The sequence below is a fragment of the Carettochelys insculpta genome, chromosome 9 (genome assembly GCF_033958435.1).
Source record: "Carettochelys insculpta isolate YL-2023 chromosome 9, ASM3395843v1, whole genome shotgun sequence".
Lineage (NCBI taxonomy): Eukaryota > Metazoa > Chordata > Testudines > Carettochelyidae > Carettochelys > Carettochelys insculpta.
In genome coordinates this window covers 37,654,381-37,798,559 of record NC_134145.1, presented here as the reverse complement: position 1 = coordinate 37,798,559, position 144,179 = coordinate 37,654,381, and the positions used below count along the sequence as shown (strand labels likewise).

At 45.2% G+C, this 144,179-nt stretch overlaps 1 protein-coding gene across 2 annotated transcripts; it reads left to right on the top strand.

The window, feature by feature from the left end:
• Nucleotides 1-54,601: 54,601 nt before the first annotated feature.
• On the top strand, nucleotides 54,602-136,088 carry PLPPR5 (phospholipid phosphatase related 5). 2 transcript variants are annotated; one of them, XM_075002808.1, is made up of 6 exons: nucleotides 54,602-55,118; nucleotides 88,539-88,671; nucleotides 92,382-92,632; nucleotides 120,399-120,575; nucleotides 127,749-127,868; nucleotides 135,554-136,088. In XM_075002808.1, the coding sequence occupies exons 1-6, from the start codon at nucleotides 54,915-54,917 to the stop codon at nucleotides 135,584-135,586; spliced, it is 918 nt and encodes a 305-aa protein (XP_074858909.1). In that variant the 5' UTR covers nucleotides 54,602-54,914; the 3' UTR covers nucleotides 135,587-136,088. The 2 variants fall into 2 exon arrangements, with proteins under 2 accessions (XP_074858909.1, XP_074858908.1); XM_075002807.1 differs by lacking the exons at nucleotides 127,749-127,868; nucleotides 135,554-136,088 and adding an exon at nucleotides 121,584-121,691 and having other exon boundaries at nucleotides 54,794-55,118.
• Nucleotides 136,089-144,179: the final 8,091 nt, after the last annotated feature.

The following is a 144,179-nucleotide window of genomic DNA, read 5'->3' as shown; positions in this document are numbered from 1 at the left end:
GAAAGGTTCCAGAGCAGTGCAAGACAAGGAGAGACAGAGAAGAAGAAAAGAGCAGCAAAAACTGTCTTGCACCCTCCAACAGTTACCAACACCTGCCCTTTCTGTGATACGATCTCTTGCTCCAGAATTGGACTGATCAGCCATCAACAGACTCATACGCAGGAAGGTGACATGAAGACGTCTTACTCATGAGTGACCGCCAAGCCAGAGAGAACACTGGAACTCTTCCCTGGCAAGTTTTGTTTTGGAAAGATCGGCAGTGTGTTTGGTAGCATGGTCATTGGGTTACTGTAGTGCTTGTGCTGATGTGCATACATGCGATAGAACTGAATATTTGAATCACCTTAGACAAACCAGATGGGGGAACACTTTCAGCTCCATGCACACTACAACATTACAGTGAAATTTTCCCAGGTCACCATTGTAAAGGAAGAGTGTATTTTCCCAAGATTAAAATGCTAGATTCTGACATTTTTACTCATGCCTCCCAGACTGGGTAGACAGTGCTTCATAGATTATTCACTGCTTTGATGTGAACAAGGCTTACTTTTAATAAAAAAAATTGGTTAAAATTATATTGTACAAATTCTGCTGGTGATGTCAAAACTGAATTCCCCTTTGAAAATAATAGGTAGTTTTGCTTAATAATTAAACACTTGTTATATTTTGATCAATTGTTTTAGAATCTACTAAAATATTTGTTACTTGGATGAAAGCCTTGCAGACTACAGCAACATCAGAATGAAGTGTCCTTTAGCACACTGATATTCTTATTTTACTACATGTCAAAATGTGATGAGGTTTCCACTCATAAAACATTTATAGAGTGTACACAAATTGCTTTTTGTCAAAACAAACAGACAACAGATTTATACTTCCAAGAGCAATTTATTAAACAGACAAATAACAAAGAATCAAAGACAAAAACTGATACTTTGCAGCATTTCCTTTTCAGATGTTGTTTCCAGGAGTAATCAAACACTGTTGTCTTTGATTTGAAATGTTATTGCATCAAGAGCTCTGAAATAGCTGGGATAGTGCTGGTAGTCTGGGCCTTTCCTCACTCAGAACTAGAGTGTAAAGATTTGAGAATGGGCCCCCAGCAAACGACCCATCATTTGGAAGAACACCATTTACTTGCCTTATTCTGATACATCTGAATATTGTACATTGAGGCATTGTCTTTGTGAAACCACCAGTGGCAAAATCATGAATATAATAATTAAACTTTGTAAAATAAAGAAATGGTTGGGGGATGGCAGGAATCAGTAAGGAACTGCAGGCAGTAAATCTGACCCCAGAGCAGGAAAGCAATTAAGTTAATTTGTAACTGCAAGCATGTGAGCAGTCCCATTGAAATCAATGGGAACAATTGCATGCTAAAGTTATCTTCATTGCAGTGTTATTTTGAATTATCTACACTTGAGTTAACTCCTCTCATGAGAGTGCTCACAGTATAACAACACTTGAGCTACACAGGGTGTTTGGATTAGGAGCTGAGGCCCCACTGCATTAGTAGCTCGACTGTTAACAGGACTGGGGCTTTAACTATACCCCAGTGAGGTTATGTTTACCCAGCAACTGGGAGGATATCTCCAAGCCCAGAGAGACAGATTCACATTCATTCTGCTGGAGATAGCAAGCTAAAAATATCAGCACGGGCACTGGCATGCACAGGCGGTTGGAGTAGCCAATCAAGCTTGTACCCTGAGGTGTGGATGAATTTGGACTTCAGGCAGCTAACCTGACCTACTTCCCCACACTTCAACAGCCATACTGCTATGATTAGTCTTCTAGCTCAAGCAGAGCTAGTGCTTGTCAGGGGTCAGCAACTCCCTGCTTGTGTGCCAAGAGTGGCACACAAGTCAATTTTCATCGGCACGTGAGGCAGAAGCTCAGCCCAGCCTGTCTTCCCCCACACAGCTGTAAGCTTGTTCAAAGCTGTGCCACCTGTGAACCAGCTAATGCTACCAACCACTGCCTAAATGGTAAAGCTCTGCATCTTAATTTATTAATGAAGCTGTGGTAAGTAGGACTGTTAGCGGCTTTAGAAAGTATCACCAGTACTAGGACCATACATAGAAGTCAAAAGGTCAGATTTCAGCACTCTGCCTTGGAAAGGTTGCTGACCTGTGTGCTAGTCTGTCTATTCAGGCTGGTAGACACATTCCCAGCTGCAGAGTAGGTATGTCCTGACAGGCCAGCTAGCTTGAATTAAAGCACCACTCATCAGGAGCTAGGGATTTTTGTGTGCGTAGACGAGTCAGATTAAGGCTACATTGGTGTTGTACCTCAGGATAACACTGCAATGAAGACAAGTGCCTATAAATAGAGAAGGATGAGTGATAGCTAGAGATGGCTTTATATGATTAACATAAGATATTGGAAGAAGTTGTCCATCAAATTTTACAGTTACAAAACATGAATTTTTCCTTGTCTTCAGGAAACTAAGCCTATTGTACTTAGTAATACATAAAATAACAAATAAAAAGCGCCACAATAACAAAAATAGTTTTAACTTGTGAAAGTCTGTATTTTTTTGGTAATCATCCTAACTTCATTTTGTTTGAGTTGGCTATTACATAATAGGCTTTGGGTAGTGTAAATCAATGATGTTACATAGGTTTACAAGGGCTGATGATCTGGGCCTGCACTGAAAAGTACATAGAATAATCTCCATGTTTTAGGTAAAAGTAATTGACAATAGAAATTGAATGCCAGTTTATTTATATCATGCCAACAGGTACCTCTAATAACAAAGATAGATGAAAAATAGGACAAAGCTTTCATACATTTTGTTTGGCCCAATGCTGATGCAAACCTAAAGCCCAAAGCTCTGCAAACTGAATTCTCAGGGGAATAAAAGTGGGAGTGGATTTGTCTTTGTATAATCTGGTCTGTCAGATATGACATGTGGCTTCATAGCTGTCTGTCTCTAGAGGTGTCCTTGTGCTCTCCTGTTCATCTGGAGCTTTTCACTTGGTGTAATTCTGTTTAATTTAGATCTCTGTCTCTTGGTATAAAGAGAATCACTTACTTCTGGCTAAAGCACAGGCATGAAGTAAGACACGTTTTGGGATGAAATTTGTCCTGTGTTATCGAGAGCAAACTCAAGGCTTTGCACCATTTAAACGATGCAAAGGGACAGTGCAGAAAAACAGCTGTCACGCAGGGATGATTGTATAACCATTGCACTTTGCAGAAAAAATCTTTATGCCAAGCAATCAGAGACTGGTTGCGGAAGGGGAGAAGCCGAACAGGCCAGCAAGAATCAGGCTTGCTCAGATCCTGTTGTCCCTACACATCCTGTGCAGTTAGGGTGGCTCACTTGCCCTGGGTTGGTAGAAGGTGTTTCAGCTCTCCAGCCACTCTGCACTTTACTTGACATCAGAGCTCAGGTCTATACAGCCTGTTCATACATTAAGACTGTGGTGTGGATTTCTTCCTTTACGCATACGTGAGTTTTGTGTCTTGGGGAAAGATGTCCATATCCTTTACTTCACTGCAAGTGAGGGTGCCCATATTTCCCCATGCTGAATACAGGACACCTGGCAAAATTATTTGTATTTGAGCAAGTTCAACGGCCATCAGTCAGAACTACGCGATGCAAAGGTTTCAATTAACATCAAATTGACTGAGCTGCTATTAAAAATAAACACTGCGTGGGTGGAGGCTTTTTTATTTACCTCCCCCTTGTTAAGGCTTGTATGGGGCAAGGTAATGCCCACACACATTCCCACATTGGTCTCACACTGGGATGGGGGTGACTGACTGACCTGACCCAACCTGCCCTGTCCAGTGCTCTCCATCCACGTCTTGTGGTATCTGGTGCTATGTCTTCTCAGGGCAATATGTGAAGGGCACACAGGGTCACAGGACCCTTCCCCAGCTTTCTGTCAGTGTTCACACCAGCACAGGCTGAGCAGAAGCCATTCAGAACTGTCAGGGAGGGAAGAGATGGGAGCTGCTTCCAGATAAGTGGGGATGGGAATAGGGATGACCTAGCCCATGTTTTTCCAGAGGTCATCTCTTTCCTCCCGACCCCTTCACTCCCCTGTGGCTAGGAGCAGCTTGTCCCTTCCTACCTGCACTGTGTAGAAAGCCACCTAGCACCTCCAAGATGCTGCTACCCATTGATATAACCCAGCTGCATCCTGACACCTGGTTACAGTGTGGTCAGGAAGGGGTTAAGCTCTAAGGATGAGCTTTGAGCGCTAGAGCCAAGGCAACAGGGCTGCAGGGGCTTCAGGGAATCTACCCAGAGAGGTGGCTCAGCAGGGGAGGGTGCCTAGGGGACAGAGCAGCTCTCCCTGGGGAGCAAGAACTAGGGCAGAGGGCAGCATGTGAAGAAGATTCTAATCACCCCTACCTGGAGACCTGCCGGGTTGAGACACAAACACATGGGCAATAGCTCTGTCTACCACTCCATAGCTTAGCTAGGGTGGAGGAGCTTTCCTGTGCCAGTGCTGTGTGAGGCTTTGGCACCTGAAGGACTTGGCTCCTCCTGGCTAGTGCCTGGGCCAGAGGGCCTGGAGCTTTCCCTGGGTGCCAGCCCAGACAATGGCAGCGGGGAAGGAAGGAGCCTGTCAGCCAGGGTGTTTGTAAGCTGAGCAATCTGACCAGAGGCTTGTTCTCTACACAGTGCCACATGCAGGATGCACCGTGCTGCAGGGGATGAATGGGTACTTCAGGGAGAGGACAGTGAGAAGCTGATAGATGGGGGAGAGAGGTAATGCATAGATGGCCAATGCCTGCCTGCACTCAGCAGCCACCCAAGCAAACAAGCAGTGCTGGCTGGAAATGCGGGGGGGAGGGATGTGCTGGCTAAGAGGCACTGCACTGATGGACCAGAAGTGGGAGCAGCTGGCCCCACAAACTGCAGCATTGCCCAGCCATCATCTGTGCACACTCATCCCATTATCAGTCACTGAACTCACCACCAGCACCAGCACCAGCACCAGCACTGGTGGTGGGTGGATGGCTGGCGGGCAAGGGTCTGGCCAGCAATGGGACCCTCCAGTACTGATGGGAGGGAACAGAGAGAAAATACAGGACAATGGGCCCATTTTTTTTAAGTAGTGACACCTGCAGGTGGGCTTAAATACAGGACTTTGAAAATGAAATCGATTTGCTTCCCTATTCCCCCAGTGCATCTGATAAGACTTGCCAGGTTTGATACTTAAAGATATTTTCCTGTTAGAAGGATTTTTTCCACTTCATAGCACAGTGACCTTGTTCTCCTATTTCCTGGTGCATTTACTATTCCCCAGTTATGTTTTATGACTATCTTCAGGCAACGAATTACATTCTCGTCATTCTAGGGCATATAAAAGCTACACATAATCCTAATGAATTTTGCTTATAGTTAAGTACATTTGATACGTTCAAATCATTCATCTTTACATCCTGTGAATTATTCACATCCAATTTGCCTCTGGCCTGAGCAAAACTTGCCCAGAAATAGAGAGACTTGTGAATGGGGAATGTGTGGAATGGAATATGCCAAGTGGATGTCTCTACTTAATCTCAGATTTAGGGAAATGCATGGCAGATGATCTGGTGTGATTTTACATTCACTTTGCATATGTGTAATGGACAATACAAGGAGACCCTAGACCATTTGGAGAACCAAATCAAGACTGGCTACATTGTCAGTGCTTTTTGCTTTTTTCTAAACAATTCTAGAAGGGTAAGTAGGGGAGCATGTAATGATCAATATTTTGAGCAGGCGTGAGAACAATGGGAGACCAATTCCTAAATACCTTTAGAAATATGGCCCTTCCTCTTTGTGACAATGCAGATACCTCAATAACGGGAACCAGAGCATTTTTTCTGTTACTGTATTAACTATTCATATTTTTACATATTGACAGTTCACTACAAATTTTCACACATTTATGTGAACCACTTTCAATTTTCATGTTAATTCTCAGGGACCGCTTGATGTTCATTGCAAGACAGAGCAAAGGGTGCCTAACAGTTACAAGAAATCTTCTCAGTCTGGTGTTTGCATTCTAGTTCATCAAAAGAGTGTCATGTAAGGTCTCTACTGAAAGATCATAGCATACTGGTCACCACAATCATAGTGAGATGGGAATATGTGAGGAGTTAATTATAGATATATAAAATATTCTCTGGGTCTGTAGTTAAAAACAGGTCATTCAAAGGCAACATTTCTTGAGACAAAATCCTCCAGAGAGGAGGTGGGAGACACATTTCTGCAGGTGGAATCAATGTGATTTGTGTGTCCTATAACAGGAGTTTATTAGCATTCTAAGTCATGCTAATGAGGAGCTGATGGAGTTTGAGAAGGAATCTGACAGGAAGACATAAACAGCAGGGAGGAGGAAACCCGATCCTGAAGTGAAAATTAAAGATCTATTCTGGTGTATTTAGGTGTACAACTAGACACACAAGCATCCTTCACTAGGAAGTAAATATACAGCAAATTTGATTTGGGAAAAAGGAATCCGTGCCAGGCTTGGTAGAAAATGCTGGACAGAACTTTGGGTAACACCAGATTGATGGTCAGAAAGCTAACTTGTTTGTTAAATTTAGTCTCTAGAAAGTGTTATATTTTGTTTTGTATGTAACCATTTGTTTCTACCTTTCACATGGATTTTTATTTGAATCCCTATTCTTTTTTGTTAAATACATTTAGTTTTGTTTTATAACTGAACTCAAGTGCTGTGAGTAATACTGGAGCAAGTATAAGACACAACTGGTAAACAAGGACTCGCTGTTCTTTTGAGAACAGGTGATCTGGTATTTCTGTGCTGTCTAGTGACCAGAGGCTGAATATCACAAGGGGACACTTTGTGGTACACCTGTGGTCAACGCGCAAGTCAAAAGCAGGACTGATATAACTCACAGGAGAGCGGCTGAAGTGCGTGTCAGGCTGATTGTGTGGGGGGCTATCAACCAGCCAGCCAAGGCAAGACCCTGTTATTCTGGGGGAAGGTTATGATAAATTGACTCATGATTGTGTGTGCACCCAAAGAGAGCTACAGATAGACCCTCCTCAAGCTGCTGTGTCACATCCATGTCCATGACACATGCGCCAAAAAAACCACAAAAAAGCCCCACAACAACTCCCTGCTGTTTAAAGAACCCAGTCCCCACCCCTATTCCAGCCTTCCCAGCTCCTTAAACTTAAACAATCAAACAAAACAAAAAGCCAAAAGATCAACATAATTGCACTACAAAAGCACTGGACTCTCTCGGGAAACTGAAACAATGGGCTGGTCCCAGTAAAAGCACACATATATTACCCCCATTCAGATGCCTTGCTAAAACCTGACTCCTGGGAGATGTAGGTAACCAGGAGAGCTGGGAGCACAGGCTGGCTGAGCCTAGAGAACAAGCAGGGAGGCAGCAGATGCCCCTCTGGGTGGGGAGCGGCAGAAATTATGCTGGCCTTCTGCCAAAGGCAGAGATGGCAGGGCAGGGAGGCAGGCAGGGCTGCACAAGGCAGCTGACCCAAGAGAGACTGCAGGGAGGCAACAGAGGACCCCCACAGGGCACGGGGGACCAGAAATGAAGCCATCTCTCTGCCAATGGCAGAGACCAAGGCAAGGAGGCAGGCAGCTCTGCACAGGGCAGATGAGCAGAGAGAGGCTGCAGGGAGGCAGTGGAGAGCCCCTCTGGGGGTGTGGAGGAGACCTGATTGCATTGTGCCCCCCTTTGGAAATTTCATGCACCTCCTGCTCTAAGCAAACTATGAAAAGATGATCTAAATGAAATTCCTATAAGATGGTTGAAAGAATGTCTAGAAAGGGTAGTTATAAGAATAATCTTTGTTGTCACACTGGGGTCCCACAAGGGTGGGTCCAGTACTACTCAATATTTTTATTCATAAGATGGAAAATGGAGTAGAGAGTATACTTGTAAATTTTTCAGCTGACACCAAATTGAGAAGTGTTGCAAGCTCTTCAGAGGACATATTTAAAATGTTAAATGACCTTGACAAATGGGAAGTTTGGTGTGAGTTGAGCAAGATGAAATTAACAAAGGAAAGTATAAAGCACCTCCAATAGGAAGGAAAAATCAATTGCCTTACTACAAAATGAGGAATAACTGTTTAGCTGCTCGTACTGTAGTAAAGCATCTGCAGGTTATAATAGCATCTGACAAAGTGGGTCTTGGCCCATGACAGCTTATGCTCCAATAAATCTGTTAGTCTATAAAGTATTACAGGACTTCTCATTGTTTTTGCAGATTATAACAGGCCACAAATTGAATATGAGTCACCAATGTGATGCAGCAGCACAAAAAATGGCTAATATGATCATACAGTGTATTACCAGTACTGTATAAGACACAGGAGATAATTACCCTTCTGCACTCAGCACTGATGAGGCCCTGCTTAGAGTACTGTGTCCAGTTCTGGGCACCACAATTTAGAAAAGACTAGAGGCCCAGTTGCAGCTCTGCCTGCAAGCAGAATGTGGGCTGGAAGAGTGCTCTGGACAGAAACCTGTTGTAATACACATCCAATGTGTAGGGGCTGGGCCCCATGCTGGTTGGGGAGGAGCTCTGTTGGGGGCTGGGCCAGGCCCCACAATGGCCAGGGAAGGGGCTGGCATGGTGTGCAGGGGGGCTTTGTTGGTGTGGGCTGAGCCGGACCCTATGCTAGCCAGGGTGGGGTCTCAGTTGGGAGCTGAGTCAAGCCACATGCTAGCCAGGGGAGGGGCTGGGTTGGGGGCTGGGCCAGGCCCCTCACTGGCTTGGAGAGGGGCAGCAGCTGGCATGGTGTTTTTTGGGGGGTCTCCATTGAGGAGGTTGGTCTTGGTCAGGCCCCGTGCTGGCTGGGGAAGCAGCTGGGGCTGGCATGGTGCGGGGGGCAGGAGGGTCTGTTGGGGAGCTGGGCCTCATGCCGGGTGGGGGAGGTGTTGGCATGGTGTGGGAGAGGGCTCCATTGGGGGGCTGGGCTAGGTCAGGTCCCATGCTGGCCGGGGGGGAAAGGCTGGGGCTGGCATGGTGTGGTGGTGGGGTTCACTGAGGGGCTGGGCCTCAGTGCCAGGGGTGGGGGAATATGGTAGAGCCTTGCCCAGGCAGACAGTTGGATGGACACAGCAAAAATAATATATGTGATGTGGACGAATTGGAAGGAGTCCAAAGGAAAGCCACAAAATGATAAAAGTTTTAGAAAACCCGACCTCTGAGAAAAGGTTAAAAAACTGGTCATGTGTAGTATTGAGAAAAGAACACTGATGCGGACAGGGGACCTGATAACAGTCTTCTGATATGTTAAGGTCTGTTATAAAGAGGACCACGATCAATTGTTCTCTGTGTCCACTGATAGTAGGACAAGAAGTAATGGGATTAATAAGCACCCAGGGAGATTTAAGTTAGAGATTAGAAAAATCATTCTTACTTTAAGGGTATCTAAATGCTGGAATGGGCTTCCAAGAGAGGTCATGGACTGAAAGCTTTTAAAAACAAGTTGGACAAACTCCTGTCGGGGTACTCTAGGTCCTGCCACAGTGCAGAGGGCTGGACTTGATAACTTTTCAAAAACCCATCTAGTCCTACATTTCTATGGTTCTATAATTCTTTATGGATGTAAACAATGTGGTTTCCTACCTTCACAGGGGAACATAATTTCAAACAGCAGGCATCAGACTCGGAGAAGCTACACCATCTTACCATGCTTCATATTAGTTGAGGTAAGAGAACACCTGAGCTATGTTGAAAAATTACCAGGGATATTTTTCAAAGAAAAATCTCTCTCCAGAGGAACATCTTTATATTTATCAGAGTGCTCTGACATTTTGGTATACATTATTGAATGCCATCTACTAGCTGACAGTGTTGTTGTAAGTAACATTTGGTTCCATTGTTGCAATTTTTGTTTCATTTTTAGAATGAGAGTGAAACAATGGGGTCCTGCTTGTTGACACTTTCCATTTTAAGTGGATCACATCCTGGAGACTAAGGTAGTTCTCAGTAAGAGCAGTACAGACAGAGGATCTGGTACCTTATTTGCATATACTTCTTTCGAAAGAAGAAAAGCAGTGTAGATGCGGCTCTTTCGAAAGTAAACTCCATCTTTGAAAGAACTCTTCTTCCCATTACTCTATTGAAACAGGAATATGCAAATGAGGCACCCGATATGTAAATCTGTTCCTCATTTGTATTTTCTATTTCCCTCATTTGCATGCCTCTTTTGAAAGATAAATGCAAGTGTAGACACAGCAACAGTGTGTCAGTTGCAGAGTTAGGAATTAGGGCCCCCACAGGCTATGTCTACACAGCAGACTTATTTCAGAAGAAGACATTCCAGAAGAGATTTTCTGGAATAACTTATTTCAAAAGAACATGACTACACACAAAGGCTGCATGAGGACTCAGTCTTGGCAGAGGGGGGTGATGGCAGAAAAGAAGCTGTGTGGACATGCCCCTGCCAGCAAAAAGCCTCTCTGTTGCCAAATCCTTGTGCCTGAAAAAAATTGGGCATAAGGGTCTGGCAACAGAGGGGCTTCGGCAAAGGCATGTCCACACAACCTTTTTACTGCCAGCCCCCCTGCCGAGACTGAGCTCTTGTGCAGCTATGCTAATGAGCAGCCATTTACAATTTCAAGGCTGCTCATTAGCATGGATCTGCTAGGAAAGCTGCACAGTGTAGACCCAGCCAATATGTTTTACTATGATGCTCAGAGACTGTCTTCCCAACAAAACAGAAAATGCAGGAGCACCAGATTACGACAAAATAATGACCCATCCATTTTATAACATGGCTTAATCTCACCTTTGTGGGATAGCCCAGGTTATAATACTTGTCATTTATAACATGGAAATCAAGAAAATGTTGCTATTTAGAAGAGCCCAAAGTCTTTATGATACAAATTACCCACGGGTATAAAAGGATAAAGCTCTACTGAGGTCATTTGAACTATATCCATTTACACTAGCAGAGAATTGGCTCTTATATTTTTTTACTGAGTGCTTTCTAAGCCTGCACCACAGCTAACTCTACTTAATGAGGGCAGGGCAAGAAAATGTGTTTTTACTTCTTCCTCTTCTGTTTTCCTTTGTAAAATCAGATTGTCCTATTGAAATTCCCAGTTTCTCTCTATGGCCCCACAAATAGCTGCTCATTCCTAGTGCAGTTCCAATCCTGCTGTGAAATGACCCGGCATACTTTGAATAGCACATGTTGTCTCTGCTCTTGCATCCTGCAATTTTTTCTGCGTTATTAGCTACAAATGGCTTCTAAGTTTGCTTCTGTAAGCATCACTATTAGCCAAGCACTTCAATAGGGAAAAACCTCCATATATTCAGATGCTATAACATCTGTGAGAGTGATGACAGGGTAAAATAGTAAACAGTGGCAAAAAAGACAAAATTCTGGCTTGATTAACATATGCAGGCTGAAGTCATTGGGACTCAGGAAATGTAAATCAAGATATTGTTACATCCATGTATACATTCGTCGAATCATAGAACAATAGAGCTGGAAGATACTTAAAAAAGCTATCAGGTCCAGCCCCCTGCCCTAGGCAGGACCAAACCCATCAAATCAGCGCAGCCAGAGCTTTGTCAAGGCGAGACTTAAACACCTCCAGGGATGGAGACTCCACTACTTCCCTGGATAGACCATCCCAGTGCTTCACCACCCTCCCAGTGAAAAAATTTTTCCTAATGTTCAACCTGGACCTTCCCAACAGCAACTTGAGACCATTGTTCCGTGTTCTCCTATCCATGACCACTGTGAACAGCCTCTCTCCAGCCTCTTTGCAACCTCCCTTCAGTAAGTTGAAGGCTGTTAGGAAGTTCCCCCTCAGTCTTCTCTTCTGCAGACTAAACAGTCCCAATTCCCTCAACCTTTCTTCACAGGTCATATGCTCCAGGCCCCTAATTATTTTGGTCGCCCTCCGCTGGACCCTCTCTTCAGTGTATACAAATCCTTCCTATAATTGGGGGCCCAGAACTGGACACAGTACTCCAGATGCGGCCTCACCAAAGCCAAATAAAGAGGAACAATCACTTCTCTAGATCTACTGGCAACGCTCCTCTTGATGCAACCTAATATGCCATTAGCCTTCTTGGCTACCACAGCACACTGTTGACTCATGTCCATCTTCTCGTCCACTACAACTCCCAGTTCCTTTTCTGCAGAACTACTACCAAGCCAGTCGGACCCCACCCTGTAACAGTACTTAGGATTCTTCCAGCCCAAGTGCAGGACTTTCTGAGCCTCATCAGATTTCTTGTAGCCCAGTCTTCCAATTTGTCTAAGTCACTCTGGACCCTATCCCTACCCTCCAGCATATTTACCTCTCCCCCTAGCTTAGTGTCATCCACAAACTTGCTGAGGGCACAATCCAACCCCTCATCCAGGTCACTGATAAATATGTTGAACAGAACAGGACCCAGAACTGAACTTTGGGGCACTCCACTAGAAACCGACCGCCATCCCAACATTCAACCGTTGATCACTACCCGCTGGGCCCGACCTTCTAGCCAGCTTTCTATCCATCTCACCATCCATTTATCCAATCCACATTCTTTTAACTTGCTGACAAGAATATTATGGAAGACCATACCAAAAGCTTTGCTAGAGTCAAGATAAATCACATCCATTGATTTTCCCCTATCCACAGAGCCAGTTATCTCATTGTAGAAACTAATCAGATTGGTTAGGCATGACGCCCTTCATGAATCCATGCTGACTATTCCTGATCACTTTCCCCTCCTCCAAGTGCCTCAAAATGACTTTCTTGAGGAGTCCCTCCATGATTTTTCCAGGGACTGATGTAAGACTGATCGACCTATAGCTCCCTGGATCATCCTTCTTCCCTTTTTTAAAGATGGGCACTACATTTGCCTTTTTCCAGTCATCTGGGATCTCTCCCGATCTCAACGACTTTTCACAGATAACGGCCAAGGGCTCATCAAGGACATACGCCAACTCCCTCAGAACCCTCAGATGAATTAGGTCTGGGCCCATGGATTTATTTACTTTTAGCTTTTTTAGATAGCTCCTAACCTGTTCTTTCCCCACCAAATGCTGTCCACCTTCATCCCACAGTGCATCACTTATCACATTAGTCTGGGAGCTGTCTGTGTCCGTGAAGACAGAGGCAAAGAAAGCATTAAGTACTTCAGCTTTTCGTACATCATCTGTCACTGGGTTACTTCCCTCACCCAGTAGGGGCCCCATGCCCTCTCTGATCACCTTCTTGTTGCTAACATGCCTGTAGAAACTTTTCTTGTTATCCTTCACATTCCTCGTGAATCGCAGTTCCAGTTGCACTTTCACCTTCCTGGTAACTGCCCTACATTCTCAAGCTTTATGTTTATACCCCTCCCTAGACATCTGTCCAGGTTTCCACTTTTTGTGAGCTCCCTTTTTGTGCCTAAGTTTTCCAAGGATTTCCCCAGTAAGCCAGTCTGGTCTCCTACCATATTCTCTTGCTGCGCATCGAGACAGTTTCTTTCTGTGCCTTCAATAGGGCTTCCTTAAAGTACTCCCAGTTTTCCTGGACTCCTTTTCCCTTCATGGTAGCATCTCAGGGGATTCTGCCCATCAGGTTCCTGAAGGAGTCAAAGTCTGCTTTTCTGAAGTCCAAGGTGTGTAATTTACTGCTCTGTTTCCTTCCTTTGGTCAGGATCCCGAAGTCTACCATCTCATGATCACTGCTTCCCAGGTTGTCACCCACCTCTCCCTTCCCTATTAGTTTCTCCCTGTTTGTAAGCAGCAGGTCGAGCCACACACAACCTCTGGTCAGGCCCTTCAGCACTTGTATCGAGAAGTGATCCCCAACATTCTCCCAAAATTTCCTGGACTGCTTGTATACCGCCGTATCGGTCTCCCAACAGATGACAGGGGAATTGAAGTCCCCCACAATGACAAGAGCCCACGATCCAGAAACTTCTCTCAGTTGTCCAAAAAAAGCATCATCTACCTCATCATCCTGATCTGGCAGCCTGTAGCAGACACCAAGCACCACATCTTCAGTGCTGCCTACACCACTAAGCTTGACCCATAGATTCTCAACAGGCTTTTCTCCCTCTATGTACTGGAGTTCCAAGCAATCGTAGTGCTCTCTTACATACAGTGCAACTCCTCCTCCTTTTCTCCCTTGCCTGTTCTTCCTGCACAGTTTATACCCTTTCATGACAGTGCTCCAGTCATGTGAGTCATTCCACCAAGTCTCTGTTATCCCAATCAAGTCATAGTTCTTGGACTGGGCCAGGGCTTCTAATTCCTCCTGCTTGTTACCCAGGCTTCTGGCATTGGTGTACAAACACCTTAGATAACCAGTCTATCTCCCCACCCTCACTACTCGAACCAAAGGTCCACTTTTGTTGTACATTCCTCTTTGCATTTCTTCCCAGCCTCCAAGTTCCCCTCTGCCCTCACACTTCCCCAGCAAACCTAGTTTAAGGTTCTCCTCACTAAGTTTGCAAGCCTACTTGCGAAAATGCTCCTTCCTTTCTTGGTTAGGTGGACCCCATTTCTTCCTAGTAATCCTTGTGCCCAGAACAGTGTTTCATGATCAAAGAATCCAAAGCCCTCTCTCTGACACCACCTGCGTAACCATGCATTTACTTCCTCAATTCGACAGTCCTAGCCCTTGCCCTTTAACAGGAAGAAGGGACGAGAACGCCACTTGTCTTACAGCCTAGATCGGTCCACTGGCTAGAGTGCTTACCTGGCATTTGGCTACATCGGGTGCTGTTCCCTGCTGCATCACAGACTTACTCTGTGACCTTGGACAAGTCACCTAGTTGCTCTGTGCTTCATTTTCCCACCTACAAAAAGTGAGTAACAGTACCTATTTACCACAGAGTGGTGGTATGAGTATAAATTCAAGCTGCTGTGACATTGTGGTGTGAGGTCCATAGAAGTACCATAACTAAAAAATAACATCCTCTGTTGGAGGGAGACTGAAACAATACACCACAGTAGTATTTCTGGTATGGAGGTTGTAACTAAGATGGCCTTAGAACATAAGAACATAAGAACAGCCACACTGGGTGAAACCATAGGCCCAGAGAGCCCAGTATCCTGTCTTCCGACAGTGGCCAATGCCAGGTGCCCCAGAGGGAATGAACATAACAGGTAATCATCAAGTGATCAATTCCCTGTCACCCATTTCCAGCCTCTTGCAAACAGAGGCTAGGGACACCGTCCATGCCCATCTGGACTAAGAGCCATTGGTGGACCTGTCCCCTATCCCTGTACAAGTTTCTAATTCCCTCTCTTCTTCTCCCATCTATGTTCCTTTTCTCTTTTAGCAGCTGTGACAGGGTAAGAACAAGAGGGAAAAGCAGGGCAGAAAAACAAGCAGAGCATGAGCAGCTGGGGAGGAAGACGTCCTGGGCCAATTGGGGCTAGCTGGGCCCACTTAAGCCTGCTGTTAAAAGAACCCTTGCCCAATAGGCAGGGGAGAGAGAGAGGAGGAGAGAGCTGGAGGAGAGGAGCAAAGCAAAGCAAGCAAAACAGAGCAGAGCAAAGCAAGTTTTCTAGAGGCACCAAAAGATGGAGGGGAGTACTCAGCCACAAGGGGCTAAAGCCCCTGCCCGGGAGGCCTGAGATTTGGAGTAAGGCCAAGCAGGCTGAACACACTGGAGGAGCCAGACCAGGAGGGGGAACAGGCTGCTGCTGCTGCTGCTACAACCACTGCCACTACCTGGAGGAGGTACGGGGGGGAGGAATTGTCTGGGGAAGTGGCCCAGGGAAGAGCTGTGCTGTTCATAACGAGGGGAGCCCTCCCCCACCACCTGCAGTCACACAGGGTCCCTGGGCCGGAACCCGGAACGAGTGGGTGGAGCCCGTGTTCTCCCCCCCCACAGGACCACCATCTCCCAACCTTCCCCCTCCTTATGAAGGGCAATGGTGTCCAGGTTGTGGGAGAGTGGACTAAATAGAGGCCTGGAGCCCAGGAGCCTGGCCAGCATTGCCACACACAGCATATTGCCAAAGTTACTTCTGTTTGGATGGAAAGTGACTCCATTGTCTGGTATTATTTCTATCACATAATTTCAATGAGCTTTATAACTTGGCAATGTACATACATTTCTTTCAGGTAACATTTATGCTCTGCAGAGACACACATCCCCGCAGATCCGTTGGCTTTCCTTGGTTGTGTTATATTGCACTGTGACAACATGAAGGTGCATGGCTTCCAGACTGTCAAATCTCAAAGTGTTTGGAGATTCAAAATCTCTGTTAATATCCTGATACTATCTTTACAGTTTGCAACATAGGATCGACTACATAGAATGAGCACAGTGCAGTAACTAGGGCTGTAGACAAAGGGTCTGGAGACTTATATCTTGTTTTAGAATTGCTATGTGGAAACTTGGAGGAAATCACCTAACATTCTCATGCCTCTGTCTCCTTATATGTAAAAGGTGGCTGATGCAGATGGCCTAGTTTTGCTAAGAGCTTTGAGATGCAAGATAAAAACGTTGTTATACAATTGTTATACTGAATAAATATTGTGTCTTTATTGTCACTATTCATCTTGAAAAGCCAATGCATTTGTTGAACAGCTGTAACTTTTTCTTAAGCAACAGACAGGACAAATATGTAATCATTGAGCTAGGGTAAAGTGGGGTGGGCTGATGAAAAGGCTTACTAGGTGCTCCTTCACTTGTCTCACTTTTATAGGAGATGAAATGGATTCAATCCCAGCCACCCTGGAGGCTGACAGAATTGTCAGGCCCCTTGGCAAGATGTGGGTGGCCTGCTTTGTGCTTTTTGAATTGCTGGGATAGTTGGCCTCTGCTCTCCTCTCTTCTCCTCTCCCATCGGCAGGCCTGACAGCCATGGAAGACATGACAGGGCTTAATTATATTACTTACTTAGGTTGCACAGGTATTTAGGAAAGTGGATGCAGATCAACCAGTCAAACCCTTTAAGACAAAGGGGAGGGCAGAGCCATTATGGGGGCTGCTGCAGCACTGAGGCTTCTGTTGTGTCCACAAGATAGCCTCTCCCCTTCCCCCATCTTTGGAGTCCTCTTAACCTGTGCAAAGCTTATTTGCCTGCGCTGCGTATTAGAGGAGAGTTTTGTCCCCAAGAGCGTACTAACAACTAAGTGACATGGATGAAGCTCTGTCCAGTTTTATTTCAATAATTTATTCTGCAATAAACCCAATCAGCGTATAAATACATCAGAAAATCTCCTTCCTTAAAAGGCGATGAACCAGTGATTTCTTGGCTGCTAGAATAGATGGTTAGGGACAAATCCATGTGATGGATACCTTAATCCAGACTAGACTATATTAAAGATGACACTTCACAAGGAAAACATGAAAAGGAAATTCTGAATATGTGCATATAAGGCTCAGCCGAAGTTGTTACAAAATGTAACTTGAGGACCTTCCTGTATCTGATTATTCTCCAGGCAAATCAGGAAATTAGTGGGGTTGCACAGCTAGCAAACCAGTCCGAGTCAGAGGAAAATCAGGCCTTTGACTTTAAGGTGCTTGATTTCTCAGTGTTAAGGTTACACAGGTGTTTATACTGAATAGCCTATTTTTCTGGGACTCTTTTGTTTGTTTTTCCTTAAGGAAAAATGGAAACCCCCCAAACCACATGCCTTCTGAGCCTTTCAGGGTCCTCTAGCCTTGCTCATATCATTCAAAAATATTTTGCACCAGAACTGGTAGGGCTGTAGAATACACAAACTCCACCAAACCGATATTAATAAATAGACTTCAGAGTTTCCTGAATGGCCCTGTGGTTGCAGTATTTTTAATGGCTTACATCTCTGCAGAATAAGGCCTGCAGTCCTACAGAGTTTACAGGAGCTCTGTCCCTATTTGACTTTTGCTAATCACAAATGCATCCTTGAGTCATCTATAACTGAAACCTGCTTATTTCTCATTGGCAATGGAGTCTGCTTTAACTGGGTTGCCATTTAATAAAGTACACATTCTTCCAACACACATCCTTAAATTAACAATCCATATCTGATATCCTTAAATATCTCTCTTTAATTGAGATGTCTGAAATAGGTGCTTTTAGCACAGCTGTTCAAAGTGTCTTTTGAAAAAAATCCTTCTATTCCAAAATGAATGCATGAAATTACTTGATTTAAAGCTCTAATACTCACTTTCACAGGCTGGGGCTTATATGTTCATGCTATTGAAACTACTGACCTGGTACTGCTAAGCAAGACAAATGTAAGGTTCCATCTTTTTTCTCATGCTTTCATCTGTTTTTGAGGAGTAACAGAGCAGAATATCTGTAGGTAAACTATTTTTCATTCTGCACTTCATATACTTATACCATTTTGATTACTATTTGTAAGTCAGATGATACAACTACATTCTGCACCTTCCTATCTAAATTTCATTAGCATCTTATTTCTTTCTGCTAGGAATTTAGGTGTCTTAGATTAGAGCCCTACACCCTATTTCGTCATGCTGATAGGATTTCCCCTTTTTTCAGTTTTGATCTTCTAGATATTTTTGTGCAGCCAGAGAATGATGGTCTTTTTCTTATGTTTCACAAGACATCTTGACATGATATATATATTTGTGTGTTGGTTCTGCACTAAGCAGAGCTCTTTTACAACCATATTCCATTGAATCTTTAGTTTTCTCATAGATGAACATCAAAATGATTTGAAAAATTTACAGCTGCCATTACAGTAGGAAGTCAATCTTGTTCTTTGCTCTTTGGGTTTTTCAGTATTTATATTCTGTTTAAGAAAGGTATTTAAAATTTACAGCTCATGGAATTCTCACATCCTACCAGTTTCTTTACCTTTTTTTTATTGTGACCCCTATCCCATCACAGTGAGTGAGCAACAGCTGCAATTTATCGGTGGCAATGGTAAACAAACAAAGACGTTAACAAAAACCTTATTAGTATGAAGCTATGTTATAAATACGCAACACTGCCATGCATTATTTGCCTTTAAACAGCATACATCATTGCTGAATGGGACTGGAGGAAAATGAGGATTTTTTTATCAAACTGAAAATACCAGAAAATATAATTAGATTTTAGGGAAAATGCTACTTATTACACAGACAAACAGAGGCGGATACACATACAATTTTTAGCTGGTGAGAGTCTTTATTTCCCATAAACAGGGACTCCTACAGTGCCCCTTATTTTGCTGGATTATTGACTCAGTTCTGACACAGGGGAAGCATACCTCCTATTAAATCGCCTGCAGCGCTTCTTGTAGCATCTGAGTTTTTCTTAAATACCTTGCATCCAAATGCTAGTTTGACCCAACCTTATTTGGCTGATGAGTTCTGATGGGATTGCAGAAGAAATAACAAACAGCTTGCGCAGATCATGACTGATCTAATTGCAAAACTGTGCACCAAAGCAGTTTTATCGCTGGGCTTTCCAAAATCCTCTTTGCAATTGGTATGTGGAATGTTCAATAAGGAGGACTCTGTGAAATACATTCTGAGGAACTGAATGTTGCTCCTACATGGCAATAATTCCTCCTTTCTTGAGATGAAAGCAGTAGCCCATAGCCTGTTCTATTTTAACCCAAGTCTTCTGTACAACAATGTCATATGCTGATGCTGCAGTAATCGCATAGATTGGTTTGTGGTCTGTATTATTAAATCTTATTGCTGGATAGTATTTTTTAAAAAGAGGGTGGGGAGAAGTAAAATCATTCACTACTACATTTACTAATTTATTTTGGTTCAGTTTTCATATTTAAAAAGTTATGTAAAGCAAAACATCTTTTGTTAGTCATTGCTGAATAGGAACAATACATTATTAGAAAACAAAGCCATATCTAATTGTGTTTGAGATCTTAATGTTATAAGTAGCAACAAATTATTTTTAGCAATGAACTGAGAAATTAAACTTTCAAGCACATCTAATATGCAGATAAATATCCAAGAAGATTTCAGCACTAATCATTCACTGAGAACAATGCAACTAAAAGAGGAAAAGAACAGATGCTGATGAAAAATGTAACTGTGCTAATTGCGCCGATCACTTTTAATGTCTTCTCCTGACAAGAACTGGGATATTGCCATTTGTTTGAAAACGGAAAAGACCAGCAAAGCAAAATCATCAGTTCAATCACCATTCAATGAATGATTTTTGTTTTAATAGCAATTGTCCGAAATAATTCTGCTGTTTGGCTTTCGTAAACTAGACTAATCCTATTAAGCAATAATTGGTTTAAAATGTAAGCTTTTGCTGAACAGTGGATAGATGAACAAGCTGTGGATGGCTGATGGTTGTAAGAGTTCCGAAAGGGGAAGTCATCTCTCAAAGATGGTCAGCAGTGAACCAACAGCTATTCAGTGTTTATCCTGAACTATTGGTGTATTTCCAAGAGGAAAACAATTAGAGTAATTCATCATCGTCATCATCATCACCAACAACCTTGGGCTCAGCACCCATTAATCTCTGATGTGTCTCTCAATATTTTCTTCCATTCCCCTGTCCAGTGCGGAGTGGCTTAGTTTCTGTAGACTAGCTCTGTGCCAATCTACTATATTATCTACCCATTCTCTGTGGGGCTACCTCTCCTATTCAAACCGTCCATTTGTTGAATACCAGGATCTTGATTTTTCATTAGTTGTTCATTCTGCAAATGTAGCTGAATAGCTGTAAATTCCATTGTATAACCTTCTGCAGTAGGTTCTCTTTTGGCTATATCATCCTATATAATTCCTCATTGGTGACCTTCTGCATCCATCCTAATCTCAGGATCTTCCTATAACAACTCTTCTTGAACGCCAATACTCTTCTCTTTGAACCTTTCGTTATCACACGTCTCACATCCATACAACATGCTGCTGAATACACACGTTTTCAAGACACTCAGCTTCATTCCTAAGCTAATCACTTTGCTTTTCCAGATCTTGTCCATCGCCTTCAAACTCGCTCTTGCTTTCACTATTCTAGTCGCTATTTCCTTCTTACAGTCTACAGCACACATGATGTTGCTCCTCAGATACATGAACTTCTCTACCTTCTCTCGTTCAATCCTATCTACACTGATCTTCCTTCCTGTTTCCTTATTTCCAAGTACCATTGTTTTTGTTTTATCAACGTTCATTATCAGTCCGTACTGCTTCCCCTCCTTGTTTAGCACCTGCATCATTTGTGCTAGCTTCTCATCTTCCTCAATGATAACTATATCATCTACGAACCTCAAGATGTTAATTCTTATCCCATGCACAGATATCCCTTCTACCTCTTCCTTGATCTTGTCCATCTCTCTCTCTAAATGCGTATCGAAGATACTCGGTGATAGTGAATCTCCTTGTTTCGTACCTCTACTTGTTCTAAACAAACTTCCCAACTCTCTGCACATTCTCACCACTGCCTCCTCATTGTCACTGCTATCCTTCAACAGCTGTATCAGTCTGCTATCTACTCCGTACGACTGCAACCACCACCCGGGTCCCTTTATGATATATACTATCAAATGCCTTCTGAAAATTGACAAAGCGAGTGTTTATGTTCTTGTTCTTTCATCGAGCTTTCTCTGCTATCAATCTTAGTGCCAATATCTGCTGTATAGTACTTCTATCTTTCCTGAACCCCACTTGCTCATTTGCTAGATGTTCTTCCATCTTAATCTTAGTCCCTCCATTAGTAACATCATCACATCTCGCCTAGATGACTTGTTAGGGAAATCATTCTGTGGTTCTGGCACTCCAATGCACTTCCTTTCTTGAGTATTGTCACTAGCATGGATCTTGTCCATTTATTTCTCCATATCCAAACCTTCCCATGACCCTCTCCCAACCTTCATTATCTGTTCCGACCTTCATGTTCCAATCTCCTCCATTGATCAACAATCTCTCTTTGGTATCTCCTCCAGCGTCGTTGTCAAGTCTTCATAGAATAGCTTAGTCTCTTCCTCTGTACTGTCTGACATGGGTGTATACACCTGAATGACTGAGATGTTGAACAGTTTTGCTTCCAATCTCACTACCATCGTTCTTGCACTTACCAGTTTGTATCTTAACAATGCACCTCTAGCTCTCTTGCTCAGAAGGAATCCAACTCCTCTCTCATGCTTTATTTCATTCCCTGACCAAGTGAGTTCACAACCACCCATCTCTCCCAGTGCTGCCCAATGCATCTCTGCCAGTCCAAGTATATTGCATTGGTATCTCTCCATCTCCTTCTGAAGCAGCTCTGATTTTTGTAACCCACTCTGTTTGGACATTCCATGTTCCAATTGATAGTATATGTGTTAGTTGTAATTTTTTTTCAGTAGCCAACTTATCAGCCCAACCCTGATCACTCAATTGGTGTTGTGGAGCTCGTTTATCCTGGTGATGTCCAAGCCAGCATCTTTATCATTTAGTCATACTGGCATCACAGTCAGTGCATTGTCACTCATCTGATCAATCCTCCTGCTTTATCCAGGCTTGGGGACTGGCATGGAACTCCCAGAGGCTTCATGGTGGAATTAATTAGAGTAATTAATACTAATAAAGCAAGCACTGACTCTCTCCCCTAGCCATGCCTTTTTCCAAGGGAATTGGGCATAACAAAAGGAGAAGCCAATGACCCCGTGACTCCCTCAGTAGCTGTACTGATAAGGAAGAGGTAGTAGCCAGTTTTCAGGGTTTTGACCCTTCCCACCCTTCTCCAGCTATGACTCTTCAAACATTTTGCACTGAGGAGAAACATTATGATGAGGTGTACCTGACTAGCAGTTTACCTCCCCTGACAGTTCTACCTAGGAGGGGGAAAGAACTTTTTTCTCTTTGTGAGCCACACGCTCTTGAGGTAACTTTTTGATATTTCTGGTAAAGTAGTGATGCACGCTTTTATCCTTGTAACGGTATGAGTGGCTTATAAATCTGATTAATTTGTATTTCACTAAAACACCCATGTTGTTTATATTTCTCCTGGACAAAAAGAAATCACTTGACAGATTTTGCTGAAAGCACCTATTCGAGACATTATATAGATTTGGCATTCAGTAGAAGCTACTGGATTAAATTGCTATATAGAAACAATGGTGAACATTTCTCATTCTAAGCCTCTCTCTACCTTTAAGGGAGGGATATGTGGGAAGAGTTCCCTGGTGTCCCCAGAATCATTGCTGCTGTTTCTGGAGCTGCTAGCTGCAAAGTCAAAGCTGCAAAGTGATTAAGCATGGGTGCATGAACACAATGAAATCTTGTGCACAGATACATTCATTTATTAGAAACCCACAACTCATACTGGATACCTGAATTCCTTAAGCTTATTACTGAGATTGCAATACCTAAATCCAAGGTCAATTGAGAAAAATCTGACCTCATGTTCATGTCTCGAGTGTTGTTCTATGCTAACAGCAAAATGTGGCTGGATAGAAATTCACCACTCAGCAGATTAGATTAACAAAGCTTTGTTAGAAAAGAAAACCACTCATAAACAGTGATCAGATACTCATACTTGGGAAACACATTGCAGGAGAGTCTTGTCATCCCGGTTGGTTCATAGCTTCCCTAATTTTCTGATACACTGGTTATATATATCTTTTTGTTTTCTTTTCTTATACATATGTATTAGCCTTTAATTTCCTTATTAAATCTCTTTTCCTGTCAGCACAGGTTTTCTGCTAGCTAAAACCAGTTTTTTTAATCTTTTCTTAGTTTATCTTCTGTTTTCCTCAAACAGGATTATTCTTCATTTTCTTCCATATGCACAGTTCTGCCAATGCTAATCTGTTATAGACCATTAGATCAGAGCATGCTCTGACAGGCCTCACTGTGCCCTCACTGATAATAAATGTGTTCCTAATTGAATAAAATAATTGGACATTGGGATGTCTAACAAGCTAAATAATTTGGTTAAATCCAATTTGGTTCTTCTAGTTGGTATAAAGACAATCTTCAGCATGCTGAAACCAGCACTGGCTTTATGGAATAAGGCTAGCACCATGAAAGTATATGGCCTTCCCAGGCACATTTCTTTTTAGCAAATGGCTTAGTAGTAGTAGTAGTAGTAGTAGCATCCTTCAGTCTGCATAGACTCTGGATCACGCCCTTCATAGTTCCATTTGGGATCATAATTTGCAGCGTCAACTGTGACTGTGAAGGCCCACATGAGAGTGACAGTTCTTGCTGCATCTGTTGCATGTGTAATGGGTGTCCGGTAGGTCCTTACTGTGCTTTCTGTGGGCTCGCTTCTCCTCTGCTAGCTGTCTGGTCCTCATCTCGCCCTTCTGAAGGCCCTTGTGTAGTTCCTGCCTCCATCTGCTGTGATCATCTGCCAGCTCCTCCCAGCTGTCCGGCTCGATGTCTACCTCCCTGAGGCCCCTCTTGCAAACATCTTTGTAGCACAACTGGGGGCGTCCGGGAGGTCTTTTGCCAGAGGCTAGCTCACCATACAGGATGTCTTTTGGGATCCTTCCATCATTCATCCTGTGGACGTGGCCAAGCCAGCGGAGCCACCGCTGCTTGAGGAGGGTGTGCATGGTTGGGATTCCAGCTTGCTCAAGGACGGCGGTGTTGGACACTCTGTCCTTCCATGATATTCCAAGGATGCGCCTGAGGCAGTGCAAGTGGAAGACGTTCAGCCTCTTTTCCTGGCGGGTGTACAGGGTCCAAGACTCGCTGCTGTAAAGGAGGGTGCTGAGGATGCAGGCTCTGTAGACTTGCATTTTGGTGTGGGTGTACAATTTGATGTTATTCCACACTCTCTCGCTGAGTCTGGACAGAGTTGTGGCTGCTTTTCCGATCCTCCCATTTAGCTCGGACTCCAGTGACAGGGTGTCAGTGATGGTGGACCCGAGGTAAATGAACTCGTGGATGACCTCTAACGTATAGTTGTCAATGCTGATTGATGGAGGGTCAGCAATGTCCTGAGCAAGTACATGTGTCTTGTTTAGGCTGATGGAAATCCTGAAGTCCTTGCATGCTTTGGAGAACCGGTCCAGCAGTTTCTGAAGCTGGTCTTCTGTGTGTGACACTACAGCAGCGTCATCTGCGAACAGCATATCTCTGATGAGGACTTCCCGCACCTTAAATTTAGCTTTCAGCCTTGCAAGATTAAACAGTTTCCCATCAGATCTTGTGTGCAAAAAGATGCCCTCTGTTGAAGATCCAAAGGCGTGCTTCAGAAGGAGTGCGAAGAAGATCCCGAACAATGTCAGAGCAAGGATGCATCCTTGTTTGACGCCACACATCCGATAATGTGCCGTCTTATTGGATGGTTCCTTTCATGTCTTCGTGGAAAAACTGGATCATCTTGAGTAACCATGGTGGACACCCTATCTTGTGGAGCAGTTTGAACAGTCCATCCCTGCTGCCCAAGTCGAAGGCCTTGGTCAGGTTGACGAAGGCAATATAGAGTGGCTTCCTCTGCTCCCTGCATTTCTCCTGCAGCTGCCTCAGAGAGAAGACCATGTCAAAGGTAGATCTCTCTGCGCAGAATCCGCACTGTGATTCGGGATACACCCTCTCAGCAATCTTCTGGAGTCTGCCGAGGATGATGCAAGCGAACAGTTTACCAGTGATGCTTAGGAGGGAGATCCCACGGTAATTGTTGCAGTCGCTTCTGTCTCCTTTGTTCTTATACAAGGTTACAATGTTAGCATCGCGCATATCCTGTGGAACCTCTCCCTCTCTCCAGCACAGGCACAGTAGCTCATGTAAGGGTTCCAGGAGAGTGTCCGTGGCACACTTGATTACCTCTGGTGGTATACCACCCTGGCCTGGGGCCTTTCCTACTGCAATGCTGTCGATGGCTTTCTTCAGTTCATCCACAGTTGGTTCCTGGTCCAGTTTGTCCATTACTGGTAGGAGCTCAACAGCATTGAGGGCTGTATCAACCACAATGTTCTTGAGTGAGTACAGCTCGGAGTAGTGCTCGACCCAGGGCTCCATCTGTTTGGCTTTGTCAGAGATGACTTCACCAGATTTGGATTTCAGAGGTGCCATCTTGTTCTGGGTGGGTCCTAATGCCTTCTTGATGCCCTTGTACATTCCCCTGAGATTACCAAAGTCAGCACTGGTCTGGATGCTACTGCATAAATCGAGCCAGTAGTTGTTGGCATAGTGCCTGGCCATCTGCTGTACTGTTTTTTTCTGGCTGCTCTGAGTGCTTGCAGGGTACTGTGGCTCAGCAAGCGTTTGTACTCCAGGAATGCAGTGCGCTTCTTTTCGATGGCTGGAATCATCTCATCGGAGTTAGCTTCGAACCAGTCATTTGTGTTTCTAGCTCTTCTTCCAAACACCAACAAGGCCGTGTTGTAAATTGTATCCCTCAGATGCTGCCATCTGGATGTCACATCGGCACCCCCAGGGCTGCTGCGCAGGTTCTCCTCGAGGGTCTCTCTGAACTTTTCAGCGCTCTCTGAGTTTGTTGTCTTTCTGGCATCAGTGCGGGGCCTTCCGGTTGGTTTAGAGTGGTACAGCTTCTTGGGAATCACCTTGAGTTTGGAGCAAACTGCGAGTGATTTGTATCGCAGTCGGCACTATGATAGCTGTGTGTCAACCTCGAAAACATCCTTCTATCACATCTAGCAATGACCACGTCTAGTTGATGCCAGTGTTTTGAGCGTGGGTGTCTCCATGACACTCTGTACTGTGGCTTGGTTTGGAAAAATGTGTTTGTGATGCACAGATTGTGGTACGTGCAAAGTTCAAGAAGACACTGTCCATTTTCATTCATTTTTCCCACACTGAAGCGGCCTAAGCAGGAAGGCCATGAGTCACGATTGGCTCCAACTCTTGCATTGAAGTCACCCAAAATGTACAGTTGTTTGTGAGCAGGTATTTGCACTATGGCAGCACTAAGCATGTCATAGAACTTTTACTTCCGGTGCAGCGTACAGGGTTGAAGCGTAAGCGCTGATCAGGTGGACAGGACCGGCGCAAGTTTGAAGTATGACCTGAAGGAGTCTTTCTGATCCACCCATGACTAGTTCCACCATTTGTAGAAGGGTGTTTCTGATGGCAAAGCCAACACCATGCTCTCTGGGGGGTTCTTGGGCTTTACCCTGCCAAAAAAAGGTGTAGTCCTTTTCCTTTAGAGATCCTGAATCTGTGAGTCATGTCTCTTGCAGAGCAGCAATGTCAACTTGGAGCCTCTTTAGTTCCTCATTGATGACAGCGGTCTTTCGGGTGTCGCTGATGTCCTGAAGATCTTCAGTCAAACCGGTCAGCATAGTCCGCACATTCCAGCAAGCAAGTTTAAAACTTTGATGGTTTCCTTTTCTTGTTGATTTTCTTATTGGTTTGCCTGGTGCTCAAATTTCAGTCACTTGTCAGGTTTGGGAATCTTAAGCCTCACGCACCCAGTAAGGCAGGTGAACTGTGGCGGGACAGTACCCTACTGGCTGGGGGCTGCCCAGCTTAAGGCAGGCGGTGACTGTCCAGTGAGATGCAATGATCTCTCCCACCATCGAATGCAACCCCTGGTGGTTGTTCTCTATGCCAATCGAGCAAGAGCTTATAACTGATATCTGTTACCTCCCGTGTTGGTTCAACGCTGTTAAGCGATGCTGGAGTACCTCTCCAGGCGCGAGCCTGGGCAATTTTTTGGGACCCTGGGCTGCCCAGATGCCAGTGTTCCCCTCTCGGCTTTACTGATATAGTCCAAAGGAGAGGATAACTCTACGTCTGGTACCAGCTCAACTGCAGGAGTTGCTGGGTCAATGCCAGAAGTTGGCACAGAACCGCCTTAGGACTCCCCTCTGGATTTTCTGTCAAGGTTTATTCCCTTAGCCTTGCTCCTTCCCAGGATAACCCACAAGGCAAATGGCTTATTATATTTGCAAGGGGTCATTTCAAGAGGACTTGAAAAAGAGCACATGGATCTGCAATCTTTATGTATGATATTCAGGCCTCCCATTTTATTATGCATAAGTAGTTAACTGCATTCTTATGGGATGAAAATAATAATAACAAAAAAACCCACAGTTGAAAATGCTTCTACCTGTGAGAGGGTTGTATTTCACATGTACAAGTCTCCCCTGCAGAATTAATTTTGAAATATGCAATTCTTTTGTTAGTGGATTAAAAATTATAGTCTTTGTAGGGTTTATTTAGGCAAAAATGGCATGATGCAGGCTAGTGCTCCTTCTAAAGTCAATAGAAGACCACAGGAGCAAGCTCTGTCAACTTCTTATAGACACACTAGCACAGGAGTTTTGGCTGTGACTGTCAAAAATAAATAGCCATAGTTCCTTTCATTATTAAAGTACAATGTCTCTGTGACATATTGCGGTTTAGTAAAGAAAATAACCATTCTGTACATCAATGCATTCAGATAAGAAATGAACATTAGCAAGGTTGGTCACTGCATGACCAATCATCCATGTAGCTCAGTATTCTGTCTTTCAACAGTACCAATACCAACTACTTCAGAGGGAATGAACAGACAGACAATCATCAGTTGACTTTCCCTTGTCATCCACTCCCAGCTTTTGCCAAATAGAGTCTAAGGAGATTGTTTCATTCCACCACATCACAGCTAATAGCTATTGATGGACCTAACCTACATACATTTATCTAGTTCTTTTTTGAATCCTGATATGGTTTTGGATTTCACAAAATCCTCTGTCAGGGAGCTGCACAGGTTACTTGTTCTTTGTGTGAAGAAATACTACTTTTTTAAAAAAACTGACACCTATTAATTTTATTTACTTACTCACTTTCTCTACACCATTAAGATTTTATAGATCTCTGTCATATCTGTTAGTCATCTCTTTAACAAGCTGGGAAGTCCCTATCTTTTTCATTTCTCCCCGTAAGCTATTCCATTTCCCTTAATCAGTTTGTGGTTTTCCTTCCTACACTTCCCAATTCCAATCTCTCTTTTTTGAGATGGAAAGCCAGATCTGTGTTCAATATGCAAGATGCAGGCAATTCCACATCAGTATATTTTCTGCTGTGTTATCGATCCCTTTCCTGATGCGTCCTGTTCACGTAGCTGGAGTTGTATACTTGAGTTTAACATGACCCCTTAGTGTAGATCTGGACTCATTTACAGCAAAATGGGCCAAATAAGTTTATTTTCACTTCTCTTATAATAGTATAAGAGATGAAAAGACCTTAAGGCCAACTGTTCACCATAGGAACAGATATGCTGGGAATAGAACTTAAGAAAATAGGAACGGCCATACTGGGTCAGACCAAAGGTCCATCCAGCCCAGTATCCTGTCTGCCGACAGTGGCCAGTGCCAGGTGAACCGAAGACAATGATCAAGCGATTTGTCTCCTGCCATCTGTCTCCAGCCTTTGACTAAAGGCTAGGGGCACCATACTTTACCCTTGGCTAATAGCCATTTATGGACCTAACCTCCAAAAATTTATCAAGCTCTATTTTAAACTCTGTTAGAGTGCTGGCCTTCACAGCCTCCTCTGGCAAGGAGTTCCACAGGTTGACTGTGCGCTGTGTGAAGAAAAATTTTCTTTTATTAGTTTTGAACCTACTACCCATTAATTTCATTTGGTGTCCTCTAGTTCTTATATTATGGGAACAAGTAAATAACTTTTCAATATTCACTTTCTCCACACCATTCATGATTTTGTATACCTCTATCATATCGCCCCTCAATCTCCTCTTTTCTAGACTGAAAAGTCCCAGTCTCTCTAGCCTCTCCTCATATGGGACCCTTTCAAAACCATTAATCATTTTAGTTGCCCTTTTCTGAACTTTTTCTAATGCCAGTATATCTTTTTTGAGGCGAGGAGACCACATCTGCACACAGTACTCAAGATGTGGGCGTACCATAGTTTTATATAGGGGTTTTATATAGAGGTCTATATAGAGTTAATAAGTTCCTATGAATGACTAAACAAGAACATAATCACCACACAGAGGTGACTAGACAAATGGAGTACTTTCTCAGTTAACATCAACGTAGATTTTCAAGTTGTTAGAAGTCTATCTGTAACCTTGATGAGATGACAGATATAGTGCATTTATGATCATTGTATAATAGCTATAGAAGATGTTTAAATAGTCATTGTATTATTATCATCACTATCTGTTGTGAATGATCTGCAAACGAAACTCTTCTCCTAAAGGGCAGTTACACAAGTATCAATATTATCGGATCCAAATGGGTAAAATTAATTAAATAATACATAAAGGGAGTTTCAGGAGTTTAAACATATGATCTTTATGGGCTGTGAAAATGTCTGAACTCATTTTGGAATGTGTTATAAAACCTAGGCATTTAGGTATATATCATGCAATGCATACAGTTCAGCTCAAAGTAATTTTTCAGTTACATTCTGCAGTATTAATAAGGCAGAATTCTGCTTGGATCAGCTATTGATTCAGCAGTGGGCTGTTTCAATGTTCCATGCTAAAACTAATGTTCCCTGATCATTGTTCCTTTTCCTAAGGAAATGCTATTCAAGGGAAATGATTACATATATTCTAGGCTGATGCTACTTGGCAGCTTGTTCTTAATTATTGATATTTCAATTTTTATCTAAGCAACAGTGCCAAAAAGTGAGCTAAAGTTGGCCAAATGCAGTGTAATTTACAATCTTAAAGTCTGTTACATTTTATGTGATGGTAATGGAATGCCATCCATCAGCAATGACAATAATTTTATAGCACAAGCAATGATTTTCAAATTAATTTTCTAACTTCTCGTTCTTATATCAGATAACATTACCAATATGACACTCAAATATCAAGGTTACATGACTATTCTGATTTCTGGGAAATAGTTTAAACTACTAGAGAAAAACACAGTCTTTACACGTTTACTAAAAGTCCCTTCCTTATAGGAAGAGTTTAACAGCGAGTATGCAAGTAGAGGTTGTAATTTTTGGGAGATGAATAGCCCCTATATATAATGCCCTTTCTGCTTTTCCAAATGCATTGTTGTATCCTGCTGTGAACTTGAGCAGAACAGAACTTTTCACTTTCATCTGAGGATAGCAAATCGCTTTATAAAAATTAATGACTTTTGCCATGTGCATCAAGGCTAAGTACTAGATGTGCTGTGACTGCTACTCATTATATCAAACTGTCACTTCTGTTATCCTGTCCTCTCTCCCATTTGTTTTAATTCCATCTCCTGTGTCTCCTCATATGCTAAATTGTAAAACCCCTTAAGCATTTTGGAAGGGAGTGTATCTTATTTCACATGCGCTGTGTCTAGAGCAGGGGTCAGCAACCTTTCCGATGTGGAGTGCTGAAATTTGACCTTTTTATTTCTAAGCACTGAGTGCTAGTGATACTTTTTAAGTCACTAAGGCAGGGGCTACACTTGCCCCCAACTCTGAAGGGGGCATGTTAATCAGAGTGATGGGAAATTACTTCAAAGCTTGCTGTAGTGGAGAATTAGCCTAATGAAGTGCTGCTGCAGCACTTCATTAGTAATTTCCCATCGCCCTGATTAACATGCCCCCTTCAAAGTCGGCGGCAAGTGCAGACAAGCCCTAATAGTCCTAATTACAACAGCTACATTAATAAATAAAGTTGCAGAGTTTTACCATTTGGACACTGGGGAACTTTACTTTTTAACAGGTCAGGATGGAGTATGGAGACATAAAGTACATATATATTGTTAGGACAGTTTTGAGTTTTGAATGCTTGGCAGTGACTCTGTTATTATATTTATATCATAGCAATGTATGTAGCTAAGGAAATAAATCCATATTTCAACAATTTAAAAAGAGAAGAGATTTATTGGCAACATCTGAGTTGGGAAGGGAGCAGGCTCAGGTCTTTAGCTCTGTGGGGGACACCTGCTGGGTTCAGGGTCTTCAGCAGGGGTGGAGCTGAAGCCCTGCACATGCCTCCCCTTGAACTAATGCCCCAAGACCTGCCTTTCTGCAGGACAGAAGACGTTCACCCTACCTCCCCCTGGCAAGCAGCGACCACTTTGCAGGGGGGGCCCTGGCCCCGTGTTCCTGCACTCCTGCAGGGGCCACAGCCCCATGCTCCTGTGTGAGCCCTGGCCCCATATGGTCCCAGCTTTAGCTTCCTCAGCCTGTAGAGGGGTGGGGCTGGGGTCGTGCCACATGCTGCTTTAATTTGGCTCATGTGCCAGGAGTGGCACATGTGCTGGGGGTTGCCGAATCCTGGTTTAGCAGAATGGAACCTTTAAGAGCTAATACCATACAAATAATACTAATGATTAGTTTCATAATCACTAAGTGATGAATAAATTCCATTGTTCTCATTTCACAGATGAACTAATGGAGAGTGGGAAATTTAGTGTCTTGTCAAAAATCCCACAATGAACTGGGAACACAACCATAAAGTGCTGATCCTCTGTCATATGCTCCACACCCTATAAAATATTTTTCTTTTGAACATGAGTTCATAAGTAAGAGGACAATCCAGCTCTCAGTGAGAACAGGAATAGTATTTTACATGGACATAAGGGCCATGGCCACACTAGCCCCTCCTTTCAGAAGGGCTATGGTAATATGGCACTTTGGAATATGCTAATAAGGCACTTGCAGGAATCTGCAGCACCTCATTAGCATAATGGCAACCGTGCGGGCTTCAAAACTGCCAGTTTCAAAACGTACGCTGCCCATGTAGCCGGGGGCCTTTTGAAATGACCCCCCGATTTTGAAAGCCCCTTCGTCCAAAACCAGATGGGAATGAAGTGCTTTCAAAATCAGGGGCCATTTCGAAAGGCTTCTTGGTTACAAGGGCAGCATATGTTTTGAAAGTGACAGTTGCAAAGCCTGTGGAGTCACCATTATGCTAATGGAGTGCTGCATAGTCATGTAAGTACCTCATTAGCATATTCCAAAGTGCCATATTACCATAGCCCTTCTGAAAGGAGAGGCTAGTGTGGCCATGGCCAAGCAGTGTTTAAATTCAGCCTGATGCTGTTGTGATCCTCAACCATAGGTCTGTGGCCTTCTGGTGAGCCACAAACCAGTTTCAGGGGGTCTGCATGGGTCTCATGAGGCCTATTCCAGCTCAAGGTTTAAGTTCTGTTGGACTTAATACAAGTCTTCTGCATAAGGGCGAAAATCTTCTTGTGTGAGTATAACCATGAGGAGAATTGGGCCCTGAACTTGCTTTGTTTTTAATACGAGGAAGTTGGGAGACAGATGGTCCGCCCCATCCCAATCAGGTTCCTACACCCTGCCCAGAAAGTTTTTGGTACCAAGTCAATGGAGTGACCTTAAGGGTATACCAGAGTTGCTGAGGGAAGCATTTGGACCAACAGATTTCACAATGCAGCAGTAAATATGGAAGGATATACTCAATGTCCTGTCAAGAATCCTGAGTAGCATGAATTACAGTACCTTAGTCATCTGTTCTCTTTCACGAGATTTTGTGTTGATAAGTTACTTATTTTATTTCTTTACCACCTTTTGTAGCAGTAACACACTTTGTGATTCGGAAATATTGTCAGAAACTACATGGTAAATGGATTTAAGTCTTAGAGTAGAGCAACATCCCAGTCAGAAGGTCACTATTTCAAAATATTGCAAGACAGTACAGCTTCAGCTCTATTCATGGAAGCCAACAAGAATCCATATGGCCCTTTGTTGGAACTATTTAATTGAAATTAATGAGAGTATTCCTGAATAAGATACTATTTGACTTAGGTTTGCCACCCACATTTTATCTATAATTAGACAGGCAATTTGACCAATTTACTTTTTATACTATTTATAGCATTTGGTGAATCTGTTGATCCTTGGCTTTTCTCTGCCAAACTGCTGCTACATATTAGCAGTATAAATCAAAGGAATGCTGTATGTACAGAATAGACTTTGCAGATTGCATTGATCATTGGGGATTGTGTACTCTGTCTTGCATTTGCTTGATTTAATAAATGTTTGCATATAAAACCACTTAGCCAATAAATGTTACATCCATAAATTAACGTGTAGCTGTGGTTTTACTTGATCAGCCAACAGTGTAATCACAGAATAAAGCTATTGCTATATGAGATGTTTATACAGTATATATGAACAAATGGGAGAGTGTGCATGACTATGAAAGCCTGAACATTTGGCATTATTTGATTCTTGCCTGATCCTGCGTTACAAAAGAAATCCCCAGACATTTTTGTAAACTTAATTGCTGTATCATTGTAATATTCATAGATCTGCAGGCAAATCATAGGAAACACTCTCTGAGACCATTTGGGTTAAATTTCAAATAGATTAAATTACTGGGCCTCAGCCTGCCACTTTTATTCATGTGAGTAATCTTTGCTCATGTAAGTAATCTCATTGGCAACCAGTGTATCTCTTGTGCTGGTACTTGCCTGTACTGAGTACCAGTACCTTGGCAGACCTGCCTGGGAGGCAGGGGGATCCCCTGGCAGCCCAGCAGGCAATAGAGCTGGCTTGAGTGTGGAGCCCCACCAGCAATCCCAGCCATCAGAATCCCGGGGGTGGGGTTAGGGAGCCCGCAAAGTACTGTCTCTCTCTCTCTCTCTCTCTCTCTCTTTATTTTTTTTTTAAAAAAAGAGGGCTGTTGACATCATTATAACTTCTATGAGGACTGAGAGGGTCCTTCTACCTGGGTTTACAACAACAGAGCATACAACTAGTACGTTTCTGGCACTGTCCTTACAAGCCCTGATGGGAAGGGGAGAAAGCAATTATTGGAAAACCTTAATATGCTAAGAATCCAGAAGATTTAAATTACATTTTGAAAATACTAGTTACTATGTATTTATATCTGCTACGTACAACACTGGATGGGGTGTATGGGGTGTCCAGGCAGGGGTAGCATGTCTGGTGTGGGGACTTGTTGTGTCTCTTCGGGGGCAGTTCGTGTGCCACCTGGCACCCAGCTCTCACCTGTGGCTCCAAGAAGCTGTAACATGCAGCGGCCACACCCCAATAAACCACTTTGACGGGCAGGCTAAACCAGGTGAGGGTAACTGGCAGGTCTGAAAACTGCAGTGAGATAGGGAATTACCTATCCCAGCATGTAAAGTCAGCCCCGGCGGACTGAGCAGATGAGATCAACAGTAAGATCCAATGACCAGGAAGGTGGTTCTGCAATGCTCTGTGGAGAGCGAAGGGCATGACACGGCACTAAAGATGGCATGGTCATCCAGAGCAGCCTGGGAAGTCCCAGCCATGATGACTTTTCATACCACTGGAACCAGGCTTCTGAGGTCAAGAGAGTGGAACTGCCCCTGTGCAACGGCTTTTCCACTTTAAACATTCACCCGCACAGGTTCTTTGCACATTCTCATCACTTCTGTCTACCTCAAAGTCCTGTGGTGATGGCGGAGGGGCGAAGCGACAGGTGGAGGTGACCACTGGGAGTCATAGCTCCAAACCTGCAGGTAAGGCGGCCTGTGAACTTTGGTTGCTCAACTCTGACCCTGGGATAACAGAGGAGTTCGGCAGCATCCCAGGTGACTGAACAGGCCTCTTTAGGAACAGCACTGCTCACCCTCAAAATGAGGGAGGGGATTAGAAAAGGTGTCCCAAAAATGCTCATCCCAACCAAAATGGCCAGCATGCCACAGCTGGCAGTTTTACCCTCACAGCAGTCAAAAAACAGTGAAAAGAAAGATGATATTTGCAGCATGGAACGTTCGCACCCTCTTGGGCAGGGAGAATGCTATGAGGCCTGAGAGAAGAACGGCCCTCATAGCAAAAGAACTGGCACGTTATAACATTGACATAGCCACCCTGAGGGTGACCAGACTGGCAGAGGAAGGATCCATCTGCGAACTAAAAGGAGATAACACCTACTTCTAGAAAGGCAGGCCAGAAAATGAAGACAGAATCCATGGAGTGGGACTCGCCATCAAGACATCACTTCTGCACCAGCTTGCTGACCTACCAACTTGCATCAGTGAGTGTCTGATCAAGCTCCGCTTCCCCCTCAACACCTCTTGCCACGTTACAGTCATCAGCGCTTACGCCCCCACACTGACTAGCAGCAACGAAGTAAAAGTAAGTTTCTATGAGGCCCTTGACCATCTGGTGAAAGCAACTCCTCCTAGTGACGAGCTTCTCCTGTTGGGTGACTTCGATGCCAGGGTCAGCAAGGACTGTAGGACCTGGAAAGGGGTGCTGGGGCATCATGGTGTTGGTAACATGAATGCCAATGGCTGCCTTCTGCTGAGCTTGTGTGCAGAAAACGGACTGACGATTACCAACACTCTCTTCAGGCAAGCCAATAAATACAAGACATGGATGCACCTGAGATCAAAAGAGTGGCACCTGATTGACTGTGTCATCAGTCACAGGCGGGACATTTGAGATGCTATGATCACCAGGGCCATGTGGGGAGCTGAGTGCTGGACTGATCATAGACTTGTCAGATCAGTCCTTACGCTGCTCATCACACCACTACACTACAAAAAGCTCAAGGTGGTCAGACCCTCCTTCAGCATCAGGAAGCTGCAACATACTGGTCATCATGGGAAATTCGCAGCCTGCCTTGACGAAGTGCTGACGTCCCATGGACCTCTGACTGGAGACCCAATACAGAAGTGGGACCAGTTAAAAACCCTGGTGACAGAGTCAACCAAGTCAACACTAGGACTGAAAAAGAGAGTTCACCAAGACTGGTTTGATGAAAATGACGAAGCCATCATGAAGATCTTAGAGGAAAAACAGAACGCATTTCTGCTATGGCAAAACAATCAGTCCTCAATCTCCAAATGTGATCATTTCAAACACCTTCAGAGCCAGGAGCAAACGGCACTTCACAAAATGCAAGATGAGTGGTGGGAGAGTAAAGTTGATGAAGTCCAATACCACGCTGACACCAAGAATTCCAAGATGTTATTCAGTGCAATCAAAGCTATATATTGACCTTCAAAGCCAAATACTACACCTCTCCTGTCTGAAGATGGCATGACCCTTCTGAGGGAGAAGAACAGCATCAACAATAGGTGGAGAGAGCACTTCAGCAACCTTCTCACTGACCATCCATTGTCGACCCTGTGGCCCTAGACCAGATCCCTCAGAAACCCACAATAGACTGGCTTGACCTGCCCCCTACAATGAATGAGGTCAAAAAGGCAATCAGCCAGACCAGCTCTGGCAAAGCCCCAGGGATGGATGGTATCCCTGCTGAAATTTTCGAAGTGGCAGGACCAGTGTCACTTGAGGCGATTCACAACATCCTGATCAGCATCTGTGAAGAAGACATGACCAAAGACTTTAAGGATGCCTCTATCATCTCGCTCTTCAAGAACAAGGGCAACAAAGCTGACTGTGGAAATTACCAGGGCATCTCCCTTCTCTGTACTGGTGGGAAGATCTTGGCTCGAGTCATCCTCAACCATCTGATCATCAGCATCTCAGAGAACCTACCAGAGGCACAGTGTGGTTTTCGACCAGGCCGCAGCACCATTGATATGATCTTTGCTGTTTGTCAAGTCCAGGAAAAGTGCATAGAGCAGAACTTGGATCTGTACTCTGTCTTTATAGACCTGAACAAGGCATTTGACACAGTCAACAGAGAAACCCTGTGGATTATCCTTTCAAAACTTGGCTGCCCGAGAAGATTTGTTAAGCTTATACACCTGTGCCACGATCACATGGCTGGCTTTGTTCTTTCAAATGGCGAGTTCCCAGATCCATTTGAGATATCCAATAGTGTGAAGCAAGGGTGAGTGCTGGCCCCAGTGTTATTCAATCTCTTTTTCATATGCGTCTTTAGCCGCGCAGGTAGGGACCTGGACCATGGAGTCTACATAAAATACAGACTTGATGGGTCACTTTTCGACCTTTGTTGTCTGAATGCTAAAACCAAGATGTTTGAGAGGCTCATCCTTGAAGCCCTTTTTGCTAATGACTGTGAACTTGTGGCGCGCAAGAAATCTGATCTCCAGCTCATCGTCAACAAGTTTGCCGATTCCACTCATCTCTTTGGTTTGACCATCAGCCTAGGAAAGACCAAGGTACTGTTTCAACCTGCTCCAGGATCTGCTGCTCTCCCTGGTTCAATTCTTATTGAAGGAACAGAGTTAAAAACAGTAGAGGAGTTCAAGTACCTTGACAGTGTGATAGCCAATGCTGGCTCCCTTGACAAAGAAATCAATGCCAGAATCTGCCAGGCCAGCCGGGCACTAGGACATCTGAGAGCGCGAGTGTTGAAGCAGCACAATATCCGACAGTCCACTAAACTGAAAGTGTACAAGGCTGTGGTCCTGACCAGCCTCCTCTATGGCTGTAAAACCTGGACCTTGCACAGAAAACATATAAAACTGCTGAAGTGCTTCCATACACGCAGCCTGAGGTCAATACTGCACATTCGATGACGGGACAGAGTTACGAACCTGGAAGTCCTGGACAGAGCAGGAACCATGAGCATCAAAGCCATGATTCTGAAAGCCCAGCTTCTCTGGACAGGACACGTCATACAAATGGAGGAGTTGAGAATCCCTAAGCAACTCCTCTATGGTAAACTCTCCCAGAGCAAAAGGAATCAAGGTAGGCCTCACAAGAGATATAAAGACTGCGTGAAGGCCAACATTGCTCATGCTAGTTTAAAACCTGATCAGCTAGAGCAGCATGCAAAAGACCGAACAGGCTGGCATGCTCTTGTATGACACGTGTATGACAACTTTGAAGAGCAGCGACGTGTACTCCTCATTGATGCTCATGAGAGGAAGAAAGCAACAGCAGCAGCCACACCAACACAGCCAGGACATTTCCCTTGCCCCCACTGTGAACACCCATATCATTCAAAGCTTGGACTCCTCAGCCACATGCGAGCCCACAACCGATAAGCCTGTGCAAACTCAAGACGTCATTGTCAGACACGATGGACTACCTACTACTACTACAATACTGGATGTGTTAATCAAACACAGTCAAAGATATTTGGACGTTGTTCCTTGTTGTACAATATATCAAATATTTTGTACTGTTGAAGCAATCATTTCACAGTATGCAAATAAATCAAGGTGCCACAAAGTAGATTGTACAATGTTTTTTGAAACAATGGAATTATGAGGTCCAAATCTGTAATAATCCTGTGCTCCAAAGATGGCTCACAGCAGTACTCAACTCCAGTATGATTTCAATGGGAGTTGAGTAATTATTCTGCCATAGAAATGCCCCTTATACGGATAGGGGAGTCCAGTGAAGCATATGTTTGATGATGAGGGGGAAAAAAAAAAAAGCTTCACTCCTCTAGTCCAATACTCCTCCAAAAATATGAAGCAGTAGCTGCTGCTGCTGGAGTCTTCTACTTTCTAGAGTATGCTGATTGGCAGGAAGCAAGTACTTTGACCTTACAATAAGTAACCTGGAGTGATTTTATCAAAAAATGTATTTCATTGATTGTAAAGATGCTTCTGGTTTAGCATGAGGATACACCCAACAGACATGAATATCTATAATTTTGTAGTCTTGGTTCTGGGTTTTAATTATGTTTATACTGCCATAGTTAATTATTTGTCACCATTTATATTATAAATAATGTTTTCAGAATTTTATAACAAAGATAAGGATTCATTCAAATCAGAAAACTTACTTTCAAAATCTGTCTAAAAGTTATTTTGTTTTTATACTTTTCTGCCTAAAATATTTTAAAGGGAGTCTTTATTAAAATTATTAATAAAAAGGGGAAGAGGGCATTACCTACTGATTCTCGATGCTTGCTTATCCTGTTGTCATTTAAAAATACTTATGTTTAAAACTGATTTGGGACTTGTCAGAGATGATGGACTATTAGTCTCATACAAATGAATTCTCTATGAATCCTCAGAATAGCTATAGCAAGGGCAGCAATAGTTCAAGACTTGTTATGAAATTTTATTCCATATAAGCCGTGTCTACACGTGCACGCTACTTCAAAGTAGCGGCACTAACTTCGAAATAGCGCCCGTCACGGCTACACGTGTCGGGTGCTATTTTGAAGTTAACATAGACGTTAGGCGGCGAGACGTCGAAGCCGCTAACCCCATGAGGGGATAGGAATAGCGCCCTACTTCGACATTCAACGTCGAAGTAGGGACCGTGTAGTCATTGCGCGTCCCGCAACATCGAAATTGCGGGGTCCGCCATGGTGGCCATCAGCTGAGGGGTTGAGAGACGCTCTCTCTCCAGCCCCTACAGGGCTCTATGGTCATCGTGTGCAGCAGCCCTTAGCCCAGGGCTTCTGGCTGCTGCTGCTGCAGCTGGGGATCCATGCTGCAGGCACAGGGTCTGCAACCAGTTGTCGGCTCTGTGGATCTTGTGTTGTTTAGTGCAACTGTGTCTGCGAGGGGCCCTTTAAGGGAGCGGCTTGCTGTTGAGTCCGCCCTGTGACCCTGTCTGCAGCTGTGCCTGGCACCCTTATTTCGATGTGTGCTACTTTGGCGTGTAGACGTTCCCTCGCAGCGCCTATTTCGATGTGGTGCTGCGCAACGTCGAAGTTGAACATCGATGTTGCCAGCCCTGGAGGACGTGTAGACGCTATTCATCGAAATAGTCTATTTCGATGTCGCTACATCGAAATAAGCTACTTCGAAGTAGGCTTCACGTGTAGATGTAGCCATAGAGTCTCATCCAGCATCAGGATTTTGATATTAAGAACTACAGGGAAATTTGGCTGTGAATATTCAATTTAAATATGCACAATTTTCTACTGGCATGAATTTAACTAGTTACTGTGATAAAATTTGCTCAGGTCTTACACAGCTATTTTCAATGAAAAAAATCTAGACTTCTTCATGTAATTTCCTCGTTTGTGGACCTACATCCTCTGTGGAGGTACTATCATAGAGATGATGTTAAACTCCAGTTTGACTTTAAGAGTACAGGATCACACCATAGCTCTGTAAATCTACTAATAACTTTCTAATCCATTTGATAAGATTTCCATTAAAATCCAGGTTTTCTTGACTGGGGAGGCTAGCTCATTCTCCATTTCCATTGGGGCAGGTTTGTACCTTGGGTTTTCTACTGAGATAACCTAATATGGCCCCTTTTCATCTCAAGAGATGGTGGTTAGCAGTGGTGGTGAAGATCTATGGGCCGTGTTTGACTCTACAGCTTCTGTCATGGCTTATCCGTCCAATATTGGATTTGCATGGTCGATTGCAATAACTGCATGTCAGTCTATTTCTGAATTTTTGAGTCTGAGAGTTTTTCCTTCTTAAGACAAAGTTCCTTTGTGTGGCTTGCACATATACTATCGAAGGATGATGTGCCCTGTAGTAGCAATCGTCATCAGCTATTTTGATCTGATGATGTACATTCCCAGGATTTTGGATCAATGCTGATTTTTTCATGGCATTTTTGCTTTGGTCTTCCTCTTGTTCTCAACCCACATGACAGTTCACCGAAGAGGATTTCTTCGGTAAGACATTCGTCACCCATTCTTCTCACCTGACCAAGCCATTGTAGTCTTCTGCTGTTGAGGACTGCTATGAGGCTGGGTGTGCTACATCTTGACAGAGCATCTTCATTTGAAACTTTATCTTGCCAGTTGATATTCATAATTCTGCGGAGGCAGAGAAGATGGAAGCTGTTCAATTTTTTCTCCTGGTTTGAGTAGGTGGTCCATGCTTTGGAACCATATAGCAGGATACTTAATACACATGCCTCATAGATTAGTATCTTTGTTTTCCCGACAGCATAGGATTGTTCCATGCTCATTTCATAAGTCTGCCAAAAATAGTAGCTGTCTTCCTGATTCTGATGTTCAGTTCTTCATCCATGGATAGGTTTGTGGTGATAGCAGATCCAAGGTAACAGAAATTGTTGAACCACATCTAATGGCTGTTAATTCAAAATGATGTTGGGTCGCTGAGACATACCTTGAGTGAATACAACAGTTTTCTTCATGCTTATGTCAAGGGAAAACAACTTGCAGGCTGTGGGTAGAAAACCATCAGTGACTGTAGCGTGCCTTCTTTGTGCGTGACAAGAGCTGCTTTGTCTGAGAAGAGGAGTTCCCTAATGAGGACTTTCTTGACCTTAGTTTTGGCCTCAAGTCTTGCCAGGTTGTAGAGACAGCCATCTAATCTTCTGTGGAGAAATACATTGCTGCAAGAGTTTTGAAATGTGCAATTTAGTAGAACTGAGAAGAATATGCCAAAGAGGGTACGGGCAAGAACACACCCTAGTTTGACTCTGCTGTTCATTGCAAACAGTTCCAATGTAGTTCCAATGTAGATATTGCACTGTTGCTTTCATGTTTTTGTGAAAGGATGTTATGAGCTTGAGTAGGGTCAGTGGGCAACCAGTCTTGGTTAATACTCTGTATAGTCCTGACCTACTGAGTGTGTCAAATGTCTTTGTTAAGTCCACAAATGCTAAGAATAACGGCTTTCCTTGTTCTCTGCATTTTTCTTGTAGTTGTCGAAGTGAGAAAATCATGTCTGTTGTTGACCTGCCAGTCCTGAAGCCACATTGTGCTGCTGGATAGACTTGATCTGCGAGTTTTTACAGGCTTTTGAGAATGACATGGGCAAATGTTTTGCCTGTAATGCTCAGTAACAAGATGCCTCTGTAATTGTTGTAGTCACCCTTGTTGCCTTTGTTTTTATAGAGTGATGATATTTGCATCCTTCATGTTGTGTGGGACATCTCCTGCTCTCGTGCATTTTAGGAGTAAATCATAGAGGAAGGGGAAGAGCACAGCTTTGTTTGCCTTCATGACTTCAGCTGGAATTCTGTCATTTCCTGGTGCTTTTCCACTGGAGAGAGCATTAAGAGCTTGTGGAGTATGGCTGGGAGGGTCAGGGCAGGCCCTGGGCAAAGGCCTGTCTCAAGACCTCCCAGACTCTGACCCCATCCCTCTGTGCCTCATGGCAGGGGCAGCAGGTGGCTGTTCATAGCCAGCCCTCAAGTCCGCGGCTCAGCACTGGATGAAGGGTTCCCACTGGCCCTCCTGGAGGGCACAGCAGGTGGAGATGACTGTGGGGATGTTTCAGAGGCTGACATCCAGCTGGTTGAAGAGGCTGCAAAACCTCCCATTCAGCCTCCCAAACACCCGCTTGACTGTGCCCCTGGCATGGTTGAGGCAACCGTTAAAGATGTCCTGGGCTAGCATGGCATGTCTGGCATAGGGCCACGTAGGCCATGGGTGCAGTGGGTACACAGTGTCAGCCACAATGCAGGGGGGCATCATGATGTCCCTGAGCGGGGGCTCCCGGGGGGGGACATACATGTCCTCCTGCATCTGGCATCCCAGCCACAAATTCCAAAACACCTGGGCATCATGGGCCTTGCCTGGCCACCACACACACATGTCCAGGAAACAGCCCCTTGCATCCACCGGGGCCTGGAGTACGATCTTCCTGTCAATGTAGGCACCCTGCTGTGGTCCAGAGCCTGGATCACTATGTGTGTTCTGTTCAAAGCTTCAAAACGATTGAAGAAGCCCATACCCGCAAACCCGATGAGGGCAGCTTCCAAGACCCCCAGGGTCACGACTTGTGGGAGGAGCATCATGTTGATGGCTTAGACTACCTGCAGGGGGAGAGAAGACACGTCCATGAACCCCTGACCAGGAGGCCCCCCCTGCCCCTTCCCACCAGAGGCCCCCTGACCAGTAGCCCTCTCCCCAGGGTGGGTCGGTGGTAAGGGCCAGACTTACCTCAAGCATCACCACTCCAACAGTGGCCTTGCAGTTGCTGAATTGGTGGCCAATGGACCAGAGGCTGCCAGGGATGGCCAGGTGCCATAGCACGATGACCATCCCCTTCTGCACTGGGTGTGCTAGCTAATTTTAAATGCCGGGCTTTCCATTTCCTACTCCCTGTTTACCTGGAACAATGACGTGATAGGACACTTTGGGTTTGTCTACAGTTGCCCTCAACTTTGAAGGGGTATGTTAATCAGGGTGATGGGAGATTACTCATGAAATGCTGTGGTGAAAATGCAGCACTTCATTAGGCTAACTGTCCCCCATGGCAACTTTGAAGTGCTGGCATGCATGTAGCCACAGGCACTTTGAAATGCCTGCAGCTACACGCATGCTGGCACTCGGAAGTTTGACACTTTGAAGTTGCTGCGAGGGAGAATTAGCCTAATGAAGTGCAGCATATTCATCCAAGCACTTCATTAGTAATCTCCCATCACCCTGATTAACATGCCCCCTTCAAAGTTGGGGGAAAGTGTAGACCCAGCCTTTGAGGGGTATTGTGGGAAAGTTTTTGGGACTAATAAAATCGATTTTAACCCTGGTTAATGCACACTATTTACCTCAACATTGCAAATTTGATTTTTGAGTAACTTCGCTGGGAAGTCAGCAGTACAGAAGTCAGTGTTAATGTCACTTAGAATTGACTTATTGACTGCTGTGGTGTAGACAGAGAGTTTATAAAATCAACCATAGAGGCTTAAATTCAACTTTATCTCCTAGTGCAGACCAGGCTTGAGAAACAGCAGATAGTACATTTATCACTCATATTAACAATGAAGATACAGCAGCTGTAACTTGTTTTTTTTTCCCAAACGTGCATCACTCTTTTGCTATTGATGACCAGGTTCAAACAGGCTTATTGCATCAGCTCAAGAAAAAGACCATTTCTGGTCCTTTCATGAATTTGTGCATTGGCAGTTCTGTTTGCACATCCAGGAGGAGAATTTACCATACAGAAGGCATTCCAGGATGTAGGATGCTCACTGATACTGCAATAGCTAGAAATTAAAAAACAGCATTCTCTTGGTCATTATTTCCTGCTACAAATACCTGTCCCCTGAAATAAACATTCAAGGTACGTCTACACGTGAACGCTACATCAAAATAGCTTATTTTGATGTAGCAAAATTGAAATAAGCTATTTCGATGAATAGCGTCTACATGTCCTCCAGGGCTGGTGCCGTCGACGTTCAACATTAATGTTCGGCAGCACCACATCAAAGTAGGCGCTGCAGGGGAGTGTCTACACGCCAAAGCGGCACACATCGAAATAAGGGTGCCAGGAACATCTGCAGACAGGGTCACAGGGCGGACTAGCACTTCCGGGGCAACAGCTAGCTGCTCCCTTAAAGGGCCCCTCCCAGACACACTCAGCCTGCACAGCACACAGTCTGCAGAGCCATAGGCACGCACACCTCGGAGAAGCAGTTATGGACCCCCAGCAGCAGCAGCAGCAGCCAGAGGTCCACCCAGCCGCCCCTGCAGGAGCAGTGCTCGCCCTGCTCAATGCCATGCAGGAGGCAGCTGATCTCCTTTTAGTCACAGAAGAGGAGCTGCCCCCAGGGGAGGAGGAAGCAACCCCAGACCCTGCTGTCCTCCACCCCCCTGCCGCACACACCACCAGCTGTGGAGCTACCCCACGAGCTCCGATTGGTGGGAGCGGCTGGTGCTCAGCGAGTGGGACAACGACTGCTGGCTCCAGAACTTTCACATGAGCCAGCAGACATTTCTAGAGCTCTGCCAGTGGCTCACCCCCGCCCTGAGGCACCAGGACACTGCCATGCGGCATGCCCTCAGTGTGGAGAAAAGGGTCAGCATCGCTGTCTGGAAGCTGGCCACTCCAGACAGCTACCGATCTGTGGGGCAGCAGTTTGGCGTTGGCAAGGCCACCGTCGGGGCTGTCCTCATGGAGGTAAGAGGACCCACGGGGAGGGGGAGGCAGCCCTGGGGGTGGAGGGGAGCCCTGGTGGGGAGGGGAGGGGAGACCTGGGAGGGGACGAGAGCCCTGGGGGTGGAGGGTCAGACACACCCTGCACACCCCTCATTGGTGCTCTACCATGTCCTTCCCCTGCAGGTCGTCCATGCCATCAATGCCCTGCTCCTCCACAGGCTCGTGCGGCTTGGGGACCCGGATGCCGCCATCGTGGGATTTGCCACCCTGGGCTTCCCAAATTGCTTTGGGGCTCTGGATGGGACCCATATCCCCATCCGAGCTCCGGAACACAACAGAGGACATGTCCTGAACAGGAAGGGCTACCATTTGGTGGTCCTCCAGGCCTTGGTGGACAGCCAGGGCCGCTTCCTGGACATTTATGTTGGCTGGCCTGGCAGCACCCACGACGTCCGGGTATTCAGGAATTTGGGCCTGTGCCGCCGGCTGGAGGCAGGGACCTAAATCCCCCAGAGGGAGATCCCTGTGGGGACACCACCATGCCCCTCTGCATCGTCGCAGACGCGGCATACCCCCTCTGGCCCTGGCTCATGCACCCTTACATGGGCCATCTGTCAGCCAGCCAGGAGCGCTTCAACACGCACCTGAACCACACGCGCCAGGTGGTTGAGCACACATTTGGCCACCTCAAAGGGAGCTGGAGGTGTCTCCTCACCCGCCTTGATGCAGGCCCCACCAACATCCCCTAGATTGTGGGCACGTGCAGCGCACTCCACAACCTGGTCAAGAGCAAGGGGGAGGCATTCTTTCAGGGCTGGGCTGTGGAGGCTGACAGGGCTGATGTGCAGCCACCCGCTGCCCCCAGTCGCCAGGTGGACCCCGAGGGGATCTGGGTCCGGGAGGTCCTGCGGGCCCATTTCGACCAGGCTGCAGGGTGAATGCTGGCAGGCCCCCCAGCTGAATCCCCCCCATCTTCCACAACACTCCCTGCCCCTACGCCCACACCACAGAGCACCCCCACACACTTTTCTTGCAAATAAAAATAGACCTGTTGTTCATGAAACCACAAAACGGTGAATTCTCTTATTATATTATTACTACAAATATATTATATATTATTATATGATAAACAAACAGTGGAACACAAGGAAGGGGAGAACTATTTACATGGGGGGGCAGGTATCATAAAATAACAGGGGTCTAATACAAACTATATGCAACATAAAGGGATATGTACAAAGGGGGGGCAAGTCCTGGGCCCTGCACCCCCTAATGTCCAGCGGTGGGGGTTGGTGGGCGCGACCCTCGCCTCGGCCTCAGCCCTGGCCAAGGCTGGCTGGGGGCCGGGCGAACCGGCAGATATGGCCAGCAGGTGTCAGCAGACCCCAGGTCCCCCTCGGCGGAAGGCCCCCTCGGTGGACGGCGGTGGGATGGTGGGTGGAGCAGCGGGTGGAGCGGTGGGTGGAGCAGGCAGGGCGGGCAGAGCGGCATCCGGCGCTGCATGGGGGGCCAGGTAGTCTGCGATGAGCTCAAACATGCGCTTAAAGGCCCCCCATGCCTCCTGGCGCCAGGCCAGCGCCTGCTCCTGTAGTTGGAGGCGCCGCTCATCCACCCGCAGACGCTACTCTGAGACCTCCAGCTGCTGCCGGAAGATTGCCAGCAGCTGGGGGTCCATCGCCATCCGGTGGTGGTGCTGGGTCTGCCGTCGGCCCCACCCTGGGGCTGGTGGGTGCTCCGCCGAGGGGCTGGCCTGCAGTGATGGCCCCGGTGGGCTCTCCAGGACCACTGACACCTCGCCGGCGCTCTCCAGGCCCTCCAATGGTGCAGCTGTGGAACACGGGGAGCACGAAGAGTGGAGACAGCTGTTAGTGTGGCCCCCGAGCCATGGCCCTTGTCCCCCCACCCCTCTGCTGCTGGTTCCCCATCCCCGTCCAAGGGAGATGCTGCTGATGATGATGGGTGTCCCACCCCCTCCCCCCAGGGGACCCTAGGTTCCGCTCCCCCCATCCCCAGGGATGGGGCATAGCACTGTCGTGCTGGGGGGGCAGGGGCTGATGCACTCTTCTGAGGGACATGCCACTGCTGTCCTTGAGGCCATGGTCATCTGGGCACGTGGAGGGCCCTGGTCATGTCTGTTGTCCCCGCCCCTCAACCCCGGGGGTGTGCACCGGGGGGGTACATACCTGACAGTCCGCTCCCATGGTCAGGGGACACCTGGTGGGTGGACGCCCTGCTGGAGCTCTGGGACGGCAGCGCGATGTGGAGCCCCCCGTCGCTGGAGGAGGATTCCCTCTCCTCCTCTGGCATCCCAGGGGTGGGCTCTTGGGGGTGCCCCTGGGGTACGGGGCTTACCTCTGGGGTGGACTCCGCCTCCGGGGCCTGCTGGGGCTCGTCGGCCGAGGTGTCAAGAGTGGCCGGCAGGGAGGAGGTGTGCCAGGGGCCTAGGATTTCCCTGAGCTCCCTGTAAAAGGGGCAAGTGACGGGGGCGGCCCCAGATCGGCCGGCCGCATCCCGGACCCGGGCGTAACCCTGCCGCAGCTCCTTGACCTTACTCCTGACATGGTCAGGAGTGCAGGCAGGGTGACCCCGGGTGGCCAGGCCCTTGGCCAGCCGAGCGAACGCATCCGCGTTCCGCCTCTTGCTCCCCATTACCTGGAGCACCTCCTCCTCACTCCAGAGCCCCAGCAGGTCCCAAAGCTCGGCCTCTGTCCAGGAGGGGCCCCACTGCTGCTTCCCCAGCTGGCTGTCAGCCTGGGAGCCCTGGCTCCCCTTGGGGGGGGGTGCCCTAGGGGCGCTTGGGGGGCTGACGGGCGGCCATCGCAGCAGGGGGGGTGTCTATGGGCTGCAGGGAGTCATGCAGGCTGGCCGCGTGGCTGTGCTGCCGCCTGCACGCTCTCTCAGCTTCCTGCACAAGAAGGCAGGGGGTGGGGAGCTTTAAGGGGCCACTGCATGCGGCAACCATCCAGCTCAGGGGCTGGAGAGAGCGTCTCTCAACCCCTCAGCTGATGGCCACCATGGCGGACCCCGCTACTTCGATGTTGCGGGACACGGATCGGCTACACGTGCCCTACTTCGACGTTCAACGTCAAAGTAGGGCTCTATTCCCATCGCCTCATGAGGATAGCGACTTAGACGTCTCGCCGCCTTACGTCGATGTCAACTTCGAAATAGCGCTCGCCACGTGTAGACGTGGCGGGCGCTATTTTGAAGTTGGCGCAGCTACTTCAAAGTAGTCGGCACATGTAGACACAGCTTCAATGTCACACTAATATTAGTCCCTCCAATAAGGAACATTTTACATTAATAAAAGCTCTAAATCGTTTTTACACAGCATCACTACACCATATGCTCACATATTAAACATCATATGTTTCCACTTTTTCTAAGGCACTCCCAAGTGAAATACAGTGGAAGCTACTGGCCTGAGGCAATGTCTGATTTCAATGATCATTGGATCAGACCCTGTAACAACAGTTATGTATAGTGCTTTTTTCATTTAAAAAAAAAAGTGCTGGTCATCAGCCAATCACATGGCTAGGGCTGCTGAGGTTCTGGTACTCGGTATCAAGTATTGGCACAAAAAAGCACTGGTTATGTATATTTTTAGTTAACTAAAAATGCATTTAACATTGAGAAATTTTGACACAGGTCAAGTTCAATGAACCTATTGGGATCTGAGTAGTGGGCAAGTGCAAGCCCACCCACAAGTAAAAGACCCCCACTACAAGGGTGACCAGGATTCACTGGGTGTAGGAACCAAAGTGATTAGGAGGGACAACTGAAAAGAAAATAGGGACAGGTGTGGAGGTCAGAGTTAAAATATGGGAGCTGAAAAGTGACATTGAGCAGAGACCCTGGGCTGCGCCCACTGCTCCCTGAAGGCATTGAGGGGCCAGTGAATGCTTCCCAGAAGAACCCTGCCTGGATGCAAGAATGGATAAAAGAACAAAAGTCGCAGGCTTCTCACCATCACCAAATTCCTCTCGCTAGTCTTATAAATGGCCCTGTTGGCCATAGCCAAGAGGAGGTTGACAAGGAGGTCCCACGACTTTGTGGGGCCATGGATGAGTGTGCAAGGATCAGTAGATGAGGGGAGAAGTAGATCAAGAATCTTAATAGGAATTCCAGATGAGCTGGTACATTCAAGAGAGTTGTGCTCCAAGGTCTCCTTTACAGCACAAAAGGAACAAGTGTCAGGGATGGGGTGAACCATGCCAAGTACATGCCTGTGCTCACAGAACCATGAAGGATCCTCCAGCAGTCTGCAGAACCAAAGTGGAATACAGCCTGGCCCACTGAGGCTTCCCATCCTCTGTTGCTGGCAAGAAGTCCTGCCACTTGATGTCTGGGCATGACACGAGGGTGGAGAAGTGATGTGTGTGAAGCATGAGTATGTACAGATAACATCTTGGTGCACTTTGAAAGGGGGAAGCAGTTGGGAAGGCATGAGAGGTTGGGGACCGATGCAGAAATATGGAAGACCAAGGGGTGCACCCTCTCAAAGGACATGAGGTAAACTTGAGCAGTGGGCAGTAAAGTGCCCCTCACTGCTGTTGTATGTACTGGAGTGCACAGTGGGTGGAAAGCCCCATATGCTGAATAAGCACCAAGGGATCCATACAGTTTCCCTGATTGCAGTCAAGGAGATCTTTGATCCTGGTGACTTCCGCCAGGTCCAACCTTTGGTGCACCAAGGAGAACTCTGCTACCTGCACTCAGAGATATGGGTTCTGTAGCAGGGGCAATGTGAGGAGGTCTGACCCCCTGGTGTCCCCCAAGGACGTGGAGTTCAGTGATCATTGGCAGATGCACTAAGAAAAATGAAACTATTTGGGCAGAGCAGATTTCACCACTAATGTCTTGCTACATATTAATAAAACAAACAAGAAGTCTTATAGCACTTTAAAGGCTAACAAAATGATTTATTAGGTAATGAGCCTTCTTGAGACAGACCCACTTCTTCAGATCCAGAAATTCTGAGACTATGATCTGAAGAAGTGGGTCTGTCCCACAAAAGCTCATCACCTAATAAATTATTTTGTTAGTTTTTAAAGTGCTACTGGACTGCTTTTTTGCTTTGATAGTATAAAGACTAGCACGGCTTTCTTTCCGTTACTACATATTAACAAAGAGGAAGCCATGCTAGTCTATACACTATCAAAACAAAAAGCAGTCAAGTAGCACTTTAAAGACTAGCAAAATGGTTTATTAGTAAACCATTCTGCTAGTCTTTAAAGTGCTACTTGACTGCTTTTTGTTTACATATTAACAGTTTATCTAGCAAACTCATGGAAATTTGTACTGCATAGGAATTCCTGTAAGGTCTCTTTTGGAGAATAAATTCAAAATAAGCTCCACAGATTTAAAAAAAATAATCTTTCATGCACTGGTAAGAAAGGAGTGCATAACACGGATATCAGCAAGTTAATCCTCCCTAGAAGTAAAACACTATTTCAAGAGTCAAGTACAGCTGGTAGGAATACACACATATACTGCATGAACAGAAAACGTATAAGTGTCTCACAACTGAGCTCAGACTAACTGATTACAGCAACACAGCCAAGTAGAGTTATAAATCAGTTAGGGGGATGCATAGCTCAGTGGTTTCAGCATTGCTGTCCTCCAGCCAGGGTTGTGAACTCTGTCCTCGAGGGGGCCATTTAGAGATTTGGGGCAAATACATTTACCATCCTGATGCATAGCAAGAAAAGCAAATATGGTAGGCAACCAGCTAGGCTTACAAGGGAAATTGTGGGTGTTTCTAAACTCAAAAAGGATGCATACAAGAAGTGGAAACTTGGACAAATGACTGACAAGTATAAATATATGGCTGGAGAATGATGGGGGGTAATCAGGAAAGCAAAATTGGAACTGCAGGTAGGAAGGAATGTGAAGGGCTTCTTACAGGTATGTTAACAATAAGAGGGTTATCAGAAAGGGCATGAACTATTACTGGATGAGGGAGGTAACCTGGTGACAGATGATGTGGGAAAGGCAGAAGTACTCAATGCTTTTTTTGCCTCAGTCTTCACAGACAAAGTCAGCTCCCCAACTACAGCACTAGGCAATGCAGCATGGGAAGGAGGTAGGCAGCCATCAGTGGGGAAAGAACAGGTTAAGAGCTATTTAGAAAAGTTAGATGCACACAACTCCATGGGTCTGGATTTAATGCATCCAAGGGTACTGAGAGAATTGGCAGACATCATTGCTGAGCCTTTGGCTATTATCTTTGAAAACTTGTGGAGATCAGGAGAGGTCTGGATGGTTGGAAAAAGGCAAATGTAGTGCTCATCTTTCAAAGCGAAGGAAAGAAGGACAATCCTGGGAACTATAGACTGGTTAGCCTCACCTCAGTCCCTGGAAAAATCATGGAGGGAATCCTCAAGGAATCCATTTTGGAGCCCTTTGAAGAGGAGAAAGTGATCAAGAGTAGTCAACATGGATTCACAAAGGGCAAGTCATGCCTGACCTATCTGATTAGCTTCTATGATGAGTTACCTGACTCTGTGGACATGGGGAAGTCAATGGATGTGATATACCTTGACTTCAGCAAAGCTTTTGATATAGTTTCCCATAATATTCTTGCCTATGAGTTAAGGAAGTATGGACTGGATACATGGACTGTAAGATGGATAGAAAACTGGCTTGACAGACGGTCCAAACAGGTAGTGGTCAATGGCTCGGTGTCTGGCTGGCAGTTGGTTTCAAGTGGATTGCCCCACAGTTCACTTCTAGGGCCAGTACTGTTCAACATCTTTATTAATGACCTGGATGCGGGGAAGGATTACACCCTCAGCAAATTTTCAGATGACACTAAGGTAGGGGGTCAGGTAGATACATTGGAGGGTAGGGATAGGGTCCAGAGTGACCTTGACAAATTGGAGGATTGGGCCAAAAGAAATTTGATGAGGTTCACCAAGGACAAGTGCAGAGTCCTCCCCTTGGGACGGAAGAATCCGAAGCGCTGTTACAGGCTGGGGACCAAACGGCTAAGTAGCAGTGCAGCAGAAAAGGACCTGGGGATTACAGTGGATGAGAAGCTGGATATGAGTCAACAGTGTGCCCTTGTAGCCAAGAAGGCTAATGACATATTGGGGTGCATTAGGAGAAGCATTTCCAGACGATCTAGAGAAGTTATTATTCCCCTCTACTTGGCTCTGGTGAGGCCTCGTCTGGAATATTGCATCCAGTTCTGGCCCTCCAGTATAGGAAGGATATGGACGCACTGGAGAGGGTTCAGCGGAGGGTAACGAAAATGATTAGGGGTCTGGAGCACATGACCTATGATGAGAAGCTGAGAGATTTGGGCTTATTTAGTTTGCAGAAGAGAAGACTGAGGGGCAATTTGATAGCAGTCTTCAACCTTCTGAAAGGGGGCTCTAAGGAGGATGGAGAGACACTGTTCTCAGTGGGGACAGAACAAAGAGCAATGGTCTGAAGTTATAGAGAGAGAGAGGTGTAGGTTGGATATTAGGAAAAACTATTTTTACAGGAGGGTGGTGAAGGACTGGAATGAGTTACCAAGAGAGGTGGTGGAATCTCCATCCCTAGAGGTTTTTAAGTCCCAGGCTCAACATAGGGGATGATGTAGAAGGATTAATCATGTGGCCTTGTAAAGGTCATTTGAACTATTTGACAAGTCTTTGGCCTTCAGCCTTTTGTGGCACAATCTTTAAGTTGCTTGCTTCTGTTATTTTTTTGGAGTCTGACTCTCACAGCATAACTTTCTGAAGAATATATTGGTATATCTGTAAAGGAATTCTCTTTTGGTTGTCTAATCTTTTTAGAAGGCTTCCATTTTTAAATGAGAAGACTCCCTTTTCCATTTATATCTTTTGTGATTTCTCCAAAGGATGGTGTGTATATTTTTGGCTCAGCAAACTTATATATACATTGTCCTCTTTCAGATAGGATCTTACATGTGCTGGAAGAACTTATATGAAGTAAATAGATATATGAAGCTTTAAAAGAAAAAAAGAAAAACATTTCACTACTGTACTGCTATAACATTGTTATAATAACATTGCCAAGCATATTGTAGCTGTCTGGGAATTTATTAGAAAGTTTATAATTCTTAATGTCCACCTCACTAAATAATTGCCTTCAGAATGAAAGTGTTTTTACATAAGAAAAAGAGCAACAGAAGTGTATTCTTAGGAGCTGATTAGAGACAATCAAAAGAGGCTGCTGACTTAACTAGGTTTGGGATCAGCATCAACACTACAGCAATCTTTCGAAAGAATCCCTTCTGCAAGATCTCTTCTGAAAAAGCTCATTTTGAAAGAGCATGTCCACACACACTAAACAGTGGATAAAAAATCAATCCAGTCTTTCAATGGAGAGCATCCACACAACTCCTCTTTTTCAAGAGAATGGGCCAGGGATCGAAAAATCTGGTGCAACGAGGCCTGCTCTTTTGAAAAAAGGGCCCCTGATGCATTGACACACTTTAAAAAAAAAAACAGAAGCTTTTGAAAGAAGGCATCTTCCTGATCCGGGAGTGGAAGAGCGCCACGAGCAAGCAAGCTGCGTTTTTTCAATTTCGGATCACAAGAGCCCGTTTTGTGTGTGGACGTGGTTCATGTTCTTTCGAAAAAGGGCTGGATTTTCCGAAAGAACTCACATGCAGCTGCAGCCGTCAGAGTCCGACTACCTTACAAATCGATAACTCTGACGGTGAAATAGGCTCTTGGGACCGTTCAGTCCATTCTGCTGCTTGCTCTGGCTCTTATTGCCCCCTGGAGTGCTCCAGATGTCACTGTCTCAGGGCCCTCTAGGGAGGCGCCCGCTGCCTGCTGAGCGTGAGCTGCCCCCGCAGCCTTAGCGTTAGGGAGACATGATCCTGGTGCCTGGAGCGCGAACAAGCCGTAGGAGGGCAAAGTTTGCGGCCGGTTCTCCGGGCCGCTGGGCGCCTCGGGATCCCCGCGCGGCACCGAGGGAAGCCGGGCTGCCGCAGCTGCTGAGCAAGCGGAGTCCGCCACCGCCGGCTGGGAGCGATCTCTGCACTGCCAAGTCTAGCGAGCAGCTCGCGCGGGGGCGGCGGGGGCTGTGCACGAGGCTGCTCAGCACGGGGAATTCGTGCTCCAGTTGTTTGGACAAAGGAACCGCGTACTCGGGGGGAACCGGCGGCGGGCTCGGCGTGACTGTGGGATCCCCGCCCCCGCCTCCTTCCGGGGGAGGCGTCAGGCACCTGCCCGGGGGCGGGCTCGGCTCCACTGCTGCGGCCCCCGCAGGGCACTTCTCGGACCCGCTCCTCTGCCGGGCTGCTGGCTCCGGCGGCCGGGGCTGCTCCCGGGAGGGGCTCCCCACGTGCCCGGGCGGAGCTGGCGCTGCTGTCCGGCTCTAGCCGCCGCCTGCTCCCGCCGTGCTGAGCCGGTGCCCGGGCGGAGCAGCCGGAGCGGAGCAGCCCATGGGCCCGGGCCGGGGCAGCTGCCGGCTCTAGCCGCCTCCCGCCCATGGGCCGACCCGGGGCCCGGCACTGAGCAGCCTGCACCGGGGCGCCGCCGCCGGCTGGGACTAGCCGCCTCCTCCCCCGGTGGATGCCGGCGGCGAGCGGGGCTGCCGGAGCGGCCGCCTGTGCCCGCGGCGCTCACCAGCATGCTTTACTTCCAGATGGTGATCATGGCAGGGACCGTGATGCTGGCCTATTACTTCGAGTACACGGACACCTTCGCGGTCAACGTGCAGGGCTTCTTCTGCTACGAGGGCGCCTACCGCAAGCCCTACCCCGGCCCGGAGGACAGCAGCGCCGTGCCCCCGGCGCTCCTCTACGCGCTGGCCGCGGGGGTGCCGGTGCTGGTGGTAAGCACGAGCCGCTTCTCCCTCCCCGGGCCAGATCCTGGGACCCACCAGGGACAACCTCCCCGCCGCGCCCCGGGGGCTTGGCCGGGGATCGGGATCAGGGGGCGCTGCCGCGCCGGGGCGGGATCCGGTGTTGGCGGGGGCGGGGGGGTCTTTCCCTTTCGGTCCCTGCTGGGGAGGCGCCTGCTGCCTTCCCGGATACCCCAGTGTTTGGGCTGTGAGTTACCCCCGCCATGGCCGCGGCCATGCAACAGGCCCGTTGAGCCAGGGGCAGCAAAGCCCCAGCGCCCGGGCAGCCGCCCACGTGGCCTTCTCAACCTGCCCCGGTCCCCCGGGAGGCGCAGACCGCTTCCGTTCGGCAAAGCCCGTGGCTTAGTCACCCATCAGCCCGGGAGCCCGCCCCGCTAACGTCCGCCAGCCATTAGGGCCGCCACGGGGCATCAAAGCGGCCTCCGGTGCCGTTGTTGGCCCAGGAGCTGCTGCCTGTCGTGCGCTTGTTCCTTTGCTGTGATGCTGCCAGCAAGGCTTCGGTAAGACGAATGTCAGTGCTTTCCGGGGTTGCCCCCGCGCTAATGGGCCCATCAGAAAACACCTGCCCTTGAAGTGCTGCATGCACAAGTTGTAAAATGTCCCATGAGGGGGGGCCTTGGCATCATTTAATAGTGCCTGAGCACATCCCGGAGAAGAGTCCGGGTGTTCAGTGGCTTGGGATAGCCGGGCACAAGGCACTTGCTGGTGCTGTTTTCATAATACTGAAGACCAGAGTGGTCTTGACAGACAAGAGAAGGAGCTCTGGAGACTGAAATGATTTATTTACAAACTCGTTCCCCCTCCGCAAATTATCTTTAAAACACGTTTGGGAATAAATTGCTTTCTCATCAAGCAGGTTCTGTCAGTAATCCCTAAAATGTTATTTTCTCATGTCATGGTATCACCAGAAGGTTCCTGGTTGTGTCAGATCCTCCAACACCCAACCTTAGGGCCAAATTCTGCCTTCTTACTGAAATCCGTGGGGTTGGATAGATGTCACTTGGAAGGATTTGGTGCTTGTTTTCTAGGGATTGAAATGCACCCTGTGGCGAAATGTGGTGCATAGGTTTTTGATACAGACTTCATCTTGATTTTAACAATTGTTACTAAAAGAATCAATTTTGTCGATTTAATAGGCTGTAGGGAAAAAAGTTTGGTTTTCGTGAACTGTTCCTTTGCTGTTTTGAATTTCTGTTTTGGTGTGTGTGATTTTTAAACTCTAGCTTTTGCAGCAATTTGATGGCTCCTGAGGTTGTATTAGGATTGGTGATAGCCCAAGATGGTAGTGAGCAAATATTATTAATGTCTGACAGCCATTTGGTGTCCTAAGTAAAATAAATGAGTGGTTTTCATCCATTTTCTCATTGTTATATGTCTGCATCACAAAAAACACCGGCACAGTTTGTATCAATTGACACCCTTAGCCATGACTGTCTCAGCACAATAAGCTACTGCATGAAGTAGTAGTGTTGTGAGGTTAAACACAGCTAAACTGAGTTCATCCCTTTCTCATTTAGGTAATTTTGAGTTTAATTTACATTAGTTTTGCCATTTTTCATTTGGCGCTGCACCATGGCTCTTGCCGTCTGGTAGAGTCCCCACTAGAAAAGGGTTGAGACAGGATGGCAGGTGAGGGCATGGAAGCTTGCACTAAAGTTGCCTGTGCTGTACCTCTTCCTTGGATAAATAGAAGCCATTAGCCTTTGGGAATGCCAAGCTGGCATCTTTAACAAGAACTACATGAATTTAATAAAGAAAATATGTTGGGTAGGCCATGGGCTAAGTTCTACTTTGGTTCAGCCTGGGGGATCCTTTTGAACTCAGTGGATTTTCATGGGCTATGTTTTAGTGCACACTTCCAGGCCCATTGGGCATATTATGGATGAAGCTCTTATTTTATCTTCTTGGCTTGGCTTGTGTCTTTGTAGTGGAAGAAATAAAGCTGGTTGTTGGTTATGAGCTGTTGACCGGAGTCAACCATGGTAGAACTCCCACTGCCTACATTTTTTTATGTATGAATTTGGGTCTTTGCCACTGTACTAAGTGCTGCTTTCTGCCTTTGTAGTTCTTCTGCTTACTGGTGTAAAAGTGAACTAGCTTGTCTTTTTAGAAATGAAATGCAGGAAAGATCTAAAAAAGTCACAGGGCTAAGTCTCTGCATGTAGGCTGCATAGGAAGATATATTTCCAAATAAAGATATTAACCTTTTAAAAATGTTTGATAACTTATTCATGCAAAGTACTGGAGCTGGTTAGAAACTTGACAAAAACACTATTTTGGTGAAAAGTGGGGAGGAGGATCACAACTTCCTGCAATAGTTTCTCTCCCATTTTTCTACCATCTCTGATAAGCATCTTTTTTCCTTCTTTAAATTCCCATTATTTCTACTCAAGATGAGTAATGAAAGTGGCCTGGATTGAACGGGAGGACATCAGGAAAAGCTCTCTGACCTACTTTGGTACCAGATGAGCTGGAGAACTTCATGGGAAGCCAATGGGGGGAAGCTTAAGGTGTTTCTGGGCAGAAGAGTTTTTTTTATAGGAGAACATTTATGACTGAGGTGGGGGAAGTGCACTTTAAGGAGTGTTAGGGAGGATGGACTGTGGCTAAGATAGTGGTCAGGACAGCTGCTTTTGAGAGGGGGGCCTTGGCCTTTAGTGTGTTAGGCTGGTGGAGCTTCTCTTAAAAGATGAGAGCAAAGGCTTCTGTGCATCAAACTTGGGGGCAGCTGCACTAAGTGGGGGATGAGTGGGCTTCCCAGTGACTTTTCTCTTCCTTATTTCCTGCTGACTCTGTAAGTAGGAAGGGACAGTTCAAGAAGGAGCATGTAACATATATGTTTGTTTTGAATTGGAAGAGTTGCGGCACAAACTGTCACATGATACACTATGATTTGCATAATATTTTAATATTATATAGAACATGTTTTAATGAGAAGTTCCTTGAAGATAATAAGCTATTCATCATCTGAGTATACAGACATCAAGTGACTAGAAAGCTCTATGGTGAGGGTGGGACTGCGGCTGCTATTGCTTTCCATGGAACCGTGCATCTGGGGAGGGTCTGGGGTAAAGTCTAACAGCCTACTTGTGGGTTAGGGAAAATTCTATTGCCAACAAAACTCCTATACTATAGGTCTGTGTCTGTACTGGAGAGTTTTGTTGACACACACACACACACACACTTTTCTGTCGACAGAGTCTTGACAGACCTGTACTTTTTGCCTTGACAGAGTTATCGCCCAAAAATGTGGGGCATAACACTCTGTCAACGCAGAAAGAGCAAGTCATGTAGGCTATGTCTACGCGAGAAGCATCTGTAGACAGAAGTTACTGTTGACGGGGTAATCTTGACAGAACCTCTGTCAACAGACTGCATCTACACACAACTTGCTTTGTCGACAGAGAACTGCCAGACTGCACTGCCCTCTGGTGCCAGAAAGCAGAATGGGAATTCTGCAAAGAGGTCTGCCCGGCAACCGAAGCCCTCTCTGTCGACAGAAGTGTCCACACTGTGCATCTGTCGGCAGTACTCTGTACAGAGATTGTTAAGCCTCAAATTTTTGAGGGATAATACTGTCAAGGAAATTGCAGAGTGCAGTTGCGACTCTGTTGACAGAATGCTTTAAGTGTGCAGACCCTCCCTGAGTTATGTTGACAGAAGGCCCATTCTGTTGACAAAACTCTCTAGTGTAAACCCAGCCGTATAGCAGCAAGCTGTTGACAGAGGTTCTGTTGAGATTTCCCTGTCGACAGTAATTTCTGTCAACAGATGCTTCTAGTGTAGACATCACCTACTTGTTATATGTGGGCTTCTTGCAGGGAGGCACTACTTTTATCTTCCCAGAATATACTGTAAGAAAACAAAGTGCCAGATGTCCTACTGAGATCAGGATCCATGCTATTCGTTGTAGATTATAATATTATTTGTGAGCCTTTCCCACTTTTGGTTATTCCTTTTAGTTATAAAATCAGGACCTATACAAGAAAACCTAGTGCAAACAGGCATACTGTTTATACTGGAAGATATTATGGCATATCATTTTCGAACACATTAACATAGTGCAGTGCAAAATGTGGAAGAAGCTGAAATTATGAGATCTTAGTGGCAGAATTTAAATGGCTTTGATGATTTGTCAAACTCAAAGGATCTGAGGTTCCAATAGATTGTCAGTATAATTCATAGCCGTGGTGTATCCTCCTGACCTATAACGTGAGCTGAGTATGAAGTAGCAGCTTTAGCTGAGACTCTCCTTATGTTTGCTGGTTGAAGGCAATAACGTCCAGAATGACACTTGTGCCCTAAGGAATTATTAAAACCTTTATAACTTGAAGTAAAAAATAAAGTGAGAAGAAATATGGTCTCCACTGAGTCTATTTACAATATGAAAAAAGAAATGTAAAGATGGTAAGTTTTTCATTCAGTGCAATTTAAACCTTTTCCCAAAGTGCCAGTTTTTCTCAGCAGGCTGGTTGCTTTTTTAAACTTGTTATGACAGATGTAGTTTCAGAAATGTACGTCAGTCTAATGCTTTAGCTTCCAATGGAAATGATTTGTAGAATTCTCAGCTAGGTGGCCATGTGTTTCCAAAGGCTACAAAATGATCTGTTCTGCTCCGTTTCTTTTTGGTAGACCTAGTAGTATTTTGCAATGATCAAAATGACTAACTGAACAAAAGAGTGATTTTAGTGGCGCCACACAGCAGTGCATATTAGTGAACTTGACAAAATAATGTAAGAAATAATGTAAAACAATGCATGTTAGGACCTACAATGTATATTGACTGGTTTACATAACGTAGGAGGAGGAGATACGTTTTCATTAATACGTTGTGTAAACACCTAAGTTACATCATGCTAATAATTTGTTTTTATATCCAAGTAATAAGCAGGTGATTACAGTACTTATTCTGTTTGTTTAGACAGATTCATAGCATATTCATATCTTTCTGCATGTCTCTTAATATCATTGAAAAAATGAGATTCATTTAGAGAAAATTTGTTTTTTGTTTCAGTTACTTCTTTTAGGTTGCACCAATGAACAAGTCAGTGTTAAAGCTAACCTGTAGGTGCAGGGATGTATTTATGTAAATGTAGTTAATGTAGATGCATTTTTGGAGCAAGGGCTTCTGCATCATATGCAGTGCATATTGAGAAACAAAATTCCAAGCATACATACAAATTGATTTACTCTAAATTAGCTGTTGCCAGTGAAAGAGACCATGGAATCATTGTGGATAGTTCTCCAGAAATAGCCACTCAACATACAAAAGCAGTCAAAACACTGAATAGAATATTTGGATCCATTTAAGAAAGGGATAGAGAATAAGACAAAAACTAGAGGCCTGCATCTATGTGGATACCCACTGCATATACGCGGACAACTGCTGCATATATGCAGATATCTGCTGTGCAGATCCACATTAGTGGAGAGTGGAGCAGGTGCCTATGCAGGAATCTCTCCCTCCCCTCTAACCGCGGCAGGCACCAGGGCAGGCCCTTGCACTGCTAGCAGGGAACGGACTCAAGAAGCTCCGTTCGAAGCCAACCTTGGAGTAAAAAAAAGCCAAGAACAGAACACCACTGGTCATCACCTACAGCCCCCAACTCAGACCACTGCAACGAATTATTAAAGACCTACAACCTGTTCTTAATCAGGATGCTACACTCCAGAAGGCCCTGGGTGACATGCCTGTTCTCTCCTACAGACAACCTCCCACCCTCATCAGGATCCTTACTAACAGCCACAGTCTATACCCCAGGAACACCAGTCCTGGAACCTTTCCCTGCAACAAAGCCCACTGCCAGCTTTGTCCACATATCTTCTCTGGAAATACCATCACTGGACCTAACCAGGTTACTCACAGAATCACGGGCACTTTCTCATGCTCCTCTACTAACATCATATATGCCATCATGTGCCAACAATGCTCAGATGCTTTGTATATTGGTCAGACTTCTAACTCCCTTAGACAAAGGGTCAACGGGCACAAAACAGACATCAAAACACTCCAGATCCACAAACCAGTTAGTTAACATTTTAATGGAATGGGGCATTCTGTCAATGACCTCAAGGTATGTGTGTTACTGAAGAGAAATTATCGCTCAATTTTAGAACGAGAAGTGGACGAGCTGACATTTATATTCAAATTCGGCACATTAACACATGGTTTAAATCGTGATGGGAACTTTCTGAGTCACTATAGGGGCTCGTCTGCACACTTGGCTCAATCTAATTCTTGACCTTCCCCCCCACCCCTCCACACTCTGATTTGCTCACCGTGATTATCTTTTTCTGATTTGTCCTCCTTGCTTACTGTTTTTGGTTCTCTGTGTCTTAAATATTGATTCTGTTCTGGTCTGGCTATGGTCTGAAGAAGTGGGTCTGTCCCACGAAAGTTCACCTAATAAACTATTTTGCTAGTCTTTAAAGTGCTACTTGACTGCTTTTTGTTTTGATAGTGTATAGACTAGCACGGCTTACTCTCTGTTACTGTAAAACACCAGGTTTCATTTTCATTTGTGTATCGAATTACATATATATACTTGCACTTCAGGGAAATTAATACACACTTATGGTTTACCAAGACATGAACTGAGAACAGATTGAGAGCAATGGGAGAGACTGGTTCTCCTAAGTAGCACCACAGCATTCCTAAATCTCTCCTGTTTCTTCCACACATTTGCCCCTCCAGCTTGCCTCTTTTTGAGTTGATCAGACCTGGGACTAGTTAAGATTGGTTGAAAGTTGTGGGTCTGTACATATGCTCTGTACAGTGCTAAAACTGCTTCTGCAAAAAGCAGTATATGCACCTCAGATCCTGTTTCCTGTGCAGAAGCATAACTACTGTGGGTGGGAGGATATGAGAGTCATATGCATCCTATCTATATTGGTTTTGTCCTGTTGATGCCTTTTTGAAACTGCAGTAGGTCTCATACATTCTCCTTACACCTCTGATTGATTCCTCAGTTCTATGATCTGCTCTTGTCACCTGTTCAGGAGTATTCAAAATGTTCTTGTTAAGGTGCAGTTTTTAGTTCGCTGAGCATTTTGTTGTAGGTTTTGTCCTATGTAATGTAATGTAGTCCATTTTTTAAAAAAGAGTTGCTAGATTGTGTTATGTTTCTAGGGGCATCAGAATTTTTGTTTTGTTTTGTTTTTCTTCCTGGGGTTCTTAAAGGATTGAATTTCTGCCACAAAATATTTCCTGGAGGTTTCCCTCAGTGTATTCACTGTACCATGGACAGGAAAATTTATCTCCAGGTGTACCATTGATTACTCATCCTCCAGTCCAATCAGAAAGCAAAGTACTTTTGGCTCTGAGTCATCAATCCACTTTTGTGAGGCCATTCTTTCCATGCTCACTCATTCAAATCCAAGTGGATTTGTTTTTATTTCTCTGGGTGCTTTGGCACCATGGGAAAATCAAAGCTAAAGAAAAGGAATGCTTGCTGTCAGAGATACTTTAAGATGCTTTAATGCTTTTGAGTGTGGGCACTCCAGCCCGTAATGTGGAGTGTGCCATTGTGCAGGGTTTCATGGCACATGTACACAGAACTCATAGCTTTCCCCAAAGTTTAGCTAGGTGTCCTCCTCAGTATTCAGTGAGTTGGTTGGCATTGAGACAGATAGATCTTTCATTCATGTTTCATGTCATCTCTTGGTGTTGACACAGATGCCTTCTTTTAGGATTCATATTCACCATTCAGTTATGTGTGTTCTAGGTGCTACCTGCTTCAGTTGGAGCTGCAATTAATCTTCCTTGGACCCTTTCCAGGATTAGACTTGACCCATGTAATCAGTGTAACTATACCCATGTCCTTCTTCCTCCACAGATCTTTTTAGAAGCACTAGTGAAATAGTCTTCAAACCTGCTTCACTTTGTTTCCAAAGCAGATGTCCAAGAGTATGTCTACAGTGCAGCTATACACACCTGGCTGGCCTGTGCCCTGCTGACTCAGGCTCACAGAACATGGACTACAGCGGTAATTAATTGTTGTGCAGGCTTCTGAGCTTTGGCTGGACCTCATGCTCTGGGTCCTTCCTACTGTGAAGTCTTACAACTCGGGTGCCCATCCAAGCTCAGAAGTCTGTACAACAAAGAAGCACCATCCAACTTGAGTCCCATAAACCTGAGTCCTCTGGCATGGGCCAGCCCCAGTTGTTCAGTTACTGTGTCGACCTATCCGTAGTGATTTCCATGCAGTCCCCAGGAGACTAGAGAGAGACTCCTTTAATTTGATCCCTCCTGATAAGAAATCAAGGAAGTTGGATAACTGAGGCAGGAGGGCTCAGCTCCTTCTAACAGTTAACAATTTCTGATGTCCTGAAAGGCTCATCTTCTGTGTGGCATTAGGTTAATTACTGAGATATCTCCAGATAGTTTTTTGAGGGTATCATCCAAGAAAGTGTGGATCAGTCTGAATTTTCTGCTGAGTGGATTTTACACTTGGCACTCACCACTGTAATATGTGAACACCTCCGAGTGCTGTTCCACAAATAGTCCTACATCCACACTTTGGAGTTGGATACCTAGTTTCTAAATAAACCCTTATTTGAAATCTCCACTTTCAAATCAAATGGAAATGTTTTTTTTCATGTAGATAATTAGCAAAATACTTCTTCCTGATGTGTGACCTAGCTAGTAGTTCTGAAACATCTTTGATTAGCTAAAACTGATTTACAAGTGACTTCTTTGATGATGCTTTTGACAGCAATTAACGCTTGACATGAAAAGCTAGCCAATGAAGCTTGTTTTCTCTCCAGCTCGTCAAATCATTCCTGAAGGGCCCTTGCTGTTTAAAACCAAAATGCAACCTTGGGATATGAATTTAATTTCCATATGCTGAATTTAATATTTAAACAAATCAGTGAATGACTGCAATGTTTTATTTTCTGAAATTATCTTTTCTATTAACAATTGTTTCATCCAAACTAGTTAGTCATCTCCAAGCTCTTTTGTGTCACAGTATTTCCAGCTTCATAGTCTTCTGTAAGAGCAAAACATGGTTCCATTTTTACACACTAGTTTCCCCAAAGTGACTTCAGGTTTCCATTTGAGCCAGACATATCAGCTTTAATTTCTTTTGATTTTTTTTAATTCATCCGCATGCTTCAGAAGAATCTAATTACCACAAATTCTATGTGTATCATGCTATTAGTTTTTACCTGTATGAAAAAAACAGTTTTAGAAAGTTTCCATTTTCCTTTTGGCACCTGGTGGTAAAACAAAGAGGAAATCCATTCCACACCAGTTTGTGTGAAGGAGTAGTTGCATTACAAACTAATTTTTTATTTTTTTGGTTACTGTTTTCTATATAGTTTAAAGTTCATCTCACCAGATCTAAGGTAATTCAATACTTAATTATTGACCAGACAGCGTTATACCTCTTTGGACTGTTGGCATGGCTGTCAAGGCAAATACACTGTTTTGGAGCCTTGTTCTGCTCCCACAGTATAATACAAAATGCCAGCAAAGTGGTAATCCCAAAATACAATTTAGGACTTTAATCTTTCTTGTTGGGAGCCATTCAGTGGTGTGCTTTCTTCTGTTGCCATTTTGTGGGAATCCAACCCACTATAACACCAGAAAAGATACTTCAGAATACCAAAAATGGAATTTGTAATACTCACTGTGCTCATACAATGTAGTGCTAAGGAATGTGAACCAACTGTGGTCTATACATTTTAATCCAGGGTTTGGATCAGGAGTCTGTTTAAACAGCTGAATGCTTATTTGTCCTTAAATGACCGCATTCATGGTTAAGGGATAATGTTGTCAGTTCAACTAATCCTGTGTATAAATTCCCAAATCACATGGTACATTGTTTTTAATTTATAATGGAAAGTGAAAACTACTTACCATGCTAAGTAACTGTTATTCATAACACAGAATTGAGGATTTATTTGGCTGTATGATGTGTAACAAGTGACAGCCAAAATCAAATAAGTAGCTTTTGCTATTTGTTTTTTACATTGAAAACTATGATATGTTTGAAATTTTGTCATTGCACTCTGTGAAGTCAGTGTGTAGTTCTCAGTGGTCACCACCAACGTTCATATATGCTTCAGTTCCATCATAAACAGTGCTAATACAAATAATGAATAATATCTTTTGGGGATGTATATAAAAGTCTAGCTGAGGTCAATGGGCCACTTCCCCAAATCCCAGAAGTTCTGTGTGATGTCCTGTTTTAAAAATGAATAACCTCTATGAACATTTTTTGTAACTTAGCTTTTAACATTCAGTTATGTTCCATGGTCTGGTGAGTAAGCCCTCAGCTAGGGAGTCAGGAGATCGGAGTTCTATTCTTGGCTATCACTATGTCTCTGTTAAAGACTAACAAATTTATTTATTAGGTAACGCGCTTTTGTTGGGTAAGACCCCCTTTTGGTTTGTCCTCATGCTCACTCAACAAATTAATTAATTAGCTTTCATGGGTAAGTGAGCGTGAGCCTAAAGCAAAAGTGGGTCTTACCCACAAAAGGTCATTACCTAATCAATAAATTTGTTAGTCTTTAAGGTGCTACAGGACTGCTTGTCATTTGTGAAGCTGTGGACTAACACAGCTATCCCTCTGAGCCTATTATGCTACTACATAACTTTAAGAAACTCACTTCATCTTTCTGTGGCTCAATTTTCATGTCTATAATGTGGACATAATACTTATTTTCCTTTTGAAAGTACTTTAAGTTCTACATTTGAAAATAACTATAAAATATCTGAAATGTTTCATTTAGTCTATTTGTCTGATAAGTGAGTGAGTGCATTTAAAATGTAGGCCTGATCCCACATATGCGTACTCTTTCATATGATTTCATTGAGCCTAATCCTATGGTCCTTACTCAGGCAAACTTGCCATTGATGGATTCAATTTATACTAAGAAATAGCTGCACTTTTTTCACTTGCAGTCATAAGCAGTATAATTTTAAATTGCTTCTATTTAGAGCATCTTCCTCCATCATAAATTACAGTAGTCGATCATTATTAATTTCTCAGGCTATTTCATTGTTGTTTATGGGGTTAGGGAGAATGGATGCAAACCTTTGCTCACGAAGTAATTGGGAGCTTTGATAGAGGCATTCAGGAATTAAAATCAGTCCATTAATGTGGTTTGTTGATTATTTCCTTTCTCTGCATAACGTTCTTGAACACCATTTTGGTGGTGTTAGGTGTGTGGGTGGCCTGCAGTCGCTAAAGGAATCTGACTCATGATTTCGTTGTCACTCAAGCTCTGAATAATATTCTGAACATTTTCTATAATCAGCTAGTTGCCTGTCTCTTTTTATTCAAGAATCATGATGGAATCAATAAGTGGAAATTGGTTCCTGCATATAGTTGTCCTGGATTGCAATAAGGATTTGTATTACACAACTATAGCCATTAAGGTCTCAGTACAGGAAAACACACTGGAGTATATGCTTATTACTCTCTTTATTACTTAATTATGTGCCATTAGAGAGCTGTTTATCTGTATATACAATTAAAAAATAAGGCCACACCTTTTTGATTTTTTTTAATGCCGTAGTTTAGATAATATTGAAGTCTTGCACATTATAGATAGGATTGTATTATCTATTGTGGAATAAACTCGTCATATCATTTTCTGGGTGGGGGGGAGAATTACAATATATTTATACAAAACCATAACAATGTAAACAGAATGCAATAAAATGCCATGATGGGTTTTATGCAGTATTTTAGTTGTGTTGATCCCAGGATATTAGAAAGGCAAGGTGGCTGAGGTAGTATCTTTTATTGAGCCAGCTGCTATTGGTGTGAGAGAGAGAGAGAGAGAGAGAGAGAGAAGCTTTCAAGAAGAGTTCTATATAACCTCTCAAACTCTCTCTCACCAGCAAAAGATGTTGCAATTGATAGTTTGCAAAAGTGATAGGATGGGTCTTACGAACTAGGAAAAAACGAGTATATATTCAAACTAATTTTCAAAATAACATATTCATATAAATATGTAGGTTGTGCCATTTCCTTGACAGCAAACTGCACCCTCCTATGGCTATGTCATAGAAATACTTACCTCATTTATCCTTGCTGCAGCTTCACTCAAGTCAGAAGAGATGGAGTAGGGAAGAATCTGAGCAGTTTTGTAGTTGGAATAATTTTTCTCAAATCAACTTATAGCTTACATGTGAGCGTGCTTGAGTCGTAACATAAGAAAAAAGAGTAATTGTGGATTTTCCTTGAGCTCTAAATAAGGGGCAGCTAGTGGCTTTGCTCTTCTACAAGCTATATGAGATTGAGCATCACAGTTTGGTTGCTGGTTCCCTGGGATGAGGGAAATACTCCACACCATCTGTCACAGATTACTTCCTGTGATGCATTGGATCAGCTGTGTTGATTCAGGCATTGTGTGGGAAGGAACTGGGGAACCAAGGCTGTGTCCACTTTCCTGCCTTCCTACGGCACACTCACATATGCAGAAAGAAAGAAGTGGGCTTGTGGAGGCTTTTGCTTCCAAACCCTCTCTTCATCAATTCCCTGTGCAACAGCACAGTTAGGACACAATTTGCTAAGTATGTTTATAATTCTATCTTAATGCATTTGTCATTCCTTAAGGGGGTGAGGGAAGTTGCCCCCTCTCTACCACGTAAGATATGAGTTTGTAATTTGACTTAGAGGAGGAGAAGATTGAGAATGCACATCAGGAAATTCAGCAAAAACTTGAGAAACAGGTATACAGCTTAATGGAATCTAGCCTCTAGAAATAGTGAAATCCACACTACTTTGGAAAGAGAGGCTGCTGTACTTTCTTTTATATTCAAATTCAACACATTAACACGTGGTTTAACAGGTGGTTTGAACCAGGATGCGAATTTTCTGGGTCATTATAGGGGCTCTTTTGCATACTTGGCTTAATCTAATTCCTGACTCCCCCCTACCCCCCACCCCTCTACTCTATCAAGGTGAGCAAATGAGAATTTTTTTTCTGATTTGTCAACCTTGATTACTATTTTTGGTTCTCTGTGCCTTAAATATTGAGTCTGTTCTGGTCTGGCTATGGTCTGAAGAAGTGGGTCTGTCCCACAAAAGCTCACCGAACAAATTATTTTGTTTGTCCTTAAAGTGCTACTTTACTGCTTTTTTGTTTTGATAGTATATAGACTAGCATGGCTTTCTCTCTGTTACTAGTGAAATCCAAGAGTGATGAGAGCCGTATAGTCACCCAGATGAGAAAAGAGTGACAAGGCTTCAATACCAACAACAGAGTAATCTTTTGTGGTTGATACAATTCAAACCGGCAAACTTATGACAGCACTATTCCTAAATACCTAAACACCCCAAAAATCCAAATCTAGGTAGCACCTCCAAAAACCAGCATTCTCTGCTCTGAAAAAAAAAATCTCTCGTCTGGCAGGACGAGGGATATTCGTGGATCAGAGAGCCAGGGCAGGAGAGCAAACCAAGCTGGCCTCCTGGCAGCCCTGTGGGAAGTGGCAGGCATGGGGCCAGGGCTGGAAGCAGTGACCCCCAGGGCTGAGATATTGGTATCTCCCAGCAGCTGCTCAATAGTGTTGCCAGATTTTCAGTAAGCTTATGTGGGACATTACACAAGCTCCATGTGGTTATGTCAGGAAATGTAATTCTGGCTGTGAGGGTGGGCTTTTTTTTTTAAAGTGATCCACAGTTTTTAAACATGTTCCACTAACTTAGGTCCCATTACCCCTGAGAGGCAGGGCAGGGAGTGCCCTGCCAGCTGTATGTACGGTGCTTGGGCACTTTCCCTGAAAATGCTAAGAGGGAGGGGACGCAGGCCTGCAAGAGAAGGGGGAGCCAGACCTCCACCTGGATGCAGCTGCAGTATTTCCTGCTGGCCAGGCAGAGGAGAAGGCAGAGTCTGGGGAGGAGGCGTTGAGATTCCTCCTGTCACCTAATGTGTGCCCTGTCCAGGGAGCAGGAAAGGATCCTCCAGTGGTAGAGGCAACCATGTCTGAGAATGGTGCCTCTGCCCACCCTGTTCCGAATGGTGAGTGTGCTGTGTGGCCATCCGACAACAAGGTGACTGTGTTGCTGAGGGTCCAGTGGGGCGACAAAGGCAAGGGCAGGCTGGTAGAGCTGCTAGCTCAGGGTGTGGACGTTGTCTGCAGGTGCCATACCATGATTCCGTACATTTGTGGGACATTTTGGGGTAAATGTGGGACACAGGAGTTCTGATTGAAATGTAGGACATCTGGCAATCATACCTGTATGGAGCCGAGCTGGGGAGGAGAGCGCACTGCTTCTCACTGCAGCAGGCCAGCGGGGGCAGCCAGCATCTGGGAGGCATTAGCCTCCTCTTGTCCAGCAAAATCCCTCTTTTGGGACCACTGAGGTCCTGAGGGTGCTAGACCAGGGAGCTGGAACCTGTAATGGTTTTGCTCCACCAGTGGGTCTCCCTAATGAATGCACCTGGGACCTCTAACATTTTAAACATTGTAGCTACGTCTACACGTGAAGCCTACTTCGAAGTAGCCTATTTCGATGAATAACATCTACACGTCCTCCAGGGCCGGCAACATCGACGTTCAACTTCGACGTTGCGCAGCCCAACATCGAAATAGGCGCTGCGAGGGCACGTCTACACACCAAAGTAGCACACATCGAAATAGGCGCTGCGAGGGAACGTCTACACGCCAAAGTGGCACACATCGAAATAGGGATGCCAGGCACAGCTGCAGACAGGGTCACAGGGCGGACTAGCGCTTCTGGGGCAACAGCTAGCCGCTCCCTTAAAGGGCCCCTCCCAGGCACACTCAGCCTGCACAGCATGCGGTCTGAAGAGCCATAGGCACACAGACCTCAGGCGACGCAGTCATGGACCCCCACCAGCAGCAGCCATAGGTCCACCCAGCCCTCCCTGTAGGAGCAGGGCTTGCCCTGATCCATGCCATGCAGGAGGCAGCTGAGCACCTCCTTGCCACACCGGAGGAGGAGCAGCCTGCAGGGGAGCAGGACTCAACCCCCAACCGTGCAGCACCCCGACCCTCCCCCCCCGCCTCACACGCCGCCGCCTGTGGAGCTACCCCACCAGCACCGACTGGTGGGAGCGGCTGGTGCTTGAGGAGTGGGACGACGACAGCTGGCTCAGGAACTTTAGGATGAGCCGGCAGACATTTATGGAGCTGTGCCAGTGGCTCACCCCCACACTCAGGCACCAGGACACTGCCATGCGGCGTGCCCTCCCAGTGGAGAAATGGGTCGGCATTGCTGTCTGGAAGCTGGCCACTCCAGACAGCTACTGATCCGTGGGCCAATAGTTTGGCGTCGGCAAGGCCACCGTCAGGGCTGTCCTCATGGAGGTAAGAGGACCCACGGGGGGTGGGGGGGTGGGCAGGGGGGCCCTGGCAGGGCAGGGCAGGGCAGGGCAGGGGAGGGGAGGGGGGCCTGGGCAGGGCAGGGCAGGGCCACGCACACCCTGCTCACCCCTCATTGGTGGTCTCCCATGTGCTTCCCCTGCAGGTCATGCGTGCCATGAACGCCATGTTCCTCCACAGGCTCGTGAGGCTGGGGGACCCAGATGCCACCATCGCGGGCTTTGCCACGCTGGGCTTCCCCAGTTGCTTCGGGGCTCTGGATGGGACTCTCATCCCCATCTGCGCCCCGCAACACAGTGGAGGATGCTACGTAAACCGCAAGGGCTGCCACTCAGTGGTCCTCCAGGCCTTGGTGGACAGCCGGGGCCGTTTCCAGGACGTTTATGTGGGCTGGCCTGGCAGCACCCACGATGCCCGGGTTTTCCGGAACTCGGGCCTGTGCCGCCAGCTGGAGGCGGGGACCTACGTCCCCCAGCGGGAGATCCCTGTGGGGGACACCACCATGCCCCTTTGTGTCATCGCAGATGCGGCATACCCCCTCCGGCCCTGGCTCATGCACCCGTACATGGGCCATCTCTCTGCCAGCCAGGAGCGCTTCAACCAGCTCCTGAACCACGCGCGAGGTTGTGGAGCGCTCATTTGGCCGCCTCAAAGAGCGCTGGAGATGTCTCCTGACCTGCTTGGATGCGGGCCCCAACAACATCCCCCAGATTGTGGGTGCCTGCTGCGCCCTACACAATCTGGTGGAGAGCAAGGGGGAGGCCTTTTTTCAGGGCTGGGCTGTGGAGGCCGGCAGGGCCGATGTCCAGCCACCCGCTGCCCCCAGTCGCCAGGTGGACCCCGAAGGGACCTGGGTCCGGGAGGCCCTGCGGGCCCACTTCGATGAGGCCGCGGGGTGAACTCTGCCAGGCCCCCCACCGCCCCCCCCCATCCTCCACAACACTCCCTGCCCCTACGCCCACACCACGGAGCACCCAACAGCACACCCCCCACACACTTTTCCTGGACAAATAAAAGCACGCACTTGTTGGTAAAATGAAACTAGTTTTCTTTGAACTGTTTTTTTAACTAATAACAACAAACTATATACAAGACCTTCTAACTAAACTATTATATAAGTGAATAATAAAAAAGTTTACATATATTATATGTATAAAAAACAGAAAACCAGGGATTACAAGGAAGGGGAGAACTATTTACATGGGGGGGTGGGGCAAACGGGGGGCACAAATAAATAAGTCCCAAAACTATATACAAGGGCGGGGGCACGTCCTGGGCCCCACGCCCCTATAGTCTGGCACTGGGGGTGGGCGACTGGGAGCCCCGTCTCGACCGCAGCCCTGTCCGGGGCTGGCTGGGGGCCGGGCAGACCGGAAGATACGTCTGGCAAGTCTCAGCTGGCCCCAGGTGTCCCTCGGCGGAACGGCCCTCGGTGGCGGGTGGCGGGGCGACGGCGGACGGCGCGGTGACGAGCGGAGCAGCGGGTGGCGCGGTGGGTGGAGCACACAGGGCAGGCGCAGCGGCGGCCAGTGTGGCATGGGGGACCAGGTAGTCCACGAGGCGGTTGAAGGTATCCATGTAGGCCCCCCATGCCTCTTGGCGCCAGGCCAACGCCTGCTCCTGGAGGTGGAGGCGGCGTTGCTCCACCCACAGACGCTGCTCCGCGACCTCCAGCTGCTGACGATGGATGGCCAGCAGCTGGGGGTCCATCGCCGGCATGTGGTGTTGCTGGGTCCGCCGTCTTGCCCGCCGTGGGGCCGGTCGGTCCTCCACCAAGGGGCTGGCCTGGAGCGATGGCCCCGGAGGGGTTTCTGGGACCACTGAAGCCTCGCCGGCGCTCTCCGGTCCTTCCGATGGTGCAGCTGCGGAACACAGGAGGGGGGGAAGAAGAGTGGAGACAGGCGTTAGTGTGGGCCCCGAGCCGTGGCCCTTCTCCCCCCACCCCTGTGCTGCAGGTTCCCCGTCCCCGGGAGATGCTGCTGTGATGGGGTTCACAGGTCCCCCTGCACTGCACCCCGTCCCCTGGCGGGAGTGACTCTCACTTCACTCAGCAGGGTCTGACAGGAGAGGTTTCTTAGGCCACAGATGCCCAGTTTCTCACAGGAGTGACAGTACAGCAGTCAGAGACAGTCCTTCCAACCCGTCCTGGGGAGAAGACCCCAAGGGGTGCCCCTCTGGGGTGTAGCTTTTCCCCTCCTCAGGCTGGCTGCCTTCCAGCTCTCCCTTCCCCTAGCCTGCGGCCCCGATTCAAAGCCAGCTCGGCTCCTCCCTCCTCTTTGTTCAGGGCAGAGGTGTCACCTGCCAGTTGTAGCCCCAGGATCATCCTTTGCCCCTGGGAGCTATTCAGCTTGTTGCTCATATCTAGCCCGAGTATCGCATTTGCACTCCCCCCACTCCATCACATGCTGCGGCTGCTGCTGCTGCTGCGGGGTGTCTCACCCCCTCCTCCCGGGGGACCCTAGAGGTTCCGCTCCCCCCAGCCCCGGGGATGGGGCATGGCACTGTCGTGCTGGGGTGGGGGCAGGGGCTGACGCACTCCTGTGAGGGACATGGCACTGCTGTCCTTGGGGCCATGGCCATCTGGGCATGTGGAGGGCCCTGGCCACATATCTATTACCCCTGCCCCTCAACCCTGGGGGTGTACGCCGGTGGGGTACATACCTGTAGGTCCACTCCCACGGTCCGGGGACACCCGGGGGGCGGACGCCCGGCTGCTGCTCCGGGATGGGAGGAGGATGTGCAGCCCTGTCTCAGCGGAGGAGGAGTCCCCCTCCTCCTCCTCCTCCTGCTGCGATGCCCTGGGGGTGGGCTCCGGGGGGGCCCCCGGGGTGCGGGGCTTACCTCCGGGGCGGACTTCGGCTCCGGGGCCTGCTGGGGCTCCTCTGCCGAGGTGTCAAGAGTGGCCAGAGGGGAGGAGGTGCGCTGGGGACCCAGGATGTCCCTGAGCTCCCTGTAAAAGGGGCAAGTGATGGGGACGGCCCCAGATCGGCCGGCCGCATCCCGGGCCTGGGCGTAACCCTGCCGCAGCTCTTTGACTTTACTCTGAACATAGTCCGGAGTGCAGGCAGGGTGACCCCGGGCGGCCAGGCCCTCGGCCAGCCAAGCGAACGCATCCGCATTCCGCCTCTTGCTCCCCATTACCTGGAGCACCTCCTCCTCGCTCCAGAGCCCTAGCAGGTCCCGAAGCTCGGCCTCCGTCCAGGAGGGGCCCCACTGCCGCTTGCTGGCCTGGCTGCCAGCCTGGCTGCCCTGGCTCCCCTTGGGGGGCGTCCCCTGGGGGGGCTGCCGGGCAGCCATCGGTGCGCTGGGGTGTTCTTGGGGCTGCTGAGGAGCGTGCAGGCTGGCCGCGTGTTATTGCTGCTGCCTGCACGCTCTCTCAGCTTCCTGAACAGAAAGGGAGGGAGCGGGGACCTTTAAGAGGCCGCTCTGCGCAGCCACCATTGAGCTGAGGGGCTGTAGAGAGTGTCTCTCAATCCCTCAGCTGATGCCCGCCATGGAGGACCCCGCAATTTCGATGTTGCGGAATGCGCAACGACTACACGGTCCCTACTTCGATGCTGAACGTCGAAGTAGGGCGCTATTCCTATCCCCTCATGGGGTTAGCGGCTTCGACGTCTCGCCACTTAATGTCGATGTTAACATCGAAATTGCACCCTACACGTGTAGCCGTGACGGGTGCTATTTCGAAGTTAGTGCCGCTACTTCGAAGTAGCGTGCATGTGTAGACACGGCTTGTATTATGCAGACCTCTCAACTGGATCAGATAACATATTGCTTATAATACCTGTATGTATCTGGAGGTGCAACTGATGCAGCTTTTTCACCATTTCTACCATGCAGTACAGCTGAAGTAATGGTAGCAACAGTGAGATATAGATATAGATATTTTGGCCAAAAAGGCAAGTGTAGGTACACCCTTTACATTTCTGTTCTATGAAAGCATGATGTTGAGCCATACTATTTTCTCATGTACTTCTAAATTAAAGTAAATGACACAGAAATTTATGCTACTGGTATGTACTGCACTGTGAAAAGGCTTGTACAGATCAGCTAACTACCATTACATTGTTTAAATAACCATTAAAGCCTCTAATGCTCATGTTGTAAGTCTTTGCTCCCATTTCTGAGCATTCATTAACATTTTCTCTAATAAACATCACTACAGTATACTCATATATTGTAGCAACATTCTCAAAGGGTGAGTCTACACTAGGAACTAACTTCGAAGTTAACTTTGAAGTTAAGCACTACTTTGAAGTAGCCAGCAGAGAGTCTACATGTATTTTCCCTTACATTTATGTTAACTTCAAAGTAGGGAGCCTAACTTCGAAGTCCTTACTACATTCCCAGGAATGGAGTAGTGCCTTACTTCAAAGTTTAATTTTGAAGTAGGGTGTGTGTAGACGCTCAGCTTTGAAGTCTGTTACTTCGAAAACTTCAAAGTTACTTTTGTACTGTAGACACAGCCAAAGAGAAATAATTGGGCACAGGGACATTACAGCTCATTAAGTGAGGAGGGGAGAAAAAAGGCCTGCAGGAGGATGGTCTTACCCTGTTGTATCTGTGCTTATTAATCACTACCACTGAACCTAGTTATGGGCCACCTAGTTTACGGGCTGCTGGTTGGCTGTTTTCTAGTCCTCTCCCTGCTTAGTACATGCTTCTGGACCTCGGATTCGGTTGGTAATTTGTGAGATAAAATCCTGGTCCACTTTAAGTCAATGGGAGATCTGATCTTCTGTGAGGCCAGGATTTCACCTGGGCTCCTTCTGTGGTGTCAAACATCCACTAAAGACTGAAATTTCTTTCCCTTTTCAGGGTTTTCCTGTTTCTGCACACATTAGAAGTAATTTCAGTGTTTTCATAATCAGAATTTTACTGTTTTTGTGCTGAAGAGAGAGTTTCCTTGAGCACATGCTCAAAATACAAAAGATAGGATACAGCACAATTGAGATAAGATTAATAATTCTATATCATTAAGTATTTCTCCATTACGGATGTTAGTGTGTCTTTAATTCATCCTGTTTATATTTATACTTTGTCCTTATATAGTAATGGCTTAGAATTTTGAGGGCCATAAGGAAATACTTCAAGATAATTACAAATGATCATGGGCAAATCTCACATTTTTGTTAGACTTCTTCCGTTTGATTTATGTGAACCATTAAACTCCTTCCCTATAAATTGATACTTGGCCTTTAGCAGTCTGTTTTGCTCGTGTTACTTCAACTAGTTATTGGGATGGCATTTGTTTCCAGAGTTCATGGTTCAGGACTAAATTTTATTTGAACTATTTATCTCATTCCAAATTGCAGAAGGATTAGGGGTCCAATCCTCCTTCTGTTGAACTCATTTGGAGGTTTATAACTGACTTAAAACAGAAAAAATTAGAGCTATTGGATTGGTAAATAGCCAGTAGCTCACGTGAAGGGAGACAGTTTCGTACAGAAGCCATGATAATTGGGGCATTGCTAGTTATGTGGCTTCGAAGGAAGCAGTGATGTTGTTCAGAAAATAAAAGTTTTGTAAAATGGTGATTATTAGTTGAAAGGCTCAGGTTTGATCCTTCAGTCTTAATGGCTTGAATAAAGACTATATGATTAGCCCCAAATCTGCAAACTGTATGTAAGTTCAGGCAGCAATTCCGTCACGGGACGATCATGCCAGATACTCGATAGTTCCCACGTAAATCACCAGCCCAGAGGGCTACTCAGAATAGAAGCAATGTATTCAGAGATGGGGAAGATGTTTGGGTTGGGAGCGAGAATCCAGTCTCAATTTCTTTAAAATACATTTGAAGTATGGAGGGACAGAGATCAGGAATCCCCGGAGCGCTTTGTTCTCTTCTCCCTTCTAGAAGAAAATGGAGAATTTGAAAAAGCGCCTGATAACCTAGGATCGAAATCCTGCAGAGTTACTGAAATTAGTTTCTGACATGCTGCAAGTCCAGGAAGTCTGGAAGCCTGAAGTACAACAGGTAAAGCATCACCCAAGAAACAAAACTCATGGAGGAGAGGGAGGTGCTTTTGGGGAGAGACAGGGTTGCCATCCCACAGTTACTGTTCAATAGTATCAAAACAAAAAAGCAGTCAAGTAGCACTTTAAAGACTAAAAAAATAATTTATTAGGTGAGCTTTGGTGGGACAGACCCAGTTCTTCAGACCATAGCCAGACCAGAACAGACTCAATATTGAAGGCACAGAGAACCAAAAACAGTAATCAAGGTGGACAAATCAGAAAAAAAATGATCAAGGTGAGCCAATCAGAGAGTAGTGGGGTAGAAGGCGGGGTGGGAGGTCAAGAATTAGATTAAGCCAAGTATGCAAACGAGCCCCTATAGTGACTCAGAAAAATCCCATCCCAGTTCAAACCACGTGTTAATGTGCCGAATTTGAATATAAAAGACGGTTCAGCTGTCTCCCTTTCAAGAGTGGTATGAAAATTTTTCTTCAGTAACATGCAAACTCTTAAGTCATAAACAGAATGGCCCACTCCATTAAAATGTTGACTAACTGTTTTGTGGATCTGGAGTGTGATGGTATTTCCAGAAAAGATATGTGGACAAAGCTGGCAGCGGGATTTGTTGCAAGGAAAGGTTCCAGGACTGGTATTCCTGGGGTATAGACTGTGGCTGTTGGTGAGGATCCTCATGAGGCTGGGAGGTTGTCTGTAGGAGAGAACAGGCTTGTCACCTAGGGCCTTCTGGAGTGTGGCATCGTGATTAAGGATATGTTGTAGGTCTTCAGTAATTCGTTGCAGTGGTTTGAGTTGGGGGCTGTAGGTGATGACTAGTGGTGTTCTGTTCTTGGCTTCTCTGGGCCTATCTTGGAGCAGCTGGTCGCTGGGTATTCGTCTGGCCCTGTCGATTTGTTTTTTTACTTCTCCTGGTGGGTAATTCAGGTTTGTGAATATTTGGTAAAGATCTTGTCTTTTTTGGTCCCTGTCAGCTGTATCAGAGCAAATGCGATTGTACCTAAAGGCTTGACTGTAAACAATGGATCTAGTTATGTGTGCAAGATGGAAGCTAGAAGGGTGCAGGTAAGTATAGCGATCAGTGGGTTTCTGGTACTGCGTGGTACCGATCAGGCCATCCTTGATTTGTACTGTAGTGTCCGGGAAATGTATCTCTTGCGTGGAGTAATCGAGGCATAAGTTGATGGTGGGGTGCAGATTGTTAAAGTCTCTGTGGAATTCTTCTAGAGTCTCTATACCATGGGTCTAAATCATAAAGATGTCATCAGTGTATCTTAAGTAGAGGAGTGGTAATAGGGGACGAGAGCTGAGGAATTGTTGTTCCAGGTCAGCCATAAATATATTAGCATATTGTGGGGCCATGCAGGTGCCCATAGCAGTTCCACTAATCTGGAGTATAAATTGTCCCCAAATCGGAAGGAATTGTGGATAAGAACAAAGTTACAGAGGTCAGACACCAGATTGGCTGTGTTGACATCAGGGATGGTATTCCTGATTGCTTGTAATTGCTTTGTGTGGAATATTAGTGTACAGAGCCTCTACATCCATTGTGGCAAGGATGGCGTTATCAGGAACTTTTCCGATGTTTTGTAATTTCCTCAGGAAGTCGGTGGTATCTTGGAAATAGCTGGGAGCGTTGGTGGCATATGGTTTGAGGAGGGAGCCCACATAACTGGATAGTCCAGTGGTAAGAGTGCCAATACCCAAAATGATAGGGCATCCGGGGTTTCCAGGTTTGTGTATTTTGGGAAGCAAATAGAATTATCCAGGCTGGGGCTCAGATGGTGTGTCTGAGTGAATAAGGTCCCGAGTAGCAGCAGGGAGTTCCTTAAATAGTTGTTGTAATTTCCTTTGGAATTCCAAAGTGGGATCAGCGGAGAGAGGTCTGTAAAATGTGGTGTTGGAGAGTTGTCTGGCTGCCTCCTGTTCATAGTCTGACTGATTCACAATGACAACAGCACCCCCTTTGTCAGCTGGTTTGATTATAATGTCTGGTTTATTTTTGAGATTGTGGACAGCATAGTGTTCAGCATAGTTGAGATTGTGTCTCATTCGGCATTGTTTGTGTATAATGTCAGCCTGAGCACGGTTGCGGAAGCATTGTACCTAGAAATCCAGACTTTCACTACGACCCTCAGGGGGAGTCCACATAGAGTTCTTCTTGTTTTGTTGTTGGGGGGGGTCGAGAGAGTCAGACTGTTGTTCGTAGGTGTGTTGGAAAAATTCCTTTAGACGGAGGCAGCGAAAGAAGGCTTCAGGGTCACCAAAGAATTGTATTAAGTTCGTGAAGGAAGTAGGACAGAAGGAAAGACCCTGCGATAAGAGAGACTCTTCTGCTGTGCTGAGTTGGTAGCTGGAAAGGTTAACAATATTGTTAGTTGAGCTGCCGTTAGTGTGGTTGAAGTATCCTGAGGTATGAAGTAAGTTAGAAAATTTATTCTCTTTTCTTTTTTGTAGAAAGTGGAAGTGTGTTTTATACATTTCTTGTCTAGCACAGGTAAAGCCTTGTTCTGTTGTGGTCTTGTGTGGATGCCTGTTTGTTGATGATAATTTCAAGTTCAGAGAGTTCATTTTTAATCATCTTTTGTTTATTGTTAAGGATTATGATCAAGTGGTTTCTCAGTTTCTTAGAGAGTGTGTTGCATAGATGCTTGCTGTAGTCAGTGTAGTACGTTGATTGCAATGGGTTTTTCGCTGTCAGTCCCTTGGGCACAATGTCCATTTTCTTGCATTTGGAGAGAAAGATGATGTCTGTCTGGATCTGGGCGAGTTTTTTCATGTGGTTGATGGATCTCCATTCCAAACGGCTAAATGTAGTGCCTTGCATGTTGAATAGTAACAGAGAGGGAGCTGTGCTAGTCTATATACTATCAAAACAAAAAAAAAACAGTCAAGTAGCACTTTAAAGACTTAACAAAATAATTTATTAGGTGAGCTTTCGTGGGACAGACCCACTTCTTCAGACCATAGCCATACCAGAACAGACTCAATAGTAGTTATACTAGGGAGAAGCTGGTGTCAATGAGGTCAGGATGTGAGGCAAGCAAAACAGACCATAAGAGAAAGAGAACAGTGCAGGATTATGCAAGCCGCAAACTCCTGAGTTAATTTGTGACCAGGACTTCAGAGACATTGTCCGTGTTACGCCTTTGTATGTGAAGACAGCTGAGGGACTGTGGGGGACAATATAAATTGAATTTTACCATTTCAATTTAATCATAAATAGGGGTTATTGATGTGCAGACCAAGTAAGACTTACAGAAATATAAGGGAAAATAGCTATTGGGGGAAAATAACCTCAATGTAGGAATTGTGCATAATGATCAATACACTCATCCCTCGTTAAATGACTACATCATTTATGAGTACTCGCTTAAACGAGGGACACATTTACTTACCTTAGTTCACTCTACAAGTGAACTTCCCCAACTCATACAAGCCTTACCCACCTCCCTGTGGCTCTAACCCCCTAGTCTGACCTCCCCTGCCAGCCCTGCAGCCCCAACCCACTGCAGCCAGGCCCTGTGCCGTCTCCGCAGCCTAACACCCCCGCCTGTACTCCCTATGGCCCTGCAGCCTGATCCCCTCGCCAGCCCTGCGGCCCCAAACCGCAGCAGCCTGACACCCCCGCCAGCCCTGCGGCCAGACCCCCCCCCCCCCGCCACTTGACACCACCCCCCTGGCAGCCTGACCCTGCGGACGCCTGTACCCCTGTGACCCTGCAGCCCGACACCCTGCGGGCCCTTGGGCCAGACCACCTCTGATGCCTGTACCCCACATGGCCAGACCCCACCCCCTGCGGCTGCCTGTACCCGCCGTGGCCAGATCCCCCTGCAGCCTGCCACCCCTGCTGCCTGTGCCCTGTGGGCTGACTGCCCACCCCTGCCTGTAACCCCCGCGACCCCAAACTGCAGCAGCCAGATCCCCTTACCAGCCTGCAGCCTTTACCCTTCACAACCCAAGCATCACTCACCTTTCAAAAGCAGCGCCACCTGCTGCCATTCCTTCCCCAAGTTGGGAGCCCTAGGAACCAATCAGAGACTTTTACATGTTATTTAATAGGAATTTGGTGTCCTTCTTATGAGTTTCTGCCCATGAGCAGAAAGTTGGGAACCAGTTGTGCTCGTATAGCAAGGGATGAGTGTACATCCTGTGCACTGTGTGCAAGAGACGTAAGAAGGCAAATTACTGTCACATGTGATACAAAAGCTAATGGCTTCTCTGAGCAGCCAAATCAGTATAAAGAGGCTGTACTGGAGTCAGGATCTGGTCCAAAAGGTAAAGGGGGAGATCTTGCACCAGTGACTGTGCTGGGTGTATTGCCATTGACTCCATTGGGCTGAGGATCAGGTCCAAAGGCAAACTCCAGCAATGCCGCACAGCATTTACCTTCTTGTAAGAAAAATCATTTTGGTGCCTAACCAAATTGGCATCACTGTACACATATAGCATTAGGAACCGTTCTGAAAGCCAAAGCTACTAATCTGAAGTATTTACAGCTATTTTACATATACGACAGGATGTGTTTACACTTGATTGAATGGGGCCAACTTTATGAGATATCTGTGAGCTGAGCGGAGACAATTAGCCCTTCACTTTTCCAATTGCTGAAGAGCATTTTAGCCTGCAGCATGCCAATATTACATGGCTGCATAGTTAAACATACCTAGAACAATGCCACCAATACACTTTTTTGGGCACAAACAACTCTTTGCTTCCCACCCGTTCTGCTTTCAGTCACCATGTACCCCAATATCCCTGTGTTAACTTGGTGTAGCAATGGATTGCCGCATTCATGCCTACCTCTGAGTCCCATTTGCACTGAGTAAGTGGTAATGGCCACTGAACATCATCACCTTCCTCAGCAGTTCTGTTTGGAGAGAGAATTGTGGTTGATTAGCTACTGCTTCGTGTAATGTCCCTGGAAGATGCAGCCGGCTGAAGGGGGAAGCCCGTTGCCCTCGGCTCCCAAATAGCAATGCTAAGAGCATCTCCATAGTGGTTTGAGAGGGTTTTATCTTTTCCCTATCCAGTCCGCTGGATGCTGCCTTTTTGTGACACACCAATCCAGAGGGCTAGGATGTGCCTTTTAACTCAGATCCTTGAGCAGGTAGGGGTGGTAGTGCACAACTACACTGTTGGAGGAGAAATAGCTGAGAGTTTATTTCTCACTTGCAGAATCTCTCCAAGGCAGGGACTTACTGTTCACCTCCCTGCCTCTGCATGATCCGGCATTAGCATCTCAACATCTGTGACAGTCTTCCTGTATGTCATGTAAAGGAGATTCTGATAGCTGCTTTGGAAATAGCCTAAATCTAAATCCCCGTAACTGTATCTAAGAATGATCTTTTATGTGTCTGAACTCTGGCCTTAGATGATGCATTTCCCCTGTTCGCAACATAGTCTGTTATACAGAGAACTCACCTCGGGGTCCATGTAAACATTCCGTAGGGAACAGGAGAGTGCTTACAGATAAGTACAAAAGATCAGAACAAGAAAGCTTTTAGCAACAGTACGTCTCAAAAGATTCTGTTTTGTGCTGCTGAAATACAACAATATAACAAATTATTGTAATTCATAGGCTGAGGACTGAGTGACAAAGCTGTTCTCTTTGTATTCCATAAAGTGCTTTTTCACAGCAGTCCCTTGGAGACCGCCGGTTATAAAATGTCTGATTAATATGCACTTTTCACCTATAAGCAGGAGTAACGTTTGCGGAGAATAGTCAACAACAGATACACTTCCTTGAGAAGAATTTCTTTTTTGTTTTGTTTTCTTCAAAACTTTTGGTCATATTTGCAATAGAAAATGTGCTTGGGAGGAATTGAAGGATGGCTTTCTCAGTCAGTTTAAACAAGCAAGAAGCAATGAGAATGAGAAAACCACAAAGAAAATGGCCTAAAGGGAAAGCTCTGCATAATGAACTTGAATTGCTACTTTTGGTAATACTGCCACTGCTTTTCCTGCTTGGGCTGTCATCTCATAAACCAATTGTAGTTTAAAGGAGATTGTAGAGCTGGTCTGCAAAATCACTAAGCACCATAGGACATGCTGCTAGATTTTGCATGCTCTACAGGATGTTGATGTCACTCAAAAGTGAACACTGATATCACGTAAATATGAATGCTGGCCCAAAATGCAATGCTATATTGTTTTTAATTTAAGGAAACAAAGCTGAAGGAAGATTAGCAACAGTAAGACAAATCCCTCATTCCTGCAGCCCTTTCTGAGAAAGACTCTTATTGAAACCACTAGGAAGGGCCTGCAAGATAAATTAATTTTCCCACAAAAATGTGCTACTGAGAAACCTTCCTCTTGAATTAGATCGTCACTAAAATTTTTAGTCTGGGCTTGTTTGTTTCTCAAATTAATTTCTTCTGGAAGAAAAGGAGGACCTGTGGACATAGGCATGTGGTGGTTCTTCAGTGGTCTGTGGACCATATTGATGTGGGGACCACTTGCAGGTGGTCAGCCAGCTCTTCATAGACTGTGTGGTGATGTCTGTCATTAGGTGTGATCCTGTTGAAGTTAATGAAAAAGCTTCTAGTGACTTTAGTGGGTTTTGAATCCAGCCCATTGTTTCCAGCAGAGACAGAAAAAAAAAAAAGAGAAAAGAGGAATTAAATGAGAAGCCGCAGTAGACAGTATCATCGATATTTTCAAGAATAATAAAACACTTACCACATTGAAGCACGTGTCATTTACATAAATATTTTCCTATAATTTTTTTCCATGTGAGCAATTGCTGTAATTGGAACAGAAATGTAAGAGCTGACATAGTGGATCAGAACAGTGGCCACTGTAGTCTAGTGTCCTGTCACATCTGGACACATCTGATGCTTTATTGAAAGGTTCAGTGAATCCTAAAGTAGATATAACAGGAAAATCTGTTTGTAGAACACTTCCCTTATCTCCTAATATTATACTTTTAAATATGCTTGTCTGTGTAAATGTCTAATCTATTTTAAATCCTGCTAAGTATAACTGGGAATGTTATGAAATAGGGGGTGGAACCATCTGAGAGTGAAAAAGAGGGGAGGTAGTCCATGAAAAATCTGTCCATAAAGAGAAAAAGGATTTAAATTGTAGAACATGGTTGAATCTGTGGTAGCAGCGCACAGCAGCCGCAAAAATAAAGAAGGTTCGTCCCTCCTCTCAGTTTGAAAAACTGGGTGTTATATGGATCATACAATAGGAAAGAGATTTGCTGTGGAGATAATTCAGTGTAGGACACACAGTTTTGCCTATAGTTTAGTGCCCTTTTCTGATTTTTCTTTTCCTGTGTATGTGTATCTCTGCTTCTTTCTTTGTGAATATCTTAGTATTCATGAGTTTTGCAACATAAAATGTACATTTTGTCTGCAGTCTGTCTTAATGGTTTGTATAGCCGTGTCTACACGTGCATGCTACTTCGAAGTAGCGGCACTAACTTCGAAATAGCGCCCATCACGGCTACACGTGTTGGGCGCTATTTCGATGTTAACATCGCCGTTAGGCGGCGAGACGTCGAAGCCGCTAACCCCATGAGGGGATGGGAATAGCTCCGTACTTCGAAGTTGAACGTCGAAGTAGGGCACGTGTAGACGATCCGCGTCCCGCAACATCGAAATAGCGGGGTCCGCCATGGTGGCCATCAGCTGAGGGGTTGAGAGACGCTCTCTCCAGCCCCTGCGGGGCTCTATGGTCACCGTGTGCAGCAGCCCTTAGCCCAGGGCTTCTGGCTGCTGCTGCTGCAGCTGGGGATCCATGCTGCATGCACAGGGTCTGCAACCAGTTGTCGGCTCTGTGGATCTTGTGTTGTTTAGTGCAAGTGTGTCTGGGAGGGGCCCTTTAAGGGAGCGGCTTGCTGTTGAGTCCGCCCTGTGACCCTGTCTGCAGCTGTGCCTGGCACCCTTATTTCGATGTGTGCTACTTTGGCGTGTAGACGTTCCCTCGCAGCGCCTATTTCGATGTGGTGCTGCCCAATGTCAACGTTGAACGTCGACGGCACCAGCCCTGGAGGACGTGTAGACGTTATTCATCGAAATAGCCGGTTTTGATGTCGCTACATCGAAATAAGCTATTTCAGTGTAGCTTTCATGTGTAGACGTAGCCTATGGCTGTTATTTTGATAGTAGCTGAGCACTTCAAAGTCCTTTAATTACAATAGTCCAATGAGGTAGAAAATTATAATTATCCCAGTTTTACAGATAGGAAGCTAAGGCACAGAGTCCATGTGACTTGCCTAAGATCATACAGTGAGGCTGTGACAGAAAAGACTTAAACAGAGGTCTTGTAAGTTCTAGACTAATTCCCTTGACCACATGCAGGCTCTTTCAGTTGGCAACCCTTATCAGACACCATTTTGACTTAGATTTGTAAAGACCTATATATAGTCAATATTTTATTTAATGTGAGGCATACTAGAAAGTAGCAGTTAATTTATTTCAAATAAGAAAGTTACGGCAACTGTAACATTTCTTCTGTTTGGAATATTCACATCTTGTTTTCCTGATATCATACACATCATAATTCCATCTCAACAGTCTCTTCTACAAACACTGTCCTTGACCTTTGAATTCTTGTGCGTGTGCTTCCTTCTAGTGGTCCAAGCTAACAAGTATATCGCAGACAAAACAACCTAATGAATTCTGCTGCAGGTTGAACCTCTCTAATCCAGAACATTCTCATCTGACAAACTCCATAATTTGGCATGATTTCAGTATGCTGGATGACCACTTATCATGGGTGGGGCCAAGTTTCCAGTGGTCCCATGAAGTTTGTTTCCAGTCACCGGTCCTGCCTCTCCGTGTTCTATACTATTATTTAGCTGTGACGTAGCCCTAAACGTCTTCTAAGAGCCCAGTAAGCAGTGGAAGTGTTGGTAATATGCTAGAAAATATTGAGACCCCGTCATCTGGAAATTCTCTTGTCTGGCGCTGGTCAGGTCCTGAGGGTGCCGGATGAGAGAGGTTCAACCTGTACTATTATTGTCATTTTTTCATAACTCTCTGTATTTTTATCCCTGTAAATGTATCACTGCTACCATGGCCCATGGACAACAGGATAATTATAATTTAACAAAATTTTTCATTTTGGGCTTTGAACAATAACTGTGAAAATAATTGTTGGGGGATTTATTGAAAAAAGTACATAAGTAATCACATTTTGTTCAATAAACTAGGAAAAAACTTCCCCTCCCATTGCAATTCACTGAATGCAAACCTGGGCACAGTAGCAGTCCCTGTGCTGGGCAGATTTCAGTGACTGCTCCCTTTTTGTCTAACTGGCCATTCAAATCACCCCAAAGGAGAAGGGAGGAGGTGAGCTCATGGGCTCTTTGTCCCCTTAGTGGCAGAGATGGCTACCCATGGAGGTGGTGGGGATGAGGGATCAGTGCAGTACTAAGATAGAGTGGGTACAGAAACTGGCCCAGGATCTGCTGAGAGATCTTGAGAGAATTACCTTCAAGCAGCAAGTAAAGGCCAAATTCTGGGAAGGGTTGTGCCCGTGTAAAAGGCTGTGGAGAAGGAAGAACAGTTTATCTGAGCTGGCCGCACTGCTTAGGCACCATACTCTGAGAGAAATCCATCAATTTTCTGTCTTGCACGCATACAGTGATTGTCCATTGTGCACAACAGCTTGTTCCGCTCATACGTTATATGTAAGGGTAGGCCCTGTCACATCCATAGCCGCATACTTAATCATTCTGACACCCAAAACAGTGCATCCAGTCCCAGAATGACTTCTTTCACCTCAGAGGCAGAGCACGATTGCGTGATATGCTGTGGATTGCCCTTGTGTTTGACTGGCCTGCCAACAGAGATAGGAAATGCAAAAGGTGCATTGCTGCTCTCTGTTAGAGCTCAGATATAACCAGGGGAGACAAGCTGACCAATCGTGGACAAGGTCTCCTGTCCTACACAGAAATGTGGCATACTTGGGAAACCTGGTTGTCCCATTGCAAATCCCCAGCTTTCCTGTCAGACGAGAAGACAAACCCATATTTATGTGTGCCATGGATTAACAGGTGCAGAGATGCTAAGCACCTGTGAGTTTGCAAGTACTAGCACTCTGCATTCTATCACATGGCAAGCTCATGTGAAGCATTCATATTAAGGCAGGGTCAGATTCTGCTCTTAGTTACAATGTGGATATTTGGAGTAATTCCACTGAGGATCTTTGGATGGGTACAGGTGCAGTGAAGGTAAGAATGTGGTCCAATATGTTCAAACTGGCTAACATTAAATCCTAGTATTTCTCGGGGAGAAAACTATGAAGCATACAACAGATCTTAAGAGGTTTCAGCCATCACATCACATATTTTAAATCTTTTTAAAATGAAAGCTGTAGGAGTTGTTAAGCCTAGCTCTTGTTATCGTTGTTCTGATGAACTCTGATTCAAGGCTGAGTTAAATTTTACACATGTACTTAACTGTTTCTGAAGCACTGGTTGATAAAGGAGTATAGAAAGAGGAATCAAACTTTCCAGATTCAGAAAAATTGTTTGGGATCAAAATGGATAGGAAGAAAGTTTGAAAGCTTATGTGCTTGATGTGCTGTGTTTAATCTAAGAAGTATGCACGTAGACTGGCTTCTGAATCTACAATCAGAGAAATCAAATGTGAGTGTATTTGAGCAAATTTTGCCCTCCATTCCAACCACATGACCTCTGTAATTTGGATTACAATTTTTTTGTTTGTTATTTAGATTAGCATATTATTAGCAGGCCATTCACTCCCCTATGTAAGTGATCTATGTCACAATCTTGCCAAAAGTTTTTGTAGAAATCTAAATAACTGAGTCAGATAATGTGGCATTTAGTCTGATGGCTACAAGTTGGTCATTGCATTTGCCTGAAGGTTTCTATATGTCATGGTACGAAGCTGATGGGAATAATACAGCTCAATAAGCTGTTCAGACACAGTGTGGTTTTTAAAAAGATTAGTTATTCCCTGTTATGTGAAAATTTTTAAAAATGTGGGCCATAATACAGGTTTGTGAACATGAGTTGCTGTCTTTCCAGAATTTAATAGCAAGGCACTCAGTCCACTGCTTTTCATTCAGAGTGGTCAAAGTGCTGTGTAAGTGGGTAGAAGTGTTACTGTTCCCTTCCTGGAGATAGGCAACCAGGTAAACTAGTGTGTGTCTAGTGTGTCACACAGTGAATTGAACCCTCCTAGACTGGTATACAGCATCCCAACCCTATGCTTCATTCACTAGACTGCCTTTACCCCCAACACTGTTCATGCTGTAAAGCTTCAGCACTCTATATATAAAACTTGAATTGTGTATACACATTTTTTTCATACTGAACATTGTACTATCCTGCACTGACACATGCAAATCCAGGGCAATGTATAGCCATATGGTAAAATGATGTGTGCTTTATAAAGGTTATTTTAAATTTCAACATGGCATTTTAGTGTTTCTGAATGTTTCATTTCTTACTGACAGAGCTGAAAAGCGCGTGGTCTCAAAGCATTTCAAATATAAATTCATTTTGGTGTAAAGAATGAAAGAGGATCCAGTGAGCATTCAGTTATCTGCAATGGCATTTTGTAGAAGTGTAATGAACAAAGCTACTATTGAACTTGACAAATTCGCTTAGCAATATCGGTGATCATATTCCCTTAAATACCTACTGTGGCCGAACAAATCCCTGATGTGAACAGAAGCGTTAGCGTATCAGCTCTGTGATCAAATGATTTAGGGCCCAGTGTTGTGAGGTGCTGAGTGCTCATTGCAATCAAAAGGATTTGATTGTTCAGCACCTCACAGCATCAGCCCTTTGCTCTTGATACTTGTATGCACCTTTCAGGTATTTTATAATCTCTCACTCTTGACTTAACAGGTTTTATTCCCCTGAAAACTGGGTTGTGGGTGTAGGGGTCCAACCTTTAGGGCGAAAGATTATCCTCTTTTCATGCAAATAAACAAGCTATATGACCTGTTCCTTCACAAGCAGATTAACTGTACAGGACTCACTCATGTGGGTTTCTGTTTGTCACGTTGTGTGTCCTATCTTAGCTTTCCCACTCAAAACAATCAATCATCTCTCCATCTTTAGTGTTTATACCTGCTGAACTCTGATGTGCCATGTCTTCCCCTTTTGTTTCCCTCCTTAGATAATCGTTGGAGAGACTGCAGTGTTTTGCCTGCAGTTAGCAACAAGGGATTTTGAAAACCAAGAAAAAACTATATTAACTGGAGACTGTTGTTATATAAACCCACTGGTGCGCAGAACCATCCGATTCCTTGGTATGAGCAAAGTTAATGCTTTCATGGTTTAATGAATGCAAAGAGTCAATATCATAAGATTTCAAATTTAGGAAAACTCTATGGAACATCTAATGCTTTACATATAATACTGACACAAGTAATCAGCTTCTTCTCCATATATGTACTCCTCTATAAACTCAGCGCTACTTGTTTGGGTAGGTGGTGGGCGTCTTGGCTGAGTGGTTGATACTAGTAGCAGCAGAGTTGGCATGAATTGGGTACAGACTGTGCTTAACTTGTCCTAGGGCTTGCTGGGTACCTCTAGGCTTGGCAGCACATGGCACCAGCTACAATTTAAGTCCCAGCTTGCTGCATAAGTTTGAATGCTTTAAAAAAACAACTTGCTTGAGCCTTAGTGCCCCTTAATAACAAATTAAGCTCTGGACACCTTCCAAGTGAGGGATAGCGTCATGGCTAGCAGACCTGCTTCAGGGTAAGTTGGTGGATCAGGCCCACTGCAGACAGGATGTCCGGGGTAGCTCAGCTCTTACGGCCTTTGGCTTGGCTGCCAGCACAGCATGTGCATGTTCCCAACTTGAAGTCAGTGGAACTGAATCATGCACTTAAAGCTAAGCACATACTTGGATACTTCGAGTCAAAGCCTGTATTGCTGTTGTATAATGTAGGCCGCAGCTGTGGCCCCTAGGAAGTCAGTAACATAACTTACACTGACTTCAGTAGGGCCTGGGTCTTATCATGGCTGCTCGGTGCAGTGTAATCTTTCACTGGGGACAATGCTACTTACAACATCCATAAAATCATTTCCAAGCATCACTTCTTGGAACCTTTGTATACATATGGGCTGAGTCTACACAGAGGCGTCCTGCTGGCAGCTTCATGCTAATGAATAGTCTTGCAACTGCAAATGTCTGCTCATTAGCATAGCTACAAGAAATCTTGCTGCTGGCAGAGGGTGCTGCTGGTAGTAAACAGGTCGTGTAGACATGCCTCTGCCAGCTAAAACCCTATTTGTCACCAGCCCCTTATACCTGAAAAAATTCAGGCATAAGGGGCTGGCAACAGAGAGGGTTTTTGCCAGCAGATGCGTGTCTACACAGCCTGTTTGCTGCCAGCAGCAAGATTGTGAGTGGCTGTGCTAATGAGCCATAGGACTATGCTAATGAGAAGCCATTTGCAAGTGCAAGAACACTCATTATCATGAAGCTGCCAGCAGTATGTCTCCATGTGGACCCAGACATGGAGGTGCTGTAGCAGGGCCCAGTTGGGTGTCCTAGACATAGCCTGAACTGTAGGTGATGCCTCAGGGATTCCACATCTCTCCCTTGTTGCCCCACTATGTAAGGGAAGGGCACAGCTTTGACATGCTTTACAGCCTGAAAGTTTCTGCAGCATCATTATATTCCATCAGGGACTATCATAAGCTGGTTTTTGGGTTCGAACTAATAATATTGGTCTTGTACAAGTCACTAAGGACCAGACTGTGCTGGAGCTGTGCATGGGTCTATGGGGATGGGAAGGGATGGTGCAACGGAGTTACCACCATTTGGTTACTCTATGTTGAGATATGTTATCCGGGCCTACACTCCTGTTCATTCGTGAACTCTTGAGTGCGCAGAGGCAAAGAGTGATCAGGGAGAGTAGGAAGGAGAAAACTTTACTGGTTTTTAGGGCCATTGAGGAGGTAGGGCCAAAGTCTAGTATCCATCCCTTTCATCTGAGAACAGCATGTCCCTGCAGGCTGAGGGAATCCTCCCATGCAGACTCTCACAGGTGCAAACTACCATTCAATGATCTCTGGTAACCTAAAATGAAAGTTACACATGGTTCAGTGACAGCCACCTCAGAAATTATCCTGGTCCTAGGCATGTCTGCAACATCTAAAAGAAGAGTGATCATTAGCAGTGAAGGTATTTCATTAGCCCTCTCCTCAGTAGTTGCCAGGTTCCTCACAGTCATTAACAAGTTGGTCACAACACTCTGCCAGATAAGGAAGTAGTAATATCCACATTTGTACGTGGGGAACTGAGGCACAGAGAGGCTTAGACTTGCCTAGGATATTTGAGGCTGAGCCAGAAATTGAATCTGCATCTGCCCAGTCTTAGACTAGTGCTCTAGTTACTAGACTGTCCTTCCCACTAGGGCTAACTACAATTTCCAGCGGGAATGGTAAGACACATGATGTGTGTGTCAAATAATAAAAAATCTGCTTTTCTTTTGAATAATCAGATAAATGTGTTTCCACATTAATAAAGCAAAGAATATATAGGGCTAATACTTTCCTGGTATCTGTTTCATGATAAATACTTCAGCACACATAATTTCTCATAATTTCCTTACCATGCTGTGCTGATGTTTGATAAACATGCCATGCACAGAAAGGTACCCAGTGCAGACGCTTGAAGATGGCTTGTATACAGCTATATTAAATGATTCATCATTTAAGCCCTCGAGGGGAAAAGGGAGATGCTTGTCCAACATATGCGTGGTTCTTAGTATGTCTTAGTTATTAATGCAGGCCACACCTTGCTGGTTTTTGAGCTGGTGTATTGGCTGGAAAGCTGAAAGAGCCTGTTCAGTGTCGCTTGTGCTGCTGCCCAAGGGCCAGACAAGTTGCAGTCCCTGTGCTTGAGGTGCAGCTACTGCTAGAAACCCCCAGGTGCTAGAAGGAGGAAGGGCTAGGATGTTCTTCCCAACAGTAAGAGCCAGTGAAGTAGGCAGTGTGTAAAAGAGGAGAGCATACTGCAGCTTTCCAGAGGGCAGGGGCAGGCTGAGCTTCTCCACTGTGCTGGGAATTTTGAGTGCCTTCCAGTGCTCCTGTGAGGCTGTGCACGTGTGGAACATGTGCAGCACAAGCCTGGAGCTTAAAGCCACCATCTGACCCTTAATAAGTGAGACGTGCTTTGAGGTGTATTGGAAGGCAGGAAGTCTTGAAGGTGTGAAACAGCATCCAGGTGAGGAGAGATTTAAAGACAGGCAATGTTCAGTATGGAAAAGAAATGACTGATGTGGGGTATGAAAGACTGTAAAATCATGAATGCTACGAAAGAAGTGATTGAGGAAGTGTTCTTTTCCCCTTCATGTAACACTGAAACAGGGTAACCCAATGAAGTTAATAGGCGGGAAGTTTAAAACATACAGAAGTACTTCGTTACACAACATGCAGTCAATCTGCATAATTAATTTCCATGGGATGTGGTAAAGGCCAGAAGTATACAGGGCTTGAAAAATCATTAGATAAGTTCGTGGAGGATAGGTCGAGTTCTTGTTGTACTCTGTGTGCTTGTGTGACCACTCAGGATGCCTCCCACCTGATTAGCAAAGTGCCCACAGCTGGGTATTTTTGTTTCTGCTGAGGGTGCACTTTCACGCATGCCTCGGTGTATTTAAAAACATGTTTTGCACAGGGAAGAAATTCTCAACATGGGTGGAAAAGATTAGAGGGAACATTGAATAGGTTCATCAATGGCTATTATCTAAGATGGTCAGGATGTAACTTGGTGCTTTGGGTGTCCCTAAGCCTATGACTTCCAGATGATGTGACTGGCTCATAGGATGGATCACTTGATAATTGCCCTGTTCTGTTCTTTCCCTTTGAAACATCTGACAGAACAGTGGTCTAGATGGTCTGTTGGTCTGACCCCATGGCCATTCTTATCCTTAATATAATAAATAATAGTGCTACAATATATTGTACTGGAGGAGGAAATTAACTTTGTTTTCCTGTTTAGGAATCTATGCATTTGGACTGTTTGCTACAGATATCTTTGTAAATGCTGGACAAGTAGTAACGGGGAATCTTGCACCACATTTTCTTGCACTTTGTAAACCCAACTATACAGCACTTGGATGTCAGCAGTTCACCCAGTTCATCAGTGGTGCACATGCCTGTACTGGAAACCCAGATCTTATTATGAAAGCCAGAAAAACATTTCCATCCAAAGAAGCAGCTCTAAGTGTTTATGCAGCTACGTATTTGGCCGTAAGTACATTGTACCATTTAATTTCATTGTACTTTGAGCATAGACTGTATATCAGCAATCTGAGATTTTTATTACCTTTTTTAATTTAAGATAATTCAGAAGAGGTCCCATATTCAAGACTTTCCATCCATTAAAATTTAGATGTGAAATATTGTACGAAAGTGTTGAGGCTCCCTTGAGAATTTGAATCATTAGGCCAAATTCTGCTGTCAGTGGCATGGATACAGCTTTCATGGGCTCTGAAATTAGAGGGACTATGAGGGAAAATTGAGGATGAATTGGTTCTGTGAGTTTGACTTAAAAAAGTGTTTCTGTTCACCCTTCAGTAATGGTTTAGAACAGTCATCAAAAAGAACCTCGTTGGGCCAAAATCTGCATTCATGGGATGTAAAGCATGAGTCACTCCATTGGATTCGATGAAGTTACTATGGATTTTTGTGTGTGAATCTAATCTAGTGGTGTCCAGCCTGTGGACCAGACATCTTTCAGAAAGACAAAGCAGCCCTTGTCAATACTTTGGAGTAGAATTCCTGGTTTACTCTGGTCCTTTTGTGCCATACAGGGGGCAGGCTTCCCTAAATTCACTGCTTCCAACTCCCTTTGTGTGAAGGAGTCCCCGGAAGGCAAAGATTCACCGTAGCTAGCTCCTGTGCCTCCCTCCCCACACTGGCAGAGCAGAGATGCATTGTGAGGGTGGAGATGAGGTGTAATGGTGGGAATTCACTGTGCTCTCGCTGTTTTTGAGTGGCTAGCATCCCATTGGACACATGTCAGCTAGTGGAATTTAGAGGAACCAGTGGGTTTTTCGGACCTGCCCAGGGGCTGGAGAAGTATACTGGGTATCTGTAAATGCTTGCCTTTTCTCAATTTTTCCCCTCTTTACCCCTCTCCTGTGCTTCTCTGGGTGCATGAGGGTGGGGAACCATATTTTCCCAGGAGTTCCTCTAGGTTCTGGGAAAGCCAGATGAGCTCTCCGCTTTCTCTCTTGGCCAAAGAATCAGGGATTGAAATAGCCAGAACTGTTCTTTCCTCCCCTTTCCATGAGAGCAGGTGGAGCTTCTCTGAGTAGACCTGGGTCACACCAGAGCCGTTCCAAAAGCTATGGAAGAAGTGGTGGGGATCACTGGAGGAAGAAGTAATGAGCTGATTCAAACACTGCAGTTTAAAAATCACAGGATCTGACTCACAGACTACACTTTCAATTCAGAGCCAAATCCACATTTTTTTTCTTAATATAGTCACCTGCAGGGCCTTAATTTAGAGCCTCTTGATCAAATCTAAGCTCATAATATGACATCTGAGCACCAAGGCAAATGACAGCTCTGTGGTCCTCACAGGCCTCTGTAGATCATCATGGCTACGTCTACACGTGCAGCCAACATCGAAATAGCTTATTTCGATGTTGCGACATCGAAATAGTCTATTTCGATGAATAACGTCTACACGTCCTCCAGGGCCGGCAACATCGATGTTCAACTTCGACGTTGCTCAGCCCAACATCGAAATAGGCGCAGCGAGGGAACGTCTACACGTCAAAGCAGCACACATCGAAATAGGGATGCCAGGCACAGCTGCAGACAGGGTCACAGGGCGGACTCAACAGCCAGCCGCTCCCTTAAAGGGCCCCTCCCAGACACAGTTGCACTAAACAACACAAGATACACAGAGCTGACAACTGGTTGCAGACCCTGTGCCTGCAGCATAGATCCCCAGCTGCCGCAGAAGCAGCCAGAAACCCTGGGCTAAGGGCTGCTGCCCACGGTGACCATAGAGCCCGGCAGGGGCTGGAGAGAGAGCATCTCTCAACCCCCCAGCTGATGGCCGCCATGGAGGACCCAGCAATTTCGACGTTGCGGGACGCGGATCGTCTACACAGTCCCTACTTCGACGTTGAACGTCGAAGTAGGGCGCTATTCCTATCTCCTCATGAGGTTAGCGACTTCGACGTCTCGCCGCCTAACGTCGAAGTTAACTTCGAAATAGCGCCCGACGCGTGTAGACGCGATGGGCGCTATTTTGAAGTTGGTGCCGCTACTTCGAAGTAGCGTGCACGTGTAGACGCAGCTCATGAGGTAAATTATTGCCTTCAAATGGGGCCATTTTTGCTTTGGATATGTTTATTTTTCAAGGTTATTTATATAAAGAAAACCTTCAATGAGCTAACAATTGACAGGTCAGTCTAATTCCTACTAGCAGGCACCTTTATGTCCTCTGACCCCCAATGCACTTTGAAACCTTCTTCCTAGAATACCTTCTTGGACTTCTAGAAACCGTGTAAGGGCTCTGCGGACAACAAATAAGTGTTTCCAGAACTAAATGTTGCATTTACAAAACTCCCTTGAGTACTGTAGAAGCATTGATCAACATCGCCACTAAGAGACTGTTACCTGCAAATAAATAGGGAATCAAACACCATCCATCCTAGCAATAGGAAAGAGCAACATAGCTCTTCAGCAGTCCCTCCTGCTCTGTGGATGTACCTGAGGCATCTTTTCACTCATTTAAAAATTACTGTATTTCAAGCTATTTGATAAAATATTTGGAAGTTAACATATTAATTGCTCCAATGTGCTTTAGTCATCTGGAAAACTATTTCCACTGCAACCATGAGTCACGGTACCTAAAGAAAACTAGCTGCTACCACCACTGCAGGGTAAAAGGAGAAAATCGTAGTTGTATGTTTTTTCTTTTTAAAGTCAAACAATTCTAAACTAAGTTTACTTAAAAAAAAAAAACCTCAGGATTTGAAGGTCCGATATCTAATGAATCATCAGAGGCAAGTACAAATGCCATATTCCACTTATTACTAGTGCTTCCAGCTTTAAAGTATATAGATCATTTTGTTATAGCCCTGACTATTTTCAAGCTCTCACTGGCTAAGACCTGAATAATGCAAGTCCTGGTCTTTAGACCTATGTCATCTTCAATTCCTACACTTATTTGGTTTGAGAAAGAAGGAAACATTTTTGTTTTAGGCTTTATTAAGAAGAAGAGCTGGTATCTGTAAGGGGGAACTGATTAACAAGATGGAAGTATTTCTGGTGCAGTTGGTGTGCAAGTGTGCAGGTGACAAGGTCAGAGAAATAAATAAATGGGGTTTTCATGTTTTCCAGTTCTCTCTAGCTGCAGAAATGAAGGTATCCTATGGGAATCATGACTACATATATCTTTGCATAGTATATACGGATATAGTTATTGTACTCCAGTGTTATAAAATAGTGACATGAACTGAGTTCTGATTTATCTTGTGGTGGATCATGTACACATACTGAATGACCATGATGCTGTTCAACTCCTAGTAGGCCCTTGCGGAAGTCCAGGCCCAAGCCACTTTGAGATTTTGAGACTTAATTTGAATGTCTTTTTGTTTAACAAATGCTTTCTAGCCTCTTTCTGTGTAGAGGCATGAATTATTGAATAATAAAAATATGCTGTGAAGCTTATCAAATTAACAAGTATCTAAAATTGATGCCCCTTTGAGCTTGAGGCCAAGGTCAAATGGCCCTTCTGGCCACCCACCTGATTGGCCCTGATCCCTATGTCATGGCACAACATAGGGAGAAAGTTGGGGTTTTTTTCAATTTAAAATTCCTATTTCCTGCTTTCATCATTAATTTTCTAAAAGCTTTGTGGTGTGCATTGTTACTGCTAGAAGGCCCAGTTTAGTACATGAAAAGCTAAGACTTGCAGTGTCCTGTTATTTGGGATGGCCGTTCCTCATATTTATATGTACCCACTCCTTGTCAGCTGACCTCCCATAGAGTTATTTATCAGAGAAGAAGTTTTAATTTGTGTTTGGAGCTCCATTAGAGCCTTGCCAGCAGGGCTAGTGAGAGGATGTGCATTACTCAGTAAGGCTGATGTGAGCATTAGCATTTCTGGAGTACGAAACGGAGCTCTTCCTTTTCTGGGACAAAATACGCTTTCTGTTGGATACCAGAAGTATAGTTGGTGAGTTGATGCAGACTCCCAGTTAATGCTCCCTTTGCATTTCAGCCAGCTATGCACTAAATACACTTTAGGAAATAATCAGGGAAGGTACTATTTCAGCTTTCACCTTGAGAGGTGATGGAGTAAGCAAAGCAGGATTGGTGTGATTTTACCAATTATTCTGTTTAAACCTACACTTGAGAGTCCTATTTGTGCTGTCTTCTTTGTTGTTCTATGACAAACGTCTGTGGCCCCTGTCACCATAATATCTGAGCAGATTGACTTGTTAACAATAGCTTCTTTTTTTGGCTAACTCCTTTGTGTGTCTGTGTGTGTGTGTGTGTTGTTTTTGTTTTTGCATGTGGGTGGCTGCTATGGCAACTCTGAATTTCCCTCCTACTGAATGTGCAGCCTTCTCAGATAATTTTGTTCCTAATATTTGAACCTTTCCTTTACTAAGGACTCCTCCAGAAGGCCTTAGCAACTGAAGTGTTGGCCAATGTGGTTTAATGGCTTGTTCACCCTACTCCAAACAGAGATGATTGCAGTGATTCAAAACTTACCTTTTTCCTAGGATTCTTTCCTCCTCCCTTATAACAAAATCCTTGAACAAAACTCAAAATGAAGCAACACAAAGTTCAATCCAAACCTTCTACCCATTCTTGGCTACACATGGGCTCCTCTTTAAAGATTCCTTAGCCTTTCTCCAGAGTTGCATCCCCCCCTAACATCCAGTTATCATAATGAGTCACCTGCCTCAGTACTATGAAATCTCAGAGTTGCGAAGACCAGACTTATGAACTGAGCAGTCTACCACATACTTCGTTTAGAACCGGAAGTACTCAGTCAGGCAGCAAGCGGTGGAGGCTGGGAAGGCACATACATTACAATACTGTGTTAAACAAAACCTGTAAAAATAAAGGGAAAGCAGCATTTCTCTTCTGCATAGTAAAGTTTAAAATTAGTTGTATGCTTTTGAAAGAACTATGATAATGTTTTCTTCAGAGTCACAAACAACTCCATACCCAAGGCATTAGTAATCCTGAGGTTCCACTGTAAATCGCTGGAAGCATTTCCCAACAGAAGGCATTCCTTGATAACACGATGGGATGTGTCAGGTAACCATTGCCTGACTGTTAAACAGAGTAAAATAGTATCACCAGAATTTTGATAGTGAAAGAAACAGCACAAGCTCATAAAATAAGCTAAAATTCTACTTGGTCTCATTAAGTTGAGGGTATATTAAAGTACATCAGTTATGAAAAAAAACTAAACGTGCATAACTGAACACAAATAAGTCATGAGTCTTTTGAGTAAAATTTCAAAGCAGTACATTGGAATTTTCCTAGGCTTTAATGAGTCTTGAGGCTAACAACTGTCACTCTGCTTTGAAAATGTAGGACCTCATCTTTGCAAGATGTACTTTGGGAGTGATTTTAGTTCCATTTATGAGATTAAAAGATTTTGGATTTACTTGTCTGAAAAAATATTCCCACCATCTTTGGTTTTATTCTGTTTATTATTATTATTATTATTATTATTATTAGCTGGTAGGCAAATGCATTTTGAGAGTACAGTGGAGTAGCTCTGGCAATTTCCAAAGTACTAAGATTTCCTTGACCCATTCTAACTGAATCTAGACCAGATATGGTAAGGAATCTTCTCTTTTTTTTCATTCTTGATGATGGACAAAACTTTTTGATCCATTAATTGAATCTGGTGTCCATGACTGTTAAGAGTTGTCATAGATATGATCTAAGCAGGTATAGAATTTGGTGTAGTCAAGGGGCTCCAGTCTTTTCTCTGAAATACTAATGTTGGGCACTTGGTATTCTGTGCTGAGATATTTTCATCATCCTTGCATGTATCTGGCTATGGGAGGAGACAGGCAGTTTGGTTTTCATTGCCTTCAGTATGATAACACTCCCCTCAGTGTACCTCTTAAGATCCAGATAGTACAGTCACTCAGCAATCTCCATGTCTGCTTAATGGGGTCTGGGTAATAGCTAGCTGGCTGAAGCTCAATCTAGACAAGACAGAACAATGGTGATGAGCTGTGGTAAATATCTGGATTAATGGTAGTTTTGATGTTCACAGCACAGGCAGAAAGATGGGGTGTTCACCTGTTGTTGGTAAGGCGTACAACACAAGAAGGCCTTTTGAATCTTTGGATGCTCTTAGAAGTCAAGTAGCATATGGCATTTTTCTCCAAGAACAGGCATGAAGATTAAAATCTTTAAGACTGGTGTTCCAGGTGCCTCTGTCACCTTCAGGCTGAATGACTTCAGTGGTACTACAGCGAGGGTTGAGATGTTGTACTGGAAATAATTAAATGGGGATAAGGCAAAAATGCCACATTTAGGCTACGTCTACACTAGCCAAAAACTTCGAAATGGCCATGCAAATGACCATTGTGAAGTTTACTAATGAAGCGCTGAAATACATATTCAGTGTCTCATTAGCATGCGGGCGGCCGCGGCACTTCAGAATTCACGCGGCTCACCGCTGCGCGGCTCATCCAGACGGGGCTCGTTTTCGAAAGGACCCTGCCTACTTCGAACTCCCCTTATTCCCATCTGGTCATAGGAATAAGGGGACTTCAAAGTAGGCGGGGTCCTTTCAAAAAGGAGCCCTGTCTGGACGAGCTGCGTGGCTGTCCATGTCAATTTCGAAGTGCCACGGCCGCCCGCATGCTAATGAGGCGCTGAATAAGTATTTCAGCGCTTCATTAGTAAACTTCGAAATGGCTATTTGCATGGCCATTTTGAAGTTTTTGACTAGTGCATGGCTATTGGCAATACATTATTATATGCATATAATATACTAAAGTCATGCATACATACACACTGTTGTGTCATTGCTTATAGTTACCAATCTGTTGCTCACATTAACTCATTGGTCAAGTGATTTAAGTGCGAGGGTGTGAGGACCCAGTCTTCTGTCGGTCTGAACCTAGCCTCCAATGTTGATGAGATGAGACCCAATCCTATCCTTTTGCACTTATATTTTATCTTTCAGTCCATAGCTCTTGTACTGTCCCACTGCCCTAGAACATTGTATGACCATAAATCATCAGCCAACAGCAGATGGGACTTTGATTTTCTTTTCCTGACGGGGCTTTTGTCTCTGTCTCTTGTGTGTCTCTGTCTCTCAGAGGTCAGTAACATTGTTCTTCGGCTGCTGGCAGCTGGTTGTTCAGAGGGGTTGGCTTCAGGAATTGATCCCATTGCACACATCTCAACATTCACACTGCTAAATGAAATTTAGGATGTATACCTAACTTCAAACAGAGTCAAGGCAGTTCAGATTTTTAAAATTGGAGTTTCAGTTACAATATGAAAGAAAGTTACAATAACCAATTCTTGCCAGGTAATTTTTAACAGGCTTAACAAATTAGTCCAAAATGGGAACAATTCATGAAGTTACACAATGGCTACGTCTACATGTGCACGCTACATCGAAATAGCTTATTTCGATGTAGCGACTTCGAAATAGTCTATTTTGATGAATAACATCTACACGTCCTCCAGGGCTGGCAACGTCGACGTTCAACTTCGACGTTGGGCAGCACCACATCGAAATAGGCGCTGCGAGGGAACGTCTACACGCCAAAGTAGCACACATCGAAATAAGGGTGCCAGGAACAGCTGCAGACAGGGTCACAGGGCGGACTCAACAGCAAGCCACTCCCTTAAAGGGCCCCTCCCAGACACAGTTGCACGAAACAACACAAGATCCACAGAGCCAACAACTGGTTGCAGACCCTGTGCATGCAGCATGGATCCCGAGCTGCAGCAGCAGCAGCCAGAAGCCCTGGGCTAAGGGCTGCTGCACATGGTGACCATAGAGCCCCACAGGGGCTGGAGAGAGAGCGTCTCTCAACCCCTCAGCTGATGGCCGCCATGGTGGATACCACTATTTCGATGTTGCGGGACATGGATCGTCTACACGTGCCCTACTTCGACGTTCAACTTCAAAGTAGGGCGCTATTCCCATCCCCTCATGGGGTTAGTGAGTTCGATGTCTCGCTGCCTAACGTCGATTTCAACTTTGAAATAGCGCCCAACACGTGTAGCCGTGACGGGCGCTATTTCAAAGTTGGCGCCGCTACTTCGAAGTAGCATGCACGTGTAGACGCGGCCAATGTCATATTGGTGAATGCAATTTATTAAAAGGATGATTTTATCCTTGAGCCCTACAGGGACAACACCTGAAGACCACTTGGAGTCTTCCTTGAATGCACAGTTTGGCTGCCCAGATTAAGTACAGCTGTGTCTCCCACTGAATAGGTGTCACCTGTGCTTCACTCAATTAGCTTTGGGTTTATTTTGGGTCCACTTCCAGATGTTATCTCTGATCTACAAAGGCATGTTCCTGGCTACATTAGGAGCCACCTTCCTCCTCATGTTGCTCCCTACCTGTGGAAATCAGATGAGTTACAGCAACCCTCAGATTTACATGCCTGTGGGCTCAGAGCAGAGCATTTTCTCTGAAGGGCCGTTTGCTTGGGAACTCATTTTCTCCTCTGACACAAGAGACTGACTTTGTAGATGGTTAAGGCATATTGGAAGACAAGTTTTTGCCAGAATGAAGGATTTGAGGAAGCTAAGGTGGTTCTTTGGACCTGTGATATTAGGGTCCATGTTAGTGTATATTTATTTAAATAATTTACTTCAGTATTGTTGTATTCTTAGGGAAATCCGAAAAGCGCATGTTAGAAATGTCATGATTCAGTAATTAGAAAATTGGAGGCTAACTTGAGAATTAGTAACTGAGGAGTGCTATGCATGTCAAAAATTTTGAACCTTAAATCCTGTGGTTCTGAATAATTGATTAGCACACGTTTTGGGAAAATTTAATTTAAATTATTCAGTGCCTTCCACAGAAAAGTTCCCACAACTCTCTCTTTACTTAAACTTTCAGCATCAGTAAAATGAACAGTTAAGATTTCTGCTGAAACCTGGCATTTGCACGCTGTGGAAGAAGTGTAGGCTTGGGTACAATACAATCACTTCCCGGTCTTGAAACTCTTTTGTTTCCACAAGCCTCAGAAGACTGGAAAACAGACATATTTTCTATTTGCCTTAATGACATTGCCGTGCCAGGATTGAATTTGGCCCAATGATTGTTGTGTAGACCAAAAAGTTGGAAACAGCTTCCAAAAGCATGTCAAAACAGGAATAGGATTCCCTGAAACTGCAGTGTGGTGATCGTTAGTCCATTTACTTATCTAGAACGCTTTAAATTTCTTTTGGTTGTTTTCTTTTGTCTGAGCTTCTTACATTTATAACCTACCTGGGGGTTGCATGTCCCACAGATGTTAGCGATATAATCGCTTTTATCTGTACAGTTCAGGAGTTGCCTCTTTTAACACAGTACATTGCAAAGTCGTGGGCTACACTGTTCTTTAGAATTCTGCCCAGAGTGTGAAGCAGCACGTTAATTTCCTTTCTCTTCACCCTGGCTTCATGGAAATAGTCGTTTGCAGTGGTCCCTATCAATTACTGCCCTGCCCTGGCACATCTTTACTTACATCATCTGCTTCAGGACTTAGAATCATCATAGAATCATAGAACAAAAGAGCTGGAAGACACCTAAAAAAGCCATCGAGTCCAGCCCCCTGCTCTAAGCAGGACCAAACCCATCAGATGAGCCCCGCCAGGGCTTTGTCAGGGCAAGACTTAAACACCTCCAGGGATGGAGACTCCACTGCTTCCCTGGGTAGACCATTCCAGTGCTTCACTACCCTCCTAGTGAAAACATTTTTCCTAATGTTCAACCTAGACCTTTCCAACCGCAACTTGAGACCATTGTTCCGTGTTCTGCCATCCGTGACCACTGTGAACAGCCTCTCTCCAGCCTCTTTGCAACCTCCCTTCAGTAAGTTGAAGGTTGTTATCAAGTCCTCCCTCAGTCTTCTCTTCTGCAGACTAAACAGTCTCAGTTCCCTCAACCTTTCTTCATAAGTCATATGCTCCAGCCCCCTAATTATTTTGGCCACCCTCCGCTGGACCCTCTCCAGTGTATCCACATCCTTCCTATAACTGGGGGCCCAGAACTGGACATAGCACTCCAGATGCAGCTTCACCAAAGCCGAATAAAGAGGAACAATCACTTCTCTGGATCTACTGGCAACGCTCCTCTTGATGCAACCTAATATGCCATTAGCTTTCTTGGCTACAATGGCACACTGTTGACTCACGTCCAGCTTCTCGTCCACTCCAACTCCCAGTTCCTTTTCTGCAAAACTACTACTGAGCCAGTCGGACCCCAGCCTGTAACAATGCTTGGGATTCTTCCGGCCCAAGTGCAGGACTCTGCACTTGTCCTTATTGAACCTCATCAGATTTCTTGCAGCCCAGTCTTCCAATTTGTCCAAGTCAGTCTGGACCCTGTCCTTACCCTCCAGTGTAGCTACCTCTCCCCTAGCTTAGTGTCATCCGCAAACTTGCTGAGGGTGCAATCCAACCCCTCACCCAGGTCATTGGTACATAAGTTGAACACAACAGGACCCGGAACTGAACCTTGGGGCACTCCACTAGAAACTGACTGCCATCCTGACATCGAACCATTGATCAGTACCCGCTGGGCCCGACCTTCTAGCCAGCTTTCTATCCATCTTACCATCCATTTATCCAATCCACATTCCTTTAACTTGCCGACAAGAATATTGTGGGAGACCGTATCAAAAGCTTTGCTAAAGTCAAGATAAATCACATCCATTGATTTTCCCCTATCCACAGAGCCAGTTGTCTCATCGTAGAAACTAATCAGGTTGGTCAGGCATGACTTGCCCTTCATGAATCCATGCTGACTATTCCTAATCACTCTCCCCTCCTCCAAGTGCCTCAAAATGACTTCCTTGAGGAACCCCTCCATGATTTTTCCACGGACTGATGTAAGACTGACTGGCCTACAGTTCCGTGGATCATCCTTCTTCCCTACTTTAAAGATGGGCACTACATTTGCCTTTTTCCTGTCATCTGGGATCTCTCCCAATCTCCACAACTTTTCAAAGATAATGGCCAAGGGCTCATCAACAACATACGCCAACTCCCTCAGAACCCTCGGATGAATTAGGTCTGGGCCCATGGATTTATGTATGTTTAGCTTTTTTAGATAGCTCCTAACTTGTTCTTTCCCCACCAAAGGCTGTCCACCTTCATCCCACAATGCGTCACTTATCACATTAGTCCGGGAGCTGTCCTTGTCCGTGAAGACAGAGGCAAAGAAAGCATTAAGTACTTCAGCTTTCCCTACATTGTCTGTCACTGGGTTACCTCCCTCATCCAGTAGGGGCCCCACGCCCTCTCTGGTCACCTTCTTGTTGCTAATATGCCTGTAGAAACTTTTCTTGTTATCCTTCACATTCCTCGCGAGTCGCAATTCCAGTTGCACTTTCGCCTTTCTGATAACTTCCTTACATTCTTGAGCTATACATTTATATCCCTCCCTAGACATCTGTCCAAGTTTCCACTTTTTGTAAGCTCCCTTTTTGTGCCTAAGTTTTCCAAGGATTTCCCCATTAAGCCAGTCTGCTCTCCTACCATATTTACTTCCCTTGCTGCACATCGGGACGGTTTCTTCCTGCGCCTTCAATAGGGCTTCCTTAAAATACTGCCAGTTTTCCTGGACTCCTTTTCCCTTCATGGTAGCATCCCAGGGGATTCTGCCCATCAGGTTCCTGAAGGAGTCAAAGTCTGCTTTTCTGAAGTCCAAGGTATGTAATTTGCTGCTCTTTTTCCTTCCTTTAGTCAGGATCCTGAAGTCTATCATCTCATGATCACTGCTTCCCAGGTTGTCCCCCACCTCTACCTTCCCTATTAGTTCCTCCCTGTTTGTAAGCAGCAGGTCGAGCCGTGCATGACCTCTGGTCGGGTCCTTCAGCACTTGTACCAAGAAGTGATCCCCAACATTCTCCAGAAATTTCCTGGACTGCTTATGTACTGCCATATTGGTCTCCCAGCAGATGTCAGGGTAATTTAAGTCCCCCATGATAACGAGAGCCCGCAATCCAGAAACTTCTCTCAGTTGTTCAAAAAAAGCGTCATCTACCTCATAATCCTGGTTTGGCAGCCTGTAGCAGACACCAACCACCACATCTTCAGTGCTGCCTACACCACTAAGCTTGACCCATAGATTCTCAACAGGCTTTTCTCCCTCTATGAGTTCCAAGCAATCATAGTGCTCTCTTACATACAGTGTAACTCCTGCTCCTTTTCTACCTTGCCTGTTCTTCCTGAACAGTTTATACCCTTTCATGGCAGTGCTCCAGTCATGCGAGTCATCCCACCAAGTCTCTGTTATCCCAACCAAGTCATAGTTCTTGGACTGGGCCAGGGCTTCTAACTCCTCCTGCTTGTTACCCAGGCTTCTGGCTTCTGGTGTACAAACACCTTAGATAACCAGTCGATCTCCCCGCCCTCACTACTCGAACCAAAGGTCCACTTTTGTTGTACATTCCTCTTTGCATTTCTTCCTAACCTCCAAGTTCCTTTCTACCCACAGGGTTTCGGTTACCTTCCCCCAGCAAACCTAGTTTAAAGTTCTCCTCACTAAGTTTGCAAGCCTACTTGCAAAAATGCTCCTTCCTCTCTTGACTAGGTGGACCCCATCTCTTCCCAATAATCCTTGTGCCCGGAACAGCGTCCTATGATCGAAGAATCCAAAGCCCTCTCTCTGACACCACCTGCGTGACCATGCATTATTTCCTCAGTTCGAAGGTCCCTACCTAGCCCTTTCCCTTCAACAGGAAGGATGGATGAGAACACCACTTGCACTCCAAATTCTTTGACCCTTCTTCCCAGTGCCACATAATCCGCAATAACCCGCTCAAGGTCATTCTTGGCCATATCGTTAGTTCCCAGATGCAGAAGTAGGAAGGGGTAGTATTCCGAAGGCTTGAGCAGTTTTGTAAGGCTCTCAGTCATATCCTGAATTCGAGCTCCCGGTGCACAGCACACCTCACAAAATTACAGGTCCGATCGGCAGATGGATGGTTCAGTCCCTCATAGGAGGGAGTCCCCTACCATCACCACCCTTCTTTTTCTTCTGGGGGTGGTGGTCATTGAACCCCCACCCCTAGAACTACACATCCCATGTCCTGCAGTAGAAGCAGTTCTTCTTCGAGTGTCCCCGTGGGTGCTCCACATTAGGGTGTCGGGCTCGCCCGGCGCCGCAGATCGGATCTTCCAAGCAGTTTCTGCCGGACCGCGCATGCGCCGGTGCGCGCCGCTCCCCCGCGCGCTCCCGGCCATGTGCGCGATCCGGTCCCCGCCAGTTCCTCTTAACCGCCGTCGGCTGCAGACGGAATCCAACTAGGCTAAGGCCAAGTAGTGTATTCAATGGCTTTATCTGTTTTTTCTTAAAGTTTTTTCAGGCACTTAGGCTACTATAAGCTAGCCGGTTGTTATTTTGTAAAAAAAAAAAAAAAAAAACAACAACGAACAAGCTAGGAGAGGGACAGCTCAGCCAGTCCCAGTAACAAGCGCCGGAGGCCAGGAGCTAGGGCTATCAGCCCTCCGGCTAAGGCAGACCATCGGACGGGGAAAACGGCACAAAGAAGGTGCTAAGTACCCACTTAAAAACACAAAGACTCACCAACAATGTCCTCTTCAGGCTTTAAAAAAAAAAAAAAAAAAAAAAAAAAAAAAAAAATGCTGCTTCTTGACAAGGCCCTCCAGCCAGAAGTGCCGGAGCGGCCGCAGCAGGAGGGACCCTCCGGGGCCCTTAAAAGGAAAGCTGCCTCCCTCACCCCATCAGCGCAGAAACGGAGGAAAGTATCTCCAGCCCGATCCCTGCCGGCAGCAACAGCGAGCGGGACGGGAGGAGCAAGCAGCCCCCAGCCGCAGCAACAGCTGATCGGCGGCGGCACGGAGAGCCACGTGGAAGCGGCTCAGCCTCCAATACTCAGCCAGCCGCCCCGCACTGCAGGCAGGGCGGCGGCTAAGCAAACGCCGGTACTGGCGGCACCGCAGGCAGCGGCACCGACCCCCGGGGAACCGGCGGTGCAGAGCGCGCAGGCACGCAGCCTGCCGGCACCGGAGGACACCGCACATGCGGCATCGCCCTCCAGCGTGCCGAGCTCGGTGCAGACGGGGCCGGAATCCCCTGTATGCTCCCCAGCCCGATCCCTGCCGGCAGCAACAGCGAGCGGGACGGGAGGAGCGAGCAGCCCCCAGCCGCAGCAACAGCTGATCGGCGGCGGCACGGAGAGCCACGTGGAAGCAGCTCAGCCTCCGATAATCAGCCAGCCGCCCCGCACCGCAGGCAGGGCGGCGGCTAAACAAGCGCTGGTACCAGTGGCGCCGCAGGCAGCGGCACCGACCCCTGGGGAACCGGCGGTGCAGAGCGCGCAGGCACGTAGCCTGCCGGCACTGGAGGACACCGCACGTGCGGCACCGCCCTTGAGCGTGCCGAGCTCGGTGCGGACGCCGGAATGCCCTGTATGCCCCCCAGCCCGATCCCTGCCGGCAGCAACAACGAGCGGGACGGGAGGAGCGAGCAGCCCCCAGCCGCAGCAACAGCTGATCGGCGGCGGCACGGAGAGCCACGTGCAAGCGGCTCACCCTTCGATAATCAGCCAGCCGCCCCGCACCGCAGGCAGGGCGGCGGCTAAACAAGCGCCGGTACCACCTACCCCCGGAAAACCGGCGGTGCAGAGCGCGCAGGCACGCAGCCTGCCGGCACCGAAGGACACCGCACATGCGGCACCGACTTCGAGTGTGCCGAGCTCGGTGCGGAAGTGGCCGGGATCCCCTGTATGTCAGGGGCGGAGTTACCTCCTCAAGGGAGGGGGAAGACTGCACACAAGAGGAGGCATTGCAGCCCCTCTCCGCACAGGGCTGTGTAGTTGCTTTCTCACAGCCCTCCGCTATGTTGCAGACTCCAACTAGAAGGCAGGGGTCCCCCCCCTCCTTGGCCTACCCAGAGCCCCCTTCTCCATTTTCTGCAACCAGCCTCACCCTGGCTGGGACCACCTCCACCCTTCCTGGGATTTGAACCGCTGGACTATTAGGCAAAGTCGCTCTCTCCAGGGTCTCGACGGTCTCCCTCCCCCAGACGCAAAGGGTATGCACCAAGGGAGTGGTCTAGGTCACCTTCCCAAGACCAGTGCTTATACTGCCGTGGTCGCCCCTACCACGCAGGGCATAGACACCATCGGCAATCTACTAGGGAAAGATCCCTACGAACGATCTCGTACCCCCAAGGGCAATTGTGACCGGGGACAGAGACTTAAGCATCTCAGGGGGGACTGGTTATGGAACCCCGAGATTTTTCCTCGCACACCTCTAGTGAGAGGGTGTACCATCATCAGCAGGAACCGGAAGGGTCCAGAAAGACGTACCCCAGCGGTTCCTCGCTTTCCTCCCCGGATGAGGCTACGGCCCCGGGGGGCGTCCATCCTCCGGACGATCTCAAACAGTTCCAAGAGCTGTTTTACGAGGGTGGCCTTCACGCAAGGCTTCCAGACAGCAAAGGTGCAAGAGCAACACCATAAGCTCCTCAAAAATCTGAGACCTCCGGCCTCCTCCAAAATAGCAATACCGCTGATGACGCAATCTTGGAGCCTGCCACTATGATATGGCAGACTCCCGCGACTATTCCGCCTGTCCACAAAAGAGCGAAAAAAAAAAAAAAAAATACTTCGTGCCCACGAAGGGCATGGAGTTCCTGTTCAGCCACCCACAACCAAATTCTTTGGTGGCGGAGTCGTCGCAACGTGGGGGAATAAACAAACATGCCAAAAAGCTAGAGCTGTTGGGCAGAAAGGTCTACTCCTCCTCCACGCTACTGTTGCCAATGGCAAATTACGCAGCGCATCTAGCGAACCATAATTTCAACAACCACATTAGGTTGACCTCCCTCATGGACTCGCTTCCAGAGGGCACGAAACCAGTGCTCAAGGCCATCATCTGACCATTTTATAACCAGTGGCAAAGGATCACCACAGACACATGGGTGCTGGAGATCATAGCCACGGGGTACGCCATCCCCTCCCAGTTGCTCCCACCGCCATGACCTCCACCCGGGGCCCCACCTCCAGGAGACCTCCCATGTAGCGAGGCTCAAGCAGGAGGTAGACCATCTCATGCTCGTAGGGGCAGTGGAAAGAGTGCCGGAGCAACTGCAAGGGAGAGGGTTCTACTCGAGGTACTTCCTCACGGGGAGGTCCATCTTAGATTTTCGAGGCCTCACCGGTACCTGCGCAAGCAACGTTTTCGGATGATCACAAACGCCTCCATCCTTACGGCACTAGACGATGGAGATTGGTTCGCAGCCCTCGACTTACAAGGTCCTACCGTTTGGGCTCTCCTCAGCCCCCAGAGTCTTCACCAAGACCTTGGCAGTGGTGTCAGCCTACCTGCACAGACAGGGGGTATTTATATTCCAGTATCTGAATGACTGCCTACTCAAAGGGGCCTCAAAGGAGGAGGTACTACGCATAATATGTGTCACAGCAGGCACGTTCTCTTCGCTCGGCCTGCTTATCAATCTGACAAAATCAAAGACAGACCCCACACAGGACATAGAGTTCGTAGGGGCACGCATAAATTCTATTACAGCGAGGGCGTATCTACCAGAGACTCGCTTTCGGGCCATCGGCTCCCTCGCGCAAGGCTTCACCTTCAGCCCTATGGTGCCGGTTCTGACGTGCTTACAGCCGCTGGGCCACATGGCGGCAGCAACGTTTCGTACAACAGAACGCCAGGTTACACATGCGCAGCATGCAGCATTGGCTGGCGAGCGTATACAAACCGGCAGCACACACTGTTCACAGGATGGCGTCGCCCACAACGGAGGTGCGCAAATCCCTGCAATGGTGGGTAAACCCAGAGAACCTGCTAACAAGGGTACCCTTCCACCAACCACACGTATTGGTTTTTCTTACTACAGATGCCCCCCTCATAGGGTGGGGAGCACACATGGGCGAAGAGGTGACGCAAGGGCTGTGGTCCTCTATGGAGCAGTCACTGCACACAAATATACTGGAGCTCAAAGCAGTGTTCAACGCCTGCAGACACTTTCGAGACCAACTGAAAGGCAAGGTAGTCGGGATCAGTACAGACGATACCTCCACCATGTTTTATATAAATCGGCAAGGAGGAGCTCGGTCCCGTGCCTTATGTGTAGAAGCAGTCCGGTTGTGGAACTGCTGCATCGCCAACAATGTAACCTTGAAAGCCTCGTACTTACCAGGCGCTCGCAATGTGAAGGCAGACCAGCTGAGCAGGCGTTTCGCACTCACGCACGAGTGGCAGATCCGTCCCGATCTGCTGCAACCGATTTTTCCACGCATGGGGTTTTTCCCCAGATAGACCCTGTTTGCTACTCAGCACAACAAGAAGTGCCCACAATTCTGCTCCAGGGCAGGACTGGGACGGGGGTCCCTGAGGGATGCCTTCGCGATCTCATGGAGGGGCCCCCTGCTTTACGCTTTCCCTCCCACAGTGCTCATCCACAAAGTGTTGCAGAAAGCCAGGAGGGAAGGAACCTGAATGATCCCGATAGTCCCAACGTGGGATCGACAGCAATGGTTCCCCCTATTCCTGCGCATGTCGGACCGGCCACTGAGGTCCCCTCCGGTGGCGCGGGATCTGCTCACGCAAGCCCAGGGGTCCATAGTGCATCCGCACCCCCAAAGCCTGCGACTACAAACGTGGTTAATCCATGGCTTAGCTCCCTAGAGAGCACATGTACGGAGGAAGTGCAGCAAGTCCTATAAAGTAGCAGGAGGACTTCCACCAGGAAGACCTTCAAGCAGAAATGGACTCGCTTTACGGCATGGTGTTCTACCAAACAGCTAGCCCCCTTTCGGTGCCTATGGCTGTGATATTAGAGTATTTACTGGACCTCAAGAGAGGAGGACTCTCGCTATCCTCGTTTCAGGTCCACCTGGCCGCCATTTTGGTGTTCAGACACGAAGAGGAAGGGCACACGGTGTTCGCCCATCCCATGGTTACCAGGTTCTTCAAAGGGCTGGTAAGCCTATACCCCCCTCAGAAACCGCTTCCACCTCTGTGGAACTCGGACCTGGTGCTTAATGCGAAAAGGGGACCACCGTTTGAGCCTTTGGCCACGGTTTCCCTCCGCCTCCTTATGATGAAGACGACCTTTCTTCTCGCAATCACGTCAGCTCGCAGGGTGAGCGAGCTTGAGGCAGTTATGGCAACGCCGCCCTGCGCTGTTTTTCCAAGGAGGCGGTAACCATACGGCTGCATCCAGCCTTTGTTCCTAAAGTTTCTTTCTGAGTTTCATACTAACGAACCTATTGTTTACCCTTGTTATCCAAAGCCTCATAACTCTAACAAAGAGGTGCGCCTACACCTCCTGGACGTGAGCAGGCGCTAGCTTTCTATATGGACAGGACCAAGTCCTTCCGGAGAACGGATAGGCTCCTAGTCTCTATCGCTCCCAAATCAAAAGGAGAATGTCTCTCTTCGCAGAGAATCTCTAAGCACATCGTATCTTGCATAAAAATGTGCTACAAACTCAAAAAGACTCCTTTACTGGCCACGCCCAGGGCTCATTCCACTAGGGCGGTGGCAGCATCAACAGTCTTTTTTCAAGGGCGTTGCGCTAAAAGACATTTGCAGAGTGGCGACCTGGTCATCCTGTGACACCTTCGCCAAACATTACGCCCTTCACAGGGTATTCCAAGAGGATACCCGTCTCTTGGCAGCGGTCCTCTCGGGGACAAGCTGCACATAATCCGATTACCCACCTCCTATCTTGGGTTACTGCTGGGTAGTCACCTAATGTGGAGCACCCACGGGGACACTCGAAGAAGAAAGAAAGGTTACTCACCGTAGTAACGGTGGTTCTTCGAGATGTGTCCCCGTGGGTGCTCCACTACCCGCCCATCCTCCCCGCTCCGGATCTCTGTTTAGTGTTTTGCAGGAGCATCCGAGGCGGTTGGTCAAGGAACTGGCGGGGACCGGATCGCGCACATGGCCGGGAGCGCGCGGGGGAGCGGCGCGCACCGGCGCATGCGCGGTCCGGCAGAAACTGCTTGGAAGATCCGATCTGCGGCGCCGGGCGAGCCCGACACCCTAATGTGGAGCACCCACGGGGACACATCTCGAAGAACCACCGTTACTACGGTGAGTAACCTTTCTTTCCCTTGCGATTTTTTCCCTGCGAGGCTCCTTCCAAAGCATTCTCCTCCGCAGAAGCAGTGGAGAGAGCCTGAAAGTGATTACTTATCTCTATATCAATGGGGGACTCATGTACCGGCCTTCTTTTCTTCTAGAAGTACATGCTGCCAGTTCTCTGCTTCATCCCTTACCACCCTCCCCGGTTCTCTCGCCTGCCGTGCTTGCAAGATTAAACACTCCCTTCCATCAAGGAAATCTTCATCCTCCCTGATTGAGTGTAGGGTCAACACTTGAGCCTCCAGTCCTCTTATTTTTTCTTCTAAAATGGAGACCAGCTTGCACTTAGTGCAGAAGAAATCCCTTCTTTCCTCAGGGAGGAAGACAAACATGGCGCATCCCGAGCAGGTAACAGCAGTAGACCTGTCACTATCCATGCCTGCCATCCTAGAACAGGGATTTAAAAGAAAGGCAAGGGTCCCTGGCCCCTTCCAAACTTCCTCTGTAAACTCCCTGTTTGCAGTCCTGTATTCGCAAGCTCAACTGTTTGCTTGGACACTGCTTTATAAAGCCCTCAACTGCCTCAAAGTCCTTCCCCTTACTGAGGCTCAGCCAATCAGCAGAGGCTTCTAGATAACATGCTTATTTAGAAGCCAACAGTTTCCTAGTGCCAGTCCCAGTCCACCCTCTGTGGGGGCGGTGGGGGGGGGCAGGAGAAAAAAAATGAAAAAAACCAAAAAAAAACGAAACCAACAACCACACACCACAGAGCAGAAAAAACACCACAGCCACAGCCAGCAAGCCCCAAACACAACACACACCCAGACAGCCTCTTACTTAAGAGTCCTGTATTTGCTTCTCCTTTACCTGCAGAACTCCCTCTCTAACTCCCTGTTTACAAGCTCACCTGCCTGGACACTGCTTGGTGAGGGAGTGTGAAGGGGAATAAGCAGACAAGCAGTGCACCCTTCCTTCAGGACACAGGATCTGGGGAGGTGACTCAGGAATGTAAGAATGTGTGTACTTCTCCCCCTTCAGCCCTGTGAGGGTGCATAGCTTGACTTAGTCTAGAACCATCTTCACTGCAGGGAGATTCTAAACCACGTGGAAGGACATTGCACCTCCCCCCACATTCACACCCATGCCCACGTTCAGGAGAACAGGATGTGGTGCACATGACTGATTTATTATTCATTCATATGTTTCTAGATTGTTTCATTTACCCCATAATGCTTGTGTACAGAATATGTGAAAGCTATAGTTTCACATAAGGCAAGATTGTCACACTCTCAGCTGGAAGCTTTCCTGTTACAATCTCAGTATGTACAATATGCGTGGTCCTGGTTAGAGCTTTAAGAACACAGTCGTAACAGAGCATTTAATACACTCATCCCCCATTAAACGAATATTTTACTTACAAGTACTCGCTTAAACGAGGGACATGTATACTTACCTTTTGTTCGCTAGATAACTGAACTCCCCCCATTAATATGAGACTACCCCCCATAGCCTGACCACCCCACTGTCCCCACAGCCCTAACCCACCGCAGCCTGGCACCCTGTTAGCCACACAGCCCCAACCTGTGGCAGCCTGTCCCCCGCCAGCCAGCCCCACAGACCCAACCCACAGCAGCCTGACCCCATGGCAGCCTGACCCTCCACTGGCCAAGCAGCCCAAACCCATGTCAGCCTGAACCCCCCTGCCAGCCCCGCAGACCCAACCAATTGCAGCCTTAACACCTCCCTGTCTGCCCCACAGACCCAACCTGCCACCAGGTTTTAACCGTCCCTCCTGCTTATGGCCCCAAACTGCCACGTGCCTTTAACCCTCTCTCCACCCAGCCCAAAGTTCACTTACCTTTCAAAAGCAGCGCCACACGCTGCCACTCCTTCGCCCAGTTAGGAGCACTAGGAACCAATCAGAGACTTTTTACATGGGAATTTAGTGTCTCTCTTATGAGTTTTCGCCTATGAGCAGAAAGTTGGGAACTAATTGTGTTCATATAGCGAGGGATGAGTGTCGTTTTATATATATTAGGCACAACAAACAAGATGATGATCATTCTGACCTCCAGTGGTAGTAGTTATGAACTGATGTATTGATGGTTACAATCAATTCTTAATTGTTTTGAAAGTAACTTTGTCCACATATTTATTCTGGGGATACCATCACTGGACCTAACCATGTTAGTTACAAGATCAAAGGCACATTCTCGTGCACTTCCAGCAACATTATAGAATCATAGAATCATAGAACACTATGACTGGAAGGGACCTCAAGAGGCCATCGAGTCCAACCCCCTGCCCCAATGGCAGGACCAAGTACTATCTAAACCATCCCTGACAGATGTCTATCTAACCTGTTCTTAAATATCCCCAGCGATGGAGATTCCACAACCTCCCTTGGCAGTTTATTCCACTGTTTGACCACCCTGACAGTTAGGAACTTTTTCCTAATGTCCAACCTAAACCTCCCTTGCTGCAGTTTAAGCCAGTTGCCTCTTGTTCTGTCCTCAGAGGCCAAGAAGAACAAGTTTTCTTCTTCTTCCTTATGACTCCCTTTTATATATGCTATTTTGTGCCAACAATGCCCTGACACTATGTACGTTGGACAAACTGGGCTAAACCTTCGCCAAAGAATAAATGGACACAGAGCAGACGTCAAGAAGCTCAATACACATAAGCCAGTCAGTGAACACTTCACTGGCGTGGAGCATTCTGTTAAAAACCTGAGTTCTATCCTGGAATACAAAGAATTTAACAACAGATTAGAGCGAGAAATTTGTGAGTTAGAGTAGCTGTTCCAATTCAACACACTAACACGTGGTATGAACAGAGACATCAATTACCTTACACATTACAAGGACTACTTTCCTTCCTTTGATGCTCGTAATTATCTTAGACAGGCCAATTAGTATGCCCCCACGTCTCACCCCCTTCCTTCAATCCTATTTGATTTCAGTTTTTATTGCAATTTTTTTTTGGTCCTCTGTGCTTATAAATGTCAGTCTGTATTGGAAATGAAATTGATCTGCTGAAGTGGGTCTGTCCCACGAAAGCTCATCACTGAATAAATCATTTTGTAAGTCTTTAAAGTTCTACATTTCTGCTGCAAATGTCTAATATGTTTGGAGAAAAAAGAATATGTACAAAGATTTTATTTAAAAAAGATGCACATTAATTACAGTTTAGCCTCCAGAAGTCATCATATGTCTTTAAACTGGCCAGAATGTCTCAAAACTATTACATTCTCATGAGACCAAGGGGAAAGTAACAAATGTGCTATATTAAGATTGTCACAAAAGGCTTGGAAAGTTTTGACTTAGACAATGTAAAATATCAGCATGCAAAGCAAAATAGCTTTCTTGGTAGAATCTTGATTAAAAACCAGCAATCTAGTAATATTTTCAAAAGTGCATGGATGCTCAAGGCCCATATCTTTTAAAAATCTGGTCTATAGAAAGTGTTCATTTTTTTCTTTTATGGAGAAAGGTTACAAATATAATATCCTATTCATAGGCTTTGAGAACATATGTGTTAAAAGTACAATCTCATATAGCTTATGAGTTTGTTTCAATGTACTCAAATGAGAAAGAACTAGCGATTATTTAGTTCTGAAAACTCTTGGCTCTGGAGATCTTTCAATTTATGAAGTGACTTTGGCATCCTAATGCCAATACCCTGAAGAGCGAAAGCAAGATGAGTGTTGTACTGAACGTCTGGTAAATGTTTGCCTACAGAATCACCTTGCCAACCCCATGCCCCTGTGTGCATAGCATCTTCTTATCCCAACACAGCTAACCCCATGCCTAGGAAAAAACAAGATTAGCAACAGCAAGAGTACTGGATTTAACCAGGGACTGGTGCAGCGAGAGAGGGAAGAGTGTTGCCTGTGATAGTTCTCTCATGGACCATCTCAGGACACTTATCCTTGGTATTATATATATAATCTGATTTGTTTATTGGCTTTTTGCTAAGCTGATTACTTTGCAAGGTTTTGTTTAGTTATTTTAATTTTGGCATATTTGTGTCCTTGAAATAGAGTATAATTCTTTTTCAGTAAGTAACTTTATTCATCCAATATCATTCAGCATCACTGGGAGTATGGGTTTAATTCACTGAACTGTTTTTCCCTTTGAGGGGATGAATTTAATATTAATGAAAATTAACATTTTTATAAACCATAGCAAAACACTCTGTGGTCTTTTCAGTGTTTTTCATTTTGTTTCACTTATTTGTTTGTGCCATTTAATGTCACTTTGCTTCAGGACAAAGAATAGAAAACATGTTTAATTATGCCTTGTATAGGTACTGCATGGCTAATCTTTCAGGTAAATATCACAATGTATTCCTCCAAAACTGAAGAAATCAATGTTAGAGGTAGATGCCTGTAACTCCTTGTTTGCAGTGTCTACCAAGAACATGGCAAATTTGAAATGCCCCATGGCTGACTGGAGGGTCTAAAGACAGGGCCATATTCCCACAATTGTTTAGCTGTAAAATAAGTTCTGCCTGTGTGATAGATATGGGAAAATGCTGACCATGTTGGATGAACTCTAAGTTACCCTTGTGAAGATTGCCAGGGGCATTACTAGTTTAACTGTGATTATCAGTGGGCCTAGTAGTTGGAACTTACCGTTAGTTATCCAAGGAGGACAAAGATGCACATAAGCTGGGTCTACACTTGCCCACAGCTTCGAAGGGGGAATGTTAATCAGGTCAATGGGAGATTACTAATGAAGTGCTGCAGTGAATATGCAGCACTCCATTAGGCTGATTCTCCCCTGCAGCAACTTCAAAAGTGTCAAGCTTCAAAGTGACAGCATGTGTGTAGCCGTGGGCACTTCGACGGCCCTGCACTACTTCAAAGTGCCTTTAGTCCTCACGCATGCTGGCACTTCAAAGTTTAACACTTCGAAGTTGCTGCAGAGGAGAATTAGCTGAATGAAGCATGGCATATTCACCGCAGCACTTCATTAGTTATCTCTCATCACCCTGATAAACATGCCCCCTTCGAAGCTGGTGCAAGTGTAGACAAGCCCATCAAGTCTGATCCTGAAGAGCTTTTTGACTCAGACCACCCTCCCATTTTGTTCAGATGGGTGTTCTGACTAACTAAGGCGTTCAGGAGTGCAAAGCACCTCCCACAGAGCGCTCCATCTGGAACGGATTTCTGGGGACTTGGCCAAATTTCCCCTTAAACTGTAATGTTTTGACTCCTGAGTTAGTTAAGGTTATCTTTTGGAGCAATCAACATAGATCATAGGCAGCTGGTATTCCTCACTATCCTCTGCCTTTGGAAAAGCATTTATTTAGTTGATGCTTGGTTGGAAGTATCATTCTGACTGAATACCCCATGGTGCAGTTGATCCAGGGTGGCCTGCTGTCAGCTTTGTTGTCAAATCTGTCCAAGCTGTGCTTGAATTCTTCTGATCCTCTTGTGCACTTAAGATATTGCTATCTTTTCCCGGGTCCCAGGAGGTAATGCAACCTGTGTTACATGGTGTGGATCACAGTGACTGCAGAAAATACTAAAATACTCAGTAAGTCTGGGGAGCTGAAATAGAGGTTAAGTCTACACTACATTGTTTTGTTGACAAAACTAGCATTTTGTTGACAAAACCCAGGGAGCATCCAGCTTCCCAAGGCATTCTGTCGATAATAAATCAACAGAATGCAGCACTTTAGTCAACTGTCTTATCCTGTCCACAGAAAGGGTCTGGACATTCTGAGGGTCCATCTGTCGACAGAAAGGGCTTCCAGGACACTGGGCAGCCCAGTCTGCTGTGCTTCTGGTTGGCTGCTTTGCTGATGGCTGGGCACTCTGGACGTTCTCTGGTGACAGATGGGATCACTCTTACAATCCGCTTGGCAGTTTGGCCGCAATCTGTCCAACAAAATCCTCTGTCACTAAATTGCTGTAATCTAGACATAGCCAGAGGGTCACTGTGTATCCCAAAGCTTATTGTATTTGAAGTCGGTTTGAATGTTCGGTACCTGAATGGAGAAAATAGCTGATAAAAGGTTGCTGGAAGTTCAGTGCTGTAGCACATAGAAATATAAGAAGGAAAGATAAAATGAAAGTAAGCGAATGAGAAAGCATGTTTCCTAAATGAGCTATGAAGAAAGGAGGAATGGGGTTTGAAAATACAGCTCGAAATGCTTATTCCCACAGGTACTATGCTGCAGTAACTGGATAAGAGATCTTGCTGCACCTCCCACAGTTTAGGCTAGAGGCCAGTCATGAGCAAGTAACATGTAAAGTATGTTCTGTGTTCATTGCCATAACTTTAAGTTTCCTAAATTGGCTGTTGATTTTTTCCACTATATTTTCTGTTTCTCCCTAATAAAAACAACTGACATGTATCTCGCTGTTTCTGTGGATCTATAGTGGCAAACTCACATGTCTTTTGCAACTGGTGATTTTTGTCTTTATCTGTATATGTGAGCACATTCTAACTCTTGGTCTGAGACTGGGATACAAGAGAATGGGAATGGGGCTGTGCTTGTGGCATAGTCTGTTATTTCCTTTGCTTAGAAGTCCTGGCTCACCATTGCTCCCATAAAGATGACAGGTACTTCGTGGGTCTATCATCTGATTGTATTATGGCAGTGCTGTGTTGGCAGGCTACACTTGGAAACCAATTGGAATATTCAGGTAGTACAAAATGGGCTAGCCGTTTGCCGTTCATAGAAAATATAAAGCACCAGTTTTCTAGTTTTGCCTGTGTGTTTCCCTGTGCAATTCAAGGTTTTAGCTTTGATCCATACATCTCTATGTTACTTAGCTCTCTAGAAATGCTTGTTTTATTTTGAAATTCTACACAAGGAAAAAAGTAAAATATGGAAAAGTTTGCAAGTTTTCAGGTTTTAGACAAAAAAGTCCATTTTCTGTAGGAAGCAGACATTTTTACTGGGAAAATAGTTTTATTGAAAACCCAATTTTTCTGTGAGATACAAGGATACAAAATTTTAAACTGTCAGAGAACCTACATTAAACGTATGGGAGAGAAATGGAAACTGGGATATCTCAGTGGAGAGCTTACAACTCTGGAATTTACCCCATGGGTCTGTTGGAATCTGAAACCTTGAATATATCACAAACCACTAGTAGACATGCTGTGACCTAACAAATCACTTGCTCAAACCATTGCAGTTTGACTACACCTGGGGTTTACACTGATAATGTTACATAGAGATAACTTGGTGAGAGGTGGTGAAGATAGTTTAGGAGAATTTGGCAAGCAAAGTTGCTGTTGAACACAAATGTGTCGGCTTTCAGGTGGTCTGATCACACAGTGAGATTTATTGTTACTCATTGCCTTCAGTAGAGTTCTGAGAAATGCAGCTATACTATCCATCCAGCATCACAGCAATTACCCGCTTCTTTTTTTCAAAATTTAGCCCTTGGGGTGGTATAATACTCAATATTAGTGGTAAATCCCCGCAAACTGTCAGGCAAATGGACATATCTCACCTTTAAAGCTGCTCATAGGTGTGTGAGAGACCTGCAATTGCAGAGAGAAGTCAGAAGCTTACAGGACAAACATCCTCCTGTCTTGGCAACACCAGGCATTCAAAAATCATGAGTTATATGCTTAAGAAAAAGTACGAGGTTTGCATATCAGTCATGAGATTTTAAAAATTATACTTTTCTGGATTCTTTTTTCTATATGCCTTCTGGGTTTTGAGCTTTTAAAGATTCATGTTTCCAAGATGGTTTCCTTGCTCATGGGAGCTAAACGTTTTCCATTGTTTTTAATGGAGGTTGAAATTTTCGCACAATCCTGTGACTCCAAAACATCAAGAATCACAAGATATGCAATAAAATCATCACTTGGCTAGTCTGACTCCCAAGGTATGCAAGAGAATGGGTATCTCTTCCTGCTTTTGAAACTTCTCTGGAGTAAAGGTAGGGCTGGCTCAGGGGGTGGGATAGAACTGAAGCTCTGTAGCATTTGAACTCGACACCTGGAGATGCGAATGACCTGAGAAATCTCTGACTTTCACCTGCTCATCTTTAAGAGTTCTGCAGTCAGAGCTTCATGCTGTCTTCTCAACATCCAGGACAGACTTGTAGAGGACCCTTTCCTCATCATCACTATTGCTATGAACACAGTTGAGCTGGTTCATGGCAGCAGTTAGAGGAGGATTTCTTTGCTGTGCTAGGCCAAACTGTGAACAATAGGTGTTATGTGGGTAGGATTTTGTCCCATAATCCCAGGGAGTGTGCTATTTATTGTAGCAGTAATATGCTGCACTGTATGGGAGGGGACTTTGCTTATTGTTAAAATGCTTCATCCTATTCCACAACATGAAATCCGATGATTGCTCTAAAACTGCAAGACTTTTCCTTTTTGGTTTTTAAATTGAGTGGAGATTAATATGTTTCCATTTATTTTTTGTGTGAGCAAAAAAAATGAGAGCGTGAACATTCAGCAAAATAGGTAGGCAAAGAAAGAAAGAAAATGTGCATTTGACTGCTATGTAAGATCTTTAATGAATATCCTGTGCCGCTCTTATTTTTAATGTCTGTAGTGAGGAATCCCATGTAAAGAATACATTCGTCTAATCCCTGGGAAAGAAGAAGAAGAAGAAAGAAAGAATGCGCAGCATTATGAGCATTATGATTTTTCTATACAAAAACCAAAGTACAGTGTGCATAGTTGTCTTTTCAAACTGAATTAAAGATTTCCCTTAGAGATTATACCTTTATGCTTCATTTTTTTCTAATTTTCAGATGTATATTACCAACACAATAAAAGCCAGAGGGACAAGGCTTGCAAAACCTGTTCTGTGCTTAGGCTTAATGTGTGTGGCATTTCTTACTGGTATCAACAGAGTAGCCGAGTATCGAAATCACTGGTCAGATGTGATAGCAGGATTTGTAATTGGAATATCAATAGCAGTGTTTTTGGTAAGTGATATATATGTGTGTATGTGTGTGTGTGTTTAGAAGTCAGTGAGTAAGAGACAAGGAGTAAAATCTTAGCCACACTAAAGTCAAGGTCAAAGCTCCTCTCTCTCACTGAGTCCCAGATTTCTTACCTTAGCAGTGTAGCAGTTTAGGTATCTGGTTAGTATATTGCATATAACAAGATGTCCTTTTTCTTCTTCTCAAAGCAACTATGTTCTGATACCCAGACCTGTGGCCTCAGTTCATGTGAACAAACATCTACATCATATTAAATAATTCCATGTGCAAAATTTCTGCTGTTAACAGGCGTATTTGTACCTTAGATTCTTCTAAAGAAAACTAAAATGCCAGACTTTTGAGGTGGGACTCAGTTTTTCTAACTAAAATGCCACTTTTCATACATTCATAGATTTTAGAACTGAGAGCATAGACTTTCGTGCCATAGTTCATACATCAAGCCCCTAACTTGTTGAGCTAAGGCATTTCTTTTAAAAAGACACCCAATCTTCATTTTCACTGTATAATATTAAAATTCCATATAAGGCAAAATTAAACAAATACAACAACCTGGTAAAGGTACATTGTGCTCATTTATATTTAATTGAAAATTGTTCGGTTTACCAGAATAAATGACAGGCTTAATCTAGCTTTAAATTCTATGGAAGTGTTTTTCTGTCATTGCAAGCATAGCTGTTAATAGCACAGCAATTAGTATCTGGTTTTTACACTGCATGTAAAAAGGTTCCCTTTTTCTGTTTTGGAGAGAATTTTGGAATTGGATGCAACGTTATTATAGCATCCAGATAAACAGTCTCGGTTCATGTGGACACATCCACATCACCCCACCACCATTATTCTTTAACACTTTTATTGACCATTGCAACAGAGTTGAAAGTTGTGAAAGGGCACAGATGCTGATTTACACTCAAACACCATGGCTCTGTAACACTTATGCCCTCCACTAATACTAAATTCACCCTCCCAAACTGTGTGTATTTTTTCTCAAAGAAACATTTTTCATGTGATCCTTGGATATGACTGAGCTACTCTGGACTCAGAACCCAAGAAGCGTAAAGGCAACACCCCACCTTCAACCTTCCTGATACTGGAGAAACATTTGAGAGCAGCCCTAGGGCTTGTTCAAATTATGCTGTCCCTCCCTTCAACCCCTACCAAGTCTGGTCCTCTTGGGCCAGAACCAAGGGAAGGAAGGTAAGACACTTGGTCACACATACATCCTACCCCCAGAGAGCCAGGAACAGGTGTCTTTTGTGCTATCACATGGGAAATACTCCCCTGTAGGAGAATTCCTCACCTGCTGCTTAACTAGCTTTCTGTCCTGCCAGAACCACTGGAGCTCCTCAGGGGAACAACTACTCATTTCTTATACTTGAGAACTATTGCCACACAGTGGCTACGTCTACACTCGAAGCCAACATCGAAATAGCTTATTTCGATGTAGCAACATCGAAATAGGCTATTTCGATGAATAACGTCTACACGTCCTCCAGGGCTGGCAACGTCGATGTTCAACTTCGATGTTGCGCGGCACCACATCGAAATAGGCGCTGCGAGGGTACGTCTACACACCAAGGTAGCACACATCGAAATAAGGGTGCCAGGCACAGCTGCAGACAGGGTCACAGGGCGGACTCAACAGCAAGCTGCTCCCTTAAAGGGCCCCTCCCAGACACAGTTGCACTAAACAACACAAGATCCACAGAGCCGACAACTGGTTGCAGACCCTGTGCCTGCAGCATGGATCGCCAGAAGCCCTGGGCTAAGGGCTGCTGCCCACGGTGACCATAGAGCCCCGCAGGGGCTGGAGAGAGAGCATCTCTCAACCCCCCAGCTGATGGCCGCCATGGAGGACCCGGCAATTTTGACGTTGCGGGACGCGGATCATCTACACGGTCCCTACTTCGACGTTGAACGTCGAAGTAGGGCGCTATTCCGATCCCCTCACGAGGTTAGCGACTTCGACGTCTCGCCGCCTAACGTCGAAGTTAACTTTGAAATAGCGCCCGACGCGTGTAGCCGCAACGGGCGCTATTTCAAAGTTAGTGCCACTACTTCGAAGTAGCGTGCACGTGTAGACACAGCTAGTATGAGTTTGTATAAAACTGGTAGGGACATCACATTTAATTCGATTTTCAGGAAGGTACATTGGTAGAACCCCCAGTTCTACAGTGACTTTGTAGTCAAAACAATCAAAAATTGTAGTGCTGAAATGTTTGGTGAAAAAATGTGATGTTGCTAATGATTATTTATTAGGGCTATGTCTACACTAGTGAGATTTTTTTGGAAAAGCCGGTGCTCTTTCAAAAGATCCCGCAGAACATTTACATACAAAAGGTATTTTTCAAAAGTAAAATTGAAAGAACACGGCGTTTCTTTTAGAGGTGCTCTTCCTGGTCAGGAAGAGCTCCTTCTTTGGAAAGAAAGTGTGTGTAAACACTCTGCGGGCCCTTCTTTCAAAAGAGGGGGTCATCCATGGTGCTAGCCAGCTGCAGCACAGATGCCCTGGTCAGCACTAGTGGAGGTCTATGCTCCCTGCGTCCAGTTGCTTTTAAAGCTACAGGAGCCCAGAAATCCCATGGCAGGAAGCAAAGAGTGTGGCTGGAGCAGGGACACAAGCTGCCCAGCAGCATGCCCTCACAGCAGCCCCAGAGTGGACAGTGGCACCCAACTGCCCCAAAAGCTAGGAGCCCCTTGACCGCCAGAGGTGCCTCAGGGAGCTGGCTGAGGGGTGACAGGAACCCTCCCAAAGCAGAAGACAGAGAGCCCCCTCCTGGACTGAGCCTGAGCTCTGGGACCTTCTGGGTTTCTGGGAGGAGGAAATGATGGGCGAGAGGCAGAATGCCCTCACCTTTGCGCAACTGGCTGCCAGCCTGGCTGCCTTGGAGCACCTCGCCTGGAGCCAGGAAAAGGCCTGCTACAAGGTTAAGGAGCTGAGGTAGGGGTATGTATGAGTCAGGCATGCCACTGGATGTTCAGAGGCAGGACCCCCAAACTGCCCCTTTTACTGGGAGCTTGACAGCCTCCTCTGTAACAAGGAGATGCCCTCCCACAGCACCATCCTTGAGATGGTGGTGGATGAGCCAGACCCCAAGATACAGGTGGAGGAGCAGCTGGGACCCTCAACCTGGACCATCCTGTCAGAGCTCTCCTCAGACAAGGAGGGATCCAGTGATGGGGCACTGGTGATTGCTGTCCCCTCAGGTTCATCCAGCCAGCCCATGTCCACCATGGTGTCCCTGGACCTACCCAAGGAACCCGCTGGTAAGTACCTGGCATGTTGCACAACCCGGGGTATAGGGAGGTGGCACCTACCTCTGCTATAGCTGGAAGTGGGCCAGCCACTGGCTCAGTCCAGACACACCCTGAAGGGCTGCAGCTTATGGAAATGGCTGCAGGTGACACTCAGCACCCATTCCCGTGGACAGCACTGTGAGCCACATGCGTGGGGAATGAGGGGCCCGGACTGCACCCGGTGTGTGCCCCACCCATGCAGGGACCCCTCGGTGCCCAATATACCCTAGAACTGCTGGTCTGTAGGACAGGGGGATGAGGGGTTTCCTACCTACGGGGAGTGGCGGGTGCGGCCCTTGGGGCTGTAGTGCAGGACTGACATACTGTCTTTCTCTTCCTCTCCATCTGTACAGCTGCCCCATCTGAGGGCCAGGTAATCTCCGCCCAAACTTTGGTGACAGATAGTCCACCAAGAGGCAGTGGAGAGGGCTGGGGCACCCCCGCCACTGACAGTCATGTGTCCAGGGGGCCTAGAGATGCGCACCAGATGCCAACACCACTAACATGGCCACTATCCATTGCCAGATGGAGGTGGCAGAGCAGAGGGTCAAGATGAAGGAAGTGGACCTGGCCTGGTGACGGGAGGTCTGGGATGAACTTAAGGTCAACCTTCAGGACATCACAGGCATCCTGCAGGAGCATGTGGCCCAGCTTCCAGCCCACTCTCCCCAGCCCGAGTCCCCTGGTGGTGCTGCAGGCCCTGCAGTATTGGGCAATGGCCCTGCCCGGTGGCCCAGCCCCTCCCGCTCCCCTTTGCTGAAGCCCTCCCATGGCCCTACCGCCCCATGGCCCCAGCCCGACTGAGGACCCTAAACCTGGGGTGGGAAGGGATCCTGGAGCCAATGGAGATCGTGGCCCTCTACCCCTCCCTAGACAAATGCTTCCCCATCTTCACTCCCCCGACACACAGTTCAGATGCTCTTGCCCCCTTCCCAAGCCACCCTCCCCATGTGCATTGGTACCTACTGTATATAGTTACTTGCACAGTTTGTATTTTTTAAAAAATTCATATATTTAATTAAATTGTTTATTTTTTCACCACCCCTGTATCCCTAGTTATTGGTGGGGGAGCAATGAGGGGGTGGATGGCAAGGAAGGGTTGTAGTGGGGGAGCAGTGAAGGTGGATGGGTAGGAGGGACCTGGGGCAGGATCGCTGGATCCCTTAGGTGAAACTCTCGTGGAGGGCCTCCCTGATCCGTTCCCCATCACAGTGGGCCTGGCAGCTCAGAGCAGCAGCTGGCTGTTCATTAGTGGGCCCGGCTGTGGCTGCCCACCTCTAATCAAAGGCCTCACCCTTACTCTCCACACTGTTGGGGAGGGCACAGCATGCCCCCACCACCTGGGGGACATTATGCCACCAACCTGATGGTGTATGAGAAGGCACCTGAAATGGCCCTTGAGGCACCTGAAGGCGCACTCTACTATGTAGTATGCCTGGTTCAACTGGCTATTAAACAGCTCCTGAATGGGGTCCAATAGCCAGTGTAAGGCCACATGAGCCAGGGCTGCAGGGGGTAGGCAGTGTCTGCCACCATGCACAGGTGCATGGTGATATCCCCGACCAGGAGCTCCCACTGAGAGATGTAAGTCCCCACCTCCATCCTATGGCAGAGGCCAGACTTGCAGAAGACCCATGTGTCGCTGACCTGGCTCGAACAGCTCTCCCAGATGTCAATAAAACATCCCTTATGGTCACCCAGGATCCGCTGCACCACCACCACCACTAAGTGGTAGCCCTTCTGATTTATGAAGCAGCCCGCACTGTGGTCTGCGGCACAAATGGCAATGTGGGTCCTATCCAGGGTGCTGAAGCAGTAGGGGAATCCAACTGCAGTGAATCTGGTGTTGGACACGTCCAGATCCCTAGCACAGGCGAACTTCCAGAGCAGCAGTTGACTGATTGCTTTGACCACCTGCATGGGATGGAGTGTGCACACATGCATGAGTGTGTGACAGGGTGGACCCAGACACCTTCCCCTCTCCCAGCTCCCCCCCCCATGAGCCCTACAGATCTCCCTGCAAGTCCTATGAGGGGAGAGGGGCATCATGGTCCCCCCAGGGATGGACCTCCCCAGCCCACAGCCCTGCCCCTTTGCAGCCCTTCTCCCGGTCTCCAAGGGTCCCCCTCAACTGGGAGCCCTCTTCCTCTTCCCCATGGTGGGTGTGTAACCTGAGCAAGCCTTACCTCCATGAGTACAGCCTCGATGGTCACCTTTCCTACCCCAAACTGGTGTCCTACGGACGAGTAGCTGTCTGGGATGGCCGGCTGCCATACCACAATGGTGACCCTCTTCTCAAGAGGGAGAGTGGCTGCATGTGGGTGTCCTGATGTTGGAGGGTGGGGATGAGGCAGTGGCACAGCTCCAAGAACATCTTGGTCATCATGAAGTTCTGGAGTCTGCAGGTGTCATCCAACTCACCCATCACAAGTTGTTCTCACTACTTGGAGCTGCTGGAGCACCCAGGGGAGGGGCACAAATGAGGCCCCAGAGAGAGGATGGAGGGTGGCTGCAATCACAGTGGCCAGCTGGTCGACCAGGGCATCAACGCCGTCCAGGTCTGGGAGCTGCTGGGGATCCAGGGCCTGTAGAATGGGCTTCTGGTCGCTGTACCAGGTGTGCTCTGTTGTCTGCAGCAAGGCAGGCCACAGCGTGTTCAGGGAGGGGGTGTGCAGGGAGGTGCTGTGTGGCCGCCCTTTTTTGAAAGAGCAGATTGATCTCTTTTTGTGTGTGTGTGGATGCAATCTTTCGAAAGAAGATTTTCTGGAAGGGATCTTCCAGAAGATCTTCTTTTGAAAGGTTGCTGTAGTGTAGACGTAGCCTAGCTGTTTCTGGGGAAGGGATGGTCAATAACTTGATCTGACTAAGTGTTTATTTGACTAAATTAATTTTTATTGCAGAATATATGTGAAAAATGAAGGGCACTATATGTTAATTAGCTAATAGAAAAAGAATTATAAACAACCTGTTATCAAGATATTTAATTTGTACTTGGCTAACTGCAGGAAACATCATTTAACATTTTGATGAATGTATTTCAAATTAGTCAATTGTCATTAAAATCCATTGCACAAGTCCAGCAATCCATTTTGAAAAGCTAAGTGAGTGAACAAGTTGACAACATGCTATACAAGCAATTAATAAAATAAAACTCAACTGATTTGTATAATTATTGCTAGAGAAAGTGTTTGCAAATAGTCATGCTGGTGTCAGGATAGTGCCAAGTGATAAGCATTAAATCGTACTGTGATAGAAACGCGATCAATATTTGCTAAAAGTCATAGGAATTTCAGTGTTACTGCTGTAGTTTTTTGTGCATTTATTTGATAAAACTTGATTTAAACATACATTTAGTTTGAGATTTAAATGATCATAATAGGCCATTTATTATTCCACATCTACAACAGATTTTCTTTTGGGACGATCACGTGTACTATGATAATATAAAATTATATTCAAATTTATGCTGAGAAAAAAGTCCTTAATATTTCTAGATGATATAATTTTAACCAACACACTCAAATGATTCTTTCAATAAATCTAGTTAATTTAGTCAAATTTGTAATGCAATCTTTCTCAGAATTACTCCGCCATTGCTTCTGGTGTTTAAAGGTCTACTTCTGACTCTTCTACTTTGGTAAAATGTTCATTGAACTCAAGACAGTTTAAAAACAATGAGTACTTTCAGACAGTTAGGTTCAGTAACACAAACGGAGTATCTTTATTTTATTTCATAGATGTTTGTGTTCCGAGTGTAATGTGTTACTAAAGTCAGTAGGAATTTTGACTAAGAAGTTCAGGATCAGGCTCAAATAAGTAAAATGCTTGTTTAATATTCTAACTACCTTCTGACCTTTTTAGGTTGTATGTGTGGTAAATAATTTTAGAGGAAGACAACAAGAACATGAAAATTCTCATATGGATAATCTGACTCAGATGCCAATGATCAGCATCCCACGTGTAGAAAGTCCTTTAGAAAAGGTAATATCCGTCCAGGTGGTTTCATTTGAAATACTGAAATGTGATTGTGACTTTGCTAACTTCACTGGATCAACTGAACATTGATGTGTGTATCCTGTATCCCAGATTGCCTTATTAGAGTGCAAGGCAGGACATGATGCCACTAAGGTGTGTGTATGTTCTGGAAGTAGGGAAAGAACATATCACAGGTTGAACCTCTCTAGTCTGGCACCCTTGGGGACCTGACCAGTGCCAAATGAGACCACAGGAGGTCAGTGTTCTCTAGTAACATTACCAATCCTTCTACTGCTTACCGGGCTTTTAAAAGACACTTAGGGGTAAATTAGAGCTAAATAACAGCATAGAGTACAGAAAGCCAGGACTGGTGGCTGTAAACAAACTTTGTGGGACTACAGGAAATTTGGCTACGCCCATGATCAGTGGTCATCCAGCTAATAAAAATCATGCTGGATTGTGGATGTTGCTGGGCAAGAGACTTACGGGTTAGAGAGGTTCAGCTTGTGTAAGACACAAGAGGCTTACCCTGTGAGACCATTCCAGCATTTGCGTTTTAGGAACTATGTGAGGTCAGCCACCGAACACAGTGAAATATGCCTAGCGGTGCTCCAGACACATAAGGTCATGTACAACCTGACTGTGAAATGCCCCAGAGTAAATGGGCAGATGGGGAGCACATGCAGCTTGCATCTACCATTTATTCCCTTTATGGCTTGGTTACTTTGAAAACTAATGCACTTTGCATGTTCTGTCTCTTCAGTTCAGGTCAACTGGGTGTTGCATTAACATCCCACAGCTTTGGGCTGAGCTCTGGTGTTAGGGTGCTGACAGTGAAGGACTCTGAAGTGAAGAGATTTGAGGGTGAAGGTTTCACTGACTTCCTTAACAACATTCATTTGAATTCCTTCACTGGTACCAGGACTTGAGTATTCAAGGCTAAGAGTAGGTAGAATATGGAGCAGTCAGAGCAGGGTGTATGTAGGGGTTGCTGTAGCTGCTTCGAGCCAGCAGCAGAGAGTACCAGAGCTGCTTATATACATAAAAGCACCATTCACCATCCTTGGGTAAATCACAATGCTCACCATGAAAAACTATTGCACTGTATTTAAAATTCATTTCATTTTGCTGTACTAAAAATTTTTCTTTTGCAAAGATGCTGTTATGTTACATAAATGTTAGGTATGGCTAGGTCAGAGATGTTTCTGTTAGCGAGCAGGCTTGAAGCAGATAACATAACTAAGGAAAGACAATATGTCGGACATTTTTACCTAAACGAAAGTTTGAACAACTAGTGCAAATTTTTAACGTAATTCTAATTTTTATAATGAGCTTTACTGGCATTACTGATTAAAATGTATTCTCATTTGAAGATGGTAAACAGCAAAGCAAAGCAAAGATTTCAGTGGAATTGACTTTAGTACAAATTAATATTCATGTACTTCTTTGTATTAAGGCATATGAAAAGAAGTGCATGCTTAACCAATTCACATCCCATGCCCATCATTTGAGAATGAGATTCCCCTCCTCCCCCCGCCCCCGGCCACTAAGGATTGCTGCACGGGACCCTAGTTTCTTGGTCATTTCCTTGGAAGAGAGAGCAGATATCTTTTCAGAATTATCTAATACTCCTTTCATAACCATGTGTCTCAAACTCAACATAGCTGACATTGTTACAAAGAGACCACATTCTCATTTGCTTTAACAAGCATTTAGTTGATGAATGGATCATTTTGACGGTATATAGTCAGAAAACTCTATGATCTGGCAAAACAAAAAAAAAAAAGATATTAGCTGGCCTAGAACAGACTGTGTTAGTAAAATAAAACTTCCCTTATTTGTGTCCTCTTGTCTTCTGGGCTAATAGCCAAGGAGGTAGGACATAAGTCATGATAGGTTGTGCATTTTGAATCTGTGCAGAGTTGACCTATTTATCAAAAACCCAGACAGGCCACTGAAATCTTTCTTTCTTCTCCATCTTGGAGTAAAGATTTCTTTGAAGATAGTTTTTTCTTCCTCACTGCCCGTGTCTACACTAGCCCAAAACTTTGAAATGGCCATGCAAATGGCCATTTTGAATTTTGCTAATGAAGCGCTGAAATACATATTCAGTGCCTCATTAGCATGCCAGCAGCTGCGGCATTCGAAATTGACACGCCTCGCCGCCGCGCAGCTCATCCAGACGGGGCTCCTTTTCGAAAGGACCCTGGCAACTTCGAAATCCCCTTATTCCTAACAGCATGGCCATTTTGAAGTTTTGGGCTAGTGTAGACATAGCCTATTTGTCTGAGGCTTACTCAAGACGAGACTGATGTGATGACGTTGGATTGTGTGAGGTCACTGGATGTCTGCCTTCATAGTATCTTCATCCTGCCTGATAGAAAGTGTCCACAATTTGTGCTTGGTTTGGGACCCTGTAACTTGAGAGCCTGCATCTACCTCCAGCTCGTAATGTCAGCTGGGATCAGTGGTGCGCTCACTGTTTAATCAAGGGAAATACCAGCAAGTGTTTTGCATCAGTCCTGAGCATTGTAATTCATTTGCCAGCTAGCTCAGCCCAAGCTAAGGGTTTCCTGCAAATCTGTCTTCTCTCTCAGGGCTTCAGCATATTAGTGGTCTGTCTGTACTAGAGTTTTGTAGGCAAACCTGGGTTTTTGTCAAGCAAACCGACTGAGCATCTACACACAAAATGCGTTTTGTTGACAGAGCAGATGAAAAGATCAGGCTGCTTTCATGTGTAGACGCCATCTGTCACCAGACATTTTGTCAGAACATCTTGTCCAACAGTAACGTTCGTAGACAGATGATCCTAGTGTAGAGGTAGCCTAGGAGTCCCAAGGTAGAGAGGATTAAAACCAAAGGATGAGTTAGTCATTGGGAAAAGCCTTTTTCTTTGTTTAGAAGATAAATTAAATGGAAGTTCTGTAATTGGAAAATAATTGGTGATTGAAAGTTTTGTATTGACATTTTTTTGATTTTTCAGTGGTCTAATTTAAAATTTTTGAAGCAACCTACAGTTCTGGACAAGATCTGGAGAAACAGTCATAGTAATTCATAATTAAATTATAAATAGTATAAAATTAATTTATGGCTAAATTAGCTTAAACCATAGTCTCTTGCCATTTGTTTTTATCATTCTTTGTTTTCTAGCTGACCTCTTATAATCTGGTCTTCTCTAGAGACAAGGGCAAACTTGAAAACTGGCATGGATGCTGCTTTTTCCTTCCTTTGCCCATTGATAAACAGATACCAAATTTGACTGTCAAGAATCTAAATCCTGACTTTCTGTTTATTGGAATGTGACTTATTTACATTTCTTTTCCTTTTTCTCAGTTTGTATGCTGCTGTAGTGTTAATCAGGATAACTTAATGACAGCAAATCACTACCATTCTGGTCTGGCTATGGTCTGAAGAAGTGGGTCTGTCCCACGAAAGCTCACCTCATAAACTATTTTGCTAGTCTTTAAAGTGCTACTTGACTGCTTTTTGTTTTCAAATCACTACTGTGCATGACTAGAACTGTGATAGGATCATATTGCCATGAATCAAGGCAGTGCTAGGGAGAAATATTTCAATTATTCTGTTTGTCTTTAATAAAAAAAAATGGAATTGCTGTTTTACTGAAAACTGACTTTGTTGTTTGCCCCAGCAGAATGGGTGTTTGCTCATCCATCGTAGAATTATATATTAATCTCTTCCCATAAACAAAGAAAATACATTGCCACTTCCTATGCCTGGAAGCACCTCTATCATCTGCTGCTGGGCAGAGTATTTATACTTCTCACATACAGGTAGATGGCACCCTGGGTGCCAAAGGGGGTGAGTGCACAGATCTTCTTCCACTGTAGCTACTACTAGGACCAGTACAGTCCCAGCCTATGCAGTCTTGTGAACATAGTAAAGGTTCTCTTTTGGCATCAAGATTGGCACAAAAAGGAGAGTGGGAGGAAGGACGACCATACCTCTACCTCTCCCCACGAGCACCATGCCAGCTGGCAGAGGTGACTGCTACATAGGGGAGTTTGTAGTGCTCCCTTACGTAACGTAATGAACAAGCTTCCTTCAGTGAGCACCTGCTAGAAACATTATACCACCAGGTGATTTCCAGGAGTGTTTGTTGAATTCTTCCTTCTCCCAGTGGGGGCCAGTTACTAGAAGACACAGGGTGCACTTAAGTGGGAATAAACTTATGTGGAATTTTTCTGAGCAGACTGAATTGAGCCTAATGCCACATAATGGCAAGTCCTAGTTATTAATGATCTGGCGAGTCTGTGGATGCCTTGAGGTGATTAAGCAGTGCAGAAAGAAAGATATCTGGTGTTTTCTTGGTGCTGTATCTCCCCTGTAAAGATCATTGCTGCTGCTGTTTTAACCTTGGGGCAGAGGACATGTACCCTTAGAATGGTAAGATGAAGTGTTTATATTATTAAACCACTGGGGGTTGCTCACATGCTGTGAAGATGAGGTCCATGTGGGTAGCCATATATGTAATCAGTATTTGAATATGTGGACAGAGCTGTGCTCACTTGCATGCCAACCAATCAGAATGCATAGGTTTACTTTTCTTCAGAGAAATTTGCTGACTTCTTGCTATATCTTAAGCACTTAGTATATCAAGAACACATGTAGTGAACACAGGAAAGAGCACTCAGATAAGGGCAGGAAGCAGTTACATTCCCAATTTTGCTGAAATTAAGTGTTTGGATGGCTGTTCCCACCAGACTTTTACCCATTAATATGTAGCTTCAGGAAACTCCAATGGATGTGAAATAGTTTTATTTCATTTGCAAACTGTGTGATCTTAGCACCCAAGTTTTAGTAAGTAGTACAGTGAGGCAGCAGTTGAACAAAAGAAGTGTGCAAATTATTCAAGTGATTACTATAAAAATAAATATTATAGGTATTACAGAATCCAGCTATTGATATCAGTCAAGAAGACCCTTTACAACAAAACTCCTTCAAAGCGCACCTCGTTAGATTCTTCTCCTGGATAACACGAACAAACCGTTTTGAACATCTTCACATAAGGCAATAAACGTATGGGCGCAAAAGCGCGCTAGTGTGTTTGAATGTGTCTTTCAAGCAAAGGCAGATATAACATGTGTTAGCCTTCTGTGCAGGATTAGAACTTTTGAAGAAGCAGCATTTCATTGAAGGATTAGTTCCTATGTTCTCTGAAAATATATCTTTTTCCTATGGAAGCGGGAGACATTCTTTTTTTGTTCAGACTTAAATAAGGAAGAGCTAAATCCCTTCATCTACAGAATATTTTTGAATGGCTTCTTTTAAATTAACTTAAACTATGAACTTTAACTTAACCTCTGCTGTGCTAGGCAGAATATAAACTTTTTTAAGCGTCTTGGTAAAAAATTATTCCATTAATAGCTGTTTTTAAGTATTAACAGGCACAGCAATAGTAGTGACTGTATTTTAGAGAACAGACAAGAGAATGTCCTACTCTAAAATGTGAAATCTATGTAAAGGAAAATACTAAATATAAGAGGATATGGACTTTTTTATGTACAACATGCACTTTATCAGTCTGCACCAGGTTAGAAGTCAAAATTAAATAAGCAAGACCATGTTGCAAAACATGGGGTTTTTTTCTCCCCAGAAACCTGCACTGAAGGTTTAACTTTTAGAATATAAATTTTCTAATTTGTATTGGTTTGAAAGAATTACAAAACTTGAAGTATTTAAAACCTTCTGTCTGCTTCCACATACTTCACACAGTCAATTAAAAATACCACAAAACAATGTACCAATGTGGCAAACTGCTAAAATTTAATGGAAGCAAACTATCCTAGTTCTTCTGAGCACTGAATAGTATAACTGTTTCCCGTGGAGTTTGAGGTTTCATGCATGGAGTTTGCTTGTCTGCAATGTCTTTGTGTGCCTTTGTTGGGATTGTTGCAAATTTTATAGACTGAATTATCTGTCATAATAAAGCAAAACTGATGGTAAATCAACTGAAAAGTCACTTATTCTAGAGGGCATCTATTTCTTCGCTAAGTGCCATCCTTCCTCAGAAACGATGTCTGAGAAGACTCGTTATGGAAGCATGGACAGGGTCGCACCTGCATGCATCTATACCAGTCAGTCTTGGTGCTAGCAGATGATTAATTTTGATCCATTTAAAATGGTTCCTTGCAAAATCCACTGAAAATAACAGAGCAAGTTTTAAGGATGTTCACAAGATCATCATGGAGTCACAAAACTAGCTTACAGGAACCGGGAACACATACATATTACTGGCAAAGGGAGGGGGTGCTTGAAGGAGCACTGAGAAGAGTCAGACAGTAGGACAAGGACTGTATAGAGTATCAAAACAAAAAAGCAGTCAAGTAGCACTTTAGAGACTAACAAAATAATTTATTAGGTGAGCTTCTGTGGGACAGACCCACTTCTTCAGACCAAGGTCTATGCCTTAAATATTGAGTCTGTTCTGGTCTGGCTATGGTCTGAAGAAGTGGGTCTGTCCCACAAAAGCTCACCTAATAAATTATTTTGTTAGTCTCTAAAGTGCCACTTGACTGCTTTTTTGTTTTGATAGTATACAGACTAGCACAGCTCCCTCTCTGTTACTGTATAGAGTATGTTTCCTAACCCTTATCTATTTGCCTTGCCTTGCCGTATCTCCACATAACTTTTGGCCCTACTGCTGGGGGATATGAGAAAGTAGCAAGAGGAAAGACATGATACCCAAAATTTGCAGCACTTCCAGGTTAAATTTTCCTTCATGTATTTTCACATGGAAGGAGATGCATAGGGCCCCGTATCAATAGGACTGTTTCATTTTGTCTGTTTAAAACATGGTGGCTTTAAAAATTTCATAGAAAAGAAATTGATTGTTGAATCCAATAAGAGTTTAGAACACTTGGTACCACAGAGAAAACTGTCAGTGTCTCAAAGAATCCTGCCACTGGAACCAAAAGCAAATGCTTTAGATGGTGTGTAAATGCGACTGTCATGTATCAAGTTACTCCCCTGCATAAGTATTTGCTTGAGCAATCTCAGACTGGAGCATATTGACAGATAGCATAATTATTCTGGACACTACAGTTTTTTACTGTATGTTGTTTTAAGTAAAAAGTGAAGTAAAACCTGTTCCATATGCACACACACAAGTTTAAAGAGAATTGCCTATTATGCTGCAATGGTTCTGAAGCAGTAATTTTTAACATGTTCTATCAACTAGTGAATTCTAGCATTTTACTACTTTATTCCATGCCATCTGGCTCACAGGGAGCAATTAAACTTAAAAAAAATGCAACATTAAAATTGTATTAACACTAAAATAGAATATTATCAGCTGACAAGTTTTCATTCCCAGAAATTGAGCTTTTAATTATAAATAAGACCGTAATAAAATGACAACAAATTTAATTATTCAAATTGTTATAAATGAACAATAAATTAAAAGCTAACATGCTGTAGAACTATAACACTGAGTTACTTTGTTCATGGTACTTACGTATACAAGTTTTGCAACATTTAAAAAAAATATTTGCCATGGGAAGGAATTGACAGCACAGCAATTAGAAACATTTTTATTTATACTACTACAAAATTATATTACAAAATTCTCCTTGCAGAAGAATGTCTGAAAAGTCAAAAATAGGAATACTTTCAGTTATGGTGATTATTCATATCTAACCATGTGCTTTTGATCTTTTTTTTTAAACTTATAGAACCTCCTCACGGCCTTTGCAGAAGTCACATGATGATGAAGCTGATGTGTATTCACTGCACTGGACATCATCTCTTTTCACAGTCCACTCATAATAACTGACGTGTTGAAAATAAGAGAGTAAAAATTCTGACATATAACTTGATTTTTACAGCATTAAAACTACATCAACATTTGAAGAATGCTTCTTAAATATTAAAAGTTCACTTTACTTTCCAACAAAAGCATTGCACCACAATTTATGTATTTATTTAAGGGTGGGGAGGAACCTGAACACTAGTCATGTTTGTATGACAGTGCCCTCTGTAGCCTTTTTTTGGCTAATTATTTTAATTATTCATGTATCTATTCAGCAGTACATCATGTTCTGATTTATTTGGATTTCTAAAATCTGAGTTTTTAATTTAGCATGACATTGTTTTCCATTTGAGCAAATTTCTGTGTATTTTTTTTTAAAATGTTCAGTACTAAAATGCTGTTTGCTCACTGTACTATGCTGTATTTCACTTAAGACATCATTCATACCCTATGTTACTTGTCAGACTGGTGCTTCTGCTTTTGAAGAAAAAAATACCAATTTGTACTGTAATAAGTATTGTATCATAATTAAAAGTTTATTTGGATATTTTCCTGACATAAGGGGAGTCCAGTGTTGATATATAGTTCTAAAATGTCTTGGATGATGTACAATGTATCTAGGATAAAGGAAATGACAAAATATAGAAGTTCTGGCCATTGGTATATATCCTTCTTTATAATGATTTCTCATTCTGGGTTAAAGGCTCCATGTCTGAGACTATCAGGAGAAGTACAACTACTGCAGAGCACTGAAACCACGTGAGGTCTATATCCTCCCTCCAAATATTTGTTGTGCATCTCAGGACACCCTATTAGTATGTTGGAAAAGTATATGCCAAGATGAATCAGGCCAGAGCGCTATGAGTCGTTGAATCAAACTATAAAGCTTCTATAGGATAGAAACCACATCAAGCCTTGGATGCTGCAGTACCTCCTGCAATGCTAGTTCCAGCACCAGTGAAATGAGGGATGAAGGAGAAGGTGGAACCAACCTAATGAGCAATTTACATATTTTTCTATCTTATGTTTTTGTTTTGGGAAACTTGTGGAAAAATGTAAGATGTCTTATAGACATCTTGACCCAAATTTTTAAAGGTGTTTAGACATTGATAGGCTTAGTGTTGTCAATGAGCTATTAAGGAGATTTTGGCACCCAAGTATCTAAATAGCTTTGAAAATTAGACCTAGACTCCTAAATCAGTTAGGTGTCACAACACTAAGTGCAGCACCTAACTAACAGTACAAAACCTTTTAGCTTACATGACCAGAATACATATATTTAAGCAATTCTACTAACCTTGGTAGCATCACAGGGGACATAGTTCAGATGAATGACTTCCAACCATTTCTGTAATGTGTAACGGATAACCTGAATTGTCTTTAATTCCAGGCACTCATCTTCTTTTTCCACTTATTGTTCATGATCCTATCAAACCTACTTGTCTAAAGGCAATCCAACTCTCCAATATTGCTGATTTTGGCCTACATAGAGTACTTTTACAGTGGTGCAAGCTCAAAAGTGTTTGCAACTGATCAATAGAATGTAGGCTTGACCTATTGCTGAAGATTTAGTTTTGGCGATTGCAGATACAATGCTATTCACATCAAGAATAGTAACAGAGAGGAAGCCGTGCTAGTCTATACACTATCAAAACAAAAAGCAGTCAAGTAGCACTTTAAAGACTAGAAAAATAGCTTATTAGGTGAGCTTTCGTGGGACAGACCCACTTCTTCAGACCATAGCCAGACCAGAACAGACTCAATATTTAAGGCACAGAGAACCAAAAACAGTAAGCAAGTAGTGTTGGTAGATCTGTTGACACAAGCAGAACATGCAAAGCCTTGCATTGTTCATGCTTTCTGTTAGTGCCTGTGCACTAACCAGTAATGCAGGCTGCCCAATCATTTAAGAAAAATGTGGACAGATTGGAAAGGGTCCAGGGGAAGAGGAAGTAAAATAAACGTCTACAAAATATGACCTGTGAGAGAAGATTAAAATAACTGGGTTTGTTTAGTTTGGAAAAGAGAGGGGACATGAGAGCAGCTTTCAAGTACCTAAAAAGGTGTTACCAGGAGGAGGGACTAAAATTATTCTCCTTAGCCTTTTATAATAGGACAAGAAGCAATGGGCTTAAATTGCTGCTAGGTAGGTTTAGATTTGACAGTAGGAAAAAATTCCTGTCAGGATGGTTAATTACTGGAATAAATAGCCTAGGGTGGTTGCAGAGATATTTAAGAACGGGTTGGATAAATGTCTAACAGGGATGATATAGATGGTTTTTGGTCCTGCCCTGAGGGCAGGGTACTGGACTTGATGACCTCTTGAGGTCCCTTCCAGTTCTAGTAGTCTATGATTCCATGATATCAAGTGTATACTGTATGTTTAAACCTATACTTTCTCTTCATTTGGTCAATAAAAAGAATGACCATTTAAATAAATCATAATAATCTAAACACTGCCTGGAGGACTGGCAGCAAAAATTGTTTGAGTAGAACACAGAACACATTATATACGTGTCCAGCTAACCTGAGAATACAGAAGAAAGCAAGACTCAAGTCCGTAGTCAACCACAATGCTACTTGCCTTATTGACAGCAATGTTCATTAAAAGAGCCATTGTTTAAAAATTGTAGCACATCTCAGATGTGTGCACCACTGCTGCACATCACCTGTCCTACTCTAGCTGTTTAGGACCGATCTCTCACATGTACAGTTTTAAGTGAAGGGGTCACTATATATATATATATTTGTATGGTAGTGGCCCTGCAAATTTTATATAAGATTATTAAGAGGCTCTTATATGTTGAGGGTTTTATAAGCATATTGTATATATAGTAGGGTCTCAACATTTGTGAGGGTTCTGTGTTCAGAACCCTCATGAATGTTGATTTTTGCAAATGTGTGGGAGTGGGGAGGCTCAGAGCCCTGGGAAGCAGCAGCTGCAGGTGCTCCCTGCCCTGCAGCCTCAGGAAGCAAAGGCTGCCAGTGGTCCCAGCCCCGGAGCCCCAGGGAACCCATGGTTGCCACTGGCGCTCCCAGCCCCAGGGAACCTGCAGCCACCACCACCACTCCCGACCCCGGGACCCCATGGGTGCCAGCGCTCCCGGGCAGGGAGCCCCAGGGAAGCGAGGCCACTTGTGAATAATTGAATTCGCAAATGTGGCACTTGCGAATGTTGAGACCCGACTGTATTCAGCTTGTAACTGGGTCTCTCACTCTCTCCTGCCCTCAGCTTGCAAGTTACATACCTTGATTTAACTTATCAGATGCAGATAAACAAAAAGTGACACTGTACTGTATTTTTATTTTAATTTTTTCATTTGTAGGTATAGTATTTTTTAGACAAGTAATATGTGCCCATAGTCAGTGGACAGTTTACAGGTAAATAAGCCATGTTGAGTAATTTAAAAGTTCATACTGACTGTCTTCATTATTATAGGATGCACTAGAAATCCATGATGTAGCTGCATGGTATTTAACTGTAGCCTTCATTTACAATGCACAGTAAGGGAGCTGGTCTAACTGCACTTAGGTAGCGGTCAGGGTACCATATTGTTTACCTGTGTCACTACCCTCAGGGCTTTTTTAGAATCTTATGATACCATGTAGGTCTGAGACTTCCTTACTAAGCATCAATCATGACCCTCCTGGAAGATATATTAGGTAAGCCAGTGGTGTTCCCAGTAAAGCACATTGTCAGCTGTAAAATTTCAGTTATTTTCAAATATCAGCATTTTCATGAATTCTTAATGAGCCCATTTTTAACATGATACAGAACACTTCAGTGCAGCAAATCCCACTTGTGTAGTTTAAATATGAGATGCCTAAGATACAGAAATGACTTCTGCTGCTATTAGATAGTAGATAGATTTTTATCAGTAAATAGCTGTAAAAGGTGATTTCACCACTCACACAAACCAATGGAAAAATTACGTAAAGTTAGAAAGACACTGCTTGAGCACATAACATTTGATTTAAGGATCTGTATCTGTGTGTTTTGACATGTGATGTTGACACTGTGCTCTAACAGTCGCAAACTTTAGCTCTTTGAATCTCAACATCTATCGTTAAAGAACTATTGTCTTCCCCCTATTTTTTCCCAACTGTGAAAATTTAAATTAATGTAAAAATGCTTAAAAATAAACAAATAAAAATCAAATTCTGCCAAGCCCATATACACTCTGCTGTGTCCATAATGGTGAAATTCACAAGGCATATGGGGACACCAGCTGGGCTCCTACCATTTTAGATGGCCTGCTATGTATTCTGTAGTTTTTGTAACCATGAAATGCACAAGACATACAACAACAGCATCTGGATTTACATCTATTCATCTTGTAAAAATGTTTATTTTTAACAATATATATTAAAAGGAAATAATGTTACTAATTTTCAGATGCAATTTGCTGTGCAAGTTTTTGCTTCTTTCTAATTCTACTGGTCTCTGGGATCCTTGCAAGTGCAGCAGTGCATTTCTTGGTCTAGTTTTATATTCTGCTAGCACGGAGCTTTTAACACACATTTAATTTTGGTAACCCTGTGGCATGTCAGCAGAAAATGGGGGCAATACGTTTTATGGACACATAATACCCACCCCCATTGGCATAAAGAATGATGGGCTCTAGGGGTATGTCTCTGTAGATTTGTTTCTGTGCTTTTGTAGGTAGTATCTTGAGCAGCTGGTGTAATTTCTTTATGTACTTCTCAGTGGGATCAGAGGAGAGTAGCCTGTAGAATGTGGTAATTCTCCTTCCAGTCGGGGTTATTCTATCTACTACTCGAGATCCATAAAGCTGCAAACCATAGACACACCATCATCTCCGGCATTGGCACTCTCACTGCAGGATTGTCTGGATATGTGGACTCTCTGCTCAGACTCTATGCTACCAGAACTATCTGTGCTATCTTTGGGACACCTCCAACTTCCCGAGGAAGCTACAATGCATTGGTGATCTTCCTGAAAACACTGTCCTAGCCACCATGGCTGTAGAGGCTCTCTACACCAATATCCCACATGTAGATGGAGTATAAGCCTGCAGGAACAGTATCCCTGATGAAGCTGAGGCACAATTGGTGGCAGAGCTTTGCAACTTTGTCCTCAACCAAAACTATTTCAGATTTGGGATCAATTTATACCTTCAAATTAGTGGCACCACTATGGGCACGCACATGCCCCCACGGTATGCCAAAATTTTTAGAGGTGACCTGGAAGAACACTTCCTCAGTTCTTATGCCCTAGTGCCCCTCCTCTACTTGCACTACAGTGATGACATCTTCATCATCTGGACCCATGTGAAGGAGGCTTTTTAAGAGTTCCACCATGATTTCAACAGTTTTCACCCCACCACCAATCTCAGCTTGGACCAGTTCTCACAAGAAATCCTCTTCCTGGACACTACAGTGCAAATAAGTGATGGTCACATAAACACCACTCTATACCAGAAACCTACTGACCACTACGCTTACATACATGTCTCCAGTTTCTGTCCAGGGCACACCACGCGATCCATTGCTACAGCCAAGTACTAAGGTACAACTGCATTTGCTCCAATCTCTCAGACAGAGACAAACACTTACAATAACTTTACTAAGCATTCTTAAAGCTACAATAGCCACCTGAGGAAGTGAGGAGACAGATTGACAGAGCCAGATGTATACCCTTAAGCCATTTGCTACAAGACAAGCCCAACAAGGAGAATAACACCACTGGCCATTACCTAAAGCCTCCAGCTAAAACCTCTCCAGCGCATCATTAGTAATCTACAACCCATCCTGGACAATGATCCCTCACACTCACAGACCTTGTGAGGCAGGCCAGTCCTCACCTACAGACAGCCCACCAACCTGAAGCAAATTCTCACCAGTGACTATACACCACACCACAGTAACTAACTCAGGAACCAATCCCTGCAACACTCCTTGGTGCCAACTCTGCCCACAGATCAACACACCAGTGACAGCGTCACAGGACCTAACCACATCAGCCATATGATCAGCAGCTCATTTACCTACACATTTACTAATGAAATATATACCATCATGCGCCAGCAATACCCTTCAGCCATATACATTGGCCAAACTGGACACTGTCTATGTAAAAGAATAAATAGTCACAAATCAAGTATCAGGAATGGTAACATACACAAAACCTGTAGGATAGTAACAGAGAGGAAGCCGTGCTAGTCTATACACTATCAAAACAAAAAAGCAGTCAAGTAGCACTTTAAATACTAGCAAAATAGTTTGTTAGGTGAGCTTCCGTGGGACAGACCCACTTCTGGTCTGGCTATGGTCTGAAGAAGTGGGTCTGTTTTGTTTTGAAAACCTGTAGGAGAACACTTTAGTCTCCCTGGACACTCAGTAGCAGATTTAAAATTAACTATCCTGCAATAAAAAAGCTTCAAAAACAGACTTCAGAGAGAAACTGAACAGCTAATATTCATTTGCAAATTTGACACCATCCATTTAGGATTGAACAAAGACTGGGAATGTCTGGCCAACTACAAAAGCAGTTTCTCCTCTCTTGCTGTTCATACCTCCACATCAGCTGATGGAAGTGGGCCACATCCTCCCTGACTGAATTGGCCTCATTAACTCTGGCCTTCCTCTTCATTGGTACTCCCTTCTTTTCATGTGCCTGTATATTTATACCTGCCTCTGGAATTTCCACTACATGCATCTGGCAATCCAGACATCTCCAGAGAGGGAGAAGGAAGGGACACAACTAGAGTATTGTTTGCTACTTTTAACATAACTGTGATTCCATTGAGATTCCAGGGTGTCAGGTATCCTTAGAGGTGTCTGAGATAAACAGATATCCTGAAAACAAAAACAATCATTTGTCTGACTTATTATAAGCGAAAAACTGATGTCATGAAAAGCCATTATCAAAATGAGTGAGAGAGACGGTGAAATTCAAAGATGCTCAAGTGTGAGTCTTTCTCCTCCAGTGAAACCTCTGTTACCACTAGGTCCCTACCAAATTCACAGCCATGAAAAATGCATCACAGACTGTGAAATCTGGTCTTCCCCATGACATTTGGCAATTGTAGTGGGGTTATGATATTAACACTCTTACTTCTGTACTGCCTTCAGAGCAGCGGCTGATAGCTGGGCATCCAGCTCTGAAGACAGTACTGTTACCAGCAGCAGCTCAGAAGTGAGTGGTATAATGGGGGAAAGAGGGGGAGAAAGGGATAGCTTTATGGGCAGGCAATGTGGTCAGGGGTGGCAGTGCGATCACCACAGTTCCTCCTCGCACAGACAGTCCCAGACCCCTTTAATACCAAAGAGCTTGGGAGAAGCAAGGCTGAGGATGTACTGTCCAGGGATTCCCACCATGCACCAGGCTCCACCTGGTATCCTTGGCTGGTCTGAAGAGGTATGGGACTTCTTGTTCCGTGGCACAGGTCATTCAGAACTACCTCCGATGGCAGTGCAGAAGTGAGTGTGGCAATACCATGCAAGGCCACCCTTACTTCTGATAGTGCTGCCTTTAGAGTTGGACTCCCACCAGCAGCCAACATTCTCAAGATGCCAGTTTCTGAGGGTACCAAAACCACCACCAGCAGCCATTCAGAAATAAGGGTAAGAGCATCTAAATAAGGGTTACCATGACCCCTCTACAGTAGCACTGTGCCCCTCCCACCCCAAGTTACACCACCAGGCATTTCTGATTCAGATATCTGAAACTGTGAAATTTAAGATTACAAAACTCATCAGAATGGACCATGAATTTGGCAGAGCTCTAGCTATCACTAAAATATTTTAGAAATTGCAAAGAGTAAATGCACTAGCTTCAGAGAGACTTGTTTAATCTCATACAGCACAGAAAGCTACTACTTCGGTAGCAAAGATTTCTTTAGTCTTGAAATTGCAACAGAAGAAGGGAATTGCTTCGATTTGCTGATTTACACTGTTTGCTTCGATTTACACTGTTCTGTGGCTAAATTGTCTGCTTCTACACCCTAGTCTACTATTGCTGCTTCAAAGCAGTGACTGCTGCTTTCTTAGCACTGTCTATTTGCACAGTGCCAGCTGACAACATAAAGATTTCAGGCTCAGACAGTCTAAAAATAGGCCTGGTGTGATGAAAGTAACATGCTCATTTTAGCAAAACAAAACCTTAAATGCCATTTGCTCCTGTTTGAGACAGAAGATTTGAACATAGTCCTGCTGGGAAACACTGCATATAAAACAAGACTTTGCAATTTGACAATATGCTGTACTACTGTTAAGTAGGGTGTGATGGATCTTTATGGATCTTGTTGGCAACTTCCAATTGTTTTCTGGGAGAATTAGCAAAAACAGAAGGATATGAGCTTTGAGATATGCTAGTCTTCTCCTCTTGCAGCAAACCCTTTGGATTTCTTTCAAAACAGATGTACAGTTTTATTGACACAGGGATCTGACATAGGAAAGAGATCATTTTAAGACTCTAGACTACTTGTACTCTGCTAAAGGAGAGAATTATATAGAAGTGTTCCCATTTTGACCTCCTGGAGGGAAAAGCGCAAGGGTTGATGGTCTTGTAATGGCAATTGGTGCAA

Bases quoted from the DNA above. Each gene is read 5' to 3' on its own strand.
- PLPPR5 (XM_075002808.1), top strand. From the start codon at position 54,915: ATGCTTTACTTCCAGATGGTGATCATGGCAGGGACCGTGATGCTGGCC. The intron at 120,576-127,748 runs GTAAGTGATATA...TGACCTTTTTAG, and splicing joins TATCAATAGCAGTGTTTTTG to GTTGTATGTGTGGTAAATAA. The intron at 127,869-135,553 runs GTAATATCCGTC...TTAAACTTATAG, and splicing joins TAGAAAGTCCTTTAGAAAAG to AACCTCCTCACGGCCTTTGC.